The sequence below is a fragment of the Mercurialis annua genome, linkage group LG3 (genome assembly GCF_937616625.2).
Source record: "Mercurialis annua linkage group LG3, ddMerAnnu1.2, whole genome shotgun sequence".
Classification (NCBI taxonomy): domain Eukaryota; kingdom Viridiplantae; phylum Streptophyta; class Magnoliopsida; order Malpighiales; family Euphorbiaceae; genus Mercurialis; species Mercurialis annua.
In genome coordinates, this window is record NC_065572.1 from 51226651 (window position 1) to 51370829 (window position 144179).

A 144179-nucleotide genomic window follows, 5' to 3' on the forward strand; every position below is an offset into this window, starting at 1 on the left:
CGTTATTTCCAAGCTTCAAGATCACTTCGTCCTTATCCAACTTCCTCTCATTTGCTAGATCCTGTAAGGATGAACAAATGTGAGAACTAGCTCCGGTATCTAGTACCCAAGCTTTGAACGAGCTATCATTATTGGAATTGAAATAATAAGAAATTGACACACCCTTACCGGGATTTTCATTCATCTTGTTCTTGCTGGATTCCAAATACTTGGGGCAATTTTGTTTCCAATGTCCCTCACCTTCACAAAAGAAACACTTTCCTTTGTTCTCCGCGGTGCCCTTCTTTTTTGCAATGGCCTTTTGGGCCTTCAAAACATTCTTCTTAGTTTTCTTCTTCTTAGGCTTACTAGAAGAAGCAACCACAAGAGAAACTTCCTTTCCCTTAACATTATTCTTTTCAGCAATTATTAACATGTTTGATAGCTCGGCAAGTGTACATTCTATCCGATTCATATAGTAATTCCTGATGAAATTACCATATGATTCCGGAAGGGATTGAAGGATCATGTTCGTTTAGAGATTGAAGTCCATGATGAAGTCTAGACCTTCTAGCCGTTCGATACATCGAATAATCATGTTCACATCTTCTCCAACATCCTTTCACTCGGAGTGCTTCGCCCGAACTCAGTGCCTCATCAACTAAGTGTTTATTTATTGCATATTGTCCTTATCACATTATGATAGAATCTATTCTTAAGGTGTTGAGAATATGAGTAACAAATTCTATTATAAAAGTAATCTAAATAACCGTTCACGATCGATGGGGTCCTACGATTAAGGGCATCGCATTATCCCGGAAAGATCGTCACCTCTGTTTATTCTCTTGATTAGTAAAGAGTTACTAATTATAGGAAGCAATGAGTCTCATACTACTTGATGGGGATCGGAATAAACATATGGACACTCAAAGGGTTTGAGTGAGTCAAACAAGTGACACTAGATGACTTATACATGGTATTTCATCAAAGTCAATTTAATGTCATCTATTTCGTAATTGTACACATGTCCTTTGACTTGCGGTGACATTATCATGTATATAGGTGATTAAAGTTTGATACTCCTTAACCCTAAATCTTTCATGAGCTAGGGTCGCGGGATGCGTTGGCTCTAGTTAGTTGTATATGGAGATAGGGGTTTAACCAAGAGAGAATTTATCACTCCGGATGAGCGGAGAAAAGATTCTATGCTATCTCAAATTGTTCTTCATGGATGATAAAACCTGCGCAGGTGTATATGACTTACTTAGAAAGTTGTTTATAGTGGAAGCCATATTTATCAAGAATAAGAACTGAGATGAGGTCATATGATCAAGACAAACAGTGTTTGACTTAACCGTGACACTAGTCGAGATCAGAATTTTAGATGAATGGAATTTTGAGTATACAGTAATTATGAATATCGGTTCATAAAGAATGCATCGAAACATTCATATCTATTTGGGGTCGTGATATGTTGCAAGACGTCACTCACGATCTAGGAGAATTAATAATTAATGGGATTTAATTATTTAATATAAGAAAGGTATTTCTTATGAATCTCGTTGCCATATAGATGTGAACCTAGTTAGTCACACACAATAGGGTGTGCAACCGATTAAGTTTACAAGAGATCGATTTCATATAGATACTAGCATATCTCGGAAATTATCTAAGATGAAAAACAAGTATATATTTGGGACTAATTTGTAAGAGTTATAAATTAGCAGGCACCTAATTGTATTTTATCGAAGTTAATGTGATGTGATAATGTCACGATGATGTCATGTAATGATGTCACGATGATGTCATGTGACAATATCACGATGATATCATGTGATAATATCACGATGATGTCATGTGATGATGTCACGTGATGATGTCATGTGATTATGTCATGTATGTCTCTATTTGTTACACCTAGCATCCGATGTGTCATATGGTGGCAACACCTATGCTTGGTGTGTGACACCTAGCATGCGAGGTGTCGAATGATGGCAATACCTTTGCTTGGTGTGTGACACCTGGCATGTGAGGTGTCAAAGTTTTAAGACAAACTCTAGCCTATAAATAAGGTTGGCTTTCTTCATTCTAAAAGATACACAACATACTACAACACCAAGTTGTAGAGAGATAAAGCTATACTTGAAGTAGATCAAGTAATCATTAATCACGAAAAGCTTATCAAAGTTTTTCATACATCTGAGAAAAGACGTAATTGCGGCGAGAATTTAATCTTTGGGTTGCTCGGAAAGAGGAACTCTTGCGGATTACATCAAGACGAGGACTCAATCGGACGCATACTCGTGTGGACGAGCTTGAGGTCTTCGTACTATCGGGACGACAAGAATCGTTGGAGAATCGACATAGGTATTCTTCTTAAGATTTCTAGATGCATGCTTCAATTACTAGATGATACGACGATCCATTTGTTATTGATATGATCAATTTCTGGATCCGGATTGTTGAAATTCCAATTTTGAATTGAAATATACGATTCGGACATTCGCGTCCCGCTGCACCAATAAATACAAGTTCGTTTATTAAACCATCAATCGATTTGGCACCCAAAGTATCTAGTTTTGATTCTTTAATACAATCCGTTAATAAATTTCCAGCCACCTTTATAAACTCTAAAACAACAAATTACCTCAGGAAACCACTAGTTGGCATCTCACTTAGATCTAGTCAAAAATCCCAAACCACCCATTGTATAATTGATGACTAGCAACCTATTATCAAATCTCATAAAGATTTCCAGATTTTAGTTTAGCCTAAAACATAATTATAACTCAAGAATGACAACAACTCAATATAACCCTTCAAATCAAACAAGTACTCTAATCACCCAATGTATAGCCAACAGCTATATGCCAAACCAATACACAAAGATTAATTCCAAAATTTATAACTCAAGAAAAACAGTAAATTAAAGCCACAACATCCAAAGTCTAAATCTAACACAACAACATGTAGTTCCTTAGATAAAATCAAGGAAAATGGAGTCACATACCTCTTGAATGGACAAATAGATGAAAACCCAGAAATTATCAATCCAAATCAGCCTATAATTATAATATAGAAAGAGCTATTGAGTCTAAAATCACACCAATCATAAACCAAAGAGTTACACAATGAAAACTAGATTAGAAACATCAATAATCAGAGGAAAATCGCCTAGGAATTGTTTAGAATGAGTTTAGGGTTTTAAAAAATGAATAAGGGTTGTTTAGGTCGAGTAAAAGTCTATTCAAATTCTCTAAAACAAACCCAACCGATTCTATGGCCGGTTCTGCCCAGTAGAATCGGTTATAGAACCGTTTTACTCACTGAAACAAAAAATCGAAGTGGACTGGACCTACGGCTTGATCTACCCAGCAGGTCTGGTTCACCTGACAAAGAGTCAAATCAACGATCCGTACGGTCAAAAAAAAGATAATCCTCTTAGGTACAACATATCCAAAGGGCAGCTCGATCCGACGATTCAATTCGGAGATATGGACGTTTTACTATAGCATGACAGATTTAGAAAACATGCAAACATTGTTTTGATAACAACCCGGAAATAAATCAATTCAACATTAAATTCTTAGAAGCTAAAGGGGTACACATAAGTCACTCAACATGACACAACCAAGGTACCACATATGCTAATTTGAAAGTATATCAATCCGAGAACATTTTGCAATCACAACAAGAACATGTCGAAGCGAGAACACAACTAATGTCCATCACAAACCAAACTTTAAACGAACAACCAAACCACCAAAACAAGTTTGAAAACACGGGGTATTACACCGCCCCTCACCTTTTTTCCGGAATATTTTATTCCCTCTCTCTTTTTTTTCTTTTTTGGCTGAGAGGTTCTTTCGATTCTCTCATCGTCCCTCCCTTTTAGACAAGTTTCTCTCTCTTTTTTCTTTTCTTTTCTTTTCTTTTCTTTTCGGTAGAGAGGTTCTTTCGGTTCTCTCGCCGCCCCTCACCTTTTTTTTCATAATATTTTATTCCCTCTCTTTTTTTCTTTTTGGCAGAAAGGTTCTTTCGATTCTCTCGCCGCCATTCCCCTTTCGGGACTTTGTAATCTTGCCCCCTTACTTGTCAGGGGTTGAACCAATTGAAACAAAATTATCTTTGGACTTCAATTTTATCGTTTCCCTATACCGGATATTGAATATGATGGTTTCTATATAACTCGATTTTATTACTCATGCACGTGTGATGATTGAAAATTACATGTCCATTAGACAAGACATCGCATAAATGAGCAGAATAGATTCATCATTGACTCTGGAATTTAAATGCATTAGATAGATAAAATCGTTCAAAAATATTCAAATGCAGAAAATAAACAGGAAATCGCAATAAATTGTTTAGGATAACAGATCCCCGAGAGCCTGTGACTTATGATGGATCCCTGTGTCCGTCTTGCTGGAGATGCATTCGATCCGGGTGCTAATTCCTCTTTCTTCTGATGCTTGGTCTCTTCTTCAGGTAATTTCGAGACTGCACTTGCAGGTCTTATATCCGCTGTTCAAGTCAATGAAACAAGCATTTAGATTCATCATAATTTGAATTAATTTCAGGATTCTTATAGTTCACCGTCATGTTTATAACTTTCATGAAGACCAAATTTAGTTTCGACATTTCCCTAATTCCTGAAACAGTCCTTACAGTTGGCTAAAAGTTACACTTTAATCCCCCTTTAACTTGCGGTTTCCGCTCATCTTGAAGCTAAAGCCTCACTTATTCCGACTCCTTTATAGATTATTAGATTGTCCAAATCTAATTTACACCAATACATTTATTCATATCCATTTCTCTTGATTAAAACTTTCGGATCTTATGGTTCCGCTTAAAACAAAAATATAGCTTCATAGCTTATATAGAAACTTCATCTTAGTACTGTATTCTTGACTTTATCCAATTCCGCATATTCCCTTGACATTTGCAATAGCTATTCTGTTACATCTTCTCGAGATATAATCCTTAAGAGTCAATTATCGTGTTTGTCTGAACCAAACAACGCATAACGATTATCTTATATTTAATTAACATTATCAATCTTAACGTTTCTTATATTTCTCGTACCTGATCGTGTTTCTTTCTTATTTTATTCCCTTAGTAACACCGTGGTTATTCAACCATTACTTCATGTTTTCCTAACTGAATATCATGCAGTTGAGTGCGTATTAGGCACTAAGTTTTCTTGTACACCGTCCTCCTTCACTTTTCTAATCTATTCACCTTACTCAAGCGATACCTTCGTTCATTTCTTAATTACTTGCTCATTCCTCGATATCTCTTTTCATTAGCATTTCATTATGTCTGTTCCTCCTGGTTACTATTTGGGAGAAAAGTCTATTCAACTCTTCTCAATCCTTAGGTTACCTTATATCTCACCACATATCCCTTTTCCCCATTCTAATATTCTTCTAACACCTTGACTATCGATGATAATCTTAGACCTTATCACTCCTTCTTTCGGTATCACTCGCCAATCGTCTATACAACATTGGATCTCTCTCTTATAGTTCCTTTTATCTTTCATGTCTTCGTATCTTATTACTCGTCACTATTTCTCGTACATATCTTTCCATCATGTATATACTTCTACTGACCTTTCATAGTTCCTAGCCAAAACATAACTTTCGTTCTTCTTCTTTCTCCCTTTCGGGTTATACACTTTGTAACTTCTCATCTTCTATTCACATTCACATTGCCAGAGACGACTTATCTTTCCTTGTCAACCCGTAAGCATCTCGTTATTGGCATGGCTTAATCTTTTATTAGGGTTTGTCTTATGATTTATTATTTATCGATGATCTTTTATTCATTATCATAGAGATTTACATCCGGGATTTACTTACAAAACAAACAAGATTTAAAAATTCTTTTGGTTAGCCAGCTTTTTGTTTTAAATACTTCTTTCAAATCGTTTGAAATCATAGGTACAATTGTAGCTCAGAGTGATGACACCTCTCATCACCAAAGAGTTCCTCGTTGAAATCACATTTCCTAAAATTTTATCGCAAATATGATGCATGATCAATATTTTGCATATCATCTTTTGTATGCATTTTTAACGTGATCATGTTATGCCATATTCTGAGCACAATTATACACTTAAAATCATAAGGTTTTCACCTCTTTTTGTAAAACTGTAAGTCCCTCCAGACTACACACTCTGTGATCAGATAGGCTTTTCATTATTACGTATTGGAGTGTATTATGATTTCGATATTACTGTTTAGGTTATTTGTTAACACTTACATAAGTGTTTCGTAACTGATACCATCCCTCTTCAATATTCGCACTCCACTTCCTCTATCTCAACTAGTATATATGGCCCTTAGGTACACGTATCCCTTATATACAGCAATGTTCCTCCGATAACCACGTTATCCTTCGGGATAACTAAAACATAATATAGGGATTATGATTCACGATGAATTAATTATGTGTTTTATATTCATTTACTGTTCTAATAATTTATGCATAAGCGTTTCTGTTATTAAGCGTGTGTTCTTCGAAATCTATATCTATCGGCATTAGATACACAAGGCTCTATTCTATCGATACAATCTATCGATCAATTCCTAATTATGCAATGCACTCATAAACGTAAAATAATACAAACATATAAACATATAATCACGTAAAGCGCATTAATCACATAATACCTGGGGGTGCGTGATGTGGAACGCTAGGCTCCCTAATCACTATACCGGAGCGTCGTCCCCTAACTCTCCTCATAGTACCCCCACCTCTATGGATGAACACTGGATTTTTCCAGATAGCACGAGGGCGAACTCTAACCGCCGGGTAAAACTCACGTCTGAAAAGAAAGGGCAAATAGGATTATCATCCCACTCACTGTCACTCTCAATCCTGCGAGTCCTAGAAGTAAGTGATCTGTAATGTTCCCCGACGTGATCAAACAGTCCAACAAACTCGGGTCCTAAACCCCTCACATACTTACGGTTGGTCTCCTCGTTGTCCCTATTCAGCTCAGGGATCTCCTCGATCATCCGTAGAAACTCTGAACTTCGTGCTCGCCTCTGTACTTCTCCATGTCATACTCATCTGCTAACTCTTCCTCTACTAAGTCCTCTTCTGGTGGATCTTCTTCCTCTGGATCCTCCTGTGGATCCTTCTCAGCTGGGTCCTCCTCCGGGTCCTCCTCTGGATCATCCTCACTCTCCTCACTATACTCTATCTCTGGTGAGTGAGTCCTACCTCTAGCCGCAAAAGATCTCTCACCGTCTGACATAAACCCATTCTGATAGATCTCAGGTGAACCTCTAGTGTCAGTGTGGAATCCGTTCTGAAGGACCTCCGATGGCCCGCCTACTTCAAAAGAAACCCATTCTAGAAGATAGGAGGCGCTTCCACCTCTTCCGGTGTAGCATGTGGCCGAGCTTCGTTTTGCCCAGACATGCTGAAATAGATACAATCTTAAGTGTGAGATACAGTCTAAATCCAATTTCATAAAAGCTAATAACTTAACTTATGATATGCACTATAAACTTAAAGATCAAATCAACTATCTACGCATATCATAAGCACTTAAATATATCTCACACCTGTCCATTCTGAAAACAAGAACAACCCACAATATCAAACAATTTACACAATTAAGGTTTGACTCGATAGTTGCAGTAGTTCCTAGGCTACAAATTGATAGAGTATGGAAAGTCAAATAAACTTATTCACAGAGTGGCAGTGGTATCCTGGACCAACAACACTCAAAAACATAAAGTAGCAGTGGTAACTAGACCAACTGCTCTGTTAGAAACTTTGTCATGACCCAAATTATTGAGTCGAGGCCGACGCTAGGGAATGGGAGTGGTAGCTCCAAAACCCGTAGCAAGCCTAAAACCATAAAACGTTTTCGCAATTTAATACACACGGAAGCAAACGTATAACATATATACAGATATTTACACTAGAAGTTCTGATGACCACGTGGGCTCTAGTTTCCGTACCACGTACAAACTGGCCTCACGTTACTATATACATATCACCGGCAACTGATGCCATGAACAAAACGTAGCCTACAAAAGATAACCACATGGACAACAAATAAAACACTAAACCATATGCATTGCTGTCAATGCTACTACTCTGTCGATACATGACCACTACTGCAGCACTACGGAAGTTAGGAACAATACATGCTACTAATGACTTCCGGATCCAAAAACAGTGGACTCTAGCCAAGTCCAGACACTAAGCACCTGAAATGTTTAAAAATAACGGGTCAGACTATTGTGAGTGATATTACAAATTACTAACGGTATTATAAAAATAACATCGCATTTAAAACAATCATATATATATATATATATATATATATATATATATATATATAAGCCAAGTAGTTGATCCAATCGAAACCCTAATCTCGTAAACAATCCTAAACCGTTCAATTCCTAGTATTCATACTAAATACAACTTTTTAAATCTGGATGGGGTTACTGGATAGTTTATCCATGTCAACCACCATCTACTATATGGCTCCACCGTTATGCCTCATACCATCTCAAATCCAACTATATGGCGGAGTCCCGGGATAATTCAACCGAGGCGACTCACTAGATACAGGCCGCGGGATAGTTCAACCAAGCTGACCTCGTATCACATAAAATAAGTTAGTCTAGTTCTACTCTACTTACTATGCTTACCGACGCTGGTGATCACACAGCCTATTACACCCAATAGGTAGTTGTTCCCTCGGATCGCACACCATATTCTTATATTTAAAACAATCAAACATACGATATAAACACAATTCAAATCATATAATATGCGATATATGCGATAATAATATTTATAATATATCAAATAGCTTTTACGAATAACACACAAAAGTAAAATGTAACTCACTTGACCCGCTATCCAATCTACTATGCACTCGATATGCTGGTCAAACACTGCTTATCCCAAAACGTCGACCTCGTAGCTTGCCGATACGTCTGTTACATATTCAAATCAAATACATGTTTAGTATATAAACGTGAACCTCGTAAACCTAATCCCTAGGTTATAGATTTAGGTTATTGCCATTTTATTCATATCGATTTCCAATTACGCGTTATATTCATTACAAAACCCTAATCATATTCTCTATGTTCTATGTCCAAATTGCACATTTTTGGAGTCTGTAAGCTCTTATGGACTCAAGATATGATATGTCAAACTCTCGTGCACCAAATGGACCGAAAACGACCAAGGCAGCCTTGCCTTGGCATTGGCACGTCGTGCCAATCTGCACGTCGTGCAGACGAAGGCAGCAAGCCTTAGCAGCCAAAAAATCAATCATAAACCCATTCCTACTTGCTTGGGACATTTCCATACATCCCCAACATCATTTTAACACAAAACCCATCTTAAAAACCATCAAAAACTACGATAACGACGTGATTAAAGCGAATTCGATCCAACCGCAACGTCACACAACAAAACAGCCATATATGTCTCCAAACCCTAAGCCAAATACTCACACTTATCTTATTTTGAAGCTCAGAGATGGTAGAGGATTGAATTCCGGAGAGATCGACACCAAGAATGCGCGATTCCGACGTCGAACGGCGAAACCCTAAGCTTCGTCACTTTTCCTTCGTTTTCCTTCTTTTGAAACCTTCTTCTTCTTTCTTAATCTCATAATCATATGATTTCTATTATATATGATGGCTAAATATCCATTTTAATCCCTCATTTCATTAACTTAAATCATTTCTCTTCCAAACTTATCTTTTTAATCAAACGGTTAATTGCTCGCTTTAACTCACATATATACGTATTATTTATTTCCAAATAAATAATTCTAACTCATAATCATTAATTTCCGCCAACAATATTTTAATTGCAATTCTCGAGAATTAACTTATTATTTACCAGTTTGGGACCTAACTTTATTTTAATAACTTTTCTTACCGTTCCTTTTAGTCCTAAATTTTTTCCTTTAAATGAATTATAATATCAAAATTTCCGTATTAGAATTCTTAAAACCTACCTACTCGGGTCTTGTCAATCCAATCACTTCGATATTCTTTGTCCTATTAACTAGGGTTGTCGGAAAAAGGTAAATTACCAATTCCGGCAACGCCAAACGTACGGGGTATTATAACATAGGACGCATAGTCTGTAGTTGAGCTTTATTCGTCTGTTAGAAAATGGTTGGAACCCTCTACTGTTCCATTTGATTGATCTGTAAATCTAAGACCTCCATTTTTCGCTTGGTTGTTCTAGATGGATGGGACCCATGTTGTCCCTTTTCGGTCATCACGTCATTTTGTTTGGTTATTCTGGGTTACAGAAATTTATGTTGTTCCATTCGGTTGTTCTGGAAAGCTGAAACCTCTGTTGTTTTATCAGGTTGATAGATGGGATCCATGTTGTCCCTTTCAGTTATTCTGGGGAAATCAAATCGCGCCATTCCATTTGGCTGTACTGAAATTTCTGTTGCTCTATTCGATTGTTCTGGAGAGTTGAGACCTTCATCGTCTTGTTTGGTTGAAACCCTTGCCGTTCCATTTGGATGTTCTAGGTTACTGAAACTTCCGCTGTTCCATTAGGTTGTTCTGTAAAGCGGAATTTTCCATTTGTTTGATCTGAAGCTTCTGCTTAACTGTCTACTAATCCGTTTGGGCTTTTGTACTACTAATGTCGGAGTCGTAGAAGACTTTCTTAACCGTTTGTCGGCCCGTTGGTTGTCTGGATCGCCGATGTCGGAGTCGTGGAAGACTGTTTTCTAGTCTGTCGGTGTTCTTGGTTGCCAATGCTGGAGTCGGGGAAGACTTTCTGGTTCATCGGTTGTTTGGGTTGCTAATATCGGAATCATGGTAGGACTGTTTTCTGGTCTGTTGGCTATCTGGGTCGCTGTTCTGGATGTTGGCTGGACATTGGATAGAGCAGTCAGTGGTATGGCTACAAAACAAGGGGTTAGTGCATGATGCATGTCGCTGCATCCATAAGGGGTTAGTGTAATGTTTTGCATTTATGATGTATGAGATGCATGATATGCAGATGCTATGCAGGGGTTAGTTTTTAACACATAGCACATAGCAAGTTTGGCACATAGAAAAGTTTGATATCACAAGTACACGTTGTTCCTTCCAACCTTATTTCTCCCCCGCATGTGTTCCGGTCGAGGTTTATTCCTAGGTGTTTTGGTCTAGACCCTCGCATCGCAATGCAAGAGTCGGCGTTCCTGCAAAGCTCTCTTCTAGCAGTTCTAAGGCAGATAAACGACACTTGCCTATGTAATGATTCTTTTATCCCTTCCTGGAAGGAGTTGAAACATGTAGGGTGGACGTGGAAGTCCGATTTGAAATCTGAAATTTGATTTAGCCTTGCGGCTGTATCTAGTGAAAGCATTTTCCACTAGACTACTTATTGGAGGTTTGAGCAAGCAAAGGAGTTTCACTTGCTCGGATTTTTTCTTTTAGGTCTGGCCCAACAGGATGTTTTGAAAATCTGGTTTCGGAACTTGAAAATTTTTTTAGACCGGACCTAAGACTAAGATTTGCAATGGTAGTTATTTGAAAACTTAGATTTGGAATCATTACATCGATAGTCATGCTTTAAGTACAATCATTATATTGGATTGATCCTAGAGGGTAGTGTCTAAGTTGGATGCATGTAGGCTGAGTCGATGGGTTTTGGTAGTAACTGGTTTAAGGCTCCCACGGACTGATATTCCTTTGATAGGTCTCCTCAATCACGAATACAACCGACCGAGGTACTGGGCTGTGAGTGATATCGCCCCGCATAAGACGTTATGGACATTAGAGTTCAATGCCAGAGCGTGAGATCGGCTATGAGTATTGGGGCTGGATAGGGTCTCCTAGAGAGTAGGTGAGAAGAGAAAATTCTAATGCAATGCAACAGGTGCGAATATGTCTGGAAAATAAAGTCGGTGATTCATAAGGCGCAAGCCGTGCGGTTTAGGTCCATGGCAACCATTTTTGAAAACAATTATGAAAATGTTTTTATGTTTTATGTTTTAAAAATAGTTGGTTTTAATCCCCAATAATGTCGCCACTGTGAGAGGAGCGGGGTTTGGGAGCCGCTAGCCTAAGGCTTATGGCTGACTTCTCGATATGGAAATGGTTTGAAAAATGGAGTCGCCACCTAGTTCAACTAGGAAATTCCTTTTAACTGACTATGTAACCTTACTCGCCTCCGGTAAGATTATCGTGCATCGGACCAAAGACTAGGGTTCGTGTACCTCACCGAGACTCTTGTGCTTGGCTTATCTGTTACCGACTTTATTTACTGGACATATTTATTTTATTCTCATCTCAACGGTATATGCGGTTCACGGGATATGAAATTTGTAAATAAACAAGTTTGAAAGCGTGTAGACAGGTTTGACCCGCATATGACTCGATATGGACTGCATTTGAGGCAAGTAGCAGGTACTCCTAAACATACATATAATCTTCAGAGGTTTCTAGCAAATTGCATAAGTCTGGCTGGTCTGGATATTTTACATGCACAAAGCCTAAACCGGATGTAAACATTTGATTGATTGATTTTATTAGGTGAGTCTTGAAGAACCTATACAACCGTTTACTACGTTTTCATATTAGTCCTACGATGTCTAAGTGATGGGCTGGAATTGCATTAGTGAGCAAATTTTAGGTGATTAGTCATTTAAACGGTTTACTTGATGGGCTTTTAGAAAGCGGTAAACATTACAGGCATGCTAAAAGGTAGTTTGGTATACATACAAGGTTATAGATACTTTTAAACCTCGTTGACTTTGAGTGCCTCGCACTCGCGCGGATTTTGGCCATTGGTCTAGTCGAAACAGGTTCTTCGTCAAATCACAAGAGTTGTGCTTCTTGTCGATCCGGTTCTGCTGGTTTGATTCGGAGTCGTTTCCGAGTTCGGGTTAACCTGTAATCAACTCTGGAAGTTGTTGGTTTCCTGGGCCTTGGGCTGGTGGGCCCGATATATACACTATGTTACATTTTGGGACTTCTGGGCCCGTTTTACATCGGTCTTGGCCCGTTATAAAGCAGAAACATAAAGTACATAAAAACAGTAAATCTGGGTCTAAACGAAATCTAATTCCGAGCTCAAACGAGCCCGGAAACCTAAATTGAAGATCTGGGAGTCGTTTGGAAGATCTGGGAGTCAATCTGGAAACAGGATTCCTCAAGAACACGGCGCCAATAAGAGGTGGCGCCGTCGGCAAGTTGGAGTGGTGGCGGCGCCAACTTATTCTGGCGGTGGCGACGGTTCGTTGGCAGGTTCAGAGCTCGTTTTGTTTCGCTTCATTCTCACTCGTTTTAACTCTGTTTTTCATGAAAAAGTCGACAAAAGAGCATAAAATCGAACAAGGAATTCAAATATAGAATTTATAGCTAATTTAAACAAAAAATAATCCGTGGGCAGCAACTACGAAAATTATTTTTCCATGGCAAATAAGCTCAAAATCACATTTTAACATGCATCCTAAGAGCTACAATTTACTGGATTTTCGGATTTGAACGTTTTAAACACATTAAATCAGTCATTAACATGCTTATTCATTAATTTTAAAGCAATTTGACATTTAAATTATTAAGTCTAGCATGACAATTTTATGACTAAAATTAGCAAATAACAATCATACACCCTAGATCACACAATTACAGCAATTATAATGATTATGGCATACAAATCAATGGGAAATTAAAGGAATAAACAAGATGTTCCTCAGAATTACCAGTCTGATTCCTTGACTCGTTTGCTGGCAAAGTGGATGCGAAATCCAGCTTTGAATCTGACGCGGATGCTTTGTTATTGGAGAATCAACACGTGTTTTAGGTGTTTTTAGGACCGGATAGTTGTGTGTGTGTGGTGTGTGTAAATTTCGACTATGTTATTCTACGGGGGCCATATTTAGCTTCTTTAATTCTAGGGTTTTTGTGCCACCTTTGGCTAGGCTGATTACGGGTTCTATTTATAGTGGTTAGGGGTGACCAATGGTTAGTTAGAGGTTCGGTTTGTTTTAAATTACTATTTACCTAGTTAGAATTTATTTTAAACTTAAAGAAGTGTTAAGAGATAGATTATTAGGATTATTATTAGGTTTAAATTATTTACTTTATGTTTTTACATATTAAATTGGTATCTACACTTGGTGGCTAAGTAAAAGGGTGCTAAAAGTTAGTTTTGGTGTCCGAAAGTATTAAAAACAACTCTTGGGACCCTATGGGTTTGGGTATGGTCAATTTCAGTCAATAAAACTTGCCAATTAGCTTATAAACTTTTAAAACATTGCAATTGGTCCAATTTCTGGACTTAGACTACAATATCTTTGACTTTTTATGAGCTATTTACGCCTAATTGTGTTTTAATCCTTCAAGTTTGCAGCTGTGCACAGATTACGCATGCTTGGATTCCAGCAAACAAATCGAAAGCTCGTCACCCGGACAGATTTCTCTGAAAATCATCATTAGACGCTTTAGTCCCTTATCAGTACGAAAAATTGGTGTCTACGCTACCTCTCTCAATTTAATTGATTCTCTTCAAACAATGTTTAAGGTATTTTTTTAAAATAAAATATAACTTTATTTATATATCCTCACACTACATTAAATATAATATTTTCTAATAAAAATTTAGTTACTATTTCAATATAATAATTTGTCCTTTGAAAAAAATTTAATTAGTGTACTAATTAACTATTATTATTTGATATTATTTTTAATTAAAAATTAAATATATTTTTTTACAAATACCGGAAAAAATGAAAATATTTTCAAAGATACTAGTATTTTTTTAAACATAAATATATAAAATAATTACAAAAGTACAAATTCTCAAAAAATAATTACAAAAATACAGTTTTTATAAAAAAATTCTCATATAAAAATGCAGTTTTTTATATAATCCATATATAACCTGTATATAATACGAATTATATACATTTTTTAAAATCAGATCTGAGAATTAAAATATCTCTGAAAAACGGAGAAGATGAAGATGAAGTTAAAGTCAAATTTTATATATAATCCGTATATAATACATATTGTATACAATTTAAAAAAAACAAATTCAGATCTGAAAATATTTTCAGATCTGATATTTTCAAATCCGATTTCATATTTAATCGACAAAGGAGGAGCAGAGAAGGATGGAGTGGTGGCGGGCGGAGCGGAGCGGAGAGTCAGGCGGCATGGGAGGAGAGCGGCGGCGGCGTGAGGGAGAGCAGCGGCGAGGAGAGAGCGGCGGCGTGAGGTGAGAGCGGCGGTAGCGGTAGAATGATGGTGGATGTGTGTTAATGGAAAAAAATAAGAAAATAAATTAGGGTTTTGAGAGATGTAGAAGATGGAGAAGATGAAGTGTGAAGAAAGGAAATAATTTTTGTTAATAAAAAAAGGCAAAAATACTGAAAACTCCTCCACCTTTGAACTTTTTTTCAATTCTACCACCACCTAGGAGAATTCTCAATTGCACCCTATTTAGGGTTTTCAGTTTTCATCTGTACCCCAAAATAAAAAAAATTGATGATTTAATTAATTTAATCATAAAATTATTAAAACAACCTAAATAGAGGGATTGTATCATTATTTTTTCCATTTGAAAAAAACAAATAAATTAGTATATGAAGGATTAATTTAAATTTTTTTCTAAGTAAAAAGAGGTCATTTTAGTCAATTGGGGTACAGACGAAAACTGAAAACTAAATAGGGTGTAATTGAAAATTCTCCTACGTGATGGTGCAATTAAAACAAAGTCAAAGGTGGGGGTTTTTTAAGTATTTTTGCCTAAAAAAATAAGATGGTATATTTGAAAATATGAAAAACACTCTTTTAAAGAGAAAGTATAAGTTAGCATGTTTGTAAATATTTTACCTTATTATGATATAGAGTGTAAATATTCCTAAATTAAATAACCATTGACGTGTTTAATTACGAGTCATGTGCGTAGCACGTAACACAATAGTACTAGTCTTTATAAAAAGATAACAGTTAGAAAATTTATAAAAGTGGCTATCATCAGTTGTTTGAAATGTATATAAACATAATAAAAAAATCTATGTATAAACGACTATTGTAAAAGTTGATTTGTATAGCTACACAAAATATTGAAGAAACCCTTTAGTAGGAAAAATAAATAAAAAAGCATTTAATGAGAGTAATTGAAGTTATAGGCAACATTTAGAAGATAATTGCTGATTGCACACGCGGGTGGGACATGTAAATGATGTAATCATATTGTTGAAAGGGTCAACAAATGAATTTCTAAACAAACGAATTGATGCAAGTGAATTTCAAGTGTTAGTTCTACAATTAAAAAAGAAAGTCAATTAAAACCGAATGATTTATGTATAGAAATGTCACATATATTGGTCAGAGTTAGACATTCATCACACTACAATGGCAAAGTATATGCAGATTATGGGTCTCAGTTTGGTAATAATGGTGTGTTTACTTGATGTAACAACAGCAAATTCAGCTGATGATTGTCCTAATACATGTGGAAATGTTGATGTTCCATATCCGTTTGGCATAAATGACATATCTGCTACTGTTGTAAATCCTACATGTGCCATGAACAACTTCTTCATGTTCTTATGCAATTCAACAGAGGATCCTCCTCGCCTTTATTACGGCAACAATCTCCCAATCCGGGATATATCTGTGGAGGAAGGGACCATCACCATCAGCACCTATGAAGCTTTTGATTGTTATAATGAATCAGGGCTGACTAATCATTATAATTACTGGATGAGGCTAGGAAAAGGCCCTTTTAGGTTATCCGACACCCGAAACAAGCTGACTGCTGTGGGTTGCGATACCTTTGCCTTCATGACTGATGCAGGACTCACGTTTGGTAGTGGGTGCATATCCTTATGCAGTGAGAACAAAACGCTTGAGGATTATTGCTCAGGTATTGGCTGCTGTCAGACTGCTGTACCCAGAAGTCTCAAGACCATAAACATCACTATTCTAAGCGCAAGCAAGCATAAAGAAGTTTGGCAGTTTAATCCATGCGGGTTTGCGTTTTTAGCAGATGAAAGGACTTTTAATGCATCCAAATTGAGACTCGATGATCGCCCATATTCCGATGTTAGTAAGAAGCATCCAACTTCTGATATTGTAATCGAGTGGGTTGTGAAAGAAGAAACATGCGAATATGCCCAATCAATTTCCAATCGGGATGGATATGCATGTGGTAATAATACTTACTGTACTTACTCCCAAAATGGCATGGGATATCGATGCTCATGCCTGCAAGGATTCACAGGAAATCCTTACCGACCACAAGGCTGTCAAGGTAACATATTCTCGAATTCTATCCTTATTAATTTGTTATGGGGTCAACACATTACTTTTTTACTCAAAAGATATGTATTACTTTTGATTGTCTAATAGACATTGACGAGTGCAAGGAGGCAGTTAAGTACCCGTGTGATGGTACCTGCAAGAACACGGTAGGAAATTACACATGCCAATGCCCACTTGGGATGCGCGGTGATGGTAAAATTGGCTGTCAAGGATTCCGCATCACAACCATTGCCACAAGTACTATATCTTCATATTCATGTTCAACTAGCTGCATTTCTTACTACTTATCCTGATTATGTCTGTTTCATTGCAGTTGTTGGAGCTGTCATGTTTGTCATGATCATTAGTCTTCTGATTGTGATCATATGGAGGAAATGGGTAAAAGAAAAGAACTTTTTAGTAAATGGAGGCTTGTTGTTAAAGCATCAACGAGTGAGAATGTTTACTGAAAAAGAGCTGACGAAAGCTACAAAAAATTACCATAGAAGCCAATTTCTAGGGGAAGGTGGTTTCGGATCTGTTTATAAGGGAACTCTAGCAGATGGCACACATGTGGCAGTAAAGAAACCGAAAGATTTAGACAAGACTCAGATAAATCATGAATTTCAAAAAGAAATTGGGATTGTTTCGCAGGTGAACCATGTGAATGTGGTAAAGATCTTAGGGCTGTGTTTGGAGACAAAACTTCCACTGTTGGTTTACGAATACATTTCAAATGGGAGTTTATTCCAGCATATTCATCAAAGGAGGTCTAACATACTAACCAACTGGAAAAGTAGACTGCGAATCGCTGCAGAGACTGCTCTGGCCCTTGATTATTTGCACTCCCTAGCCAACCCACCAATTATTCATGGTGACGTCAAGTCAGCAAACATCCTGATAGATGAAAATTACACAACAAAGGTTTCGGATTTTGGAGCTTCCGTGCTTATTTCTCCAGGTCAATCAGATATGGCTACGAAAATACAAGGAACATTTGGGTACTTAGATCCGGAATATCTCATGACTGGCGTTTTAACAGAGAAGAGCGATGTGTACAGTTTCGGTGTTGTTCTTGTTGAACTGCTGACCGGAAAGAAGCCAAATTGTAACTCAACATCAGGAACCAAGAGTAACATCATTCAATACTTTCTTTCGTCGCTAGAGCGTAATAATTTGCCTGAAATACTTTGTATGGTTGTAACTGAAGATGAAATGGAAGAGATCAAAGTATTTGCAGAACTTGCAAAGTGGTGCCTTAATAGTAGCGGGGTGAACAGGCCAAGCATGAAGGAAGTAGCTGAAGATTTAAGCAGGTTGAGAAAGTTGAATCAAAGCGTATGGGCTCAACAGAACAGCCTAGAGACAGAGCATTTGCTAGATGACAAGAGTCATTGTGACACCATTAGCATGTCAACATTCGATATGGATCTCTACCCTGTGGATACCCTTTAAATTGTTGTGCTCCACCAAAATAATGCATCATTTTGCTTAATAATTTGTAACTGCATTTTGTTTGTTGAAGTTGGTAAGTTTGTATTGCAGTTTGCAGCAAAAGAAAAGCTAAATGTGAAGTATGGGTTTTGTTCTTTTAAGTATGAGATAAGTTATTGCAGCAGCACTAATCAGTCCCATATTTGAGTCCATAAACACAAGGATTGATATTTTCAATAGCTTTAATTTTCTACGCTGATAGCTTGTTAAAATTCACTGTTGATGCTTGGTTTCCATTCAGGAAATTTAATACATTGGTTTGTATTATTATTAATTGCTGTAATTTCAAAAGTTATAATTTTAAAAATAAAATTTATACTATTTTCTTGACAATCTTATTTAATTGGGAGTTTAACCATATTACCCTATTTAAGAAAAACAATATTTACAAAAATGATGTAACAAACAGAGGAAAAGAAAAGATAAAGCAGGGTTGTCTCATTTCATTTTCAACAAACTTCTCTTATTCAAGCTGCCTTTGCCATAAGTCACAATGCTCATCTTTTATTTCATTTCTATTCATGTGTTTTGTTGTTTCAGAATTTTGATTAGTTGGTAGTAAGATAAGTACAATTTAATTAATTAATGATGCAAATATTAAAACTCCCAATTTTTAGCATTTGGTTTTTTAATGGATGCTTTCTAACTTCTCATATCTTTCTATAATTTGATTCTTGGTTTTGTTGTAACTGAACCAAATTGGGGATTTTTAAAACTTAGCAATACCTCAACTTAAGGCTCATATATTTTTGGCTAAACTCATCTAGGCCCTTATTTTATATCATTTTTGTTCAAAAAGCCCTTATACTATTTTTTTGTTCTTCTGATCTCTCTACTTACATAATTTCAGACCCTTTTTTAGTTTTCTCCAATCCTTCTATTTACAATTTTTTTCGTTCCTCCTGTGCCTTAAAAGGACCTGGAAATTGAAATTTTGCCAAGTACAGGGACCCAAAAGTAAATAACTTTTGGGTAGGGGTCTTTCGAATAAAACTGATAAAGTAGAAGGGCCTCCGTATGGGTTTTTCCTATATTTTTGCTAAAGTAGGGATGATTTTACTACATATTATTGATGTGTCTTTTGATATTGTGCATGTAGATCCTATTCAATTATGTATATTATTGAGGCAATAATAAACAGGTTTACTATCTCATTAACTTAGGGATTTATTTTGGCCTAATTACTTAAAAAAAACCCACCATATAACATTATTTCGTTTATACCCCGGCTTAGAAAAAAGTTTATTTGTACTTTTTTTTTAATTTTTTATTTTCAACTGTACCCTAAAATTTAATTTTTTGACAATTTAATTAATTAATGATGCAAATATTAAAAATAATTAAATAGGAGGGTTATATTAAACCTTTTTCTATTTGTAAAAATGCAAACAAATCCATTAATTTTAAAACTATTCAAATAAATTCTAAAAATTAATCGTTTTAAAATGTTTTATTTAAAAAACTTCTGATCCACCATAACTCCTTCGATTTACGAATCCGCTAACAAAATCTGATAAATATTTCTTATAAAAAATATTTTTAAAAAAAAAAAATTTTGAGCTCCTCCTTCACCAAAGGAGGAGCAGCAGAGGAGGAGCAATCGCTGCTCCTCCTCTACATGGAGGAGGAACAGATCGGCTCATCCTCTACATGGTGTGTCTATAGATCGGCTTATGCTATATCATTTTTGTTCAAAATGTCCTTATACTATTTTTTTGTTCTTCTGGTCCCTCTAATTACATAATTTCAGACACTTTTTTAGTTTTCTCCAATCCTTCAATTTACAATTTTTTTCGTTCCTCCTGTGCCTTAAAAGGATCTGTAAATTGGAATTTTGCCAAGTACAGGGACCCAAAAGTAAACAACTTTTAGGTAGGGGCCTTTCGAATAAAACTGATAAAGTAGAAGGGCCTCCGTATGGATTTTTCCTATATTTTTGCTAAAGTAGGGATGATTTTAGTATATATTAATGATGTTTCTTTTGATATTGTGCATGTAGATCCTATTCAATTATGTATATTATTGAGGCAATAGTAAACAGGTTTACTATCTCATTAAAAAAAGTTAGTTAGTTTAACTTAGGTATTTATTTTGGCCTAATTACTTAAAAAAAACTCACCTTATAACATTATTTCGTTTATACCCCAGCTTAAAAAAAAGTTCATTTGTACTCTTTTTTTGATTTTTTGTTTTCAACTGTACCCTAAAATTTAATTTTTTGACAATTTAATTAATTAATGATGCAAATATTAAAAATAATTAAATAGGAGGGTTATATTAAACCTTTTTCTATTTATAAAAATGCAAACAAATTCATTAACTTTAAAAACTATTCAAATAAATTCTAAAAATTAATCGTTTTAAAATGTTTTATTTAAAAAACTTCTGATCCACCATAACTCCTTCGATTTACGAATCCGCTAACAAAATCTGATAAATATTTCTTATAAAAAGTATTTTTTTAAAAAAAAAATTTCGAGCTCCTCCTTTCGCAGAGGAGGAGCAATCGCTGCTCCTCCTCTACATGGAGGAGGAACAAATCGGCTCATTGCTCCTCCTTCGGACAAAGAGTCAGAATTTTTTTTATTAAAAATTATTTTATATTTACAGTTTTATATTTTAAAGAATTATTGATAATTATTATATATTAAATAATTATTATCAATTTAATTTTGTAAAGAAGAAGGTATTTTTGTACTATTAAAAATATTATAGTCTAATTAGAATATAGTTTAAAAAATGAATGACTATTTTAAACTTTATTCTAAATAAAAAAATCAATTTAGTGCTTTAAGATAGAGATGAAAATGAAAAATTAAAAAATAATAAAAATGAACCTTTTCCTAGGTCGGGGTATAAACAAAATACTGTTATAAGGTGGAGGTTTTTTAAGTAATTACGCCGATTTATTCTTTATATACTTTCGGTTTGCTTTCATAGTTAGTTTTGCTCGTTATAGTTAATATGATTTCTGTTATGTTTTTAGTCTTTTATTATCAACACTTAATTTTAACATAATTAAATTAATAACACTGTTGGAAATATAAAAATTATTACAAAATTGAACCTTAAATGTTTAAGGGTAGCATGGTGATAAAGCTAGAAATCTAACTTGTGTTTGCCTCCTTCTGGCCAAAATGTCACAGTATAAGGTTCTTGTTGAGCTGGTGTAATCCATGAAACTATAATAGTGTATCATTATATCATTTTGAATTGAAAAACATATGAATTGCATTACAAGAAGATTTTATTAAATTAGTATCAATTTTTAATCTACTTCTAATTTTTATTTTACAAAACTCTTGTCTTTTTTCTCACTTCATCGGTGCACCCGTTGCTTCAATCGTCTCCGATGGGTGAGTCAAATTTTAAAATTCGATCAGCATTCCGCTTCATCTTAGCCGCTGTTTTCGAATGATTTCATATTCAAAAATTGGTACGGATCTAGTTAGAGTAGGTGAAATGATTTCATATCTAAAAATTGAAAAACAGACCTCTGTCAAACCGTCAACGGATACGACTGGAGTGTTGCTATAATTCTGTCTCAGTCTTCCGCAATTCTTGTCGTATGTCTCCTCCGCTTTGTCGGCGACTCTACTGGTGGAGGGTGTGCAAAAACTGAACCGAACACCGAACCAAAAACCGATCCGAAAATAACCGGTTCGATTTTAAAACTATTATTTTTAAAAATTTAATACTATTTTCTTTCATATTTAAATGATATTATGTATAAGATATTACAATTTGACTTAGATTTGATTTATATATATATATATATATATATATATATATATATATATATATATATACGATATACCAAATATATATTGATATTATACTAATAATAAACTAAATATTATTTTTAAATTATCTTACAGTTATCATACAAAAAAAGCAAATATTGTCATAATAATTTATATCTACTATCATCAAGTTATCATTTAAAAACTTAACATATAAATACATTGAAATTATCAACAATATCATCATATTATCATATCAGTATCACACATATGATAATATTATAAACAGTAGAAGCATAGTATAGTAGAAACTTCATAAAAAATTCCAAATGTATCATATTATATTTACATTTTCATACAATTATCAAAAGATTCTCATTTTTATAAATCAGAAAACTATATCATAAACATATATTATCATGACACTATCATCAACTTACATAACAAAACAACATACTGTAATTTGAATAAATAGGTATTATCATATCATTATCATACAACTAATATTATCATAACAAATCAAATTGTCAATCAGAAATCATAAAAAAACATATTATGTTTATATTATCATATAATTATCATAAAATTATTATTTTCTAAAATCGAAAAAATGTAAAACAAACCTAAATAACAATATTAGTACAATCAACTTATAAAATAAAAAAATAAAATAATATTATCATATTATCATATTATCAATTAACATAAACAACATTATCATACAAGTATAACAACTTAGATAGAATTAAATACCTGAATAGAATCATTTTTATTCAGATTATCACTTTCAAACCTTCTCATCTGGATGTCTCTTTTTACTACCACATGATCTGCTTTCCTTTTACCACATGAAGATTCTTTTACTGCTCTCCTCTTCATTCTTGATTTTTTCTCAGTTTTACAAACAGGAACTTCATTTGCCTGTAACATTTTGATTCTTAAACTTTTTCGAACTGGAGAATTAACTACATTCTCCAATTCATTATCAGCAGTAACATGCCTTTTCATTTGTCTTATGATTTGAGTTACTGTTTTATTCAAATCGGAATCACTCATGATGTCAGATTAACTAAAAATAAAATACAAATCAGGTATAATAAACACAATACAAGAGAAAATCAGCAAAATACAAAAAGAATGAACAAACAATTAAGAAATTTATAATAAAAAATCAAAACAAAACCTAAAAACCTAAAAACCCATTCTAGACAAACTAATTGCAAAATATAAAAATTACTTACCAACGCACGATAAGATTCAGATAAACCGATAAAGAAGAATCAAAATCGATGAAAAGGGGAGAAAAACGACGATGAAGAAACGAGAATAAGGCGTGAAAAGGAAAGAGAATAAGAGAAAGAGAGGGAATGAGCGTTAACCGCTACAGGAGTAAAAAAATAAAAATTTGAAAACTAGGAGTATAAACATAAATGGGCTGAGTCATTAAAATAAAATAAAAATCGCCCATGTAGGTAAAGACACATATGTCCATAAAATAGAGAATATTTTCAATATCTTTTTAACAGTGAGGTAAAATCTGTAAATATTTCTAAAAAAAAGTATTTTTTCTAATTTTCTCATTAGATTAACTTTGGGTATCAATGAAATAATTGTGTGGTTGAATCCACGAAACAATTGTCAAATGCGAAAAAAATCGTGAATTGCAAGATATATATTATTTTCTACAATATTTCAATGGGTTTGGAAAAATTTACCTGTGAAGTAATAAAGATTACGAATATTATTTGCTTATTAATAATTTTGTTCAATAAGAAGACATAATTTCTTTAAGCACAATATTCAAATACATTGAAATTTTTACCTGTGAACCCATCAGTCCGGGGGGCCTTCAAAGGTGAGAATTATAAAAAAAGGCCTAATTACTTAAAAAATCTCACCTTATAACATATATTCATTTATACCCTGACCATAGGAAAAAGTTCATTTGTACCCTGTTTTTGATTTTTCATTTTCGTCTCTACCTTAAAGAGCTAATTTGACTTCTTTTTATTTGGAAAAATATTCAAAGTAATCCTTTATATTTAGCTAATTAAACATTAATATTATTAATTATTTATAAAGTTTTCATCCTTTAATTAATTTAATTGTCAAAAATTGAAATTTTAGGGTAGAAATGAAAACAAAAAATAAAATAAAAGGTACAAATGAACTTTATTCTACGTGAGCGTATAAACGAAAATATATTATAAGGTGAGGTTCTTTTAAGTAATTAGGCCTAAAAAATATATTTAATTTTTTTTGGTTATTAATGAGGTTTAAATAGTGTTTTTTGTTGAGAATTATAAAAAAACTAGTACAAAAATCTCGCTTCGCTTCGGAAAATTATAAAACTAATATCACATAATAATTATATTATAGTTATTTGGTTAAAAATATATTTAACTATTTATTAACAAATGATTTAATTTATTTTTATTTCAATGAAGTATTAATTTTTATCATTGTAATTTTAAGATTTGTCCTGCTAATTAGAAAAATATATTATTTTTATTAATAAAAGTTAACTATAATTTGAATATATTATTGTAGATAAGCAATTATATAACGTCACTTTAGAATATAATCAGCGAACAGTACCCCAAATGCATGTTCCTTTTAAGTACTTTGTTCTATGTGAAATTAGCAAAAAATTATTCATTATTTGATTTTTTTTTATATGGCCTAAAATATGTTCTTATAAGTTATATTGAAAGACATATTAATTTCATAGTTAAATTTAGTGGTGGATTCAAATATAATTCATAAGGTTTATTATTTTTTTAAATAATACACGTTAATATAATTTCATAAAAATATTATAATCTTATAAAGGTTGACAAAAAAAATTCAAATAGACAGAACTATAATATTAAATTAATTTTTATGATATTAATCAAAATTTTAAATTTATTAGATTTTTTTTGTCGAAAATTTATTAGATTCACAATCAGCACTTTATACTATCTATAAGTCCCCCATTTTCAAATTAGATTAGTATAAATTCATAATAATTGCAACAGTAGTGTTTTTTAATCCAACTTTTTCCTATAAATAAATTGTAACTTTTTTCCTTTGATGCAATGTATGGAATAGTATTTTATCTATATTTAATGAATAATATATAAATTATGGTGTGATTTTATATTTTTAAAAATGTATAATCGGTTTTTTTTGAATAAATAAATAAGTTGAAAGAGAAAAGGAGTTATATTTAACATGCCAAAATAAATAAGTTAAAAAAGAAAAAGAATTATGTTTAATGTGTTTGTTAAATTAGTTATGCAGAATTGCAGTAAGAAAATTAAAAGAAATTAAAGAGGCTCATATGTTTATGCTATTTTACAGACAGGGGTAACATACCTTGCAATGGAGCAGAAAAAACAAATAAGAATATAAACAAATAAGAATATAAGGGGAATGAATAAATATATGTCATGCGGCACAAAAATTTATTTGCCAAGTTAGGACAATACTATTAGCATACACCAAAAAGGACAAATAGGGATATAAGTGGGAAAACACACAAAAAGAGCCACATGGCATGGATTTTTTGGAAAAATTCTTAGGTAGACTCAGTTCACCACGTCATCCATGGACTAAGCCTATAACATAATGACACGTCATTAAAATGATGGCAATCTTATAATATTACTATTCAAAAGTGTAAATAAATAATAAACAAATTTACAAGATTGCCATCATTTTAATGACGTGTCATTATATGATAAGTTTAGTCCACGGATGACGTGGTAGACTGAGCCTATCTAAGAATCGTTTAACTTTTCATAGGGATGTATAGGTGTCTCCGCTTAATTAACTGTTTCCTCAATAAGTAAAAGATTCCAAAGATATTAAAGGAAGTCATATAAATTTGCTTCAGTTTTATACTATAGGTATTCAATTCTACCCTCAAATACTAAATATTTCTTTTCCATTTGAAAAAGTTAAAATAAGTCATACATTTTTAACTTTTTGTGTGAAAAAGAATTTAAACGAGTACTTTATAAGTGTTTTTATGAATTTTTCGACTGAAAAAGAGTCCAATTTGATTTTGAAAATGAAATTGAAATTCAAAGGTGCGAATTAGGGTGCAGCTGACAAAATTACAACTGCAACTAAAAAGGGATTAAAGAGAGGTTTTTTTTTTGATTAAGCCATTTATATATTATGTTACTTTTTTGGTTATTAATAAAATTGATGTTCCAAATAAAGAAAGCAATTGGATTTGGTGGAAGAAATAAGTTGAAGAAAATTGCAATCGACGACGGAGAGGGAAAATGGCATCGGCGATGTCCGGCGAAGGGAGGAGTTTGAAGTACGACGTGTTCCTCAGTTTCAGAGGCGCAGACACGCGGCATAACTTTGTGAGCCATCTCTACGATGCTCTAAGACGAAAGGAAATCACAACTTTTATGGACCATGGAATCCAGAGAGCGGAGGACGTCAGTTCATCGCTCCTCAAAGCAATTGAAGAGTCTCGTAGTTCAATAGTGATTTTTTCAAAGAATTACGCAGCTTCTGCTTGGTGCTTGGATGAACTTGTGAAAATTTTGGAATGCAAAAGACGGGCGGGACAAAGGGTTTTACCAGTCTTTTACGATATTGATCCGTCGGAGGTAAACTCTCTGCGGGGGAGTTACGGGGAAGCGCTTTCTCAACTTAAATTTCGATATCCCGAGGAGATGCAGAGCTGGGCGGATGTTTTGAGAGCGGTTTCCAACCTCAGCGGATCGGTTTCAGAGGATACTCGGTAGGTACTCAACTACTTACTTTTTTTCATCAATACAACAACCACTTAATGCTTTTCCTTTCTATCAGCCCTGAATCTTTGCTCGTCCATCATATTGTTGCTTATGTTTCCAAGACATTGCCCCAACCATCATGCAACCTCCACAACGATGGTTTAATTGGAATCGACTCGCGTGTTCGACAAGTGGAATCATTGCTTTGCCTGGATTCGTTTGATACACGCATTATCGGATTATGGGGAATGGGAGGCATAGGTAAGACTACCATCGCCAAAGCTATTTTCGACCGACTGCGTGGAAACTTTGACAACTGCTGCTTTTTCACGGAACACTTGAGAAAATCTCCACCTCTAAATTTTGTAGAGTGAACAGTGTATACGAGGTTCAAGCATTGAACAACCATGAACAGTGTATAATCGATTTTAGCCCCTTTTTAATCCCACTCCGACGTTGAAAATTCACCAATTTTACCCACTTTTGTATTTTCATGTTTCAATTGAACCCAAAAAATTATTGGCACACTTTTTCGGTCTACGTGGCGGCCATGTTATCCAAATTTTGTACAATTACTCTTATACCTATGCCCAGTCATCATCATCTTCACTCCCAATCTCATCCATCCCAAAATAAAAAAAAACTATGATTTCAACGATTAACCTGCAAAGGCCGAGCTTGAGTAGGAGACGAATCAACAATCTTCAAAAACTGCTATTGCTACACTCTCCTCTCAAATTTGAACTTCTTGGATAAACGAATCCCACATTTTCTTCGACACTAAAATGTATATCCCTAATAAAATTATCATAAACATCAATCAAATCAACCATATATCCATGAACCGTAATTTTCCCAAATATAAAAAATGGACCAGTAGCAAGAATTTATGTAAATTGAGAAAATAAATTAGGAGCAGCAGCAGCAAAGAAACTCACTAGTCCAATTCCAGGTAAAGTTTAAGAAAATAGAGAATGGTTTCAAACTCTTATTATCCAAACAGTCCTTACCTGTTGAAGCCGTTGTCTTTCCTACCGCCTTTGTTCAGGGCGTTGCTATTGGTGGCATCATGGGAACCCTAACTCCTTACATCGCCTCTTCTATTCCCACTCCTCCTCCTAACGTCGCCTTAAACCCTCAAGCTATGGCTTATTTCAAGCAAGCCTAGTGTTGGTGCAGCGGGACGTGAGGGTCCGAATCGTATATGTCAATTCAAAATTGGAATTCCAACAATTCGGATCCAGAAATTGATCATATCAATAACAAATGGATCGTCGTATTATCTAGTAATTAAAGCACGCATCTAGAAACCGTAAGAAGAATACCTATGTCGATTCTCCAACGATTCTTGTAGTCCCGATAGTACGGCGACCTCAAGCTCGTCCACACGAGTATGCGTCCGATTGAATCCTTGCCTTGAAGTAATCTGCAAGAGTTTCTCTTGCCGAGCAACCCTAAGCTCAAACTCTTGCCTCGATTACGTCTTTGCTGGGATGTGTGAAAAACTTTCTCCAAGCTTTTCTGTGATTGATGACTACTTGAACTCCTTCAAATATGCTCTCTTAAGTGTGGTGTGTGTAAAATGAGCAAAGGCAACCTCTATTTATAGGGTAGAGCTTTGCTTAAGAATGCAACACCTCACATGCTAGGTGTCACACACCAAGCAAAGGTGTTGCCACCATTCGACACCTCACATGCTAGGTGTCACACACCAAACATATGTGTTTCCACCATCTGACACATCACATGCTAGGTGTCACATATCAAAGGTGTTGCCACCTTCTGACACGTCGGATGCTAGGTGTCACACACAGAGACATACATGACATCATCACATGACATCATCGTGACATCATTACATGACATCATCGTGACATCATCACATGGCATCATCGTGACATCATCACATGACATCATCACATTAACTTGGATAAAATATAATTAGGTGCCTACTAATTTATAACTCTTCCAAATTAGTCCCTAATTTATACTTGTTTTTCATCTTAGATTAATTCCCGAGATATGCTAGTATCTATATGAAATCGATCTCTCGTAGACTCAATCGGTTGCACACCCTATTGTGTGTGACTAACTAGGTTCACATCTATATGGCAACGAGAGTCATAAGAAACGCCTTTCTTATATTAAATAATTAAATCCCATTAATTATTAATTCTCGTAGATCGTGAGTGACGTCTAGCAACATATCACGACCCCCAAATAGATATGAATGTTTCGATGCATTCTTTATGAACCAATGTTCATAATTACCGTACACTCAAAATTCCCTTCATCTAAGATTCCGATCTCGACTAGTGTCACGGTTAAGTCAAACACTGTTTGTCTTAATCATATGACCTCATCTCAGTTCTTATTCTTGATAAATATGACTTCCACTAGAAACAACTTTCTAAGTAAGTCATATACACCCGCGCAGGTTTTATCATCCATCAAGAACAATTTGAGATAGCATAGAATCTTTTCTCCGTTCATCCGGAGTGATAAATCCTCTCTTGATTAAACTACTATCTCCATATACAACTAACTAGAGCCAACACATCCCGCGACCCTAGCCCATGAAAGATCTAGGGATAAGGAGTATCAAACTCTAATCACCTATATACAAGATAGTGTCACCGCAAGTCAAAGGACATATGTACAATTATGAACTATATGACATTAAATTGACTTTGATGAAATACCATGTATAAGTCATCTAGCGTCACTTGTTCGACCCACTCAATATCTTGAGTGTCCACATGTTTATCCTGATCTCCATCAAGTAGTATGAGACTCACTACTTCCTATAATTAGTAACTCCTTACTAATCAGGAGAATATACAGAGGTGACAATCTTTCCGGGATAATACGATGCCCTTATTCGTAGGACCCCATCGATCATAAACTGTTATTTAGATCACATGTATAATAAAATCTGTAACTCATATTCTTAACACCTTAAGAATAAATTCTACCACAATGTGATAAGGACAATACGTAATAAATGAACACTTAGTTGATAAGACACTTAGTTCAATTAGAACATATATATCTTTGCCATTGGGATTAGTTCTACAAATATACATGATCAAATGGCCCTAGGGCACATACTACTAACAATCTCCCACTTGCACTAGTGCCATTGGCAACTATATCTAAGCCCCATCTTTACAAGATGTAAATCTTAATGACTCTATGTCATGTAAACCTTAATGACTCTAAGTCATGGGCTTTGTCAGTGGGTCATCCGTGTTATCGGCTGATGCTATTTTTTAGAGAAACAATTTTCTCTTTCAAACAATTTATTTAGATAATATGATAATGCCTTTCCTTATGTTTGGATAAGTTGTGAGACCCAGTTTCCTTTGCTATGGCAGTAGCACCATTGTGGTTGCAGAAAAGAGGAACTATCGACTTAATGGAAGAAACTGTACTTAGTTCTATTAAGAACTATTTTATCCAAACACCTTCTATTACAACATCTCATGCCATAATATACTCGGTTTCTATAATGGAACCTGGAGTTGATTCTCGCTTAGAACACTTCTAGCTTACTACTCCTTCATTATAGATAAATATGAATCTGGAGATAGACTCTCTATCTTCCATATCTGATTTATTAATCAGAATCTGTAAAACGGTCTACTTAAAAAACCTTGTTCTCCATTAGTTAAGACCATATCTTTAGTTCTTCATAAGTACTTAAAGATATCCTTAACGACCATCCAATGTTCTCAACATGGATTTGATTGAAACTGATTAGTCCCACTAACCGCATAGATAAATTTCTAGCTTTGTAAGTGACAACACATACGTCAGACTACCAATTGCCGAAGCCTATGGTATCTTTGCTAGATTCTTTCTTTCTTCAGAAGTCTCAGAAGACATTCCTATTCAAAGAAGAATTTCATGGCTAACTAGTATCAATCCTCTTACAACTTCCATATTGAACTACTTCAATATCTTTTCTAAGAAGAGCCTGTAGGAGAAACTACTTATTCTCTTAGATCTATCTCCATAGAATCCAACACTGAGAATATAAGCTACTTCTCCGAGGACTTTGATGGAGTACGTATTAGATAAATCAAAGTTTTACAGAAGTTAACATTCCGATATTATTATGTATTAGTAATATGTTATCTAGATACAAGATCACAAAAGCGAGTCTGCTCCCACTAACCTTCTTGTAAACATTGGGTTTATCATCGTTTTTAATAAATTCGTAACTCCTTACGGCTTTATCAAGACGACGAATCTCGAAGCTTTGTTTCCATCCACTAGGGATCATTTTAGCTTACACGCCTCAGAACCTTCTTCGGATTCAAAATCCTCGGCTTGTTCCATATAGATATACTACTTAATTTAACCATTAAGGAATGTGGTTCTTACATCCATATGTCCAACCACAAAATCTGAATGTGTAGCCTTGGTAAGAAAAATCTTGATGGACTTAAACATGGCTACCGGCGATAAAGTGTATTAACAATACAACTTCTTGCCTCTAGCAAAACTCTTTTGCAACAAGCCTAGCTTTAAAGGTCGCCACCTTTCCATTAGTACAAATTTTACACATGAAGATCCATTTAATCCTTATCGGTATAATACCTTCAGATGGATCAACTAGCTCCCAAAATTTGGTTACTATAAGTGGAATCCATTTCAGATTTTATTGCTTCAAACCATTTTTTAAGAATCTATATCATATATAGCTTCTAAATAAGTAGAGTGATCAACACTTGATCTTTTTCTCCATGACTAATCAACTCTTGTTTTTCATGCGGGAAAACCATATCTCTCCGGTGGACGAGATACTCTATCTACTTGATCTTCGAGATGTTAATGTAGATACATCTTTTACTAACTCTAACTCTTAGCGGGATTGATTAATCTTTATTGATTCATTCTGTTGTTGGTAACTAGATGACTCCTCATCTAATTCTATATTCGTTTCTTAGTGTCCCTCTTGAATAAACGCTTTATTAAGAAAGACTACCACCGTTAAATAACGATTGTTTGTTCGGTTCGAATATAGAAACAATATCCTAAACTTTCTTTAGGATATCCAACATAACCTTTCCATGATTGATTTTGATTCCAAATTTATCGGATATCAGTTTCCTGATATCTTCCGAACACCCTCAAATCTTAACATCCTTAAGACTTGATTCCATACCATATCTCATAAGGTATCTATGGTGCAAATTTAGTTGGAATTTAATTTAGAATTTTATTTGCGGTAAGAAGTGCTTGACCCTATAACGAGATGGATAAGTCAGTATATAGCTCATTATTGATCGTATCATTTCCCACAATGTACGATACGTCCTTCTTGACAGACGCACCATTCAACCATGGTGTTCCCAAAGAGTAAGTTGAAAAATAATACCACATTCCTTTTAGGAACATACCAAATTCTGTACTCAAGTATTCTTCCCTTTTCGATTACATCGTAAAGTATTAATACCTTTTCCAATTTGGTTTTCTACTTCATTCTTGAAGTCATTTGAACATTTCAAAATCTTCATGTTTGTTCTTCATAAGACAAACTTAACTATATCGTGATAAATCATCGATGTAGAAAATGAAGTATAAGTATCTAACTTGGTCCGTTTCTTTAAACATACCATATACATCACTATGTATGATCTCTTAAACGGCTTTAGCTCTACCTCTTTGTCCCACAAAGAATAATCAGGCCATGTTGCCTTTAAGATACGACTCACAAATCGAAAGAGATGCAAAATCTTGATTGCTCAAGATTCCCATCCTATCTAACTTGTTATGTCTATGTTTTGCAATATGTCCTAATTATGAATGCCAAAGTTGTTTAGAAAATTGATAACTAATGGTATTAATTTCCAAAAAATCTTTTGCATTAAACATCTTTATTCAAGTCATAAAGAACATTTTGTACATATCCATACTCAACTCCGTATTATCAAACATAATACTACAAACATCCTTTGTAAATAGAAAATCAACTACCAAATATGTCATACAAATTCGGATATGATATTTCTATATATATTGGGTGAGTACAAAAAACTTGTTTAAGTACAACTTATGTTATTTAAGAAAATTGAAGTTGATCCTATAGCTCTTGTCGCAACGCTTGCGTCATTCCTGAGATTTAAGATTACTTCATCTTTTTCCTTTCTTTCTCACTTTTACTAAATCCATAAAAGATAAACAAATGTGAGAATGAGCATCGGTATTCAATACCCAAGCTTTTAAATGAGCAATTGACATTGGAACATGAGATAGACACATGTTCTTGATGGAGTTGTTCCTCCAGTCATTGCCCTTTAAGTATTCACAATACTTAATGCAATTTCCATTTCAATGTCTTTCGGTTTGACAAAAGAAACACTTTCTTTTATTGACCGAACCGCCTTTCAAATATTCCAAATATTTTCGGCAATGACTTATATTGTCCCACATCTAAACAAATGAAAACATTTTTCTTTGTTAACCGATGTGCATTTCTTTTTCGCAATAGCCTTGGAGGCATCTAAATACCTTAATCAAACAAAAATGATTTAAACCACTAGCGGATTACTATCGTGAATGTCACTTTAAAGAATTCTATTTAATATTATTATCCCTTAGATAGAAAAGATCTCTTATTAGTATTCGTGTTATTTTGTATATTTAAACCATAATGATTTGGTCTTTATCAAAATGGCCTCCCACTATCTTTTTCGAATCCTACACTTCCAAAATAGGAAACGTGAATCTTTGTTGGAAAAAATATTCAAGCGGGTGATTGAATTCTTATACTCATTTATCTTTCCCTCAAGTACTTAATGCTATTCTTGGGATCAAAATGATATATAAGTGAACAACTACTTGTTCATCATATCTCATATGAGGTTCAATCATTTCCGGCTCCTAATGTTTTCACCCTCAAGTACTTAATGCTATTCTTGGGTTTCCACATTAGTTAAGTTTAACCCATTGAATCAACTAAGATGTATCGATTTGAATAATATACGACTCAGGTACGCCTAATTGCCTTTCTCGCCGTATATTATATTGACTACACCCGCAACATCGCATGCTTAACAATAAACTCGACAACATCTCTTGACGATATCATCTCACCACTATGTATCCATAGCCGACAAGATGATAACTCAAAGCGTGTTAGTTTTTTGCTCCAATGGAGAGCCATTGATAAATCAATTTAATGATTAATCAATATAAACTTAATCCTTTTACTTTTAGGAAGATTTCTTAGGGTTTTAAGTTATTCCGGTCTCACTAAGCCCACAACACATTTTAGCATGCATCTCACACATATTAAAGCTAAAATGAATCATGCAATCACACATGTATGATCATGGACTTCCTAGGTCTCATTCTTTAGCCACAAAAGAATGAGCAAACTATTATTTGTTCCGCATGTTTTGTTGACGACAACATAATGCACAAGCGAGTCACGTATTGTGTTAAATAATCACATTAGAAAAATTCCCAGGATAGATTGGAGGGTCACGAGCGGACCACTTAAGTACCAATCTCCTAGACAGAATTTAATCAAATGTAATTAATGTCACAATACTGTTTGCTCGTTTTTGCAAACAAGACCTAAGCCCTCAGAATTATAAATTACATGCCAATTAATAATTCCTAAGTCCATGATTATTAATACATGCATTCAATCGTAAAGCTTTAATACTTGCTGATACGGTGGCTCTGATACCACTGTTGGTGCAGCGGGACGTGAGGGTCCGAATCATATATTTCAATTCAAAATTGGAATTCAAACAATTCGGATCCAGAAATTGATCATATTAATAACAAATGGATCGTCGTATCATCTAGTAATTAAAGCACGCATCTAGAAACTGTAAGAAGAATACCTATGTCGATTCTCCAACGATTCTTGCAGTCCCGATAGTATGGCGACCTCAAGCTCGTCCACACGAGTATGCGTCCGATTGAATCCTCGCCTTGAAGTAATCTGCAAGAGTTTCTCTTGCCGAGCAACCCTAAGCTCAAACTCTCGCCTCGATTGCGTCTTTGCTGGGATGTATGAAAAACTTTCTCCAAGCTTTTTTGTGATTGATGACTACTTGAACTCCTTCAAATATGCTCTCTTAAGTGTGGTGTGTGTAAAATGAGTAAAGGCAACCTCTATTTATAGGGTAGAGCTTTGCTTAAGAATGCAACACCTCACATGCTAGGTGTCACACGCCAAGCAAAGGTGTTGCCACCATTCGACACCTCACATGCTAGGTGTCACACACCAAGCATAGGTGTTGCCACCATCTGACACATCACATGCTAGGTGTCACACATCAAGCATAGGTGTTGCCACCTTCTGACACGTCGGATGCTAGGTGTCACACACAGAGACATACATGACATCATCACATGACATCATCACGTAACATCATCATATGACGTCATCGTGACATCATCACATGACATCATCGTGACATCATCACATGACATCATCGTGACATCATCACATGACATCATCATGACATCATCACATGACATCATCACATTAACTTGGATAAAATACAATTAGGTGCCTACTAATTTATAACTCTTCCAAATTAGTCCCTAATTTATACTTGTTTTTCATCTTAGATTAATTCCCGAGATATGCTAGTATCTATATGAAATCGATCTCTCGTAGACTCAATCGGTTGCACACCCTATTGTGAGTGACTAACTAGGTTCACATCTATATGGCAACGAGAGTCATAAGAAACGCCTTTCTTATATTAAATAATTAAATCCCATTAATTATTAATTCTCGTAGATCGTGAGTGACGTCTAGCAACATATCACGACCCCCAAATAGATACGAATGTTTCGATGCATTCTTTATGAAACAATGTTCATAATTACCGTACACTCAAAATTCCCTTCATCTAAGATTCCGATCTCGACTAGTGTCACAGTTAAGTCAAACACTGTTTGTCTTAATCATTTGACCTCATCTCAGTTCTTATTCTTGATAAATATGACTTCCACTAGAAACAACTTTCTAAGTAAGTCATATACAGCCGCGCATGTTTTATCATCCATCAAGAACAATTTGAGATAGCATAGAATCTTTTCTCCGTTCATCCGGAGTGATAAATCCTCTCTTGGTTAAACCCCTATCTCCATATACAACTAATTAGAGCCAACACATCCCGCGACCCTAGCTCATGAAAGATCTAGGGATAAGGAGTATCAAACTCTAATCACCTATATACAAGATAGTGTCACCGTAAGTCAAAGGACATATGTACAATTATGAACTAGATGACATTAAATTGACTTTGATGAAATACCATGTATAAGTCATCTAGCGTCATTTGTTTGACCCACTCAACATCTTGAGTGTCCACATATTTATCCTGATCTCCATCAAGTAGTATGAGACTCACTACTTCCTATAATTAGTAACTCCTTACTAATCAGGATAATAAACAGAGGTGACAATCTTTCCGGGATAATACGATGCCCTTATTCGTAGGATCCCATCGATCATGAACTGTTATTTAGATCACATGTATAATAAAATCCGTAACTCATATTCTTAACACCTTAAGAATAAATTCTACCACAATGTGATAAGGACAATACGTAATAAATGAACACTTAGTTGATGAGACACTTAGTTCAATTAGAACATATATATCTTTGCCATTGGGATTAGTTCTACAAATATACATGATCAAATGGCCCTAGGGCACATACTACTAACACCTAGGTATCCTATTAATCTCTATTGTTTTCTTCCAATTTAGAGTATTTTTTTAGATTTACCAAGAATTTAATTGAACCGTTGTGTAATTTTAATGAAACAATGTTATGAATTGGGGAAGATTTGTTTGAACTCTAATTCTAATTGTTTAGTTAGAAAATGCAATTATTTGTTGATGCTCAGTTGCTTGGTTTTGGTTTGGTAGTAGGCTGTCTGGAGGTCCCTTCGGTCAAGCTCGCAACTTCCTTGTCATGGCTAGTGTTAATGCTGGCATATCTTGTGTCATGAAAAGAATTAGAGGCTAGGAATACGTTCAATCCCGGTCGAATTTTGAATCAAAGAAAGAACGTGATAAATTTGAATCTGTTCGCATTATTTCCAGCAACTTTCCGGAAAACTGCTTGTCGTTTAATTTGATGAAGGGATGGGTGAGATTGGGAGTGAAGATAATGATGATGACTGGGCATGGGTATAAGAGTAATTGCACAAAATTTGGATTATATGGATGCCACGTGGACCAAAAAAGTCTGCCAATAATATTTAGGATATAATTGAAACACGAAAATGTAAAAGTGGATAAAATTGGTGATTTTTCGACGTCGGGGTGTAATTGAAAAAGGGCTAAAAGTTGAGGAGTTTTTAAGACATTAGGCATTTTTTTGGTAATTGAATTTTATCGTTATATTGTTTGTTTTCGATTTGATTGGAATTGAAATTTCAGGATTTATAATGAAATTCACCGAGAATTTATTGTTGATTGTAACTCTTTGATGTTGAGCTACTGATTTTATTGCTTATTTTTTCTGTTCTAATCATTAAATTCAATCATTATTTACATTTCACTATTTTACATGTATGTTCTTGGTTCTGAGATTGTATTTTGAAAGGTTCATATTATTCATATTATTCTTATTTTTACTGCAATAGATTGTTTACATGTCAAATTTGTGTTGTTTTTGTTCTTTAAAATTGTTTAGGGTCCTCTCACATCTTTGAACTTTTCTTAGTAGCTATTGAACACAAGAAAATGCAATATTGGTATCATATGCTATTCAAATTTACGCTTTACTAGCTTATGATAGTTAAATAGCAACTGAAGCAACCTGGCACTTGGTGTTTTCACCAAATTGTGTTCCATGAATTGTTTGTTTCTTTTTCTATCAAAATAAATGTTTAAACTTTTAGATTCAGCTATACACTCTAATAACATGTTTTTGAATATGTAGAATATGAGCCTATGAATATTGTTAAAATGCTCAAGAATAGTAATTTCGATTTGAACTTTGTATTTGCAATAATTTTCCAAAAATCCTGCTAAAAGAAGGTTTTTCTGGTAGTGCATATCGATGATACGAAAGTATATCACAGTTCCTTTTCATATTATTCAACTACAAGAAGTGGAAGTAAACGAAGAATTTTCTTATGAGGAGGAACTTGTTAAGATTGTAGGTACTCCGCTGAGTAAGCTTCACACTAAAGAGATTCCAATAGTAAGAATGTTGTGGAGGATTCACTCAATAGAGGAATGTACTTGGGAGACGAAGTCGGATATGCGACAAAAATATCCTTACCAGTTTTCACAAGGTACATGGCTATAATTGAAATTCGAGGACGAGTTTTCGTAAGAAGGAAAAAATGTAACACCCCGTAAAATTATAGGTCGTTAATTATGCTACGTGTCCTAATTTTTTTAGTCGGGAGCATATAAATTATATTTAAGCGTAAACTAAATTTTATAAGTGTTCCTAAAAATATACCATAGTCATAGGATTTTAAAAATTAAATTTGGGAAATTAAATTTTAATAAGAGGGTTGTGACTGAAAACTAAGGAAAACTTATATATTAAAAAAATAATTTAGGCTAATAGGTTGAAAAAAAAATTGACCTTTATTTTGATTTTCAATTCCACCCGACGTTGCAATTTTACCCTATTTTTCATTTTTGGTTTTCAATTGCACCTTGAGACATTCAATTGAACTCTTTTCATTTGGCTAATACTTAAAATAGATTCTTCATATTTATAAAAAAATCAAAATATTCTTATTGAAATTTAAAAATTAATTATAATTAAAATTTTATTTTGGATTTATTTGAAATTTTTTTAAGTCTAGGGACTTGTTTAAATTTGTCCAAATGAAAAAAAGCATAAAATGATCCTTAAATATAATTATTTTACATATTTTATACGAATAAAATCATTTAATGTTTCTAATCCAAGGTGCAATTGAAAATCAAAAATGCAAAATATGGTGAGACTGAAAAAATTGCAACGTCGGGGTGGAATTGAAAACCAAAATAAAGATTATGGGTTTTTCAACCTATTAGGCAATAATTTATAAGTTCCAAGTGAATATTTTAAAGTCAATATTCGCTATATAATTTCGACAAGCTATCGTCAAAATTTTATGAAATTTGGACGTAGTTTAAAAAGTCAAGTAGGACTAATAGGGATATCAGTTATCGTTAAAAATTAATATAAATTAAAATATAAGTTCTGTACGAATAAAAATTATATTTTTATTTGTTTTATATTTTATAGAATTTTTAGGTAAACTTTCATGAAATGAGGTTTTGGTTTGCATAATTGTTACGGATCAATAATTAAGAATTTGGGTTAAAGCGACTCATAGGTCATCAAGGACTAGTTTGGCTTTTAGGCAAAGTATATAAGAGTTTCATTTTATTTGAAATGAAGTAACAAAAACTTCATTTCTTCCTTCTTTCTTTTCTCTGTAACTACGGCATTTAGGGTTTTTGAGTTCCGTCTGATTCCTCAATTCTAACTCAAATTTCTTCGATAATCCGCTAGTATACGAGTTAAGAATCTTTAGTTTGAATCCGATTAGTTATAATTTGGACTATTTGAATTTATATTGTTAATTGTATTGAATCGATCGAATTCGTATCGGTTTAACGTTTAATTTGCGAATTTGGATTAAAATTGAATGTGTTTTAGTGTTCAGAGTGAAAATTCCAATTAGAGTAGGTCGGAAAAGCCCGGGGGATCGTCCCCGTGGCTGTGCGAACGCACAGCGACATTGTTTCGCCGGTGTTTGGACGTTCCGTCCCCGTTTCAAGTCATATATTTGATTTTGATTCAATGGACTTCTAGACTTTAACTAGGATGTTCAAAAGGTTAAAAAGAACATAGACATATAAAGATATTCGGTTAATTAAAATAATGTGACGTTTTAAATAAGCTATACATTAATCAAATCGAACAATGATAAAGAAGACTATAAGTTTATACCAAGAACGTTATGTTCTAAGTTGGGATTATGTCATATGTTATGTGTTGTTTTATTAAAAAGTATACTCTTTAGAGTTAGAATTCTTGTTTTAAATTGTGTTTCAACAATTGAATTTTAACTAGATCCGACCAGTGAGCTACTGGACCAGAAGATTAAAGGGTTTGCAAGTTTTGTTTTGGGGATTTCAGTTCTGTGTGTTTGCATTTTACTTTCGAATATTGATGCTAAAATGTTTTATAACTGAAACTGTTATTTAAATCACATTGCATTGAGTCGATTTGAAAACGATATAGATCCATTGAAACATGCTTCCTATTGAGTGGTAATAGGGTTGTGTAATCACTAGTACTGATAGTATTAATTAAGATTGTGATTATCATAAAAATAAGCATGATTATGCTAATTTAAATGACGATGGAAATGTTCACGGCCTTGACATAACGGGTAACCCTGAGGCGTCGGTAACATGGTTCAAAACCTAAATACCTAATACAGAATTGTGATGTAAGTAACATTGCTACGGTATATATTCGGCTAATAATCACCCATGGCCGCTGACTTTAGGGGTATCTTACGACAAACCCCCTGATCTAAAAAAACGATCAGTAAACCCCCTGATCTTTTTGTCGACGCTCGCTAAGCCCCTTTTGGACAAAAATACCCCTAGCGCCGTCTTTTTTGGTCAACTGACAGTTAAAATAAAAATAAAAAATCTGACGACGCCACGTGTCAATTGACACGTCATCAAAAGACAAATAAAACTTAAAATACCCAAAACACCATAAATTACCCACAACCCAAACCAGTCCCAAACAACTCAAACCAAACCAAAATCCAACCACACGAACCAGCACCCGCCCCGCCCAATTTCGGTCGTCTTCTCAGATTTGAGAAGATAAACAGTGTTCGTCAGAGAAGACGAGCGTTCGTCTTCTCAGTTGGACTGAGAAGACGACGCTGGTCACCGGCTTGGTCGTCTTCTCAGGCGAGAAGACGACCGATTCGATCGTCTTCTCGCCTGACAAGACGACTGGAATTGGGCGAGGTGGGTGCTGGTTCGGGTTGTTGGACTTTGGTTTGATTTGAGTTGCTTGGGACTTGTTTGGGTTGTGTCACGACCCAAATTATTGAGCCGCGACCGGCGCTAGGGAACGGGAGTGGTAGCTCTGGAACCCATAACAAGCCTAAAACCACTACAAATTTTTCGCGATTAAAAATTATTATTATATATAATACATTATCAGAAATCTTCTTGAAGCAATATAATTCAAATATCAAAATATCGTATTCCTTTTCTGAAAACGTTCGCGAAACAATTCTCAGAAATCAGGGTCTTACCGAGCGATATCTCATATCCAGCCCCGCCCTGTCTCTAGTCACAATCATAACCAATTCCACTCACGACAATGGTACCAAACGGATAAAACTTCATCTTTGCAAACAACTTATTTATAAAAGTATTTCAGAGTTTACATTTTAAATATCGTTTGAAATCAAATCATAAACCTTATTTTGACACCTACTGATAACTGCAGCTCTATAAAGACTCGTACTTTGTGTAAGCCCAAAAGGCTGCCGACACAAAGGAGATGGTCTGTCTGTTCCGACTCCGATCACGTGAAAGAAAACAATGTGAGGGAGTCAGTATTTTGGAAAATACTGAGTGAGCTTGCAAGTTACTAACGGTATTGTAAAAGCGTAATATCACATTAAAATCAAATAATAATATGAAAATACATATAAGCAAGTACTTGATCCATTCGAAACTAATATCCTAAAATGTGACACAACTTACGAATATTCAAATCATACTAATCCGAATGGTCCGACTCGGGAGTGTTCACACTCTACCACGTCGATCGCGACCAATCTCTTAATCCCAAAGTGTGAGTTCAACTCACTAGATCCGGGGACTCCAGGTTACACCTCAACTGAGTGCTCGCTCGTATCGAATTCATTGTCCAACTTCGAAATTCATATTCATATTGTGCACGTATATATATCAAATAATTTCTCATATGCAAACGCACTAGATTGACTCGATACTGGTGATCTCACAGCCTATTGACACCCAATAGGTAGCTAGTTTCTTCGGATCGCATACTAGAGTTTCAGCTCAAAACAATCATTCAAGTAATCAAATCATATAAATGCGATGTATAAAATCATAATATATGAAAATAACTTTTATAAACAATATGTGAAAGTAAAATGCAACTCACAAAACTCGCTATCCCAAAACCGCATTATCGTCAATTCATCACGTAGGTTCCGTGCGTCATATGATCTCGTAGCTATTCCAGCTCGTCGGCCTGGTAGCTCGTCGATACATCTGTTTCCTATTCAAATTACTCGTACGTTTAATTCATAAACATAAACTTAATACTAAAACCCTAAGTTATAAACTTAGGTTAGCACGATCGTATCCCAAATACGACTCTTAACCTTGATAATCTCTTAATCACATTTTATTATTAAACGTCCTAGTTTACGTTTTAAAATTCAATCGAATCATGATTGATTACGCGACTTGAAATTGTCCGAAATAAAGTTTTCGCATCGCGCCAGGGCCCTGAAGGTCCAAATAAAAATCCCCCTTTGGCGAAGGACTACACGTTCGTGCAGCGGTCTGCACGATCGTGTAGTACGCTGCACGATCGTGCAGTTGCTGTGCTACACGATCGTGCAGCATGTTGGCTGCACGACGTGCAGCCCCGGGGTTCTCTCTCCGAGCCATTTCCGACGTGCTAATAACTCCAAATCGATTCCGCAATGCTTAATAACTTCAAAGATACAATATTCAAGTTTAAGATGTCGAATTCGAATCCAAAATCGTTAACACGATAAAACCGCTTAAAATCCTAATTTCAAATCGATAATCCATCAACTTACCTTGATTTGATGCTCGTAGTAGATAGAGAATCGAATTCTGAACAAATCGACATAAAGAACGTGCGATTTGGACGAGAAACGGCGGCGGATCGACGATGATCGTCGTTTTTCCTTCACTCTCTCTGGTGTTAGTGATATACACTAGGTCAATCATGTTTGACCATGTTTTGACTTTGTTATTTTATTATTTATTGATTGGCAGTTTTTTATCATTTTATATTAATGATTAAAATACGTGAATGGTTAATTCTTTCTAAGGTCATCGAGTATGTGACTTGATAGTAGAACCCTTAGGTTTAATAAAAGAATTATATACCATCTATCCCTAGTCTTAATAGAACATTGAGACTAGTATGATGTTGACTGATGATTATGTTTTACTAATCATGTATATGAGATATTAAGTCAAATCATAGGTGCTATTTGAGAAATAAGGCACTGGATGACCCATTGTGAGAATACTACATAGATCACTGTCATAAGTAATTCTCATTACAGTTCTATTAGTATAATCCTTTGACCTTGAAATCATCATGGATTTCTACATAGCTATTTCATATTTTGATACAGTCTTACTGTTGGCGCAGCGGGACGTGAGGGTCCGAATCGTATATTTCAATTCGAAATTGGAATTCCAACAATTCGGATCCAGAAATTGATCATATCAATAACAAATGGATCGTCGTATCATCTAGTAATTAAAGCACGCATCTAGAAACCGTAAGAAGAATACCTATGTCGATTCTCCAACGATTCTTGTAGTCCCGATAGTACGGCGACCTCAAGCTCGTCCACACGAGTATGCGTCCGATTGAATCCTCGCCTTGAAGTAATCTGCAAGAGTTTCTCTTGCCGAGCAACCCTAAGCTCAAACTCTCGCCTCGATTACGTCTTTGCTGGGATGTATGAAAAACTTTCTCCAAGCTTTTCTGTGATTGATGACTACTTGAACTCCTTCAAATATGCTCTCTTAAGTGTGGTGTATTTAGAATGAGCAAAGGAAACCTCTATTTATAGGGTAGAGCTTTGCTTAAGAATGCAACACCTCACATGCTAGGTGTCACATGCCAAGCAAAGGTGTTGCCACCATTCGACACCTCACATGCTAGGTGTCACACACCAAGCATAGGTGTTGCCACCATCTGACACATCATATGCTAGGTGTCACACATCAAGCATAGGTGTTGCCACCTTCTGACACGTCGGATGCTAGGTGTCACACACAGAGACATACATGACATCATCACGTGACATCATCGTATGACATCATCGTGACATCATCACATGACATCATCGTGACATAATCACATGACATCATCGTGACATCATCGTGACATCATCACATGACATCATCACATTAACTTGGATAAAATACAATTAGGTGCCTACTAATTTATAACTCTTACAAATTAGTCCCTAATTTATACTTGTTTTTCATCTTAGATTAATTTCCGAGATATGCTAGTATCTATATGAAATCGATCTCTCGTAAACTCAATCGGTTGCACACCCTATTGTGTGTGACTAACTAGGTTCACATCTATATGGCAACGAGAGTCATAAGAAACGCCTTTCTTATATTAAATAATTAAATCCCATTAATTATTAATTCTCGTAGATCGTGAGTGACGTCTAGCAACATATCACGACCCCCAAATAGATATGAATGTTTCGATGCATTCTTTATGAACCAATGTTCATAATTACCGTACACTCAAAATTCCCTTCATCTAAGATTCTGATCTCGACTAGTGTCACGGTTAAGTCAAACACTGTTTGTCTTAATCATATAACCTCATCTCAATTCTTATTCTTGATAAATATGACTTCCACTAGAAACAACTTTCTAAGTAAGTCATATACACCCGCGCAGGTTTTATCATCCATCAAGAACAATTTGAGATAGCATAGAATCTTTTCTCCGTTCATCCGGAGTGTTAAATCCTCTCTTGGTTAAACCCCTATCTCCATATACAACTAACTAGAGCCAACACATCCCGCGACCCTAGCTCATGAAAGATCTAGAGATAAGGAGTATCAAAATCTAATCACCTATATACAAGATAGTGTCACCGCAAGTCAAAGGACATATGTACAATTATGAAATAGATGACATTAAATTGACTTTGATGAAATACCATGTATAAGTCATCTAGCGTCACTTGTTCGACCCACTCAACATCTTGAGTGTCCACATGTTTATCCTGATCTCCATCAAGTAGTATGAGACTCACTACTTCCTATAATTAGTAACTCCTTACTAACCAGGAGAATAAACAGAGGTGACAATCTTTCCGGGATAATACGATGCCCTTATTCGTAGGACCCCATCGATCATGAACTGTTATTTAAATCACATGTATAATAAAATCTGTAACTCATATTCTTAACACCTTAAGAATAGATTCTATCAAAATGTGATAAGGACAATACGTAATAAATGAACACTTAGCTGATGAGACACTTAGTTCAATTAGAACATATATATCTTTGCCATTGGGATTAGTTCTACAAATATACATGATCAAATGGCCCTAGGGCACATACTACTAACAATCTCCCACTTGCACTAGTGCCATTGGCAACTATATCTAAGCCCCATCTTTACAAGATGTAAATCTTAATGACTCTATGTCATGTAAACCTTAATGACTCTAAGTCATGGGCTTTGTCAGTGGGTCAGCCGTGTTATAGGCTGATGCTATCTTTTAGAGAAACAATTTTCTCTTTCCAACAATTTCTTTAGATAATATGATAATGCCTTTCCTTATGTTCGGATAAGTTGTGAGACCCAGTTTCCTTTGCTATGGCAGTAGGACCATTGTGGTCGCAGAAAAGAGGAACTGTCGACTTAATGGAAGAAACCGTACTTATTTCTATTAAGAACTATTTTATCCAAACACCTTCTATTACAACATCTCATACCATAATATACTCGGCTTCTATAATGGAATATGGAGTTGATTCTTGCTTAGAACACTTCTAGCTCACTACTCCTTCATTATAGATAAATATGAATCTGGAGATAGACTCTCTATTATCCATATCTGATTATTAATCAAAATCTGTAAAACGGTCTACTTAAAAATCTCGTTCTCCATTTGTTAATACCATATCTTTAGTTCTATAAAAGTACTTAAAGATACCTTTAACATCCATCCAATGTTCTCAACATAGATTGGATTAAAACCGATTAGTCCCACTAACCGCATAGACAATTTCTAGCTTTGTATGTGGCAACACATACCTCACACTACCAATTACCGAAGCTTATGGTATCTTTGCTAGATTGTTTCTTTCTTCAGAAGTTTCGGAAGACACTCCCTTTGAAAGATTTATTTTATGCCTAACTAGTATCAATCCTCTCTTAGAACTTCCATATTGAACTACTTCAATATCTTTTCTAAGAAGAGCCTTTAGGAGAAACCAATTATTCTCTTAGATCTATATCTATAGAGTCTAATACTGAGAATTTAGGCTACCTCTCTGTGGTCTTTGATGGAGTACGTATTAGATAAACCAAAGTTTTACAAAAGTTAACATTCCGATATTATTATTTATTAGTAATAAGTTATCTACATACAAGATCATGAAAGTGAGTCTGCTCCCACTAAACTTCTTGTAAACATTGGGTTTATCATTGTTTTTAATAAATTCGTAACTCCTTACGGCTTTATCAAGACGACGAATCTCGAAGCTTTGTTTCCATCCACTAGGGATCATTTTAGCTTACACGCCTCGGAACCTTCTTCGGATTCAAAATCCTCGGCTTGTTCCATATAGATATACTCCTTAATTTAACCATTAAGGAATGTGGTTCTTACATCCATATGTCCAACCACAAAATCTGAATGTGTAGCCTTGGTAAGAAAAATCTTGATGGACTTAAGCATGGCTACCGGCGATAAAGTGTATTCATAATACTACTTCTTGCCTCTAGCAAAACTCTTTTGCAATAAGCCTTGCTTTAAATGTCTCCACCTTTCCATTAGTACCAATTTTACACTTGAAGATCCATTTAAACCTTATTGGTATAATACCTTTGGATGGATCGACTAGCTCCTAAAATTTGGTTTCTTTATATGGAATCCATTTCAGATTTTATTCCTTCAAACCAATTTTGAAGAATCTATATCACATATAGTTTCCTCATAAGTAGAGGGATCAACACTTGATCTTTTACTCCATGACTAAACAACTCTTGTTTATCATGTGGGAAAACCATCTCTCTATGGTGGACGAGATACTCTACTTAATCTTCGAGTTGTTAATGTAGATACATCTTTTACTAACTCCGGCTTTTAGTGGGTTTGATCAATCTTCATTGATTCATTATTTTGTTGGTAACTAGATGACTCCTCATCTAATTCTATATTCCTTTCTTAGTGTCTCTCTTGAATAAACGCTTTATTAAGAAAGACTACCACCGTTAAACAACGATTGTTTGTTCGGTTTGAATATAGAAACAATATCCTAAACTGTATTTAGGATATCCAACATAACCTTTCCATGATTGATTTTGATTCCAAATTTATCGGATATCAGTTTCCTGATATGTTCCGAACACCCTCAAATCTTAACATCCTTAAGACTTGATTCCATACCATATCTCATAAGGTATCTATGGTGCAAATTTAGTTGGAATTTAATTTAGAATTTTATTTGCGGTAAGAAGTGCTTGACCCTATAACGAGATGGATAAGTCAGTATATAGCTCATTATTGATCGTATCATTTCCACAATGTATGATACGTCCTTCTTGACAGACGCACCATTCAACCATGGTGTTCCCAAAGTGTAAGTTGAAAAATAATACCACATTCCTTTTAGGAACATACCAAATTCTGTACTCAAGTATTCTTCCCTTTTCGATCACATCGTAAAGTATTAATACCTTTTCCAATTTGGTTTTCTACTTCATTCTTGAAGTCATTTGAACATTTCAAAATCTTCATGTTTGTTCTTCATAAGACAAACTTAACTATATCGTGATAAATCATCGATGTAGAAAATGAAGTATAAGTATCTACCTTGGTCCGTTTCTTTAAACGTACCATATACATCACTATGTATGATCTCTTAAACGGCTTTAGCTCTACCTCTTTGTCCAACAAAGAATAATCAGGCCATGTTGCCTTTAAGATACGACTCACAAATCGAAAGAGATGCAAAATCTTGATTGCTCAAGATTCCCATCCTATCTAACTTGTTATGTCTATCTTTTGCAATATGTCCTAATTATAAATGCCAAAGTTGTTTAGAAGTTTGATAACTTATGGTATTAATTTCCAAAACATCGTTTGCATTAAACATCTTTATTCAAGTCATAAAGAACATTTTGTACATATCCATACCCAACTCCGTATTATCAAACATAATACTACAAACATCCTTTGTAAATAGAAAATCAACTACCAAATATGTCATACAAATTCGGATATGATATTTCTATATATATTGGGTGAGTACAAAAAACTTGTTTAAGTACAACTTATGTTTATTTAAGAAAATTGAAGTTGATCCTATAGCTCTTGTCGCAACGCTTGCGTCATTCCCGAGATTTAAGATTACTTCATCCTTTTCCTTTCTTTCTCACTTTTACTAAATCCGTAAAAGATAAACAAATGTGAGAATTAGCATCGGTATTCAATGCCCAAGCTTTTAAATGAGCAATTGACATTGGAATATGAGATGGACACATTCTTGATGGAATTGTCGTTCCTTTCGTCATTGCCCTTTAAGTATTCACAATACTTAATGTAATTTCCATTTCAATGTATTTCGGTTTGACAAAAGAAACACTTTCTTTTATTGACCGAACCGCCTTTTAAATATTCCAAATATTTCCGGCTATGACTTATACTGTCCTACATCTTAACAAACGAAAACACTTTTCTTTGTTAACCAATGTGCATTTCTTTTTCGTAAAAGCCTTGGAGGCATCTAAATATCTTAATCAATCAAAAAATGGTTTTAAACCACTAGCCGATTACTATCGTGAATGTCACTTAAAAGGATTCTATTTAATCTTATTATCCTTTAGATAGCAAAGATCTCTAATTAGTATTCGTGTTATTTTGTATATTTAACCATAATGATTTGGTCTCTATCAAAATGGCCTCCCACTATCTTTTTCGAATCCTACACTTCCAAAATTGGAAACGTGAATCTTTGTTGGAAAAGATTTCAAGCGGGTGATTGAATTCTTATACTCATTTATCTTTCCCTCAAGTACTTAATGCTATTCTTGGGATCAAAATGATATATAAGTGAACAACTACTTGTTCATCATATCTCATATGAGGTTCAATCATTTCCGGCTCCTAATGCTTTCACCCTCAAGTACTTAATGCTATTCTTGGGTTTCCACATTAGTTAAGTTTAACCCATTGAATCAACTAAGATGTATCGATTTGAATAATATATGACTCAGGTACGCCTAATTGCCTTTCTCGCCGTATATTATATCGACTACACCCGCAACATCACATGCTTAACAATAAACTCAACAACATCTCTTGACGATATCATCTCACCCCTATGTATCCATAGCCGACAAGATGATAACTCAAAGCGTGTTAGTTTATTGCTCCAATGGAGAGCCATTGATAAATCAATTTAATGATTAATCAATATAAACTTAATCTTTTTACTTTTAGGAAGATTTATTAGGGTTTTAAGTTATTCCGGTCTCACTAAGCCCACAACACATTTTAGCATGCATCTCATACATATTAAAGCTAAAATGAATCATGCAATCACACATGTATCATCATGGACTTCCTAGGTCTCATTCTTTAGCCACAAAAGAATGAGCAAATTATTACTTGTTCCGCATGTTTTGTTGATGACAATATAATGCACAAGCGAGTCACGTATTGTGTTAAATAATCACATTAGAAAAATTCCCAGGATAGATTGGAGGGTCACGAGCGGACCACTTAAGTACCAATCTCCTAGACAGAATTTAATCAAATGTAATTAATGTCACAATACCGTTTGCTCGTTTTTGCAAACAAGACCTAAGCCCTCGGAATTATAAATTACATGCCAATTAATAATTCCTAAGTCCATGATTATTAATACATGCATTCAATCGTAAAGCTTTAATACTTGCTGATACGGTGGCTCTGATACCACTGTTGGTTCCCAGCCAATAGTGAGGTTGTGGACCAATATGGACTCGATCCTATCTCATAGGGTGACATCCATATGTACCTACCAAAGCACGCATCACATACGCTCTAGGGTGGAGAGCCTCACTTCGTCACACGATCATGAGTGAGAGTTCCCTAGAATCGGATAATCGACACATCTCCATGTGTTGCATCTCCATGCACATTATCCTTTGCTCCGATACCACTGTTGGCGCAGCGGGACGTGAGGGTCTGAATCGTATATTTCAATTCGAAATTGGAATTCCAACAATTCGGATCCAGAAATTGATCATATCAATAACAAATGGATCGTCGTATCATCTAGTAATTAAAGCACGCATCTAGAAACCGTAAGAAGAATACCTATGTCGATTCTCCAACGATTCTTGTAGTCCCGATAGTACGGCGACCTCAAGCTCGTCCACACGAGTATGCGTCCGATTGAATCCTCGCCTTGAAGTAATCTGCAAGAGTTTCTCTTGCCGAGCAACCCTAAGCTCAAACTCTCGCCTCGATTACGTCTTTGCTGGGATGTATGAAAAACTTTCTCCAAGCTTTTCTGTGATTGATGACTACTTGAACTCCTTCAAATATGCTCTCTTAAGTGTGGTGTATTTAGAATGAGCAAAGGCAACCTCTATTTATAGGGTAGAGCTTTGCTTAAGAATGCAACACCTCACATGCTAGGTGTCACATGCCAAGCAAAGGTGTTGCCACCATTCGACACCTCACATGCTAGGTGTCACACACCAAGCATAGGTGTTGCCACCATCTGACACATCATATGCTAGGTGTCACACATCAAGCATAGGTGTTGCCACCTTCTGACACGTCGGATGCTAGGTGTCACACACAGAGACATACATGACATCATCACGTGACATCATCGTATGACATCATCGTGACATCATCACATGACATCATCGTGACATAATCACATGACATCATCGTGACATCATCGTGACATCATCACATGACATCATCACATTAACTTGGATAAAATACAATTAGGTGCCTACTAATTTATAACTCTTACAAATTAGTCCCTAATTTATACTTGTTTTTCATCTTAGATTAATTTCCGAGATATGCTAGTATCTATATGAAATCGATCTCTCGTAAACTCAATCGGTTGCACACCCTATTGTGTGTGACTAACTAGGTTCACATCTATATGGCAACGAGAGTCATAAGAAACGCCTTTCTTATATTAAATAATTAAATCCCATTAATTATTAATTCTCGTAGATCGTGAGTGACGTCTAGCAACATATCACGACCCCCAAATAGATATGAATGTTTCGATGCATTCTTTATGAACCAATGTTCATAATTACCGTACACTCAAAATTCCCTTCATCTAAGATTCCGATCTCGACTAGTGTCACGGTTAAGTCAAACACTGTTTGTCTTAATCATATAACCTCATCTCAATTCTTATTCTTGATAAATATGACTTCCACTAGAAACAACTTTCTAAGTAAGTCATATACACCCGCGCAGGTTTTATCATCCATCAAGAACAATTTGAGATAGCATAGAATCTTTTCTCCGTTCATCCGGAGTGTTAAATCCTCTCTTGGTTAAACCCCTATCTCCATATACAACTAACTAGAGCCAACACATCCCGCGACCCTAGCTCATGAAAGATCTAGAGATAAGGAGTATCAAACTCTAATCACCTATATACAAGATAGTGTCACCGCAAGTCAAAGGACATATGTACAATTATGAAATAGATGACATTAAATTGACTTTGATGAAATACCATGTATAAGTCATCTAGCGTCACTTGTTCGACCCACTCAACATCTTGAGTGTCCACATGTTTATCCTGATCTCCATCAAGTAGTATGAGACTCACTACTTCCTATAATTAGTAACTCCTTACTAATCAGGAGAATAAACAGAGGTGACAATCTTTTCGGGATAATACGATGCCCTTATTCGTAGGACCCCATCGATCATGAACTGTTATTTAAATCACATGTATAATAAAATCTGTAACTCATATTCTTAACACCTTAAGAATAGATTCTATCAAAATGTGATAAGGACAATACGTAATAAATGAACACTTAGTTGATGAGACACTTAGTTCAATTAGAACATATATATCTTTGCCATTGGGATTAGTTCTACAAATATACATGATCAAATGGCCCTAGGGCACATACTACTAACACTTACATTATCTTTAACAGGATAATGGAATAGATTGTCATTGGATATGAAAGTAACTATGTGAGAAATGTGAGTGACTGAGAAGGAATTTATCCCTCATTTATTTGAGTAAGATATCTATGGGCCCTTTGAAGAAGATAAACTGAAGAAAATGCATGGCCATGCTAATTGATAAGAAGTTATCATTTTCAGTCTACTTAGAGTCAAGAAACTAATGATTGAATGTTATAAGGATGACATAACTATGCCTTATATTCAATCTGGATATCGAGAGACAAAGGGATTAAAATATTATTGTAAATGGTTAAATCGGATTATCGATATTCATATAATTTGGGTAGTCATAATGTCTTGCTAGAGGCCACTTATGACTTGTGGGCTGAAATAGGGATTTCGAGCCTACTGCCAACGTTATATGAACCTACAGGGTCGCACACTAAGAACAGGCCCAAAACAGTTATGGGTTGTATAAGCCCAATGTGATTAAGTGATTAATTATATATATATATATATATATATATATATATATATAATTCGTAATATATATATATATATATATATATATATATATATATAATTCGTAATATATATATATTAATAAATATATATATTAATTCAAAATTTAAGAATAAGTGTTTTCCTTAATTTATTATTTTTGGAAAATAATAAATATAGTAATTAATATATATGGATAATTATCAAAAAAGAGTTTTTGATAAACATAAACTTGTAGAATTGCAATGAGATTGAAATTCGAATTTGTCTCAAACCCTAGTGTTATTTATCACTATAAATACTCATTAAGCAGTTGGTTTGAGAATCACGAAATTCATTATTCACTAAATCACTAAAATTCGAAATTGCTTGTGAAGCAATAGTGCTAGCACACAAGCACTAGTTTTGGCTAAGGTCTGTTCGTGTGGATACTCGTAGAGGACGCATTCTTTTGGAGGCGTTTCTGATCCGAGGCCAGGTATCACCAAAGTGAACCACCTCCTTCCTTCCTACATTGCTGTTGAATTCGACATACAAGTAAGTAATTATTCTGTTAATTCGAATTATATGGATCTTGGTTTGGATTTTTAGATAAATTTTTGAAATTCCGCTGCGTTATGAACCCATAAAACCCAACATCTAGATCCTTCACCTGATTTATTTCTTTCATTTCATTCATATATATATCCTGGCTAAAAGATCTTTTTAATCGTTCTTTTCTTTCTTTGTTACATATTAACCTTTGAACTTTTCTTTTGTTCAATTTAGTCCATAACTAAATCAATTAATCTTTTATCTACTTCGTATACGTATTATTTATATTTAATAAATAATACTAATTCAAAATTATTGTTTTCCGTCAATAATCTTCTAATTGCTATTGTCGAGGTTTAATTAGCTAATTTACACTTTGGTCCTTGAACTTTTCAAAAATTGCACTTTAGTTCAAAACGCATCCGCGTCCAAATTTTAAAAGGCCTCCGATTGACCGAAACTTTTACCACAGATACTATAAAATATTTCGCAGAGCTTGGTGAAATAATATCCATCGCGAGATTTATATTTTATTTTGTAATAATTTTCTAATCTCATCCTCAAATCCCGCTATTATGCTTAGTAAAATTTACTCTCAATTCTTGATACTATTAAATTAAATCCATCCTGATTTAATTTATTAAAATTCGCGACACGTGGTACTATTTAATTACTTTAAAATATTTGGAGTATTACATTCTTCCCCCTTATAAAAATTCGTCCTCGAATTTTCATATAACTTCTTGACTCATCTTCAACCCTTGACCTTTTAAACTTTATTCATAATAGGTATTCCATATTCATCTTAAAACACTTGTCGGCGCGTGGAATTATTAGTACAGTTATGTACCTCTTGCACACTAATGTCAATCATCATTGACGACCTTCATATCATTATCTCTTTACATGACCTTTTTCTCTTGTATCTTGGATACATGACCCTTTCATCTGTTCTTTGTCTGATATCTAGTACTGTGAACTTTTGTATTCGTAATTGAACTTTCAGTTTCTTACTGATGTTCAATGGTAGTTCCACTACTAGAAAACAGCTTAATCGCGACGGATTTTAGCGACGGATTTTAAATCCGTCGCTAAAATGAAGATTACCGACGAATTTAGCAATCCTAATAAAAATTGGCGGGATTCATCCCGCCAAATTTAGCGACAGACATTCCGTCGCTAAAATGGCGGGATGAATCCCGCCAAAAAAAATGCACTTTTAGCGACGGATTTTTGAATCCGTCGCTAAAATTCCTATTTTATTAAAAAAATATTAATTAACAAAAAAATTATTTATTTATTAAAAAAATAATTATTTATTAAAAATAAGTAATTATTAAAAATAATTAACTATTAAAAATAATTAACTATTAAAAATAAATTAATTATTTTTATTTAAAAAAATTATTTATTAATTATTTATTTAAAAAATAATTATTTTTATAATGCGGGAGTAAATTACGAGAGTAAATATTTCCTCCTTTTAGTTATATTTAAATATAATATACATACATATGTAACCAGCGTTTGAGTTGGTTAATATGGAGTTGCACACGGGGGAACTCCAAAGTTAAAGAGCTTTGGATGGGAGCAATTCAATGATGGGCGACCTACTGGGAAGTTGGGTAGATTGCAAGGATTGTTGGTGGGTGACAATGTGTGATCTATAGTGGGTGAGTGGGTTACGGTGGGCTATTGATAAATTAAAATTTCGTTTTACGATTTTAATTAAAAAAATATTTTTTTTAATTTTAAAAAATTAGCGACGGATTTTATCCGTCGCTAAATTCCGTCGCTAATTTTTTTTAAATCCGTCGCTAATTTTTTTTTTGTCGGTAAAAAATTTTGCGACTAGAAATCCACCGACGGACTGAGTCCGTCGGTAATCCGTCGCTAATATCAATTAGCGACGGATTTTAGGCATTTAGCGACGAAAAAATCAATCGCTAAATGCCTGATTTCTAGTAGTGTTCATCCTAATGACGTCTTATCTCTAAAGATGATAATCATGGTTCTTAGATTTTTCGTATTCATTGCCGGTTGATGTAGACAACTCCTTAGTTTGCACTATTCAATCTTCTTCGTCCAGTTGTTATTACGACTTGATCTTGATCTCAAACGTCTTCCCTTATAATAATATTGGTCTTATACATATGTACTTACGACCCTCTGTTCTTGTTTCTTTCCCTCTCGTCCAATACATTTAATCCCATTATTATTCCTTGTTGTGTGATGTGGACAATCAAACAACTCGTGCTTCACTACTTACGTAGTCTCTCTTGTACGGCTGTTGCCGTCGTCCGATTGTTATCTGGCGCAGTGTTAGGAACTTATTCTACTATTCGCTATCCTTGCGACTTCTTATCTCTTCTTACTTCCCATTAACCTATTTCATCTCTCATTCTTTATCATCTTGGATAACTGTCTTTGTTATCCCGTCCTTTACCTCCCCTTACGATCATTGCTAACATCTTTTAAAGATTGCTAGTTTTACATTACGTTTCTTTACATCACCGTTGCCCGTACATCAATGCTTGATGTCCTATAAGAAAGAGATGTTCAATCTATTTGTGAACCTTCTTGGTTCGGGCACAGTTGTTACGTATACGATCTTCGTACTAGTGGAACAACGATTGTTGCCACGTTGGAGTTTTACTTCCGATTTGTTCAATGTACCTCGTTTATTCCTTCATAATGAGGATCCTTGATCCTTTCAACTTTTGTCGCCGTGTGTTGCTTTTGGCAGTGTCGTCACTGTCACTATCATTACGTATCGTGTATACTCTTATTGGTCTTCAAATTCGTTAATCCCTTATCTCACTTATCCAAATGCGTCTTCATGCCCTCATAACGATCTTTGTCTATTCTTATCACAAAGGTAACCATTCTTATAATCGTTATAGTATCTTGATCCTCGTGATCATGTACTATATTTGGATCCTTACTGCCATAGTTGGCATTTTATACCCTATTTCCTTAATCTTCTTTCGATGTTCCTCCTTCCTTTTAATGAATATCTCACTATCTGCTTCGTCGTGGTCTATCTTTTGAAACTTAAATGTTGACCCTAGTATTAACCCTTAGGTTATGCTCGTCCTTAACTTCTTATTTACCTTTTTAGCTTATTACGTCTGTGCTCTTCTTTTCTTCTCTATCGTCTTCTCGACATTGTTCGTCTTTTGATCTTTAAAGATGTTTTCAGCGTTCACCGTATAATCCAATTATTCCTTATCTTCCCTTTCTGATACTCGATCTTAGTCTGACTCTTAGTTTCCAAACTATCTCCTTTTGCTATCATGTAGCTTTAGGTTTACCTTTTCTTACTATCCATACTCTTATTAATTCCATTAGCAACTTCTTCCTTTCATCTATACCTTAGTTGTATTTCTTTACGTTTCTTCTTTAGGTTCCTGTTCTTAATCAACCATTAGGATTAGTACCTTCAATGATAAAATCCTATTGTACTCTTCTTAGATTCCATATTCATGCTCTTATCGTGCTTCTCGATCATCTTCTATTGCATTCTTCTTGTTTCCCCTTCATCGCATCTTGTACATCGTATACCTCTTCTTTTAGCATCCACAACATCGACCATGAGTGATGGTCTTAGCCTATTTCGTTTGAATTTCTCGACGTAATACGTTTTTGATCGCGTGCATACCATCTTATTGTATCCTCACTGACATCTTGAATGTCAGTAGAGCCGATCATATATTTGTATTATCTTTATCTCTTTTATTCCTATGTGTCTGCGACCATATAGCGTTTGATTCATCTGATCTTATTGTCAATTATTCACATGATCTTCTCTTTTCTGTTCTCGATTACTCTGATCAAATTCTATACAACCTACATAGGTTACTCAAACTTTCTTTACATCGATTGTTGTAGCTAACTTCTTTTAACGTGAATACCTTTGCGTAGGTATCCTTATTCTTATCTCTTAGTATCCTTAATTTGTCTTTGGATTCTTATACCTTACTATACCTATCGTACACCTTTGGCATATCTTACTTCCATCTCTTATCTTCTAATTCGATTTATCTGATCTCTTCCTTTCGTATGGCTCAATTCCAATATTGAGTCTTTTCTTTACATTCTATCACTTATTTCGACATACTAAGCTTTAATTGTATATCTAATACGTTTGATGTCATATACCACCTCTTAACCATTCATATACTATATCTATGCCTCCTTTCAAGGGTTACTATCAACCTTCTAGATCATTCGCACTATTCATTTTACTCCTTATTAGTCAAACTTGAAACTTAAGATCCCATGCTTTGCATACATCTATCACACTTATACTTGCCTCAATCCTTTCATCCACTTTATAATCGCAACCTTGTGGTGGAAGTTCCAATTTCTAATTCACTTATTACAACACTTGTCGTGTATCTCATGATCTTTCTTACCATATACCTCAAATTATTCATTCTATGCGGGGTTGGTGTTGGCTGTACTTAGCAAGCCAAATCTTACACTTAAACTATTCAGTCTCATGCAAACTGGCATTAACTATACTTTGTTAATCCAATTATATACTCTGTATCTCATATTCTCGTTTCACACCCTCTTGGCTCGTTACCTTCATCCATATACATCCTTATTGATATTCTTATTAAACTGACTCAAGTTCTTGATTTGACAATCGTAACGGTTAATACTTAAGTAACCGTCTTAGGAACATTGTACTTTAGTGACAACTTAATCCAACGGTTCAATCTAAAGTCATTACAGTTCTACTAAACCTTCACAACTTATAGATCATATCTAAAGCTTCTCGCGTCGATGCATAGCAAACTATGCATGTTCCATGAACTATAGTATATACTCGTCAATCCTTCGTTTATGTCTTCTTATATACTCCTTTTTTTTATATCGTAGTTTGATATCTTTGACATCTCGTCAAAGAGATACTTACTCTCTAGCTTACCACCAATCTGGTACGCATCACTTTTCAATAATTCTGTGATTTTAGCTATATTCTAGCTCGTTAACTCAAAACTAAGTTCATATCCTAAAAGCATAACTTCTATGTCCTCACAACTATTCGTATTCATTCACCTCGTGGCCTTGATCGTAGCTTGCTCGCGAGCATTTTGAAATTTAATTCAAAATTTCATTTAAACTTTAGCAAAATTGTGCACTAGGGTGATGACATCTCTCATCCCCAAAGAGTTGCCACATCTCACCTCTTTGTCTGAGCATAATGCATATGATGCATGTCCTATTAATGCATGTATTGATGTATGTAGTGATGCATTTCTATCAATGTCATGGCAATTATCAATGTCTATCGCGAGTCTAGGCACAATTATGCTTCCAAAATCATTTAAGTACACAACTTTCAAAAACTTATAAACTTCGAGTTTTGTAAGTTCTCTAGACCTTTAAACTTTGTATCTGAAAAGTTCTTCAATTTCTGTAGCTTTGCATTCCTTCTTCATACTCTTCGTGAAATTCCGATCGATCGAATTCAATAGCATTTCTGACATTATTCAATGCTAATCATGCACGCCCTTCTATAGAGTTCTAGTAATACTAGATTCGATCTATAGAAGATCTTCTCTCCTTGTCCGGTGCAGCATGTGGCTGAGTTTCATTCACCTCAGACATGCTAAAACACGAACTGTCTCATCGTAAAGCTTCATCTCCTCGAGATTCCATGTGGATATGCATGTCACGCATGCATATCTTATCGAAAACGGAATACACGCGTGTACCTCATATACGTATGTCACAACAACAAACAAGCACTTCACAAACCAATCAATCATAGTTATCACAAAACATCAACGCAAACTACTTGGATCACACAGAACTCAACTCTATAGCTGCAGTAGTTCCTAGGTGACATACATAGTAGCAGAGGTAACAGGACCAACTGCTCCGATACCACAATTGTCACGACCCAAATTATTGAGCCGCGACCAGCGCTAGGGAACGAGAGTGGTAGCTCTGGAACCTGTAGCAAGCCTAAAACCACTACAAATTTTTCGCGATTAAAAATTATTATTATATATAATACATTATCAGAAATCTTCTTTAAGCAATATAATTCAAATATCAAAATACCGTATTCCTTTTCTGAAAACGTTCGCGAAACAATTCTCAGAAATCAGGGTCTTACCGAGCGATATCTCATATCCAGCCCCGCCCTATATCTAGTCACAATCATAACCAATTCCACTCACGGCAATTGGTTCCAAACGGATAAAACTTCATCTTTGCAAACAACTTATTTATAAAAGTATTTCAGAGTTTACATTTTAAATACCGTTTGAAATCAAATCATAATCCTTATTTTGACACCTACTGACTACTGCAGCTCTATAAAGACTCGTACTTTGTGTAAGCCCAAAAGGCTGCCGACACAAAGGAGATGGTATGTCTGTTCCGACTCCGATCACCTGAAAGAAAACACTATGAGGGAGTCAGTATTTTGGAAAATACTGAGTGAGCTTGCAAGTTACTAACGGTATTGTAAAAGCGTAACATCGCATTAAAATCAAATAATAATATGAAAATACATATAAGCAAGTACTTGATCCATTCGAAACTAATATCCTAAAATGTGACACAACTTACGAATATTCAAATCACACTAATCCGAATGGTCCGACCCGGGAGTGTTCACACTCTACCACGTCGATCGCGACCAATCTCTTAATCCCAAAGTGTGAGTCCAACTCACTAGATACGGGGACTCCAGGTTACACCGTAACCGAGTGCTCGCTCGTATCGGATTCATTGTCCAACTTCGAAATTCATATTCAAATTCATATTCATATTCATATTCATATTCATATCGTGCACGTATATATATCAAATCATTTCTCATATGCAAACACACTAGACTGACTCGATACTGGTGATCTCATAGCCTATTGACACCCAATATGTAGCTAGTTTCTTCGGATCGCATACTAGAGTTTCAGCTCAAAACAATCATTCAAGTAATCACATCATATAAATGTGATGTATAAAATCATAATATATGAAAATAACTTCTATAAACAATATGTGAAAGTAAAATGCAACTCACAGAACTCGCTATCCCAAAACCGCATTATCGTCAATTCATCACGTAAGTTCCGTGCGTCATATGATCTCGTAGCTATTCCAGCTCGTCGGCCTGGTAGCTCGTCGATACATCTGTTTTCTACTTAAATTACTCGTACGTTTAATTCATAAACATAAACTTAATACTAAAACCCTAAGTTATAAACTTAGGTTAGCACGATCGTATCCCAAATACGACTCTTAACTTTGATAATCTCTTAATCACATTTCATTATTAAACGTCCTAGTTTACGTTTTAAAATTCAATCGAATCATGATTGATTACGCGACTTGAAATTGTCCGAAATCAAGTTCTCGCATCGCGCCAGGGCCCTGAAAGCCCAAATAAAAATCTCCCTTTGGCGAAGGATCGCACGTTCGTGCAGCAGCGTACTGCACGTTCGTGCAGTTGGTGTGCTGCACGATCGTGCAGTACACTGCACGATCGTGCAGTTGTTGTGCTACACGATGTGCAGCCTCGGGGTTCTCTCACCGTGCCATTTCTGACGTGCTAAGCACTCCAAATCAATTCCGTAATGCTTAATAACTTCAAAGATACAATATTCAAGCTTAAAACGTCGAATTCGAATCCAAAATCGTTAACACGATAAAACCGCTTAAAATCCTAATTTCAAATCGATAATCCATCAACTTACCTTGATTTGATGCTCGTAGTAGATAGAGAATCGAATTCTGAACAAATCGACATAAAGAATGTGTGATTTGGACGAGAAACGGCGAAACGGCGGCGGATCGACGATGATCGTCATTTTTCCTTCGCTCTCTCTGGATCCTTCACCCTATTCCTTTCTTTCATTTCATTCATATATATATCCTGGCTAAAAGATCTTTTTGATCCTTCTTTTCTTTCTTTGTTACAAATTAACCTTTGAACTTTTCTTTTGTTCAATTTAGTCCATAACTAAATCAATTAATCTTTTATCTACTTCGTATACGTATTATTTATATCCAATAAATAATCCTTCACCCTACTTCGTATACGTATTATTTATATCCAATAAATAATATTTGCTATTCTCGAGGTTTAATTAGATAATTTACACTTTGGTCCTTGAACTTTTCAAAAATTGCAATTTAGTCTGAAACGCATCCGCGTCCAAATTTTAAAAGGCCTTTGATTGACCCGAAACTTTTACCACAAATACTATAAAATATTTCACAGACCTTGGCGAAATAATATCCATCGCGGGATTTATATTTTATTTTATATTAATTTTCTAATCTTATCCTCAAATCCCGCTATTATGCTTAACAAAATTTACTCTCAATTCCTGATACTATTAAATTACATCCATCTTGATTTAATTTATCAAAATTCGCGACACGTGGCATTATTTAATTACTTTAAAATATTTGTGGTATTACAGGTTGTGGGTAATTTAGGGTGTTTTGGGTATTTTATTTTATTTTTTGTCTTTTGAGATGACGTGTCAACTGACACGTGGCGTAGTCAGATTTTTTTTTTTTGAAATGTCAGTTGACCAAAAAAGACGGCGCCGGGGGTATTTTCGTCCAAAAAGGGTGTAGCGAGCGCCGTCACAAAGATCAGGGGGTTTACTGATCGTTTTTTTATATCAGGGGGTTTGTCGTAAGGTACCCCTAAAGTGAGGGAGTATGGATGATTATTAGCCTATATATTCTGAATCAAAGTATGGTGTGTTATATGGTGGTTCATGTTATAGTTTATCCATTATGGAAATTGATGTTTATGATTTCATCTGGATCGGTTGTCTGGTTGCATTATATATGTTTTACATGCGATTTATGTTTCTATTAATGTTCTTAAGTAAAGACTCACTCAATATTGACCCGCTGATATTTCCCCTTTACATGTAAATAATGTTTTTGACGTGATCAGGCTTCATGTCCTTGTTTCGGAAGCCGTTTTGTGTAATGACATTTAGACCTGCGTAATTCAGTCTATCCAACATTAGTTTATTTTACATAGTTTACTCTGATCAAACTGTTGTTATTGTATATTGTTTTGAAAGGCTTCGTGTTTATGTAAAATGTTTTGACCAGTTGTTTGATATGTTAAACTGGTTGGACAGTTTTGTATTTGAAATAGGGCGTTTATGTTATATGAGATTTATTTTTACGCCCAAATGTCTAGAAATACGATCAACGTTTTGTGATAACGTTTGTTTAAAGATTTTTAAAGTGTTCAGAAAAAAAGTTGAAAACCTATTTGTTATTTCAAAACGCCAAATATCTATAGAGGTTTTTAGACTTGTTACGGGTTTCGGAGCTATCACTCTCATTCTCTAGTGCCGGTTTCTACTCAAAGATTTGAGTCATGACAAAGAATAAGAATCACACATTAATGAAAAGTTAAAACGTGTCGAAACAAAAGATTAAAATATGCATGCTTAAAAATGTAAATCGAGTAAGAATCGCGATTGAACAAGTGTTGTGATTATATGTGGAATGCGGGATATACGTGTTTATGTGTAGTTAGTGACAAATGTTGATATCTGACAAGCTTGCTACGGGTTTCAGAGCTAGTGATAAGGGTTGCCACTGGCGAGTAAAAATGACGCTTATGATTTTGGAGGTGGATATATAACCATAATAATTGAGGTCATTTTTGTACCTTGTCCATGCGATTGATTTAATTTAAGAGTAGCTCATTAATTTTATTTTACTGCTGTAATCTTTTGATTATGAAGACAATGTTTTAAGATGTAAAATTCTCATTTATATTTCTCAGGTATCATTGTATTATTATCTTTTGTATAACATGGCTTCCCACTGATTCCTTCTTCAGGCCAGGTAAATGTGATGTGCAGTTGACACCTGTAACCACTTTTCCCGGGTATCAGCATTTAGACTAATTTTTACATGTGCTACCTGACTTCAAGGCTTCTGTCCGTGGCAGTTCCCAATTTTTAACTGGTTTTGTACCACTCAATATTTTAAATAGTAACTACAAAAACCTTGTTTCTTAATTCCTGGCAGAAACGACATGTCATCATAGCTTGACGTAGGTTTAATTTGCTTGCTAAGTCGCACAGACACTTCATTCTATCAGCATTTTCCGGTTTGGAAACTTGTCAAAAATTTGACTTTTTGGACACTAAATTTCATTTTTAGCATCGGAAACATAGTATGCTTGAGTTTTAAAGATTCATATTTTAGAGGTGTTCTGAAAATTGTGCTTATAGGAATTAGTGTTTTCAAAAGTTATGTGAAAGAAATTGGATTTTGGGGATGGCCATGGAAAAGAAGCTTAAAGTCAGGTGTGGCAGATGAATTGACCAAAACTTTTGTTGAGGATGGAATAAAGATGGAAGCGATGTAGGCTGAGGATTGAAAGGCTTTGATAGTCATTTCCAGGAAAAGTTGTGAAGATTTTGTTAGCACCAAGAGATGGAAGCATTTACAGAAGCAGAGCATCATCCAAGTGGATTGCCTGGGTTTGTTCATTTCACCACTTATCTTGCTACTATATGAATCTATGTCAGGTACTTATTTCTTTCAAGCAGATTATACCAGCTTTTGTTCTGTTTATGATGAAAGTAACTGCCAAAAGAAACTTTAGAGGGAAAAGTAATATGTTTGGAGAACTTGCTATTATATTCATTCTGTTTCATACTTTAGATTGTAATCATTATAGGGAAAACGCATTTTCCAAGCTAGAGTAGGAGACGAATCAACGATCTTCAAAAATTGCTATTGCTACACTCTCCTCTCAAATTTGAACTTCTTGGATAAACGAATCCCACATTTTCTTCGACACTAAAATGTATATCCCTAATAAAATTATCATAAACATCAATCAAATCAACCATATCCATGAACCGTAATTCGCCCAAATATTAAAAATGGAGCAGTAGCAAGAATTTAGGTAAATTGAGAAAATAAAATAGGAGCAGCAGCAGCAAAGAAACTCACTAGTCCAATTCCAGGTAAAGTTTAAGGAAATAGAGAATGGTTTCAAACTCTGATTATCCAAACAGTCCTTACCTGTTGAAGCCGCTGTCTTTGCTACCGCCTTTGTTCAGGGCGTTGCTATTGGTGGCATCATGGGAACCCTAACTCCTTACATCGCCTCTTCTATTCCCACTCCTCCTCCTAACGCCGCCTTAAACCCTCAAGCTATGGCTTATTTCAAGCAAGCCCAGGTATCCTATTAATCTCTACTGTTTTCTTCCAATTTAGAGTATTTTTTTAAATTTACCAAGAATTTAATTGAACCTTTGTGTAATTTTAATGAAACAATGTTATGAAATGGGGAAGATTTGTTTGAACTCTAATTCTAATTGTTTAGTTAGAAAATGCAATTATTTGTTGATGCTCAGTTGCTTGGTTTTGGTTTGGCTGTAGGCTGTCTGGAGGTCCCTTCGGTCAAGCTCGCAACTTCCTTGTCATGGCTAGTGTTAATGCTGGCATATCCTGTGTCATGAAAAGAATTAGAGGCTAGGAATACATTCAATCCCGGTCGAATTTTGAATCAAAGAAAGAACGTGATAAATTTGAATCTGTTTGCATTATTTCCAGCAACTTTCCGGAAAACTGCTTGTCGTTTGATTTGATGAAGGGATGGGTGAGATTGGGAGTGAAGATAATGATGATGACTGGGCATGGGTATAAGAGTAATTGCACAAAATTTGGATTATATGGATGCCACGTGGACCAAAAAAGTATACCAATAATATTTAGGGTATAATTGAAACACGAAAATGTAAAAGTGGGTAAAATTGGTGATTTTTTAACGTCGGGGTAGAATTGAAAAAGGGCTAAAAGGTGAGGAGTTTTTAAGACATTAGGCATTTTTTTGGTAATTGAATTTTATCGTTATTTTGTTTATTTTCGTTTTGATTGGAATTGAAATTTTAGGATTTTGAAAAAATTGGATTTATAATGAAATTCACCGAGAATTTATTGTTGATTGTAACTCTTTGATGTTGAGCTACTGATTTTATAGCTTATTTTTGCTGTTCTAATCATTAAATTCAATCATTATTTACATTTCACTATTTTACATGTATGTTCTTGGTTCTGAGATTGTATTTTGAAAGGTTCATATTATTCATATTATTCTTATTTTTACTGCAATAGATTGTTTACATGTCAAATTTGTGTTGTTTTTGTTCTTTAAAATTGTCTAGGGTCCTCTCACATCTTTGAACTTTTCTTAGTAGCTATTGAACACAAGGAAATGCAATATTGGTATCATATGCTATTCAAATTTACGCTTTACTAGCTTATGATAGTTAAATAGCAACTGAAGCAACCTGGCACTTGGTGTTTTCAGCAAATTGTGTTCCATGAATTGTTTGTTTCTTTTTCTATCAAAATAAATGTTTAAACTTTTAAATTCAACTATACACTCTAATAACATGTTTTTGAATATGTAGAATATGAGCCTATGAATATTGTTAAAATGCTCAAGAATAGTAATTTCGATTTGAACTTTGTATTTGCAATAATTTTCCAAGAATCACGCTAAAAGAAGATTTTTCTGGTAGTGCATATCGATGATACGAAAGTATATCACAGTTCCTTTTCATATTATTCAACTACAAGAAGTGGAAGTAAACGAAGAATTTTCTTATGAGGAGGAACTTGTTAAGATTGTAGGTACTCCGCTGAGTAAGCTTCACACTAAAGAGATTCCAATAGTAAAAATGTTGTGGAGGATTCACTCAATAGAGGAATGTACTTAGGAGACGAAGTCGGATATGCGACAATAATAGCCTTACCAGTTTTCACAAGGTACGTAGCTATAATTGAAATTCGAGGACGAGTTTTCGTAAGAAGGAAAAAATGTAACACCCCGTAAAATTATAGGTCGTTAATTATGCTACGTGTCCTAATTTTTTTAGTCGGGAGCATATAAATTAAATTTAAGCTTAAATTAAATTTTATAAGTGTTCCTAAAAATATACCGTAGTCATAGGATTTTAAAAATTAAATTTGGGAAATTAAATTTTAATAAGAGGGTTGTGACTGAAAACTAAGGAAAACTTATATATTAAAAAAATAATTTAGGCTAATAGATTGAAAAAAATTTGACCTTTATTTTGATTTTCAATTCCACCCGACGTTGCAATTTTACCCTATTTTTCATTTTTGGTTTTCAATTGCACATTGAGGCATTCAATTGAACTCTTTTCATTTGGCTAATATTTAAAATAGATTCTTCATATTTATAAAAAAATCAAAATATTCTTTATTGTTATAAATTATTTAGAAAAGCCATTTTCACCATAAAATCAAAAACAAATTAATTACATTTTTTTAAGTTTCCGGAGGAGGTGCAGCTGCTCCTCCTCCGGCAGCTCCTGTCTGAGGAGCTGCTGCTCCTCTGCCTGAGGACCAGTGCTCCTCCTCTTCCGAGGAGCAACAGCGGTGGATGACGAGCGTAATTTGTTCAATGGGTCCGGTGATGGAGGGTTCGATGAAAGCGGAGTAAGATATATTGAAATTTAATAATTAATTATAATTAAAATATTATTTAGGATTTATTTGAATTTTTTAAGTCTAGGGACTTGTTTAAATTTGTCCAAATGAAAAAAAGCATAAAATGATCCTTAAATGTAATTATTTTACATATTTTATACGAATAAAATCATTTAATGTTTCTAATCCAGGGTGCAATTGAAAACCAAAAATGCAAAATATGGTGAAACTGAAAAAATTGCAACGTCGAGGTGGAATTGAAAACCAAAACAAAGATTATGGTTTTTTCAACCTATCAGCCAATAATTTATAAGTTCCAAGTGAATATTTTTAAAGTCAATATTCGCTATATAATTTCGACAAGTTATCGTCAAAATTTTATGAAATCTGGACGTAGTTTAAAAAGTCAAGTAGGACTAACAGGGATATCAGTTATCGTTAAAAATTAATATAAATTAAAATATAAGTTCTGTACGAATAAAAATTATATTTTTATTTGTTTTATATTTTATAGAATTTTTAGGTAAACTTTCATGAAATGAGGTTTTGGTTTCCATAATTGTTACGGATCAATAATTAAGAATTTGGGTTAAAGCGACTCATAGGTCATCAAGGACTAGTTTGGCTTTTAGGCAAACTATATAAGAGTTTCATTTTATTTGAAATGAAGTAACAAAAACTTCATTTCTTCCTTCTTTCTTTTCTCTGTAACTACGACAATTTAGGGTTTTTGAGTTCCGTCTGATTCCTCAATTCTAACTCAAATTTTTTCGATAATCCGCTAGTATGCGAGGTAAGAATCTTTAGTTTGAATCCGATTAGTTATAATTTGGACTATTTGAATTTATATCGTTAATTGTATCGAATCGATCGAATTCGTATCGGTTTAACGTTTAATTTGCGAATTTGATTAATATTGAATGTGTTTTACTGTTCAGAGCGAAAATTCGAGTTAGAGTAGGTCGGAAAAGCCCGAGGGATCATCCCCGTGGCTGTGCGAATGCACAACGACATTGTTTCGCCGGTGTTTGGACGTTCCGTCCCCGTTTCAAGTCGTATATTTGATTTTGATTCAATGGACTTCTAGACTTTAACTAGGATGTTCAAAAGGTTAAAAAGAACATAGACATATAAAGATAGTCGGTTAATTAAAATAATGTGACGTTTTAAATAAACTATACATTAATCAAATCGAACAATGATAAAGAAGACTATAAGTTTATACCGAGAACGTTATGTTCTAAGTTGGGATTATGTCATATGTTATGTCTTGTTTTGTTAAAAAGTATACTTTTTAGAGTTAGAATTCTTGTTTTAAATTGTATTTTAACAATTGAATTTTAACTAGATTCGACCAGTGAGCTACTGGACCAGAAGAGTAAAGGGTTTGCAAGTTTTGTTTTGGGGATTTCAGTTCTGTGTGTTTGCATTTTACTTTTGAATATTGATGCTAAAATGTTTTATAACTGAAAATGTTATTTAAATCACATTGCATTGAGTCGATTTGAAAGCGATATAGATCCATTGAAACATGCTTCCTATTGAGTGGTAATAGGGTTGTGTAATCACTAGTACTGATAATATTAATTAAGATTGTGATTATCATAAAAATAAGCATGATTATGCAACGTAAGTGACGATGGAAATGTTCACGGCCTTGACATAACGGGTAACCCTGAGGCGTCGTTAACATGGTTCAAAACCCAAATACCTAATACAGAATTGTGATGTAAGTAACATTGCTACGGTATATATTCGGCTAATAATCACCCATGGCCCCTGACTTTAGGGGTATCTTACGACAAACCCCCTGATCTAAAAAAACGCTCGCTAAACCCCTTTTGGACGAAAATACCACTGGCGACGTCTTTTTTGGTCAACTGACATTTAAAATAAAAATAAAAAATCTGACGACGCCACGTGTCAATTGACACGTCATCAAAAGACAAAAAAAAATTAAAATACCCAAAACACCATAAATTACCCACAACCCAAACCAGTCCCAAACAACTCAAACCAAACCAAAATCCAACCACACGAACCAGCACCCGCCCCGCCCAATTGCGGTCGTCTTCTCAAGCGAGAAGACAACCAATTTCGGTCGCCTTCTCAGATCTGAGAAGACGAACAGTGTTCGTCAGAGAAGACGAGCGTTCGTCTTCTCAGTTGGACTGAGAAGACGACGCTGGTCACCAGCTTGGTCGTCTTCTCAGGCGAGAAGACGACCGATTCGATCATCTTCTCGCCTGAGAAGACGACTGGAATTGGTCGAGGTGGGTGCTGGTTTGGGTTGTTGGACTTTGTTTTGGTTTGAGTTGTTTGGGGCTTGTTTGGATTGTATCACGACCCAAATTATTGAGCCGCGATCGGCGCTAGGGAACAGAAGTTATAGCTCTGGAACCCATAACAAGCCTAAAACCACTACAAATTTTTCGCGATTAAAAATTATTATTATATATAATACAGTATCAGAAATCTTCTTTAAGCAATATAATTCAAATATCAAAATATCGTATTCCTTTTCTGAAAACGTTCGCGAAACAATTCTCAGAAATCAGGGTCTTACCGAGCGATATCTCATATCCAGTCCCGTCCTGTCTCTAGTCACAATCACAACCAATTCCACTCACGGTAATTGGTACCAAACGGATAAAACTTCATCTTTGCAAACAACTTACTTATAAAAGTATTTCAATGTTTACATTTTAAATACCGTTTGAAATCAAATCATAAACCTTATTTTGACACCTACTGACTACTGCAGTTCTATAAAGACTCGTACTTTGTGTAAGCCCAAAAGGCTACCGACACAAAGGAGATGGTCTGTCTGTTCCGACTCCGATCACCTGAAAGAAAACATTGTGAGGGAATCAGTATTTTGGAAAATACTGAGTGAGCTTGCAAGTTACTAAAGGTATTGTAAAAGCGTCACATCGCATTAAAATCAAATAATAATATGAAAATACATATAAGCAAGTACTTGATCCATTCGAAACTAATATCCTAAAATGTGACACAACTTACGAATATTCAAATCATACTAATCTGAATGGTCCGACTCGGGAGTGTTCACACTCTACCACGTCGATCGCGACCAATCTCTTAATCCCAAAGTGTGAGTCCAACTCACTAGATACGGGGACTCCAGGTTACACCTTAACCGAGTGCTCTCTCGTATCGAATTCATTGTCCAACTTCGAAATTCATATTCATATTGTGAACGTATATATATCAAATAATTTCTCATATGCAAACGCACTAGACGGACTCGATACTGGTGATCTCACAGCCTATTGACACCCAATAGGTAGCTAGTTTCTTCGGATCGCATACTAGAGTTTCAGCTCAAAACAATCATTCAAGTAATCAAATCATATAAATTCAATGTATAAAATCATAATATATGAAAATAACTTTTATAAACAATATGTGAAAATAAAATGCAACTCACAGAACTCGCTATCCCAAAACCACATTATCGTCAATTCATCACGTAGGTTCCGTGCGTCATATGATCTCGTAGCTATTCCAGCTCGTCGGCCTGGTAGCTCGTCGATACATCCGTTTCCTATTCAAATCACTCGTACGTTTAATTCATAAACGTAAACTTAATACTAAAACCCTAAGTTATAAACTTAGGTTAGCACTATCCCAAATATGACTCTTAACTTTGATAATCTCTTAATCACATTTCATTATTAAACGTCCTAGTTTACATTTTAAAATTCAATCGAATCATGATTGATTACGCGACTTGAAATTTTCCGAAATCAAGTTTTCGCATCGCGTCAGGGCCCTGAAAGCCCAAATAAAAAACCCCCTTTGGCGAAGGACTACCACAGATACTATAAAATATTTCACAGACCTTGGCGAAATAATATCCATCGCGGGATTTATATTTTATTTTATAATAATTTTCTAATCTCATCCTCAAATCCCGCTATTATGCTTAGTAAAATTTACTCTCAATTCTTGATACTATTAAATTAAATTCATCCTGATTTAATTTATTAAAATTCGCGACACGTGGTACTATTTAATTACTTTAAAATATTTGGGGTATTACATTCTTCCCCCCTTATAAAAATTCGTCCTCGAATTTTCATATAACTTCTTGACTCATCTTAAACCCTTGACCTTTTAAACTTTATTCATAATAGGTATTCCATATTCATCTTAAAACACTTGTCGGCGCGTGGAATTATTAGTCCAGTTCTGTACCTCTTGCACACTAATGTCAATCATCATTGACGACCTTCATATCATTATCTCTTTACATGACTTTTTTCTCTTGTATCTTGGATACATGACCCTTTCATCTGTTCTTTGTCTGATATCTAGTACTGTGAACTTTTGTATTCGTAATTGAACTTTCAGTTTCTTACTGATGTTCAATGGTAGTTCATCCTAATGACGTCTTATCTCTAAAGATGATAATCCTGATTCTTAGGTTTTTCTTATTCATCGCCGATTGATGTAGACAACTCCTTAGTTTGCACTATTCAATCTTCTTCGTCCAGTTGTTATTACGACTTGATCTTGATCTCAAACGTCTTCCCTTATAATAATATTGGTCATATACATATGTACTTACGAATCTCTGTTCTTGTTTCTTTCCCTCTCGTCCAATACGTTTAATCCCATTATTATTCCTTGTTGTGTGATGTGGACACTCAAACAACTCGTGCTTCACTACTTACGTAGTCTCTCTTGTACAGCTGTTTCCGTCGTCCGATTGTTATATGGCGCAGTGTTGGGAACTTATTCTACTATTCGCTATCCTTGAGACTTCTTATCTCTTCTTACTTCCCATCAACCTGTTTCATCTCTCATTCTTTATCATCTTGGATAACTGTCTTTGTTATCCCGTCCTTTACCTCCCCTTACGATCATTGCTAACATCTTTTAAAGATTGCTAGTTTTACATTACGTTTCTTTACATCACCGTTGCCCGTACATCAATGCTTGATGTCCTATAGGAAAGAGATGTTCAATCTTTTTGTGAACCTTCTTGGTTCGGGCACAGTTCTTACGTATACGATCTTCGTACTAGTGGAACAACGATTGTTGCCACGTTGGAGTTTTACTTCCGATTTGTTCAATGTACCTCGTTTACTCCTTCATAATGAGGATCCTTGATCCTTTCAACTTTTGCCGCCTTGTGTTGCTTTTGGCAGTGTCGTCACTGTCACTATCATTACGTATCGTGTATATTCTAATTGGTCTTCACATTTGTTAATCCCTTATCTCACTTATCCAAATGCGTCCTCATGCCCTCATAGCGATCTTTGTCTATTCTTATCACAAGTGTAACCATTCTTATAATTGTTATAGTATCTCGATCCTCGTGATCATGTACTATATTTGGATCCTTACTGTCATAGTTGACATTTTATACCCTATTTCCTTAATCTTCTTTTGATGTTCCTCCTTCCTTTTAATGAATATCTCACTATCTGCTTCGTCGTGGTCTATCTTTTGAAACTTAAATGTTGACCCTAGTATTAACCCTTAGGTTATACTCGTCCTTAACTTCTTATTTACCTTTTTAGTTTATTACGTCTGTGCTTTTCTTTTCTTCTCTATCGTCTTCTCGACATTGTTCGTCTTTTGATCTTTAAAGATGTTTTCAGCGTTCATCGTTATAATCCAATTATTCATTATCTTCCCTTTCTGATACTCGATCTTAGTTTGACTCTTAGTTTCCAAACTATCTCCTTTTGATATCATGTAGCTTTAGGTTTACCTTTTCTTACTATCCATACTCTTATTAATTCCATTTGCAACTTCTTCCTTTCATCTATACCGTAGTTGTATTTCTTTACGTTTCTTCTTTAGGTTCCTGTTCTTAATCAACCATTTGGATTAGTACCTTCAATGCTAAAATCCTATTGTACTCTTCTTAGATTCCATATTCATGCTCTTATCGTGCTTCTCGATCATCTTCTATTGCATTCTTCTTGTTTCCCCTTCATCGCATCTTGTACATCGTATACCTCTTCTTTTAGCATCCACAACATCGACCGTGAGTGATGGTCTTAGCCTATTTCGTCTGAATTTCTCGACGTAATACGTTTTTGATCGCGTGCATACCTTCTTATTGTATCCTCACTGACATCTTGAATGTCAGTAGAGCCGATCATATATTTGTATTATCTATCCCTTTTATTCCTATGTGTCTGCGACCACATAGCGTTTGATTCATCTGATCTTATCGTCAAATATTCACATGATCTTCTCTTTTTTCTTCTCGATTACTCTGATCGAATTCTATACAACCTACATAGGTTATTCAAACTTTCTTTACATCGATTGCTGTAGCTAACTTCTTTTAACGTGAATACCTTTGCGTAGGTATCCTTATTCTTATCTCTTAGTATCCTTAATTTGTTTTCGGATTCTTATACCTTACTATACCTATCGTACACCTTTGGCATATCTTACTTCCATCTCTTATCTTCTAATTCAATTTATCTGATATCTCTTCCTTTCGTATGGCTCAATTCCAATATTGAGTCTCTTCTTTACATTCTATCACTTATTTCGACATACTAAGCTTTAATTGTATATCTAATACGTTCGATGTCATATACCACCTCTTAACCATTCATATACTATATCTATGCCTCCTTTCAAGGGTTACTATCAACCTTCTACATCATTCGCACTATTCATTTTACTCCTTATTAGTCAAACTTGAAACTTAAGATCCCATGCTTTGCGTGCATCTATCACACTTATACTTGCCTCAATCCTTTCATCCACTTTATAATCGCAACCTTGTGGTGGAAGTTCCAATTTCTAATTCACATATTACAACACTTGTCGTTTATCTCATGATCTTTGTTACCATATGCCTTAAATTATTCATTCTATGCGGGGTTGGTGTTGGCTGGACTTAGCAAGCCAAATCTTACACTTAAACTATTCAGTCTCATGCAAACTGGCATTAACTATACTTAGTTAATCCAATTATATACTTTGTATCTTGGCTCGTTACCTTCATCCATATACATCCTTATTGATATTCTTATTAAACTAACTCAAGTTCTTGATTTGACAATCGTAACAGTTAATATTTAAGTAACCGTCTTAGGAACATTGTACTTTAGTGACAACTTAATCCAACGGTTCAATCTAAAGTCATTACAGTTCTACTAAACCTTCACAACTTATAGATCATATCTAAAGCTTCTCGCGTCGATGTATAGAAAACTATGCATGTTCCATGAACTATAGTATATACTCGTCAATCCTTCGTTTATGTCTTCTTATATACTCCTTTTTTTATATCGTAGTTTTATATCTTTGACATCCCGTCAAAGAGATACTTACTTTCTAGCTTACCACCAGTCTGGTACGCATCACTTTTCAATAATTCTGTGATTTTAGCTATATTCTAGCTCGTTAACTCAAAACTAAGTTCATATCCTAAAAGCATAACTTCTATGTCCTCACAACTATACGTATTCATTCACCTCGTGACCTTGATTGTAGCTTGCTCGCGAGCATTTCACTTCCGTCACAGAGTTCTGGTCTAGATATACTTACATAAAAACAAAACTTCTTAAAAACTCTTCCAAACAAAACGACTCATTTTGAAATTTAATTCAAAATCTCATTTAACCTTTAGCAAAATTGTGCACTAGGATGATGACATCTCTCATCCCCAAAGAGTTGCCATATCTCACCTCTTTGTCTGAGCATAATGCATATGATGCATGTCCTAGTAATGCATGTATTGATGTATGTAGTGATGCATTTCTATCAATGTCATGGCAATTATCAATGTCTATCGCGGGTCTAGGCACAATTATGCTTTCAAAACCATTTAAGTACACAACTTTCAAAAACTTATAAACTTCGAGTTTTGTAAGTTCTCTAGACCTTTAAACTTTGTATCTGAAAAGTTCTTCAATTTCTGTACCTTTGCATTCCTTCTTCATACTCTTCGTGAAATTTCGATCGATCGAATTCAATAGCATTTATGACATTATTCAATGCTAACCACACACGCCCTTCTATATAGTTCTAGTAATACTAGATTCGATCTATAGAAGATCTTCTCTCCTTGTCCGATGTAGCATGTGGCTAAATTTCATTCAGCCTAGACATGCTAAACCAGGAACTGTCTCATTGTAAAGCTTCATCTTCTCGAGATTCCATCTGGATATGCATGTCAGGCATGCATATCTTATCGAAAACGGAATACACGCGTGTACCTCATATACGTATGTCACAACAACAAACAAGCACTTCACAAACCAATCAATCATAGTTATCACAAAACATCAACGCAAACTACTTGGATCAGACAGAACTCAACTCTATAGTTGCAGTAGTTCCTAGGTGACTTAATCAACAAAATACATAGTAGCAGAGGTAACTGGACCAACTGCTCTGATACCACAATTGTCACGACCCAAATTATTGAGCTGCGACCGGCGCTAGGGAACGGGAGTGGTAGCTCTAGAACCCGTAGCAAGCCTAAAACCACTATAAATTTTTCGCGACTAAAAATTATTATTATATATAATACATTATCAGAAATCTTCTTTAAGCAATATAATTCAAATATCAAAATATCATATTCCTTTTCTGAAAACTTTCGCGAAACAATTCTCATAAATCAGGGTCTTACCGAGCGATATCTCATATCCAGCTCCGCCCTATATCTAGTCATAATCATAACCAATTCCACTCACGGCAATTGGTACCAAACGGATAAAACTTCATCTTTACAAACTACTTATTTATAAAAGTATTTCAGAGTTTACATTTTAAATACCGTTTGAAATCAAATCATAAACCTTATTTTGACACCTACTGACTACTGCAGCTCTATAAAGGCTCGTACTTTGTGTAAGCCCAAAAGGCTGCCGACACAAAGGAGATGGTCTGTCTGTTTTGACTCCGATCACCTGAAAGAAAACACTGTGAGGGAGTCAGTATTTTGGAAAATACTGAGTGAGCTTGCAAGTTACTAACGGTATTGTAAAAGCGTAACATCGCATTAAATTCAAATAATAATATGAAAATACATATAAGCAAGTACTTGATCCATTCGAAACTAATATCCTAAAATGTGACACAACTTACGAATATTCAAATCACACTCGGGAGTGTTCACACTCTACCACGTCGATCGCGATCAATCTCTTAATCCCAAAGTGTGAGTCCAACTCACTAGATACGGGGACTCCAGGTTACACCGTAACCGAGTGCTCGCTCGTATCGAATTCATTGTCCAACTTCGAAATTCATATTCATATTCATATTCATATCGTGCACGTATATATATCAAATCATTTATCATATGCAAACACACTAGACTGACTCGATACTGGTGATCTCATAGCCTATTGACACCCAATAGGTAGCTAGTTTCTTCGGATCGCATACTAGAGTTTCAGCTCAAAACAATCATTCAAGTAATCAAATCATATAAATGCGATGTATAAAATCATAATATATGAAAATAACTTTTGTAAACAATATGTGAAAGTAAAATGCAACTCACAGAACTCGCTATCCCAAAACTGCATTATCGTCAATTCATCACGTAGGTTCTGTGCGTCATATGATCTCGTAGCTATTCCAGCTCGTCGGCCTGGTAGCTCGTCGATACACCCGTTTTCTATTCAAATTACTCGTACGTTTAATTCATAAACGTAAACTTAATACTAAAACCCTAAGTTATAAACTTAGGTTAGCACGATCGTATCCCAAATACGACTCTTAACTTTGATAATCTCTTAATCACATTTCATTATTAAACGTCCTCGTTTACGTTTTAAAATTCAATCGAATCATGATTGATTACGCGACTTGAAATTGTCCGAAATAAAATTTTCGCATCGCGCCAGGGCCCTGAAAGCCCAAATAAAAATCTCCCTTTGGCGAAAGACTGCACGTTCATGCAGCAGTGTACTGCACGTTCGTGCAGTTGCTGTGCTGCAAGATCGTGCAGTTGTTGTGCTGCAAGATCGTGCAGTACGCTGCACGATCGTGCAGTTGTTGTGCTACACGATCGTGCAGCTTGTTGGCTGCACGATGTACAGCCCCGGGGTTCTCTCACCGTGCCATTTCCGACGTGCTAATCACTCCAAATCGGTTCCGCAATGCTTAATAACTTCCAAGATACAATATTCAAGCTTAAAACGTCGAATTCGAATCCAAAATCGTTAACACGATAAAACCGCTTAAAATCCTAATTTCAAATCGATAATCCATCAAATTACCTTGATTTGATGCTCGTAGTAGATAGAGAATCAAATTCTGAACAAATCGACATAAGAAAACGTGTGATTTGGACGAGAAACGGCGAAACGGCGGCAGATCGACGATGATCGTTGTTTTTCCTTCGCTCTCTCTGGATCCTTCACCTGATTCCTTTCTTTCATTTCATTCATATATATATTCTGGCTAAAAGATCTTTTTGATCCTTCTTTTCTTTCTTTGTTACAAATTAACCTTTGAACTTTTCTTTTGTTCAATTTAGTCCATAACTAAATCAATTAATCTTTTATCTACTTCGTATACGTATTATTTATATCAAATAAATAATACTAACCCAAAATTATTGTTTTCCGTCAATAATCTTCTAATTGCTATTCTCGAGGTTTAATTAGATAATTTACACTTTGGTCCTTGAACTTTTCAAAAATTGCACTTTAGTCCAAAACGCATCCGCGTCCAAATTTTAATAGGCCTCCGATTGACCCGAAACTTTTACCACAGATACTATAAAATATTTCGCAGACCTTAGCGAAATAATATCCATCGCGGGATTTATATTTTATTTTATATTAATTTTCTAATCTTATCCTCAAATCCCGCTATTATGCTTAATAAAATTTACTCTCAGTTCCTGATACTATTAAATTACATCCATCTTGATTTAATTTATCAAAATTCGCGACACGTAGCTTTATTTAATTACTTTAAAATATTTGGGGTATTACAGGTTGTGGGTAATTTAGGGTGTGTTGGGTATTTTAATTTTTTTTTGTCTTTTGAGATGACGTGTCAACTGACACGCGGCGTAGTCAGGTTATTTTTTTTCGAAATGTCAGTTGACCAAAAAAGACGGCGCCAGGGGTATTTTCGTCCAAAAGGGGTGTAGCGAGCGCCGTCACAAAGATTAGGGGGTTTACTGATCGTTTTTTTATATCAGGGGGTTTGTCGTAAGGTACCTCTAAAGTCAGGGACTATGGGTGATTATTAGCCTATATATTCTGAATCAAAGTATGGTGTGTTATATTGTGGTTCATGTTATAGTTTATCCATTATGGAAATTGATGTTTATGATTTCATCTGGATCTGTTGTCTGGTTGCATTATATATGTTTTACATGCGATTTATGTTTCTATTAATGTTCTTAAGTAAAGACTCACTCAATATTGACCCACTGATATTTCCCCTTTACATGTAAATAATGTTTTTGACGTGATCAGGCTTCATGTCCTTGTTTCGGAAGCCGTTTTGTGTAATGACATTTAGAGCTGCGTAGTTCAGTCTATCCAACATTAGTTTATTTTACATAGTTTACTCTGATCAAACTGTTGTTATTATATATTGTTTTAAAAGGCTGCGTGTTTATGTAAAATATTTTGACCAGTTGTTTGATATGTTAAACTGGTTGGACAGTTTTGTATTTGAAATAGGGCGATTATGTTATATGAGATTTATTTTTACGCCCAAATGTCTAGAAATACGATCAACATTTTGTGACAACGTTTATTTAAAGATTTTTGAAGTGTTTAGAAAAGAAGTTGAAAACTTATTTGTTATTTCAAAACGCCAAATATCTATAGAGGTTTTTAGACTTGTTACGGGTTTCGGAGCTATCACTCCCATTCTCTAGCGCCGGTTTCGACTCATAGATTTGGGTCGTGACAAAGAATAAGAATCACACATTAATGAAAAGTTAAAACGTGTCGAAACAAAAGATTAAAATATGCATGCTTAAAAATGTAAATCGAGTAAGAATCGTGATTGAACAAGTGTTGTGATTATATGTGGAATGCAGGATATACATGTTTATGTGTAGTTAGTGACAAATGTTGATATCTGACAAGCTTGCTACGGGTTTCAGAGCCAGTGATAAGGGTTGCCACTGGCGAGTAAAAATGACGCTTATGATTTTGGAGGTGGAAATACAACCATAATAATTGAGGTCATTTTTGTACCTTGTCCATGCGATTGATTTAATTTAAGAGTAGCTCATTAATTTTATTTGATTTTTCTTTAACCTATAGATTAATTAATTAATTTAAATTTTATTTGTCTTGAATATTAATTTAGAGCATGACCATCTAATAATTTAGTTGAAAATAGAAGCACCAATTAATTTTAGCACGAACATTTTTTGATAATCCCACCGAAAAATCTGTAATATGTTCGTTGAAATAAGGAGGTAATTCAAGAAGAAAAATATGAGTTGAAGAAGCTCCACAAGACTATTAAACAAATGCAACTACTGTTTGTAAGGATTCACATAGCTCAGCTGTTGGTGGTGCAAAATTTGGGGATGGCTTCATCAATCACATTCTCAATCATTTCCCACTCTTTGCAAGCATGTTTCTCAAACTCTTCAATGTCAGACTTCTGCTTAACTAAGTTGGCATTTTTCAAGTTCTTAAGTTCCTCATAACGCGACTTCAATTCAGCAGTCAAATCATGGAAGCATCGGGTGTCTTCCTCGTGCTTTCCCTGTACAACAACCAATTGAGCTTGAAGCCTACTTATTTGGCTCTCAAGCTGCCTGGCCTTGTCACTGTTTGAGTTCATGGTTTTCTCCACCTTGTTGTACTCCTCTAATAATTCCTCAACTTCAACTGAAAGTTGATGTTGTTTGTGGATCTTTAGGTCGACTTCCTTCCTCCCTTGAGCACCGCTGAGCCTCTTCTGTATAACGGCAGCTGATTCCTGTTCCAGATTTGGCAGCATCATCATCCCCATCGTATTAAGTCCATCCTTTTCAGTCAAGCTCTTCAAAATCTGGAAACTGCCCTTACAATCCCCCAGCTTTTGACTAACAATCTCAGGATCCTCAGAGAACAATGATTTCAGAGCTAGCAGTGCTTCTTGAACAGATCTTTTAGAAATCCTCTGTTCGGATGAATGTGTTACACTCTCAAATCTATCACTATCAATTCCGCGACTACTTGAATCTCCACCGACTAGTTTCTCAAGCAAAGCCATGAAGGCAGGACGACGGACGCATTCTTCTTCAGCAGCAAAACAAGACTGAGAGCGACCAACTATTATTCCATCACATTTTTTCTCTGGTTGTGCCTCGTCTTCTTCAACTGAAATTCGCACACACCCAGTATTCGAAGGGCTTCCATTCCAACGACTTACAGATTCCTGCTACATTAAATACCCATTATATGATCATTCAAACAAAGATAGCAATACTATAAAACAAATGCATTTCCATACAAATGTGTACCCCATATTTCTTAGTCGTTTCTGCCAAACATGCCGCAACTCCCAATGACTTCTCATATAAAGTTGCTGAAAAAAATGTACGAAGTCAGACATGTTAAGTATCCGAGCATTGGAGGAGACGTGATCTGCATTCATGATCCATTAAACAGACAAGGAAATATTTGTAAATATACTACAGTAGCTAAGCTGCAAGGTTTGCCAAACAAACGATCTAAGAAAAATGTTAGTAATGGATTGAAAAATGGTTTATTTGAATGTGAAAAACCAGAATTATGATCAAGAAACTGATCTGACATCAGCACTTGAGATGCAATGCACATGCTTACCTCCGCAGCCATCCATTTAATTCGAACCAACATGCTATTGCTAAGAACTGGTTCACAAACTTTTTGAAAACAATATAGCCATTGATCAAACTCTGAAAGGCTGTAATAATATATCAGGAGCCAATAAAGCAATGGAAGAATGAAAAGATTATGCTCAAACGCATAACAATGGATATGAATGAAAAGATATCATGTTTGGTATCCGTGTTTGATGCATTATTAATGTAGTGAACAAAAACATTAAATTTCTGATGACATTTTATGCTACATTAAAGGAAATACTTGAGAGAGAGGAAAATTATCACATGATACAAACCAGCATCTAGAAATAGATTGGCATTCCCAGAAAACAATAATGCATTTCTATTTGTATGTCCTTTATACAGTACTTAATCATTAAATAAGGAGAACATATGCCTATTTTGCATGCCAAAAACAAGCAATAGCAAGTATGATAGTGTCGCTTTATTTGGTTTACTTCCAGATATAGGAATTACCAAACAATCATAAGCCCTTCAACTTTTGATTAATGCCCCTCAACTCTATCTCGGTTTAACCTGGCCTTTAAACTTATAAAACTGATTCAATTAAACCCTTATCCCAAAGGAAAAATAAACAGAGTTAGTCTGGAGGGCTGATTTACATTACTTTTATAAGATTAAGGGTCAGGTTGCACCAAGTAAAAATTTAGGGATACAAATATTATGTCATTAAAGTTTAAGGCCGTATATGCACCTTTTGTCAGTGTATCCGTACTTTTTACAAATTTAATTAATAATTAAAATTATTTCAAATTTGTCGGCTTTAAATAGCCAGCTAATTCCTTTGACAAAAAGTCGGGGCCAGTACACTTTCTATTTTTTTGTATACTTGAAAACCTTGCATTCACATTAACCTTCTACCTCTGAATCTTTTGTTTTCCATAGACAGATACAAAACAATAAATTGCAAAAGTGTCCTATATCACCATTCAGTCCCTTTAAAGTCCCCAAAACAAAATTATTGGCTGATCTTGGATCACCAAATGCAAGGAATTGTCACTCAATAATATGACATGCAAAACATATAGGCAACTAATGCAAAATGCCAGGGAATATAATCATCTCCATACAAAAGATTATGCAAAAGTGTAATCTACTATAAAACCATAAGTGGATAGATTAAGTACCTAAATTCTAGTTCTCTGTCATTGAGGGGAAGAGAAAGGAAAAGGAAACATTAATGGAGGAGCATGGATTTAAATAATGGAAAGCTCAAGATTGCTACGGTGGCCTTATGTAACAGTCTGTCAAGGTACAAAGTTTTTTTTAAAAAAAAAAAAATTATAGTGTGTTAACTTGAGAGTTTATTAAGGAGGGAATTGATGTTTAAATATGCAAATAGTAATAAGTAAAACTATAATATAAAAATTTGAATAATATTTAATTCATATTTTCATTGTATAATTAGATAATATATACTTAAAATAATATAAGACAAAAGCTAATTTAGAGATAACATATTTAGAATTTAAATCACATTATCACTATTATTATATTTTAAACTACATTTTAAGTTACCCACTACAAATTATTATAGTTAACTTATCTGTAGACATTAATTTACTAACAAATCTAAAAGAGAGAAATAAAATTAAAAAGATATAGAAATAATAAAATTTATGCCATAAACCATAATTAAAACAACTGTTAAAAGCTAAAGATATTAGGTACAAGAAAACACAGCATTTAGAGCATCTCCACTCTAGTGCCAAATTTACCTCATAATGCTATAATTTAGCATTTAGCAGAAAAAGTGCATCTCCATATCACTTCTATTTCATATGCTAGATTTAGCATATGCCTTTGTGACAAATTTGTTAGAAAGTTTAGCATATTCTAAATTCTAATATAACTAAATTACTTACAAGTTTGCCATCAACAATGATAAACAGTTGTAAAATTACAAAATTAGCATTTAATTTAGCATTTTGCAATGAAGTGAAATTCAATAATATGTGCTATATTTAGTATTTTATCCTTTTTTGTGCTAAACATAGCATAAAAAATAGAACATGCAATGGAGATGCTCTTATACTACAAATTAAGGATACATTTAATTTAGTTGAAGTCAGGATTAAAAAAACGATTAGTATATACTATTAGCTAAACTGTAGAGAAACAAAAAATGAGCAAAATATCGAAAATCATAACATTATTTAGTTAGTTGGAGCTGAAGAATTGAAATAGAAATAGGAGACTTAATATCTAACTTCTTTTGAAACCAAAACACCTATATTAGATCTTATTTTCTTAAACTTCCTCATTTTCTTCCTTTTATTGTGTCTTGAATTGACTGACTTTTATTTTCTTGCTTTTTCCACGTCTGTGATATCCTTCAAACTTTATATTATAAAACTATGTTTCACTCTTATTTTTCTTGTTTCTTACAATCTAGCAGGTCTGCAAACTCTTCTTCTTCTTCCTCCTATCCTCTTTTTGTTATTATTAATTATGGCTGTCAAACCTTTACTTAATGGTAATGGGCCGTCACCATTAAATAACCGCCGTGACGCCTCCAAAATATAAACGAAGTTGAATAACCGTGATAATGTTCACGGCACCCTCGATTTCCTTTAGCAATGACCGTTATCTAAAACTATGTAGAGGAATGCCAAATAAGAATTTACAAACAGAACTCTTGTAGCTAGACTGTAAAATTACAAAAATATTTAAGGAACCGGTAGAGTTTGATGTATAAAGAAAATGTAAGTAACTGAAAGCCGTTTACTTATATATAAGAACCAAGTGAAACAATAAGGAGATAAGTATAATGATTAAAAATCTAAATACATTGCGGCAGGGACCTCAGTTTATTGTGTCTAACTTTGGTAAAGAAATGTTGACAGCCTGCTGCTAAGATATGATTTCAAATGCAATAGTACGCATACCTTGGGAACATCCAGCAAACGGATCATAAATATGAACATAATCTTTACTGGTATTAAATAAATGATGTTAATAGATTTCAGAAATCTAATTCAACGGTAAGATAACTATGAACCATGGATAGAAATTCTACGAGCTTATTAGTCAGCTAGCTCTCCTACTCCAGAGCCGTCTCTTCAATCTCGAGAGCTATTTCACATGTGCAGTATATGCATCTTCATAAATTAAATAAACATAGGTTCTTATATATATTGTTAGATATTGCTAATAATATGCCAGAGATATTGGGATATTTTGCTGAAGTAAAGTGTTATTTGAAAAGGAATGAAAGTCCTTGTTTTAAGGAAAGGAAGCACTGTTTAAGATTGCGTTAGGTACATAGTAGTCATTCACTAGGAATACAACGAGGGGCTAGAAAAATATGTAAGCAGGAGAAAGTAGTAGAAAAAAGAGAGCGAGAGTTGAGAAAATGAAGAACAAATGGTTTCATGTAACTTATTCTTTTGTATTTTTGCAGCTCATGAACTTACATTAACAAAAGTATGATTTCTTTTACAAATTTCCTCCTTTGTGTAAAATTTTGTTCAAAGAATTTAAGTAAAATCCTTCCTTACCATAGCCTAGCACAGGTATCAGAATCTTAACTTCAAGAAGAACTTTCACAACTTCAAGTACGATTCTTGTAACTTAAAGGGAATTGTTCACAGAACCAATCAATATCAATTTGTGAACTCCAACACATTTAAAAAGCCATATCCGACAAATGAGTAACAAAAACTGAGTCAGTCTGAGATGATGGCTCAAAAGGTTGTTATCAGGGTTGAAATGGAACCATATAAATACGACAAAGTTTCAGTCAAAAGAGTTAAAATATAGAACAGACATGCTTTATACTCTTCAATTTATAGTTTATGTCATTTATTTTCGTTTGTTGATAAAGGTTATGAGTATGCAAACAGCATGAGCTATAGCAGCCATCAATTTCAATTTCTTGTTAATAATTTAAAGCTGTTTGATTATGTTTATGATAAAAGTTGATGCTATTGAACTCCGGATTAAACTATGGCGAACAATGAAGACGGAATCTGCTAGAAATTAAATCATAAACATACCGATTAAGAGTAGAATTGCAAAAGTTGACATACCTTGAATAATTCGTTTAGCACAAAGCCACTCCACATGATTCCTAACGTTTCCCACAATGGTAGTAACTATCAGAGCTTCGGGCCTGAAGGGAAAAAAAGCAAAAAACATGAAGTAGAAACATCTCCAAACAATGGAGAGTCAGAAAGTGAAGAATTACTTGTTAGGCGTGACCACATGCCCCCCCAATTTCACCAGTTCAGCTAGACCAAGCCTCCACTCCTTTGCCTTGGGCTCCCCGTATTTCAAGGTGAGATGAACAAATGCTTTGGCAAAATTGTCAGTCTGGAACTGGACTTCATCTGTGCCGATGTGATAAAATATGGGCAGAACCAAATAGGCGTCCTGCTGCTCTGCCTTGCGTTTGAGAATCCATAGCAGCTGATTCAAACAATCTACGGTGGCGTATGCATCGGAGGCGATGACAAGTGCTATCCATGAATTTTGTATAGTTTTCTCGATTTCTGCTGTAAGAGGAACACCTCTCCTAACAGTATCCTCGTTAAAACATATCATTTCTATTCCTCTTTCTCTCTGCAATTTCTCTCCTTCCGTTCTTAATCCATTGAATATATAACTTGAGAACCGATTTCGAGTAATCGTCCTTCCATCACTGATGAAGATCACCGCACACCGCCCCGACGAAGAGTAGCAGGCCATATCTACAACCACCGCAAGTCTTTACCCAATCCCTTTTTAAGTCAACTCTCAACATCTAACTTTCCACACATTTATACAGCGAACCTCGACCCTCCCTCTGCCAGCCAGTGGGCTGTTTATTAACATAATTAACTCTGCTAACTCTGCTAACAATTACGTATTGTTTGGATTAGGGGTTGAGATAGGAAAGGAAGGGAAGGGAATGGTTGTAAAATTTCAACCCCTGTTTGGCAAATTTTTTTTAAAGGTTTTGAGGGGTTGAAAAATATTTCCCAACCCCCCTCAACCCTCATATGCCAACCCCCCATATTGGGGTGTTGGATTATTTTTAACTGATATTTTCTATAAACCCTTCATTTACTTTATTATTTTCCCAAACATGGAAGGGTTATGCACAACCCTTACCTTCCTTTACCGTCCCTTACGGTACTTTACTTTACTTTAAAAACCCGTACTTTACTTTAATGCCTTCTCTCCCAAACAAAGCCTTAGAATAGGTCTATCTTTGCTAAAAAAAAAAAAATACAGCGAACCTGGAATAGTTTTTTCCGTAAAAAAAAAAAAACTGGAATAGTTCACAATACTTAATTCTTTTCTAACGGCGGTTAACTACCGTCATTGACTGGGATAATAAGGATTTAGACCAAACCGGGTCAAACAAAGTTATCGTAAAATAATAATTAAAGCGAGAAACTATTATGCGATAAATTGGATATGAGGGAAATTGAAAAGGAAGGAAAATAAAATAAAATAAATATATTATTGACCGGAATTGGTACTCAAAAAAATAATGTTGATTATTTGAATATCGATATTTGTCAAATAAAAAATAAGGACGAAAAAAGTAAGGAAAATAAGCGTTTTAGCTCAAATCGGAAGTTAAGCGTTTTTGGCCGAAATTTATTGAAATAAATTATCGGAATATAAAGTAATGAGGTAGAGGAATAATATTATTTATTTGGACATAAATAATACGAATTTTGTTGAATCCAAACGAATAAGCGATCGATGGAAGAAATTGGATGAAATAAAAGTTATAAAGTATCAGTTAAGGAGGTGGCAAAGTGAGGGACTAAATGAGACATTTGCCATAAATATACAATACCCATTTGTGTCAATTGCTTGGATAAATGAATGAAATATTGTATAGAAAATGACTAAGGGGTTTCGGCCATGAGGGTAAGTCCATTGTGTGAAATTCAAATGATGATCATAGGCATTGAATTATGTTGTTATAGCTGATTATATATTGCATTTGAGTTAAGATTGATTGTTACAAATTTGGAACGAAAATGAATGTTACGTTCGGCCTAAAAGTATAAGTCATGTCTAAATGAAGTTGAGCTATGTCAGGCCTTGGATTTTGATTGATAATTGATGTGTATAGGGGCTGGATTGTGTTTTTATTGGAGTATGGTATTGATAGGTTAGCCTTGGTGTGTAATAGTTATGAGTTGAATCGATGTAAAATAGTTTAACGATTTTGCAGAAAATTGTCCTGCAAAACAGCGATAATGCGAGGGAAATATCTTGAGTTAAATAACTTCAAATCAAGTTATGTTTGTTGGTACAGAAACGTAAAGATGTTATTTATAATTGACTTAGTTTAAATTTCTGCTAAATCAGCATCTAAGATGCTCATCTGGAGCAGAACATTATGTCGCGCATAACAGTTCTGCAGTATTAGAACAACCCAAGGTCTTAACTTTCGGGCTTGTTTCAAACACCTTCGGGTGCAAATCTCACTCCGAGACCTGAACAAAAATTATATTCGACATTCCAAACTTTACAAATGGCAATTTTTTAAGGGGTCGAACTATTTAAGTAAACGGTTTCGATATCCGAAGTTAGCTAAAAACCTAGTTTTGGTTAAGTTAGTAATAGCTAGAATTTTATTAATTCATGCTATTATTATAATTGCGTAGAACCGGCGAGGCGAATAGCGACGGGGCATGGAATTCAAGGATCGAGAGTAACACTTTTCTTGTTTGAAGTATACGCATAGAAAGTGGTGAGTACACTTGAAATTACTCGCTAATATTCATAAAGCCGTGTATTTTAATACGACGAGCTATATGAATATTTATATATTGAATTGTGTTTGCAAAATATATGAATTGTATGTTTGAAAAGTAATATTTATTAAACTTTTCAAAAATGTTTGCTTATCGTATTATGTTATTTGATTCTAACATAATTAAATGAAAAAGATTCAAACGCTTAAAGAACCGAGGAAGGGCAAAGCAGTATGATATGAAAATGAGAATCGACAATATACGAGCAAAGAAACATAGTACATTTTGATATGTACTATTAATTAAAATAAATACTATTATGTGCGTGTGTTGTAAATGTATGTCGTAGATTGTATTCTGCATGCTATGGTCCATAAAGGATAAAGAAAACGCAATGAAAAGAATCTAGATGATAAATACATGAGATAAGAAAATCGTATTGCAGTACATCAATAATAAAGATTCGAGATACGAGGTTAAACTCGGTAGAACTATCTCGGGACCTGTATCTCACCTATTATTGATAAAAGTCCCCGTGACTCATATGACTATAAAACCAAGCATAATATATCGAGAATCAATACATCCAATAATAAAGATCCGAGATGCGAGGTAACTCGGCAGAACTATCCCAGGACCAGTATCTCATCCATTCTCGATAATAATCCTCGTGACTCATATGATAATAAAAATCGAGCATAATACATCACGAATCAATACGAGATAAGAACAAAGACTAAGATAAGAAACAAGGACACATCGGTTGGCGTTGCTATCGATGTAAGGTGATCAAAAACACATCGACCGATGTTAGGCGTATGAAAAACATCGGTTGGCTTTGCTATCGTCGCAGAAACGAGAATACATCGGTTGACTTTGCTATCAGTATCCGATAAATAATGTTAAAGAAACGTAACAAGAAAAGAAAGACATTTAAACTATAACGAGAAATGAAAGAGGTCGAGTACGTATATAACATAAACACATAGTTTATAAAACGTACATACGATATGAAAGTAAGCAAAAACATACGAAATATGTTTGAAAAAGTATTTTCTATATAAAAGTTTTTCTAATGTTTTGCCCTTTATGTAATATTACGTGTGATTTAGTGCACTCACTCAGTTTTATACTAACCCCTGCTCCTCCAATTTTGCAGGGATAAGATGTTATGATTTGAAGAAGCAAACTTCTGAAGTTTTAATTGTCGGAAATAAATTGTACAGCATATGAAAGGAGGCTTTCGTTCTAGCGGTCCTTAGTAGTCTAGATGTTTTTGACTCTATTTTTATATAATGCGTTTTAACTCTGATGTATTTGCAAATGGGGTCACATGTATTTTGATATATGAAACACCCTTTATGAAGCGCAAAACAAATTTATACATGTTTTCAAGCTTGTTACGGGTTTCGGAGCTAGCACTCCCATTCCATAGCGCCGGTCGTGACTCGTGAAATCGGGTCATGCAAAATATGGATAATTCTAATTTGAATGATAATGCTTTTGTTCAAAAAATGTTTCTTGGGCTGCGTAGTATTATTAACAGTCTATTGCAAAAAATTTGAAAGAAAAAAGGTGGACTAATAATGAAGAAGTTGTGAAGGTTGCATTTTTGTACCTTTTGGAGAATTTGTTGTTTTTTGCTCTGATCGTTCGATTTATTAATGATTTGTCACGATCCAAATCCACGAGTCGCGACCGGCGCTAGGGAATGTGAGTGATAGCTGTGAAAACCAAAACAAGCCTAAAACCACTATAAACGTTTCGCAATACAAAATATATATAAACACATAAAACATGTTTCTAGAAAACATCTCTAAATAATATAACGATAAACATTGAAATCGTTTTATGAAAATCTATTCCATAACACTTGGAAATCAGGGTCTTACTCAAGCATTACATAACTCATGCCTTGCCCTGTTTCACGCATATAAAACATATATTGTTAAACCAGTTCAAACATAGATAACTGGTAAAATATGCATACGGTTATAATCGCAATTATCAAAATTTTATTCAAATTAAACAGCGTATATGAGTGAACAAAACATATTAACTCTTTGCTTCAAAACTAGGTCTACCACTGATGACTCCTGCAGCTTTAGATAGGAACAAAAGCTCTTCCAAAAATACTTTAGACTGAGACATCTAGAACAAAGGACGGAAGCTCGACCACTTCATAACAATGTAAATCTGAAAGGAAAACACTAAGGGGAGGCCAGTCAACGCTTAGAGTGTTTGCACTTACTAATGGTATTATAAAACATAAATCTCACATAAACAAAACATATATAAAATAAAACCAAACATTAGACCTGATCAAAACCCTAATTGAAAATATCTAATTCGTATTTCATTCATATCATAACCATCTCATATCGTATCAAATCAAAGCAATCCATGTGGTACGGTCCCAAGATAATTAAACGAGTTAACCGCTACCATCTCTTTATCTCAAGTTGTGATTCCCGAGACAATTCAACTGAGTTAACTCACCAGATATGGGTCCCAAGATAATTCCACCGAGTTAACCTCGTAACTACCATACACAATCCTCCTTTATATTTCACGATCATAATCATAAGAGCTCAATAAAAATATAGACATCTAAGACTCATGTCAACACTAGTGATCACACAGTCCTATTGACGCCCAATATGTAGCTTGTTCCCTCAGATCATTATATTTGGTTTTGTAATTTAAAAACAATTATTATACTATGAATGTAATAACAAACCATAAAATATGCGATACTTTTATCATAATAGCAATATAAGAAAATAACTTTGAATCATAACAATACACAAAAGTAAATTGCAAACTCACTGAAACTGCTATTTCCATAAACGTATGCTCCAAATAAGCCAGTTCGTCCAACATCCTGGTGTGTTGATGCGATAGATCGACTACCCGTCAGCTCTAATTAGAACATTATGTCAGTATATGATCTAATCATACCAACACTAACCCTAGAGTATACCCTAGGTTAACATACTTTAACCAATTATTGATCGCATCGTTAGCCCTTTGTCCTATATAGGAAAGTCCTTGATTACCTTTTGACGTCTGTTTAACCCAAAATTCAAAGTACAAATCGAAATAGGGTGAAAATTCCCAAACAAAGCTTCGGGTCATGGTGCGGTCACACACAAGCACTGTGCGGTCGCACAAGCTAGCTGTACGCCCTCACGTCATTTTCCAGATGTGCGTCCGCACAGCCCCGGAATTCACATTTTAAGCCATTTCGACGTTTCCTAAAGCCTAAAACCCATAACAACAACCATACTAACTTGATCCAACCCAATTCAACAATCAAAACGCTTTAGACATCGAGAACTCGATGATTCGATGCTGAAAATCCAACTTTTCATACTTTGATCTATATTTTCATCAAAAACACTTTAATCTTAGCATTAATCTATGAAAAACATCATAAACCTTATCATAAGAACTGAGAGCAGCCTTTAATCCTTAGAAAAATCCAGAAAATCGAACGTACGAATCGATAACTCCGTTAATAAATTCAGATGCATGATAAATATTGTTTCCCACCTTTAGTTTGATGTTAGATTCTAGTTAAAAGGAGTTTTGATTGAGGTTTAGGCTTTGAGAGTGATTTAGGGTTTATATTTTTGTTCTTGATCGATCAAAGTGAAGAAAATAACCTAATTTCACGAAATAGCGGCTATTTATAGCCCTATGCTGTCAAAACGTAGTGTGCGCCCGCACACAATATGTTTGCACACGTTCACCTCTTTTCTGCGCCCGTACACAACACGAAATTTACCAGATTTGAAATCCTAACGGTCAGTTTATAGATTTACCTTATAGGAAGATCTCCGTCAAGTTTTGTCTCGATCCAACAGTTCAGTTGGGAGAGATTGTCGTTTTACTAAGTAGTGTGGCAACATCTGCACACTGTCTCGGGAACTCCTCAAAAATGAATCGATATGACCCCAAATCATACACTCATTATGCCATTCCGTAAATGATTCATATATTTTTATGTCCCTTTGATAATATGTGCAATACCCATCCGATCAATGATAAAATTCCTTAATGACACTTAGTCTTCTTTGGTATCAAAATATACTTATCATAAAATCTTTAAATTTTGATACTACCTCAATCTCGTAGCATATTTAACTTTATTTCCAAACAATATATGGTATATAACACCTATCACATTGGGATTTTGACAATATAGACGTCATACACAAATAAATGACTTCACACTAGTGCGAGGTATTACATTCTTTCTCCCTTAAATCTTCGACACTTTCTCCTTATCATTCCAAACCAGATGATTGCCATCTCTTCTTCAATGTCTATTCTTCAAGTTGTTGTTGAACCTATCTTCGATCTTTATATACAAATTCCATGTTTTTCTTAATTCATATCTAATATATTGTCACTGTTGGTGTAATACCTGATAGGTGCATTTTACACCTATGTTTAGGAGTTGTTTTCGCTTGTTTTTAGTATACTTTGAAGCGCTTTTTCCCCGTATTGGTATGCTTATTTTGTGTATTAGCGTTTCAGGTAAAATGAAGCAATGCGAAGTGTTTTGGGCTTAAAGAATGAAGAAATCAAGTATCGGAATAGGAGCGAGTTGAAAGAGCGAAGAAACGACCAAGATTTGGGCATTTAAAGGAGGGGCTCGATCGAGCCCTTCACTTATGAAGGAAGGCTCGATCGAGCCCTATGAACAAAAGGGTCCAGAAGTTTCTTGAAGGCATAAGGCTCGATCGAGCCCTCACTCTTAGGTGGATGGCTCGATCGAGCCCCTTAGAAAGAAACTCGGAATTTGAATTTCGAGACAAGACAAAACTCAAGGGCTAAATTTCTATTTTAGGCCCAACACTCCTTAGAAGGGTGTCCTTTGTTTACCTCATTTGTAACCCATATAAATAGCACCTTATCTTTTTTAGGGTAGACAACAAGTTGTAGACATTTGGATTATTCTCTAGTTTTTACCTCTTTTAGATTAGTCATCTTCTCCTTGGAGATTCCTCCATTGTTGGAGCTTGATGAAAGTTTTATTTGCTTTATGAGAACAAGATCTTCATTTTTATTACAAGCTACTTATTGTGAATCTTCATTATCTTTATGGTTGTTTGTTCTACTTATTTAATCAAGGTAATTCTTCTTACTTTAATGTTCTACTTTTCTTATTCCTTAATTGCTAGTGTTAATCTAAATATGAGTAGCTAAATCCCCCTTGTTAGGGGGTTAGTATGATAACTTAGGGGTTTGATTGATTAATTGGTTCTTAGTGTTGTATGCTTATGTTTCTTCCCTATTACTCATTGCTTGATTAGGATTAGCTACCTTAATCAATGTTTATAGTTTGATTGATACACCGAGAGGTGGTTGATTAGATCGACTTTTAGGTTAGAAAACCTAGATTCTAGAGCACCACGAGAGTGGGCTTGAACTTAGGTGACCTTGGAGCGGATTGATTAATCGTTTGATAATAATTTAGTTTGCCTTGTAACACGAGAGAGAGCTTGGTATGATTGAATGATTAGATAGCGGTTTTGGCATTCCTTGAGGCTCGAGAGAGCGAGAATGACGTTTTAGGCCTCGCTCGGTCCTTAGTAGCTTACACTTTGACCAATCATGATTGCATAACCTAGGTTGGATTACTAACTCCTTGACTTTCCCCTTTTATTGAATTAGATTCTTGATAATTAATTCTCTTTACTTGTTTAATTGCAATTTCACGTTAGTTTAATTCTTAATTAGTAATCGGATACTTGAAACTTCAACTATTTGTGTTCGCTAAACGAATTGAATTATAACTAAAATTCATTCTCATCAATTTACTCCTAATTCACTCCTTGTGGGTTCGATCTCGTATTTACCGAGTATTACAAGTTGGGTTTTTGCTCAACAAGTTTTTGGCGCCGTTGCCGGGGAGTGACGAGTGTTTATTGATTGATTGAAATTAGTTGTAGTTCGGTCGAGTTAGCTTTATTTTCTGTTTTTTTTGTTGCTATTGTTGTTGTGCTTCTTTCCGGGTTTACGCGTGGTTTGTTTGTTATTGTTGTGTAGGAGATCGACTATAGTGTATGCACAATACACGAAGGAAATCTTCCACTAGAACCGTTCCAAGATAACCTCGGTAGCTACGAAAGAGGTGTAAGAAGAAGAGCCCGTATACCCGAAGTTATGAATAACGAGGGAATCAATTATGATGAAGAAGAGAGGTTCAATCCTCTAATGGATGGAGGGGAACAACAAAATCCAACCGCTCCTCCGGTAGGGAATGTGAACCGACAAAGGCAACAAGACCGCCCAAGGGATGCTCGACCCCAAGTGCACGCACAAGTGCAAAACCAACAAAGACAAACTTTGGGCGAGTTTTTCTTGCCGGATGTGGATAATGCCACTTTTGGATGCTTTGCAATGCCGGTTCAAGCGGCAACTTTTGAAATCAAGCCAAGTACCATCCAACTTTTGGAAAATCGTTGTGCCTTCTTTGGGTTGAGTCATGAGGATCCTAATGAGCATATCGCCAAGTTTTTGGGTGTTCTAAACACATTCAAGCTTCATGGGATAACGGCGGACCAAATTAAGCTTCGGATGTTCCCTTTCTCCTTGAGGGACAAAGCTAGCATTTGGTTGCATTCTCTACCTAATGAGTCCATTCACAATTGGAGGGAGTTGGCTCAAGACTTCCTTAACAAATATTTCCCTCATGGCAAGACTATAAAGTTAACAAAAGACATACTTGAGTTTGTCCAATTTGAAGGAGAATCACTTCATGAGGCATGGGAGCGGTTCAAGGATTTACAACGGAGTGTGGCCCATCATCGGCTCAATAGAGAGCATGTTATACAAATCTTCTATGATAGGACCAATGTCACTACCCGAGCTACTATCGATGCGGCTTCGGGCGGTTCGCTTATGCAAAAGACTTATGAAGAAGCTCTTGAATTGGTGGAGAAATTGGCCGTGGTTAGTAGTACTTGGGGTCCTATGGATAGAAGAGCGCCACCCACTCAAAAGTCACTCATGACTCTTGATCAAGTGAGGGAGATGGAGTCCATAAAAGCCGCGAATGCTTCGCTCCAAGCTCAAGTGGATGCTCTCAAGAAACAAGTCGCTCCTATGCAAAGAAACGCTCTGGTGGCTTATGTTCAAGTAGGTTGTGAATTTTGTGGTGACTTTGGCCATTCGGGAGGAGAGTGCCTAGTTACGGGTCAAGCCTTGAGTGAGCAAGTAAACTACATTGGGGGACAAAGGCAAGCTAATGACCCCTACTCTAACACCTACAACCCCGGATGGAGGAATCATCCAAACTTCGGTGGAGAAATCAAGAAGGGCAAGACAATGCTCAAGGGGCTAATCAAGCGGGTCCAAGCTTCCAAGGTGGAAATAGACCTCCCCAACAACAAGGAAATTACCATCACAATCAAGGTCATGGCAAAAATGCGGGTGCTAGACCTCAACATCCTCTCGGTTTTCAACCTCAAAGAAATATGGATGAAGGGAATATGCTTGCTAAGTTGATGGATGAGCTTAGAGAGATGAAGCAACTTCAAAAGAATCAAGCCGCCACTAATCAAATGCTTGAAACTCAAATCTCTCAACTTGCTATCAATCTTCAAGGTAGGCCACAAAGGGGATTGCCATCTACTACGGAGAACAACCCTAGAGAGCATGTTAAGGCGGTAGAGCTCCGAAGCGGGAGAAACCTTGAGAAAGCCAATGGAAAGAGACAAGTTGTTGAGGAGGATGAGCCTCAAGTGGTAACTGACATTGCAAGTTCAAGTCAAGAGTTGTCAAAGGAATGTGAGGAAGTGGTTATCGAGGTTGAAGAGCCCTATGTGAGGCCACCACCGCCGCCACCGTTTATACCACCGGTTCCATTCCCAAGCCGGTTAAGGAAAGCTCAAGGGAACGAAAAATTTCACAAGTTCCTTGAGATTTTCAAGAAATTGCAAATCAATCTAAGCTTGGCGGATGCACTTCGGGAGATGCCCCAATATGCAAAATTCTTGAAAGACATAATTATGAACAAGCGTAGTTGGGAGCAAGGTGGGACAATACCGCTCACGGAGCATTGTAGTTCCATAATCCAAAGCAACTTACCGATAAAGCTAAAGGATCCAGGGAGTTTTTCTATACCTTGCACCATAGGAAATATGAATGCTATAAATTGTTTGTGTGATCTTGGGGCAAGTATTAATTTGATGCCATTGTTTCTTTTTAGGTCTTTGTTTGGTGATCAACCGGTAAAAGATACCTCGATGGTATTGCAACTTGCCGATCACTCTCTCAAAAAGCCGTATGGGATAGTGGAAGACGTACTTGTTAAAGTGGATAAATTCTTCTTTCCGGTGGATTTTGTGATCTTAGACTATGCGGTAGATAAAGAATGTCCTATGATCCTTGGTCGCCTTTTTATGAACACCGGGCGGGCTCTCATCGATGTTCATGCCGGCAAGCTCACCTTGAGAATTGATGAGGAAAGCGTGGAGTTTGATATGAAGAGAGTGATGCGGAATGCCATCGAGGAGGAGGATTGCATGAGGATAGACTTGATTGATGAGATTGTGCAAGAACAACTTCAAGAAAATGTGCAAGTGTTGAATCAAGCAAGGGGGGAAATTTCTGAAAATTTTGAGTTGTCAAGCTTCTCAAAGGAAAAAATCCCTGCTTCCTTGATCACTAAGGGCTCGATCGAGCCCTCCCTTTTAATGAAAGGCTCGATCGAGCCCCATGAGTTAAAGGGGGCAGAAATTTTTTCTCAACACATTTCTCAAGTCTCGTTTCATTCCGGGTCGGGGGATGATGAATATACTAGAGAGGATGAACAGAAGCCGGAAAGTTTAAACAAAAGCAATGGTGTGACTCCACCATCTTCGGAGTTGCCCCCGAAGGTCGAAATGAAGCCGCTTCCGCCACACTGATAGGAGTATTTTACTCCTATATTTAGGGTCGATTTTACTCGGTTTTCATCATGTGTAGTATTGTTTTTATACATTATTTGGCGTTTTTACGTTTAATAGTGTTTGTTAGTGTTTCAGTGGAAATTAGGTGAAATACGACTATTTGGGGCAAAATTGTGGTGGATTGCGTGTACGAGTAAAAAGCGTAGCTTGCGGACGAAGGAATTGAAGTTCACGAACGAGATTGAGGAAAAAAGGGGTTGTTCCCGTTCGAAAAAGAGGTTTCACGAACGGGAACCATGCAGAATGAGCATGAGTCCCGAACGAAAAAGCCTTGTCCCGTTCGGGACTCAAGAAGGAATCAGATCTCAAAGCTTTCGGTCTACAGTTTTTTCGAACGTTAAAGATAGTTCCGTTCGGGAAAGAAGAAAATTGGGCATGTCACGAACGGAACTATGGCTTCCCGAACGGGAAAGAAGGAAAATACACGTGCAGCAGACTTTGAGTTAGACTGAAATTCCTCCTCCAATTACAATTATAATTCCTATTACAAATTGATTTGTAATACGAATTAGAAGACTCCGGAACTTCTCCTACTATATAAAGACCTTGTACTAGACTCAATTTAAGACGTAGAATAATTTAGACTACATTAGTTTTATTTTCATTCTCTTAAAATAGCGTTTTAGCTTCTATTTCTCAGCAGTTTATAAGTAGTTTATTATTAGTTTATGCAAAGAACGATTGTGAAGATTTCAAGTTTAACCTAGACGATTCTTCCGAAATTGACAACTCCGGTATTTATTGTTCTAATTATGTTTAATTCTTCATCTTCTTCTTTGTTTAATTTAAGCTTAAGCATGTGTAACTAAATCCTTTGTTCGGGGATTGATATGAACACTTAGATTAGTTTTCGAATTGGATTAGGATTTATTAAGTGAGTAAAATTGTGTTTTAATTACTAAGATTAATGCTTGAATTAATTTGATCACTTAGTTCATGATTTTGTGTTTAATTAACTAATTGAGAGATTGTTAATTAAATAGACATAGGTAATTAAAAACTTAGAGGAAAACACCGTGAGAGCGGGTTGGAATTTAGGTAGTCGTTGAGTTTGCTTCATAATTACAATTTAGTTATTTAATTCAGTTTTAATATTGTGAGAGCAAGTTAATAATTGATTAGCTAATTAGGTTGTGATTTTATTTGAATCCTTGAGGCTTGAGAGAGCGGGATTCGGTGCATTAGAATAGCTCGATTCATAATAAAATCACTAGATAAAGTTTAATTCATTCTTCTACTAGTTTATTTGGAATTATCAATCCTTGAGCTTTTTACCATTATTGTTTAAACTTCAATTTATTTGTTTGATTTCAGATTTTTAGTCTAATTACTTGAGTTAATTCACTTTAGATTATAATTAGTTTACACAAATCCATTTATTTTCCTACTAGCCAATTAAAGAATATTAGAAATTAGTTGTTTAGTTCATTGTTCCTTGTGGGATCGATACTTGGTCTTCCAAGTTATATTACTTGAGCGATATCGTACACTTGCGATTATTTGCCAACAAGTTTTTGGCGCCGTTGCCGGGGAACAATAGCAATTAAATTAATTAAAAGTATCTTATTCTCAGATTGAGTTAGTTCTATTTAATTTTAGTTATTTTTATACTTTGTGATTCTTGGATTTTACGTTGGTTTTCTTGTTTTTGTTTACGCAGGAGTTTTGGTTAGTGTATGCCTAATACACGACGTGCCAGAAAACCGCTAGAACCATTTCAGTCAGATTTAACATCCTTCGAAAGAAGTATCCGAAAAACAGCGCGGAAATCCAAAACAATGGAGGACGACCGTAACCCTCCGTTGAATCACGAGGGGATTGTTCCACCACCACTACATGATGGCCTAGCTCTTAGGCCAAACGAGAGGGTTGCCCCTCTTACCGCAAGACGTACCTTGGGTGAATTCTTCTTACCCAACGTAGAAAACGCCAACTATGGATGCTTTGCACCTCCTATACTCGCTAACAATTTTGAAATCAAGCCAGGAACGATTCAACTACTTGAGAGTCGTTGTCAATTTTATGGGTTGGAACGCGAGGATCCAAACGCCCATCTTTCAAAATTCACGGAGGTATGCAACACATTCAAAATCCATAATGTGACGGAGGATCAAATCAAGCTTCGCCTTTTTCCTTTCTCTTTGAGGGATAAGGCGAGGAATTGGATTCAATCACTTCCAAGCACCTCAATCACAACATGGAAGCAATTGGCACAAGCTTTTCTCAATAAGTATTTCTCTATGGGTAAGACCGCAAGGATGACCAAGGAAATTATAGATTTTCTTCAATTACATGGTGAATCTCTATACCAAGCTTGGGAACGCTTCAAAGAGCTTCAAAGAAATTGTCCGCATCATCATCTAGGGAGGGAGCATCTTGTCTCTATTTTCTACAATGGTACCAATGAGGCTACACGGGCAACGATTGATGCGGCATCGGGAGGATCACTTATGAAGAAAACTTATGATGAGGCCAATAACTTGCTAGAGGAACTCGCTACAAATAGTTGTTCTTGGTCAACCGAGCGGTTGAGGCAACCACCTCAAAAGGGTATAATGACCCTCGAGCAAACCCAAGAATTTGAAGCAATGAAAGCGAAGAATGCGACACTTCTAGCACAACTCGAGATGTACAAACAACAAGCAAATCAAAGGAATGCTCAACTTGCGGTAGTTCAAATGGGTTGCGAGACTTGTGATGGGCACGATCATTCGGGAATGGATTGCCCCTTCCTACATCAAAACTCAAATGAGCAAGTCAACTATGTCAATGGGCAAAGGCAAGGCAATGACCCATATTCCAACACCTATAATCCGGGGTGGAGGAATCATCCTAATTTTTCGTGGAGGGAAAATGCGGGTCAAGCCAACGCCAACCCAAATATGGGAGGAGCAAATTTTCAAGGAGGAAACCGTGGTCCACAAAACCAAGGCAACTTCAACAACTACCGACCACAACCCCCACCCGGTTTTCAAAATCGGAATACGGATGAGGGGAGCAAGATTGACAAGCTTATTGAGGAAGTTAGAACCGGTTTTAAGAACCAAGCTTCCGTCAATCACCATCTCGAGACTTAAATTTCTCAACTTGCCATCTCGCTTCAAAATAGAGCTCAAGGGGGTTTACCGTCTACAACGGAGTCAAATCCAAGGGAGCAAGTAAAAGCCATTGAACTCCGAAGCGGGAAAGAACTTGATGATCCACATGCAAGTAAAGAGAAAGCGATCGATCTAACAACGGGAACAAATGAGGAGGAAGTAGCCGAACTTCCATATGTAAAACCGCCACCTCCTCCTCCATTTGTGCCGAAGGTCCCTTTCCCGGGACGATTGAAGAAGACGCCGGATAACCAAAAATTCCATAAATTTCTGGAAATTTTCAAGAAACTCCAAATCAATATAAGCTTTGCGGATGCTTTGCGTGAGATGCCTCAATACGCGAAGTTCCTTAAAGAAATCATAACGAAGAAAAGGAGTTGGGACGACAAAGGCACAATTTCCCTAACGGAAAATTGTAGCTCACTCATCCTTTGTGACTTGCCCACCAAGCTTAAGGACCCAGGGAGTTTTACAATTCCATGCAAAATAGACGATTTAAATTCAATTAATTGTCTATGTGATTTAGGGGCAAGTATCAATCTAATGCCTTTGTTTCTTTTCAGGGATATTTTTGGTGATCAAACTTTGAAGCAAACATCAATGATGCTTCAATTGGCGGACCACTCCCTAAAAAAGCCATACGGAGTGGTAGAAGATGTTCTAGTCAAAGTAGACAAATTCATCTTTCCGGTGGATTTTGTCGTACTTGACTATGCGGCGGATAAAACATGCCCTATGATTCTTGGGCGCCCTTTCATGAACACGGGGAGGGCATTGATAGATGTGCACGCCGGACGACTCACTTTGCGTATCGATGATGACAAAGTAGAGTTTGATATGAAAAGGATTATGCGCAACACTTTTGAAGAGGTGGAATGCATGAAATTGGATATGATTGATGGATTCGTGGAAGAACTTTTCCCGGTTTCAAAAGTCATATTCCATTCCGAGGAGACACAAGCAACTTCCGGGGAAGAATATTCCAAAGAAGATGAGCCGAAAGCCGAAAATTTGATTAGAAGAGAGAGCGTGACACCACCTTCTTCTATCTCTCCACCAAAGGTTGAGCTTAAAACGTTACCATCTCACTTACGGTATGCGGTTTTGGGCGACAACATGACTCTTCCCATCATCATCTCAAACAACTTGTCGGAAACACAAGAAGCGAGAGTTGTCAAAGTGGTGAAGCAACATATATTGGCGATCAGTTGGCAAATTTCGGACATCCGAGGAATTAGTCCCTCGGTGGTCATGCACAAGATCCACCTAGAAAATGAGTCAAGAGCATCGGCTCAAAGACAACGGCGTTTGAATCCAAATATGAAGGAGGTCGTGCACAAGGAGATAGTAAAACTTCTCGACGCCGGAATTATATACCCCATATCCGATAGTGCATGGGTTAGTCCCATTCAATGCGTTCCAAAGAAAGGGGGGATGACGGTGATTGAGAACGAGAAGGGTGAGCAAATTTCCACTAGGACGGTAACGGGATGGCGTGTTTGTATTGACTACCGCAAGTTGAATACGGAGACGAGGAAGGACCATTTTCCGTTACCATTTATCGATCAAATGTTGGAGCGGGTAGCGGGCCACGCTTATTATTGTTTTCTCGATGGATATTCCGGGTACAATCAAATTCTTATCTTCCCGGATGACCAAGAGAAAACAACTTTCACATGTCCTTATGGAACGTTTGCTTATCGGAGGATGCCTTTTGGTCTTTGTAATGCACCGGCAACATTTCAACGATGTATGACTTCCATCTTCGCCGATATGATTGAAGATATTATGGAAGTCTTCATGGATGATTTTTCGGTATTCGAGGACTCTTTTGAGATGTGCTTAAATAATCTTGAACGAGTGTTGACCCGGTGTGAGGAGACCAATCTAGTCTTAAATTGGGAGAAGTGCCATTTCATGGTAGAAGAGGGAATTGTCTTGGGACATAAAATCTCCAAGGACGGCATTGAAGTAGATAGAGCAAAAACGGAAATCATCGAGAAATTACCACCACCAACTACGTAAAGGGAGTTCGTGCCTTCTTAGGGCACGCCGGGTTTTATCGACGATTCATCAAAAATTTCTCTTCCATTGCTCGTCCTTTAACTAATTTGCTTGTTAAAGATATTCCTTATGAATTTACTAATGATTGCCTTGTTGCTTTTTCTAGGTTGAAGGAAGCCCTTATCTCGGCCCCAATTATTTCATCACCCGATTGGACTCTTCCTTTCGAACTCATGTGTGATGCAAGCGATATAGCACTTGGGTGCGTATTGGGGCAACGGAGGGAGAAAAAGCTTCATGTGATATACTATGCAAGCCGAACATTGGCGGGTGCTCAACTCAATTACACCACCACCGAAAAAGAGATGCTTGCGGTGGTGTTCGCATTGGATAAATTTCGGTCGTACTTACTTTGCTCTAAGGTTATCATCTATACGGACCATGCGGCCCTTCGATACCTTTTTGCAAAGCAAGATGCTAAACCGAGACTAATCCGATGGGTGCTTCTTATGCAAGAGTTTGACATCGAAATTCGCGACAAGAAAGGACCGGAGAATGTCGTCGCCGACCACTTGTCAAGGTTAGAGATTCCGGAACCAATTATAAGTGGCGTAGAGATTAATGAAACGTTTCCGGATGAGATGTTGATGGTACTTTCGGAAGTGGAAACGCCATGGTATGCGGATATCGCAAACTATCTATCTTCCGAAATAATGCCACCGGATTTGACTTACCTCCAAAGGAAGAAGTTCTTGAGCGATGCTAAACGGTTTCTATGGGAGGAACCGTACCTCTTCAAGGTGTGTGGAGATGGGATTTTGAGGAGATGTGTACCACTACAAGAGATGATGCCTATACTTAGTCAATGCCATTCCTCGGACTATGCGGGTCACTATGGTACATCAAGGACCGCCGCTCGTGTGCTAGAGTGCGGATTCTTTTGGCCTACGCTATTTCGCGATGCAAAAGACTTTGTTAGTCATTGCGATCGATGCCAAAGAGTGGGGAACATATCTAAGAGAGATGAAATGCCGCTTACCAACATTCAAGAGGTGGAACTTTTCGATGTGTGGGGAATAGACTTCATGGGTCCTTTTCCTATGTCGTTTGGAAAGCAATACATATTGGTGTGCGTAGATTACGTTTCAAAATGGGTAGAGGCGGAAGCATTACCCACTAACGATGCCAAAGTAGTGTTGGATTTTCTCAAACGTTTGATGAATCGATACGGGACCCCTAGAGCGATAATAAGCGACGGTGGATCTCACTTTTGCAATAGGCAATTCGATGCCTTGATGCGGAAATATAAAGTCTATCATCGGGTCGCTACTCCGTACCATCCTCAAACAAGCGGGCAAGTTGAAGTTTCTAACCGTGAGCTAAAGAGAATTCTAGAGAAAACGGTTAATAACACAAGGAAAGATTGGTCACTGAAACTAGATGATGCATTATGGGCATATCGTACGGCTTTTAAAACGCCCCTCGGAATGTCTCCATATCGTATTGTTTTTGGGAAAGCATGCCATCTTCCGGTGGAACTTGAACATAGAGCGTATTGGGCCATTAAAAAGCTCAATTTTGACCTTAAAGCGGCGGGGGAGAAACGTATGCTTCAACTCAATGAGTTGGACGAATTTCGGTTAAATGCCTATGAAAACGCCAAGCTTTACAAAGAAAAGACGAAACGATGGCACGACGCTCATATCGTGCCTAAAACGTTTGTGGAGGGCTCTTTTGTCTTGCTCTACAACTCACGCCTCAAATTATTTCCCGGGAAATTAAAATCCCGTTGGAGCGGTCCATTCAAAATTCGAACGGTGGCAAGTCATGGAGCTTTGGAATTGGAGAATTCTAGTGGTGAAATCTTCAAAGTAAATGGACAACGGTGCAAGCCGTATCTTGGACCTTTGACGGATCAAGTAGTGGAACAAATCACGTTCACCACTCCTACATAAATTCCGGGCCACGGTCTAGCTTTTGACCGAAAATAAAGCGCACTCGAGAGGCAATCTCGAGAGGTTACGTGTTTTGTTTTATTTATTTTATTTTCCTTTTATGCGTATTTAATTTTTAATTTGTTTATTTATTTCCGTTTAATTCCGGGGTGAGTTTTTGTGTTTCTGCAGGTATATAACAGATTTCAGGAGGTTCTCGTTCGGAACAGAGCCTTTTCCGAAAGGACTAGGCAAAATTTGCCTTTGTCCCGTTCGGGAAAGGCTATTCCCGTTCGAAACCCAGCCCCCAGCTGCCATTTTTTTCGAACGTGAATGGTTTGTCTCGTTCGGGACTAGGCAAATTTTGCCTTTGTCCCGTACGTGACACACTATTCCCGTTCGAGAAAGAGCCCTCGGCTTCTAACTTTCTCGAACGTGAATGGCTAATCCCGTTCGGGACTAGGCCAATTTTGCCTTTGTCCCGTTCGGGATTGAATGATTTCCGTTCGGGAATCATCAAAAATTTTGAAAAAATTTGAATTTTGAATTTTGAATTAAAAGTGTAGTAGATTTCTTGGGACTTGTGTTTCTTTTGAGATTTGTGTTTCTTTTGGAACTTGTGTTTCTTTGAGATTTGTGCTTTGCAAAAATTTGAATTTTTCACTTGGATTGATGATTTGGCAAATCCAAACCATTCATTAGTGTTTAAATTTCACTTGGATTGATACATGGTTTCAATCTAAACCGTTAAATCAATTTCAAGTTATTAAATGGAGAGTTTGAATTTAGTGGTGGGAAATCTTGAGATTTGTTATATTTTCCCTATAAATACCTTGCATTTTGCTACTTTTTATTTCACACATATTCTTCTTCTAATATTCTTTTCTTTCTTATTCTCCAAATTTTTGCTTAGAAACATTCTCATTCCGCAATCATGGTGCGCAGCAAGAATGCCGAAAATCAACCAATCCGTCGTTCAAGCACGAGAAATCAAGAAGCGGCGAATCCACCCTTACCGGCCGTAGGAAGGGGACGTACTAAATCAACCACTCCATCCTCATCTCGGGTTAACACCTCGGCGATATTGACTACTCGCTATAACGCACCTTTCCAAATCCATACGGAGGAGGAAGGTGATTTATATTTGAGTATCAAAGAAAGGGAAATGGTAATTCCATTTCAAATCGATTTTGATGATATGGAGAGCCTTGGCATCAAGGATGAGGTGGAGCGTTATTTGGATATTTTAGGGTTATCGGCATTATCAAAGGTTAGTCATCACTCTTACGATGAAATTACTCGTGAATTCTTCTCTACTCTCAAACCGGTTAGCGGTTCTCCTTCATCTATTTCTTTCCGCATCAACAACACTAGCCATACACTTAGTGTTGAAGATTTGGTGGAAATGTTTGGAATGAGGGGAACGGGGTTGATAGATTGGGATCAAAATTTTGATCAAGTGGAGATATGGAGAGAATTGACGGATCGTGATGATTATCGGACAAGGGGATCCAAAATTAATGAAATCAAAGACATCGCTATTGTGGTGTTTGTGAAGTGGTTTGGGCACTCGTTTGGCGGGCGTGGTGAATATACGAAGGTGGCCAAGAGTGATCTTTTAGCTTTGAATGCTATTTTGCATCCGGAGATAGAAGCCTACCAAGTCAACACGGCGTATCGTCTTTTGAAGCGATTGAGGGAAGTTCCATCCGAATTATCCAAGATTGGCTATGGTTTCATTATTCGTGCTTTGACCGAGAAATACAATTGTATGCCTACGGCGTCTACTTTGGCAACTTTTGAGACCATTCTAGCACGGTCTCTTAATATCAACCATTTGGATGTTGCCGGGTTTGTGAAGAAGGGAAGAGTTATTCCCTATAATAGAAGGGTACGATGGTGGCACGAACACGGCGAGAAGAGGTAGCACGGGAAGAAGAAGGAGGAGAAGGAAGAAGAGCGGGGAAGGAACCCGCGGGAACTTCTCAAGCCGGAGAAGCGGCTCATGTTTCCGGGTTTGACCAACGGTTTTCTGAGTTGGTTGAGCAAAACCGGACCGGATGGGAGCAAAACCGGGTTGGTTGGGAAACTAACCAAAAATTACTTGAAGATATCCGGCGTGAACAACATGTTGGTCTTGCACAACTACAATGGAGGCAAGATCGAATGCGAGCACGACTTAATCGGCAAGAGGATTTTCTTCGGGGTTATTTTAATGCCGCCGGCGGAGAGCGTTATCCATCACCGGAACCATCACCGGATCCACCGGCCTTTGACTAGAGCGAGATTTGTTTTTCTAAACCCAAACTCTTTTCAATTTTTTCTATTTTTATTTCTTATTTCTTAGCTTTGGGGACATAGCTAGAAATAGTGTGAGGAGGGGGGAAGAAAAATTTATTTTTCGTTTGGGTTATTTTTCGGTGATTTATCTTTATTTTCAGTTTTAGTTTATTTTTATTAGGATGTTATTTTCTTTTTAGTAGATTGTATTAGGTGTTAAATTAGTTTATTTCAAGGTCTTGTATCGCTTTAAATCTTTGTCTTTTAAATATGAAAGTGTTAGTTGATTTGGTGTGTATCTTAATTAATTTGTCAATCTTAGATTTCCCCGAATCAATGAATGTATGAACGCGTTTTCTTAATTCGACAATTGATAAGCGATGCTTGCTTAATGACTTAATAATTCGTTGACATAATCCGATGAAATAAGGGTGAATTCAAAATTTAGACTTGTTCAAATCGTTGAAACATAATTGAATAACTTGATGCGGATTCATGACATGTCGATTGTTTATTTTTATAGTCGTTTTTAAACTTTTGGCATGAGTAGCATAATTTAAGTAGGAATTGAGTTTATGGCATAACACTACACACTTTTGAGAGTTTTGAGCTTAATTTCCTTGTTGTGAGTGTTGATTTCATGTTTTATTCCTAGAACTTGCTCGGTGTCCGTTTAAAGTTACACGATTGAGTTTTCAACAATTAGATGATTATGGCAATTAGGTATAACCTTTCTTTTAGACCACTTAAATAGACTACCCTTTATCCCTTAGATTACACCAATTTGAGCCTTAAACCTTTTTATTGTTTTTACCATATTTTACACATTTTACCGTTCTATGCTTTACCTCTTTTGTTTACCTTATCGACTTTATATATTATTTGTTATGACTATGATGAATATAGGGGATTAATAACTCGAGATTAGTGAAAAGAGAAAAGTGAACTACATTGTGCTTAAAAGATTAAGATTGCGCCTTGAAAAAGATTGAAAAAAAAAGAAAGATAAAAAATTTGCAAGCAAAAGCTTCAAAAGGAAAAAAAAAAGAAGAAAAATTCTGAGATTGCAAAAAGCAATGAGTAAAGCTTAATTCAAAAATAAAAGAAAGTTATAAGTTCACATAAACGAAAAACCGGAGTTAGATCAACCTAGAAGTTAATAGTAGTAATAAATAGTGTATTAAGTTGATAATTAGCCTTTGTGTAACCTTTTTACCTACCCTTTACCTTAGCCACATTACAACCCAATAAAAGACCATATGATTTTTGTTGATTACCGAATCAAGTAGCGGAGTCCGGGACTATGAGCAAGATTATGGTGAGTATTCATGTTTTCAATTGTGAGCTTTCTTTGTTCTATACCTTACTTGTTGAAATATTGATGCCATTAGCTTAGTTTTTACTAAATTGTGCTATGATTTGCCTAAGTGAAAAATTGATTATTTTCCATGTCCCGCAAGTGATAGTGAAGCTTGAAGTGTGATTCAATTTGACCTTGTACTAATGAGTTAGTAACCGTTGTTATATTGAATTATGTCATAAAATTATTATTGTTATTCGATTGCATCATTATTTAGTTGTCGGTTTTAGAAGGTTGTTTTTCATATTATTCATAGGGTCGGGGATTTCTTTTATTGATTTATTGTTAAGTTATATGCTAAGGATTTCTAACATATTTTGTAGAGTAAGATTTATTTCTTGCTTGAGGACAAGCAAAGGTTAAGTGTGAGGAGGTTTGATAGGAGTATTTTACTCCTATATTTAGGGTCGATTTTACTCGGTTTTCATCATGTGTAGTATTGTTTTTATACATTATTTGGCGTTTTTACGTTTAATAGTGTTTGTTAGTGTTTCAGTGGAAATTAGGTGAAATACGACTATTTGGGGCAAAATTGTGGTGGATTGCGTGTACGAGTAAAAAGCGTAGCTTGCGGACGAAGGAATTGAAGTTCACGAACGAGATTGAGGAAAAAAGGGGTTGTTCCCGTTCGAAAAAGAGGTTTCACGAACGGGAACCATGCAGAATGAGCATGAGTCCCGAACGAAAAAGCCTTGTCCCGTTCGGGACTCAAGAAGGAATCAGATCTCAAAGCTTTCGGTCTACAGTTTTTTCGAACGTGAAAGATAGTTCCGTTCGGGAAAGAAGAAAATTGGGCATGTCACGAACGGAACTATGGCTTCCCGAACGGGAAAGAAGGAAAATACACGTGCAGCAGACTTTGAGTTAGACTGAAATTCCTCCTCCAATTACAATTATAATTCCTATTACAAATTGATTTGTAATACGAATTAGAAGACTCCGGAACTTCTCCTACTATATAAAGACCTTGTACTAGACTCAATTTAAGACGTAGAATAATTTAGACTACATTAGTTTTATTTTCATTCTCTTAAAATAGCGTTTTAGCTTCTATTTCTCAGCAGTTTATAAGTAGTTTATTATTAGTTTCTGCAAACAACGATTGTGAAGATTTCAAGTTTAATCTAGACGATTCTTCCGAAATTGACAACTCCGGTATTTATTGTTCTAATTATGTTTAATTCTTCATCTTCTTCTTTGTTTAATTTAAGTTTAAGCATGTGTAACTAAATCCTTTGTTCGGGGATTGATATGAACACTTAGATTAGTTTTCGAATTGGATTAGGATTTATTAAGTGAGTAAAATTGTGTTTTAATTACTAAGATTAATGCTTGAATTAATTTGATCACTTAGTTCATGATTTTGTGTTTAATTAACTAATTGAGAGATTGTTAATTAAATAGACATAGGTAATTAAAAACTTAGAGGAAAACACCGTGAGAGCGGGTTGGAATTTAGGTAGTCGTTGAGTTTGCTTCATAATTACAATTTAGTTATTTAATTCAGTTTTAATATTGTGAGAGCAAGTTAATAATTGATTAGCTAATTAGGTTGTGATTTTATTTGAATCCTTGAGGCTTGAGAGAGCGGGATTCGGTGCATTAGAATAGCTCGATTCATAATAAAATCACTAGATAAAGTTTAATCCATTCTTCTACTAGTTTATTTGGAATTATCAATCCTTGAGCTTTTTACCATTATTGTTTAAACTTCAATTTATTTGTTTGATTTCAGATTTTTAGTCTAATTACTTGAGTTAATTCACTTTAGATTATAATTAGTTTACACAAATCCATTTATTTTCCTACTAGCCAATTAAAGAATATTAGAAATTAGTTGTTTAGTTCATTGTTCCTTGTGGGATCGATACTTGGTCTTCCAAGTTATATTACTTGAGCGATATCGTACACTTGCGATTATTTGCCAACAAGTTTTTGGCGCCGTTGCCGGGGAACAATAGCAATTAAATTAATTAAAAGTATCTTATTCTCAGATTGAGTTAGTTCTATTTAATTTTAGTTATTTTTATACTTTGTGATTCTTGGATTTTACGTTGGTTTTCTTGTTTTTGTTTACGCAGGAGTTTTGGTTAGTGTATGCCTAATACATGACGTGCCAGAAAACCGCTAGAACCATTTCAGTCAGATTTAACATCCTTTGAAAGAAGTATCATTAAGGATTTTACCGACGATTCATTAAGGATTTTTCATCTATTGCACGGCCTTTGACAAGTTTGCTAGTAAAAGATGCGCCGTTTGATTTCACAAAGGAATGTTAAGGTGCTTTTGAGAAGCTAAAGGAGGCACTTGTGACCGCTCCCATTATCTCATCTCCGGATTGGAGTCTGCCTTTTGAGCTAATGTGTGACGCTAGTGACCAAGCATTGGGTTGCGTGTTGGGGCAAAGAAAGGACAAGCGGGTGCATGTGATCTACTATGCTAGTCGAACTATGGCGGGAGCACAACTCAACTATACCACTACCGAAAAGGAGATGTTGGCGGTTGTCTTTGCCCTCGACAAGTTTAGACAATATTTGCTTTGGGTCGAAATGCATCATATACACCGACCATGCCGCTTTACGGTATCTCTTCACTAAGCAAGATGCGAAGCCAAGGCTCATTCGGTGGATCCTTCTCATGCAAGAATTCGATGTAGAAATCCGAGACAAGAAAGGTACGGAGAATGTGGTGGCGGACCACCTATCAAGATTCGAGAATCCGGAACCAATTCCTATTGGTGAGGATATCAAGGAGTGTTTTTCGGATGAAACACTTATGATTATTCGGGAAGTGGAGACACCATGGTATGCCGATTTTGAAAATTACCTCTCATCGGAAGTCATGCCTCCGGACTTGACATCTCACAAAAGGAAGAAGTTCTTATCCGATGTTAAAAGGTACTTGTGGGATGAACCGTTCTTGTTTAAAATATGTGGGGATGGGATATTGAGACGATATGTGGCTTTGGGAGAAATGATGCCCATCTTGAGTTCATGTCATGAGACCGGACATTATGGTTCGGCAAGAACCGCCGCTAGAGTGCTTGAGAGCGGGTTCTTTTGGCCAACCCTATTTCGTGATGCCAAAGAATTTGTGGACCATTGTGATCGGTGTCAACATGTAGGCAACATCTCAAAAAGAGATGAGATGCCTTTGACTTCGGTTCAAGAAGTGGAGATATTTGATGTGTGAAGTATAGATTTCATGGGGCCTTTTCCGGTATCATTCAAAAACCAATACATTTTGGTATGTGTGGATTATGTTTCAAAATGGGTAGAAGCGGAGGCTTTGCCCACTAACGATGCTGAAGTGGTGTTGAGTTTTCTTAAGCGGCTAGTGAATCGGTTTGGAACCCCTAGAGTGGTCATTAGTGATGGCGGTTCGCATTTTTGCAATCGGCAATTTCAAGCTCTTATGAGGAAGTACAATGTGCATCACCGGGTCGCCACCCCGTATCATCCCCAAACTAGTGGCCAAGTAGAAGTTTCCAACCGAGAGTTGAAAAGAATTTTGGAGAAAACGGTAAACGGATCCCGGAAAGATTGGTCCTTGAAGTTGGATGACGCATTATGGGCATATCAGACGGCTTACAAGACTCCACTCGGTATGTCACCGTTCCGTATTATTTATGGGAAGGCGTGTCATCTTCCTCTAGAGTTTGAGCATAGAGCGTATTGGGCTATTAAGAAGTTGAACTTTGACTTCAAGAAGGCGGGGGAAAAGAGATTGCTTCAATTGAATGAGTTGGATGAATTCCGATTCATGGCATATGAAAATGCCAAGCTTTACAAAGAGAAAACGAAGCAATGGCATGACGCCCATATTGCCCCCAAGGTGCTAGAGGTTGGTTCATTTGTCCTTCTCTATAACTCTCATTTGAGGTTGTTTCCGGGAAAGCTTAAGTCTCGTTGAAGTGGCCCGTTTAAAATCCGAAACGTGGCAAATCACGGTGCGGTAGAATGGGAGAATTCTAAGGGTGAGACCTTCAAGGTCAATGGACAAAGATGCAAGCCATATCTTGGGCCATTGACCAATCGGGTGGAAGATAAAGTTTCTTTCACCACTCCTACTTGAATTCACCGCGAGATAGTCGAGCTTTCGACTTTAAACAAGCGCGCTCGGAAGGCATTCCCGAGAGGTTCGATTTTCTACCTTTTATTTTATGTTCTTAGCTTTTAATTTTGTGTTTTTGTGTTGTTCTTTTTGTTATTTATGTTCGATTTGATGCCGGGTATGTTTCGTTTTTGGTGTGTAGGAATCAAGTGGAAAGGAAAAATTTTATGCCCCTTTTTACACATAGGACTCGATCGAGCCCTCCTTCTTAAGTGAAGGGTTCGATCGAGCCCCCTTTGTAAATGGAAGCAGGGAATTTTTCCCACATAAGGGCTCGATCGAGCCCTCCACTAAACTTCAAGGGCTCGATTGAGCCAAGCCATTTAAGGAAGAATTGGATTGTTTTATTTTGATTGGTTCAAAGATGGAGGTTTGGATTGATGATGTGGCATGATATCAAGCCATTAAAAGGAAACACAAATCACATGGATGGGTGAGGTGGCTTCATCTTAAGCTTTCAAAATCAAAGGTGTTTCCCCCTCATTTTTGCTATAAATGTTCACATTCATTCATCTTCTTCCTCATTCTTTTTACCCCATTTAGAAAACTCCATAGCTTTCCTCGTCTTCTTGAAAATTTCGGCCACCACCTTACCCCCACCATCCTCCGGCGAAACTCAAATTTAACCACACTTTCAAACACCCTTTACCTTATTCTTCTAATGGGGAAATCCGGGCAATCATCCAAGTCCGCTAAAAATCCACCACCTCAAGAACAAGCTCCACGCACCACCACCATTCATTCTCGCCGGAAAACTACCGCCTCCGGAGCAAGAGAAGTAGGAGTTAACACTCCGGCCTCTCTCACAAGACGTTTCAACGCACCTTTTCAAATCCGTTCCGAAGAGGAAGGCTTGCTCAATGAGAAACTCAAAGCCAGAGGTATCACAAAGCCATTCCAAATTGATTGGGAAACCATGAAGAAATTGGGGATTGAAGCTATGGTGAAGAAGCTTCTTTGGCGCTTAGACTTGCTCGAATTGGCACAACTCCCTCATGACTATTGTGAAGCTCTCATTTATGAGTTTTTCACAACTTTGAAAACAAGTGGAGAATCGCTTACCGAGTTTGAGTTTCGATTGGGTGGAAGGCAAGCTCATTATGAATTGGATGAGTTGACATGGGATTTCAAAATGAGCGATGAAGGTTTGAAATGCATCCCGGGGGTCGGTTTTGATGAGCACGCAATTTGGAAGGAACTCTCCGAGTTGGATCATTACAACTCAAACACCTCCAAGACCAACGAAGAGATGGATACCGCACATGTGGTAGTCCTCAAATGGTACGATCACACTTTTTGTGGTCGAAATGAATATAGCAAGTTGGCTAAGGAGGATCTTTTGGCTTTCAACGCCATGTTACACCCGGAGGTGGAAGCATACCGAGTTAATTCGGTGTATAGGCTCATGCGCAATATTGGTGAAATCCCGGAGCTAAGTACGAAGAAGATTGGTTTTGGGTGGTTTGTCACTATGCTAGCAAAGAGAGAGACGTTGGAATTCGGTGAATACAAGTGGGAAAAGCCGAAAATGATCAACATGGAGCACTTGCGGGCGTCTTCATATGTCAAAAAAGGAGAAATTGTGCCTTACTATCGAAGAGCCGCTTATGTCAGTCGACATGGTGCCCGACCTCCATCGCCGAGTGATGAAGAAGAAGACTCCGAGCAAGAACAAGAGCAAGAAGTTGAGGCGCCGAGGAAAAGGCCTCAAAAAGAACAAGTGCGGAGGAGAGACAAGGGTGTAGCGGAGACTAGCGCTCAAGGAGAAGAGCAAGGTTCCGAATGGGAGAATTGGCCCGAAACCGAGTTCCACGGGGCCCAAGCTAGTCACCAACAAGCCCCGAGTGACTTTTAGGCGGAACAACGCCAATTTATGAAGGAACAAAGGTATATGATGAAATACCTTCGGGCTAGGCAAAGAAGGCAAGAGGAGAAATTGAGGGATTATCTCAACGACCAAGGCGGGCCACGCTACCCATTGCCTACACCATCTCCGGAACCCCCGACATTCGATTAGCAAGATTTGATTTCTCCAACTCTTTATTATTCAATTTCACGCTTTATATTTCTCTATTTCATGCTTCGGGACTAAGCTAGAAATAGTGTGAGGAGGGTTGGTTGTGAAATTGTATCTTGCTTTTATGTTTTTCTTATGTTTTATGCTTTCGTTTATTTTAAGTATGTTTTTAGTGTTTGTGCTATTTATTTTGGGTTGTTTTGAGTCACCTTAAGCACGAAATCTTTGGCTTTAGTTTGTTGAAAGCATGATTAGTGGCCTTGGTGTACTTTTGGAATTTGTCAACTAATGTATTTCCCGATCAATGAAGTCATCAAGTGTGTTTTCTAGTTTAATCAATCAAATGTTGATGCTTGCTTAATGAAATGCAATTTGTATGACATTTTTCAATGTGATTAGGGTGAATTCAAATAGTTGGTTGTTGTGATTTTGGCAATTTTTGGAGTTACTTAATGCGGATGCATGATATGTGCTTTAAATTGTAAAAATTGGTGCCATTTTGAAATTTTGGGCATGATTGGCATGTGTTCATAGGAATTAAGTATTTGGCATGACACCACCTTTATTTGAGTGTTTGATTGAGCCTAATTATTTTTGATGAGTGTCGTTTGCTTGCTAAATTCCTAGAACTTGCTTGGTGTCCGTTCGAGACTATATGGTTGAGTGTCAATAGCTAAATGAGTATGGCATTAGGACTACCCCAATTTTGATTTAAACCACTTTAAAAGCCTACCCTTCACCCTTAGAATTCACCATTTGAGCCTAAACCCTCCCTTGATACACACCAATTATACACCATTATCCTTCAACAATTCACCTCTTAAACACCCAAAATTTGACTTGAATAACTTAATATTGAAAAGTTGTGACACTAGCTTGATGATTAGGAAGAAAATGTGAAAGTGCTCTAAAAAGAAAATTTGCCTTAAGAAAAAGAAAATCAAAAGAAAGAATAAAGAAAAAAAAATGGTGTGAATAAAGGCAATTAAAAAAGAAAATGAATGAAAAGTTCACAAGTGTGGAAAAATCCGAGCTAGGTCAAAAAGTGCATTATAAGTTAGTTGTTCAAGTCAAGTTTTAGCCAATTATCTAAATTTACCTACCCCTAACCCCTAGCCAAGCTACAACCCTTACACAAGTCCATATGATAGTTGTTGATTACCGAATCAAGTAGTGGAGTTCGGGACTAAAAGCAAACTTATGGTGAATTTTGCATGTAGTGAGCCTAATTGATTACCCGAAACACTTGTGTGTTGGAGTGCCACCTTGTGAGAATTAAATTGCTTTTGCTTGATGTCTATGAACAATATGCCATGAATTGCCATTTCTTTTTGGACCAATGTGTGCATGTCCCGTAGATGATTATGACTTTGAATTTGCTTGACATAATGCCATATCAATAGTATCCTTGATGTCATTGGACTATGTCATTATAATTGCATTCATCATTTGTTTGCATCGCTTGTGGTTGATAATGCTAGATGATTGTATTTGTGTCTTCATTGATTGGGAGTTCGGTTGTTGACATGTGTTCATAATCACCAAAGTTGTTAATGTTGTTTTGATAGTGAGATTCATTTCTTGCTTGGGGACAAGCAAAGGGTAAGTGTGAGGAGGCCTGATAGGTGCATTTTACACCTATGTTTAGGAGTTGTTTTCGCTTGTTTTTAGTATACTTTGAAGCGCTTTTTCCCCGTATTGGTATGCTTATTTTGTGTATTAGCGTTTCAGGTAAAATGAAGCAATGCGAAGTGCTTTGGGCTTAAAGAATGAAGAAATCAAGTATCGGAATAGGTGCGAGTTGAAAGAGCGAAGAAACGACCAAGATTTGGGCATTTAAAGGAGGGGCTCGATCGAGCCCTTCACTTTTGAAGGAAGGCTCGATCGAGCCCTATGAACAAAAGGGTCCATAAGTTTCTTGAAGGCATAAGGCTCGATCGAGCCCTCACTCTTAAGTGGATGGCTCGATCGAGCCCCTTAGAAAGAAACTCAGAATTTGAATTTCGAGACAAGACAAAACTCAAGGGCTCAATTTCTATTTTAGGCCCAACACTCCTTAGAAGGGTGTCCTTTGTTTACCTCATTTGTAACCTATATAAATAGCACCTTATCTTTTTTAGGGTAGACAACAAATTGTAGACATTTGGATTATTCTCTAGTTTTTACCTCTTTTAGATTAGCCATCTTCTCCTTGGAGATTCCTCCATTGTTGGAGCTTGATGAAAGTTTTATTTGCTTTATGAGAACAAGATCTTCATTTTTATTACAAGCTACTTATTGTGAATCTTCATTATCTTTATGGTTGTTTGTTCTACTTATTTAATCAAGGTAATTCTTCTTACTTTAATGTTCTACTTTTCTTATTCCTTAATTGCTAGTGTTAATCTAAATATGAGTAGCTAAATCCCCCTTGTTAGGGGGTTAGTATGATAACTTAGGGGTTTGATTGATTGGTTGGTTCTTAGTGTTGTATGCTTATGTTTCTTTCCTATTACTCATTGCTTGATTAGGATTAGCTACCTTAATCAATGTTTATAGTTTGATTGATACACCGAGAGGTGGTTGATTATATCGACTTTTAGGTTAGAAAACCTAGATTCTAGAGCACCACGAGAGTGGGCTTGAACCTAGGTGACCTTGGAGCGGATTGATTAATCGTTTGATAATGATTTAGTTTGCCTTGTAACACGAGAGTGAGCTTGGTATGATTGAATGATTAGATAGCGGTTTTGGCATTCCTTGAGGCTCGAGAGAGCGGGAATGACGTTTTAGGCCTCGCTCGGTCCTTAGTAGCTTACACTTTGACCAATCATGATTGCATAACCTAGGTTGGATTACTAACTCCTTGACTTTCCCCTTTTATTGAATTAGATTCTTGATAATTAATTCTCTTTACTTGTTTAATTGCAATTTCACGTTAGTTTAATTCTTAATTAGTAATCGGATACTTGAAACTTCAACTATTTGTGTTCGCTAAACGAATTGAATCATAACTAAAATTCATTCTCATCAATTTACTCCTAATTCACTCCTTGTGGGTTCGATCTCGTATTTACCGAGTATTACGAGTTGGGTTTTTGCTCAACAATACCCCGTATTATAAAGGTATTAAAGTTATGTCACATGTTTTGATTTGCAATAATTAAAGTCAAGGAGGCCAAATATAAGTTAAGATATTAAGGATTTAGAACGAAGTGGGTCTAATTTACCTATCGCAAAATAATAATTTAATTTTGGAAATCATTATTCGTTAGAGCGGGTGTGAGCAGGACTAAGAAAAACCTAAGAAATTAATATATCAATATGTATATCTAAAGGAGAGCTAAAAGTTACAGAAAAAACCCCGAAATTAAAATGTCGAAATACGGAATTTTGGACGTAAATATTGAATGATATAGAAGATAATGATTACGGACACATGGCGATGCAAGAGTTGAGACATGTGGCGATCCATGAGCGCAGACACGCGGCGTGCATGCACATCGGCACGTGGCACGCATGCAGAGCGGCAAGTAGAGACACGTGGCTCTCACGAGCAGCGATACGTGGCGCGCATGCACAACGACACGTGGAAATGTATATGTCTATATATAGAAAACGTTTATAGTACGTTTTTTTTCTCTAATCGATACATTCTCTGAAAAGCAGTTTTGATACGTCAAGCTTGCTTGCTCGATATCTCTCTATTCTGATATTGAAATTTGATGTTCTTTATATCAAATAGAAGCTATTGACATCCTCTTCAACTCTACTATTTTTATTTTGAAAATTTCATCCAAAAAAATATTAGAACCCCGACCTATGTTTTGGTCCAAAACGCCCCTTATGGTTTGTCGTGTTCCGACTATTTTCTCGCCGTTCTGACAGCAAAAACGAACGTAGAGGTGTCAATAACCTTAGATATGACTGATTAGCGATGGCTGCTCTGGCCGGAGAGGGCTAAACATCCAGCGGCGGTGGATTTCAAACTTTAGGGCTCTTGACGATTATGACGGAGTTAACTCAAATGGACCACGTGGATCCGATGTGTTCATGATCTCGAGATCAGGACGACAAAGGAGTAAAGGATTGGATAAGAAAAGATTTAGTACACTTTATTATTTTTGGATATTCACAAGGTCAAGTATTTACATATATAATCAGCTATATGAATTAAATGTTATATATGTTTTGTTTTGAAATTTTGTATGTTTGTTTTGTAGATGTATGTTATTAAATGTTATGTGTTTGATCTGATATGAGAAAGGATCAAAACAAGTAATAAATTGAGAGAGATATGTATGATACGATAGGGTACATCGCTTGACTTGGCTATCGATGTCAGATGATTAAAATAGATCGGTTGGTTGTGCTATCAGTCTCAGGTAATTAGGAAAGATCGGTTGGCTACGCTATCGGTCGCAGGCGATTAGGATACATCGGTTGGCTTTGTTATCGATGTCAGGAGAATAAGTTTACATCGATTGGCTTTACAATCGATGTCAGACGTTTCAGATACATCTGTGGATTTACTATCGATGTCAGGTATAAGGTTACATCGGTTGGCTTGGCTATCGATGTTAAATAGTTGAAGTTAAAGAATTATGAATACGAAATGAAAACTATAAAATATGTATATAATATGATTATATGTTCTTTGAAATATTTTATACAAATATTTCTAAGGTATATTTATTAGTAATATTGTAAACTCACTTAGTTTTATGCTGACCATGTTGACCCCCTTATGTTTCAGGAATAGTAAATGATGCTTTATAAAAGCTTTCAAAGTTTACTTTCTCAGAAGTTTTTTTATATGAGAATTAGAAAGAAGACTTTTTATTCTAGATATCCGTAGTAGACTAGAGTTTCTTTGACCATGCTTTTATGTTAAAGTTTTTTTAACTATGATTCTTTTGTGAATGGGGTCATATGTAGTTTATGAATATGATTATAAATAAATGTTTGTTTTGAAAATCAAAAAATTTACTGTATTTTCATGCTTACCTGCGGGTTTCTGAGCTACCACTCCCATTCCCTAGCGCCAGTCTCTACTCAAGAATTTGGGTCATGACAGCTGGAGAGTTTTATTCTAAATATACATTATTATTTGAACTCTCCAGACTTATCTAAAGTTAGTCATCAGCTTAGTCCAGCCTTTTAAATGCTAAGGATTCGACTTACACGTCCAATAATCCAAATATCCAATTTATGAATTTCTTAAATCAACTCTTCAATATAAAGAAATATTATAAAAGGCTTATATACACATCCGCCGCCATATCGACTCATTATCTGGTAGAACATAGAAATACTTTATAATGTTGGTCTCTTCTCTATATATTGTAACGTAGACAAATATCGACAATATACGCGCCTCTAATCGCTTCGTATCCTATTTATTTTCATGTACGATACTTCTCTTCACATAAGGGGTATACTCTTTTCCTTCATATCGTTAATAGACATAACGCTCGTTCTATCACTTTAATATGTCTCTTGTAGTATTGTTAATAATCGCTGATTTCTTAATAGCCCCTCACATCTATAAGTTATAATTGTTATTTGATATTCCTTCATCTAAAACAATTTACTTTATCTCGATCTGTCTCTTTATCTTTGGTACTTCGATGCCGTTTGTTAGGTTGACAGTGTTAAAATTTTCAAACAATCTTGTTTTGACACTTGATGAAACCATACAATTTTCAAATTACCTCAACTTATTTGATTAGCTGTCTGACGCTCCTCTTTGATGCATACAATTTCTCGATCTCTATCACTTATGTCATTCGAGTACTTTACTTTGATAACTTCAGATGACTAATTACAACTCAAGTATTTTTTAAATTCAAAGAAATTAGAATTCTTAATTCTCTACGGCGTTTCGGGGAGTCAGAAGTGAATTACGAGTCGGAAAAAGACCAATTTGCGAATCGAGCGAGCTCCCCTTGTCCTTATCATAAGGTTACTTGTACATTATACTTCTCATATTTACTTTTGTTTATGACTTGTCATAGCTCGTTAATTAATGAGTTAGCTTCTTAGATCTTATATACTAATAATACCTCCTTTGTAGTTTTCATAAACTTTCATTCTATACTTCCCTTTACTTCTTTTATCGAATAGTTCTTAATCTTTTTTCTGTTCGACATCCTGTTGTCGCAAATCTAATCGATGAAAAAAGTCTTAAAAGTTGCTTTTTTTAATGCTTCAGGGTCTAAAGCATTAATATATGTGCACGTTTATAAGATGTGTCCATTATTGACAATTGTTATGTAAGTAAGACTGATCGCAACCCTTACTAAAAACGTATCAGTGACTTTGTTCGCTTATAGCTACATAAAGTCAAATGTATGATATCGCAATTACCTAAAACGTGTGTGAAGGTCTTTGACAATTCTTGCGGTCGACATTCACAATACTCTTTAAATTTTAAGAAATTATTAATTTATTTCATCATAATAGCTACTTCCCCTTATAATCGCCTCGACCTGTCCAAACGTCTCTTGAGACTTTCCGGATCCTAAAACAGATGTTGTTCACATTACAAGAACTTGATTTTATTCTGACAACTTTTCAAAAGTTAAGACACTAATCGTTAACGTTGCCCGCGTTCTTTCTTTTTTTATTCAATAAATTTATGGACCATTAACAAACTTTTGGAAATAATCCAAGAATAATTTGTATCTCGTTTTGATATACTTTTGAGGTACAGTCGATGCATTTGCTAACTTCAAGGTTACATAATGTCAAACTCACTAAGTCTCATACTGATAAGACAAGTTGGCGTTACTCTCACAATTAGTATCCTTACACCATAACCTTACTCTCGATATCATAAGCTTAATTACTCGTTTTTCCTTTCCTTAATCCACACTCTATGTGCATTTGCCCTTTACATAGTCCATTGCGTCCAATGAGCGGTATTCCTATGCCTGCATGCTTATTCCATCGTAGCTCGTCTAATACATTGTTACTTTTCTTGTCAAACTTTATAACCTTTGCGCCTTAATCAATTTTTGTATCTTTCTTTCTCATTGAGCCCCATCATACATTCATTCTCTTTTTATATAACTTTTGCTTCATTTTCTCTTGTCGTACTACTTACTTTCTTTTTATCATCATTACAAAGTTTTTATCTAGGTATCTCCATCCTTAACACGTTAAATACAGGCTTACTCTGACTTCCTCATTTGTTATGATGTACAAAACCCTTGGACCTTATATATTAAATATGATCTCCACTACATAACGCACCTTAACTTCCCATATTCAGCATCTACGTCCTTATTTAATGGTCATTATTAATATTCCATAACCATTGTACTATTTTCTACTCTCCATGATATACATTTTGCACCCCTGTGGCTAACACTTTATAGTCACATCGCCTGGCATCAAACTTTTTATATGCCTAACTCACTTTGCACAATACATTCCATCAATCTTTCAAAATTTAATAATTATGTATTTCAAACCATATATATCTATACGGGGTTTACGTTAATAATATTTAGTTAATTATACTCTATACTTCATACTCCCGTAGCTTGTCTATCTGACTGGTCATTTCCGTTCAATTTAAATCTCCCGTCAATACTTTCATGAAACTATCGTTTAGTTATCAATTTGACAATCGCAACGGTTAACCCTTAAGTAACTGTCTTAGGAATACCATATTCCAAAATCGAACCAATCCAATGGTTCATTCAAAAGATATCTTAGTTTTAGTAAATTCTGACAGTTTCCAAATAACGCTTAAAACTTGCTTCATCAATCAATAGAGAATATATGCGTGTTTCTAGTACCTTAGTCTACAAGTCGGTCGATGGGTTCTATCCTCTTCTGTCATACTTTTACTATCTCATAGTATAATGTCTTTGACACCTCGTCTAAAGATAGAAATATCCTTACCTCGTCATTAATTGGATATGAATTGCTATATGGATACACGTTGCTATTCTAATCATGTTGTAGCTCATTAGACCACGACTACCTTTGTATATTCGAAACATAAATGCTAAACTCTCATTCTTATTGTTTACACCGGCCCAAATAATTACCGGATCGAACTTCATGTGGGCTTATCAGGGATTAAGGCCCAACGGAAAGCTTGTTTATTACTGCTTTTTTCTATTTTATTAGGAGTTTGTAGCTCAATAGGAGTAATTTACTTTCAGAGTCTTAGTCCTAGTTAAATTAGGAGTCTTAGTTATGAGGAGCTATAAATAGCTCAGAGCTTTATTATTTTTGGATACACAAATCAATCAAAAACCAAGCCCAGTGCTTTTTATCCCACAATCTCCGGATTGTTTTAATTTAGGAGTAGTTTTCGGTATTAATCTCGCCTGAGTTCTTAACTCCCAGATTATTACTTCTTAGATCACGTGGTTAAGTGTTTTTAACCAAACAAGCCCTGTGAATATCTGCATAGGTTCGTTAAAGTATCAAACCTCAAACCGATCCCGATTATAAATTCAAAGATTCGAGTCCGGAATATTTCCAGGCGAACATCTTTTGGCGACTCCACTGGGGAACAGTTTATGGTTAGCACAAAAACGGACTTTAAGGACGATTCCAGGCACGCTCGGTCCATACGCCGACAACAACGGAAGGAAGGTGACATAGTAGACGAATCAGATTCGGATAGATCAGAAACCATGGCCAAGGACAAACAGGTGAACCAATCAGGCAAGGTGCCGAATACAACAGACACCGAGGGGAGCCTACCTAAGGACAAGGTCGACGACGCGGCCGATGACATGATAGACTACTCGCGCCAACTTCCCCCCTCTCGCCCTTCTTTATCACAGGCCGACTTCTCGGCCATGAGGGGCGAAATAGCGCAAGAGAACAAGCAAATGTTCGACGGTGCTATGCATCAGATGTCCGAAGTAATGAGGAACATCATGGCCGACCAAACATCGGTCCAGAGGCAGATCCAAGGGAACTTAGATGGCCTCAACAAGGCAATGGAAAACCTAGGGCGATTATTTTCTGGGCAATCCGCGGCCGATCAAGGGTACAGAAGGGCCGAACAGAACCAAACACCGAGCCGTTTTGGTCAAACAGGTGGTCCGGCCGAACAACAACCCAACAAGATGGGATATACATATGGTTCCGTTAAGCTCTTAACGAGGAACGAGGCCGAGTTCTCAGGAAGGGCCGATCACCCGGGAGCAAGCTCGTCCAACCCACAAGGCGAGGCTAGACCACAAGGGAGAGCTACTGGAGCCAACACCCAGGAGCCCAACACGGGCGAACGATCGTACTCCGAGGGAGGCGATCCAAGTATATACAATCAAGGGCAACTCGTGGACATGCTAGAAAGGCTCGGGGTAGATGTGCGACCTATGCCTCGCCCATCGTACATGAAACCGTATCCAGACTGGATCGACAAGTTATATCCTTTCCCAAGGGGGTATAAAGTGCCAGAGTTCAGTTTGTTTTCGGGCGAGGAGAAGGGCCAATCGACGGTTGAACATGTCGCCCGGTTTTCAGCCCAGTGCGGCGAAGCAGCCGCTCATGATTTCTGGAAGCTCCGGCTTTTCGCCAGCTCTTTGACAAAGATGGCGTTTACATGGTATTTTAGATTGTCGCCCAATTCGGTGGACACATGGAAGGACCTCGAAATCCTCTTCCATGAAGAATTTTACAGGGCACCACCTGATGTCACCCTGGCCGACCTCGCCCGAATCTCACAGCTACCGAGTGAGTCGGCAGAGAAGTATATCGGCCGATTTAGAAATCTCAGGACTAGGTGCTCCACCAAAATGTCAGAGGCCGATTGCGTACCGATGGTGGTAAGAGGAATGAGTTTCGCCATGAGGGAGCATTTCGAGGGCCACAGGTTTCGGGACTTGTTCGAGCTAACGAACAGGGTGACGAGCTACGAAAGACTCCTCCAGGAGAAAGAACAGAGGAGAGGCGCATCTAAAGGGACCTATTACAAAGACCAGCTTGACGTGGCCGTGGTGTCCGATAGCGAGGATAGTGGTTCCGAGGATGAAGTCAACATGGCCGAATTTTTGGGAACGAAACCCCTGGAATGTTCGGCCTTGCGAAAGCCTGGCTTTGTTAAAAGGAATAAGACCGCGGTGGTACAAAAAGAGTATTCATTCGACCTGACTAAGGCCGACGACATATTCGATGCCCTGTTGAAGGATGGGCAGATCGCCCTAAGCGAAGGTCATACGATTCCACCGTCGGAAGAGCTAGTCGGTAAGGATTATTGCAAGTACCATAACTCCTGGAGGCACAGCACGAACAATTGCGTAAACTTCAGAAACGTGGTTCAGAAGGCGATTAACGAAGGGAAACTCCTGTTCCCAACAAAGAAAGAGGCCGATGCCAAATACGTGTCTATTAACACCGTTCGGCCTCACTTTGATAGCTACCTAGAGCAAGGGCAGATACGAAGTAAGTGGAATCCAAGAAGACCCAAGCCGAGAGTAGAGACCGACGGTTCAAAGTGGCGAGGAGAAAAAGGGCGACCTCAAGAACAGAAGAGGAAGCGATATAACTCGCCTACCGCAGATATGACGTGCCCATCATGCAGTACGTGTTTTAAAGTCAAGGGAAGCGATAACACGAGGAAGCATCCCAAGACCTTTAAACCGAGATCGCCCACAGAACAGTGGCAGAGGCATGAGCCACAACGGAGGCCTGCCACTAATGTATTCAAGAGGACATTTCGGCCAACGGAGGAGACCCCTCGTATGACGAAAACCCAGAAGAGGCGAATGCAAAGGCTGCGACAAGAGTCGCGGGCGAATCACGGGGCAGAATCGGCTCCCAGAGAGCAGCACGGAAACAGGCCAATAACCGAGAGACTGGGGGCAAGGAACCAGGCCGACGCGGACGCCAAATCACCTGATAGGCGAAATGCCAAGGTAAGGAAGGTATGGATGCCGAAGAGCGAAAAACAAGCGGCCGACGTGTCTGCTGCGGCAGTAGTTCACAAGGATGACGAGGATTCCAGCGGCCGATCTTCCTACAAGGACGTACTGGTATCACACCACGATGGCCAACTTAAAGCAAGATTGCCCAAAGACCGCGAGGTCGTCGTTTCGCACAAGAAAGGCATGTTAAAAGCCTGGGTCCCGGTGGTAAGGGACGAATACGGAGTGAAAGTGGTCACGCTTCCCAACTCATACAGAAGTAAACCAGGGCAGAAGGCAACGTTGGAAGGCGATGTAATCGTACTAGAAGGAGATAGCGCCGATGATACCGCGGTAGTATCCCTCAGTAAACCTCCAACAAGGATGACTAGGCACATTCGGCCACTGTACATCAAGGCCGATCTGAACGGGGTGTCGATTAACAGAGTCCTCATCGACAACGGGGCTGGCGTCAACATACTACCGGCGAAAATGCTCAAAAAATTGGGCATAGCGCGGGATCAGCTCGACCCGACCGATGTTTACATGACTGACTTCGCAGGGGGCGAGACGCCGGCCGAAGGGTACATTACCCTCAGAATTAAAGTAGGGCGAGTAGAAACCGAAGAAGGGTTTTTCGTGGTCAACGCCCGGAGCAACTACAACGTTTTGCTCGGCCGTGATTGGATACACTCCAACATGTGTATACCGTCGACTATGCATCAAATGCTCTTCATATGGCGAAATGACGGCGAGGCCGAAGTCGTGCAGGGTGACCCCAACCCCTTCGGCGAGGACCATAACGTACTCGAAGCACGTTTATACGATGAAGAGGTGCGCAACATACAATCCCTTAGTTCGAAAGGAGAGACGAGCGTTCCTCGCTTGCTTGTTAACTCGGATCGGCCGGTATCAGTGACCCTCGGGGGCAAAGGCCGATCCACCATCCTCAAAGATTCAAAATGATAGCACGGCATAACGAATTGAGGGAGAAAATTAGACAGCTAACCTCGCTGTACGATGTTACATCGGCCGAATGCATATATGAGGACCAAGACCAAGACCCGACAGGATCGTTGCGGATCGGGGACTTAAGATTGGCAACCGGGAAGCTAGAAGATGACCCCGCCCAAGTACAGGACGATCTCCTCGAAATCAATCTGGGGACAGATGAATCGCCTAAACCCATATACATCAACGCAGGACTGGACGAAGGATTCAGAGAGCAACTGGTCGCCCTACTCATTGAATTCCGCGACTGTTTTGCCTGGTCATATGATGAAATGTCGGGCCTTGATCCCGATATCGCCGAGCATAAGCTTCCATTAAAGAGTGGGTTTCGGCCATTTCGGCAACCCCCACGGCGAATGTCCAGGGAAGTGGATACTCTTATCCAAGATGAGATTAAGCGGCTGGAAGACGCCAAGTTTATCCGGGAGGCCCAGTACACCGAATGGCTTTCCAACATCGTACCAGTGATGAAGAAAAACGGGAAGCTACGAGTATGCGTAGATTTTCGGAACCTCAACTTGGCCACACCCAAAGATGAAAACCCGATGCCTGTAGCCGATATGCTGATCGACAGAGCAGCTGGACACACGATACTCAGTTTCCTCGATGCGCATTCCGGGTACAACCAAGTCCCAATCAACAAGGAAGACATCTCCAAAACGGCTTTTAGGTGCCCCGGGCCGATCGGAGCGTATGAATGGGTAGTCATGCCTTTCGGCTTAAAAAACGCAGGGGCAACATATTAGAGGGCGATGAACAAGATGTTCAGAGGTCTTGACTGCCTTGAAGTCTACATCGACGATGTCGTAATCAAGTCAAATACCGGCGCAGTTCATCTGGCCGACCTCCGACAAGGTTTCAATCGAATACGATGTAATGGTCTAAAGATGAACCCTCTGAAATGCGCGTTCGGCGTTTCGGCCGGAAACTTCTTGGGTTTTTTGGTTCACCAGCGGGGAGTAGAAATAGACAAGAACAAAGCCAAGGCGATTATTAATGCTGAACCACCCAAAACCAAGAAGCAGCTCCAGAGGCTCATCGGTCAAATCAATTTCCTAAGAAGATTCATAGCAAACACAGCGGGCCGACTTCGCAGCTGGAGTGTTTTGCTAAGAGGAAAAGAGACCGACGAGTGGATATGGACGGACGAGCAACAGCGGGTTTTCGACGATTTGAAAGGTTACTTGGCGAAACCTTCAGTTATGACCCCTCCGAAGCCGAACAAGCCGTTGTTGCTATACCTATCGGCTGCACACGAGTCCCTAGGATGTATGCTCGCCCAAGAGGACGATGGAGTCGAGAGAGCAGTCTACTACTTAAGCCGAGGGTTGACGGACACAGAGATTCGCTATACCGACATAGAAAAAATGTGTCTATGCCTGTACTTCACATGTTGCAAGCTGCGATACTATATGTTGCCGGTCGTAGTGTATGTATTATCCCAGACCGACATCATTAAGTATATCTTATCGAAGCCATACCTGAGGAATCGGATCGGAAAATGGGCGATTGCAATGTCCGAATTCACATTGGTGTACGTCCCCCAAAGGGCAGTAAAAGGACAAGTGTTGGCAGACTTCTTGGCCGATCACCCTGGTATTACTCTCAAGGAAGAGACACCTGATCGGGTAGACATCACGTTCTTCGACATCGACGTATGGAAGATGTGGTTCGACGGATCCAGGACAAGCCAGGGGGCAGGCGCGGGAGTACACATCGTCACACCCTTGGGGGCATCTTACCAGCTATCATTCAGACTCCAGTTCGAATGCACCAACAATCAAGCAGAATATGAGGCCCTCATATTCGGTTTTGAGATTTTAGCCGAGCTAGGGGCGAGGGCGATCAGTGTAAAAGGAGATTCTTTGCTGGTCATTAAACAAGTGACAGGAGAATTTAAATGCGAGTCCGAGCTGTTGGTGAGGTATTGCAACAAGGCGAAACACCTGATCGAAGGCTTCCAAGACACGAGAATAGAATACACGGAGAGGGCCGATAACGGCGTTGCAAACGACCTAGCTCAGCACGGGAGCGGTTACAAGGTAAACCGAGAATTCGACGCCATAGAGAGGGAAACACCGAATCTCCACACCGGGGGCATCACGATCGACGAAAGACAGTTCTCGGTGTACCAGCTGGACGTCACCCAAGATTGGAGGGACGAGCTCCTAAAGTGGTTCGAAAAACCAGACGCCACGAATAGGAGGTTGAGGACTTTAGCCCTTAATTATGTGGTCTTAGCCGGCGAATTATATAAGAAGGGCTTTGAAGGGCTACTCTTCAGATGCATCGGTCCGAAAGAGGCGATGCTTGCTATGGCCGAGGTACACGAAGGGATAGCAGGCGCCCACCAGGCGGGTCCCAGAATGAGGTGGCTCATCCATAAATACGGCTTTTATTGGCCGAAAATGGAACAAGACTGCATAAGATATGCTAAAGGTTGCGAAGCCTGTCAGAAATTCGGCCCAATACAACACGTCCCGGCCGAAGACCTGCACTCCATCATCAAGCCTTGGCCATTCAGAGGATGGGCGGTCGACCTGATAGGGAAAGTATACCCCGGCTCGTCTGATGGTCATGCTTTTGTGATTATCGCCACTTGCTACTTCACCAAGTGGGTCGAAGCTAAACCTTTGAAGTCGCCGACACAAAAAGCGGTGATCAAGTTCTTCAAAGAATACATCGTCCACCGACACGGCTTGCCCGAGTTCATAACCACAGATCAAGGGACGATGTTCACAGGAAGCGATATAAGTTGGTGGGCCTCCCAAATGAAGATAAAGATGTTGCATTCAACACCGTACTACGCCCAGGCCAACGGACAGGCCGAAGCCACGAACAAAGCCATCAAGCTCATAGTTCAAAAAATGATTGAAGAAAACCCAAGGCAATGGCATGTGTTTTTATCAGAAGCTGTTTGGGCGAATAGAACCAGTCAAAAGTCGGCTACTGGGACCTCGCCTTTTAGACTGGTGTATGGTTACGATGCGATGTTACCAATGGAGCTAACCGTCACGTCTACGCGCCGCAGATACCAATGCGAATTGTCCAAAGAAGATTACTTTGACAAGATGGTAATAGATTCTCTGGACCTTGACGAAGAACGTTTGACGGCGTTAGACCACTTAGAAGCCCAGAAAGGAAGGGTCGAGAGAGCTTACAACAAACGGGTAAAACGAAAAGCTTTTGTCGTGGGCGATATAGTGTGGAAAGCAGTCTTGCCTATCGGCCACAAAGACACTCGGCTTGGCAAATGGAGCCCGAACTGGGAAGGCCCCTTTATTGTGGTCAACAAGTTAGAAGGCGGTGCTTACTTGCTGGCAAACATTGATGGAGAGGAACACGAAAGGGCGATCAACGGCCAATTCCTGAAAAAATACGTCCCTAGCTGTTGGGAGGGCGTAGACCGTCGGTTGTTTGGAGCCACCGAAGAATAATAATATCGGTTATAAACTTCCGCCGAACATCCCGGAGTGAGAAAATTCATGGGGTGTTCGGCCACACTATGTAAACACCGATCATTTGGTAGTACCATTTATGTTTCGGTGTTTCACATCCGTTGAGTTTTTTCGACGGGTTCTCCGTTTTTCTCAACATATTGTAATCGTTTTTAATAAATAACATTATTTCGTATCGGACCAATTACGGACCGATAATATGAGAATAATCAGACATTGAAGTAATGCAAGTGAAATCTACGGCTCTCTGGCCGAATAAACGTTGATTATTCGTAAAAATCAAACAAGATACGGCCACCCGACCGATCAAATGGTACTAAAATTCGGAGCCATTACAAAAGCTAAAAATTGTTCTGAACTTGTAAAAATTTAAAAATGGCGGAAACAAGCGCCCAGTTCGCTACGAACTTGATTAAACTCGGTCATCGCCGTATCATACTTCGGCTTCATCTTTGAAAGATCCCCCTTGAGCAGACTCCGACGCTTCTTCACCTCTATCCCCTCAGCCATCTCCTTGTCCATCGAAACCTCGAGATCGCCGATGCTTTGTTGTTCAGAACGCAATTCATGCTGCATCAGAGCGATTTTCTCTTCCAGCTCCTTAACACGTGATCGGCGGTCCTGAAGGGTGGTGACAGCAGCTTTGACACTGGCCTTCAAGGAGTCCAGCTTTTCCTTTGACTCGAGCTCCTGCCGAACCAGTTTGTCATGCTCGGACTGAATCGAGACCGACTCGTTATACATCCTCTGAAAAGCCTCCAGGGAAGCCGAGAGCCTCGCTACAGCAGAGCAAGCTTCAGTAGTTAAAATTTTGGCAGGGGCCTCGGCCAGAATTTTTGTCGCCTTCCTCAACTTCTCAACGTTCTCAGGAGATTTGAAAAGCTGGATGCCTTCGTTCTTCATATGAGCCATCACGTTGAGGTGACCTTCCCAGTTCGGGACTTGAACGATCATCTCAGCCGCCGGCTCGGTTTCAGGAACAGGAAGAGGCTCTTCGTTGTCACTGTCCGAATCCAGGAAAGCTGCCGCCTTGGCCGCCACATCAGTGAGACGGGGTGGAGAGACTGGAATCTGCCAAGTTCGCCCACAATAAAAGATTAGCTGCTAGGCGATATGTTCTGAAGTACAGAATGCAAAGGACTTACCTTAGAAGTAGGAGATTGAGTTTTGTCAGCACCAAAATTGAGGAATTCGGAGGCCAGGGGCGACAATAAAGCAGGTGTCTCCATTCTTCTAAGTATCTCCGAAACGTTGGGGGTCTGAGAGCTGGTCGCCCTTGAACTTTGATTAACCCCTTCGGCGTCTTGGGAATCGCCCACATTCTGTTGATCGCCGTCAGTGTGGGTATCTCCTTTTGATGAAGACTGGCAGCTTTGAGACGGCACAGGAGATGGATTAAACATGGCCGAACCTTGCGGCTCGGTAGGCTTTTTACCGGACTTCTTCGAAGACTCGGTTCTTCCCTTCTTGGCCTTCGGCTCTTTGGCAGAAGTCTTGGCCGATCGTTTCTTTTTGCCTTTCTTGGCCGCAGGGTTCTCTTCCTCGTCGTCTTGTTCCCAGTTGTCCTCCTTTTCGAAATGAGGAACGCCAACTGAAAGAAAACCAAAGTCAGGATATAAACAAAAGCAGTGAACTATAATGACGGATGATCGCCCATACCTGGGATTCTCTGGTAACCGATGCGCACCAGTTCATTTATAGCCTCTTCATCAGGTGGACATCGGATGCCAGTATAAGTTACACCCAGATCGGTTAGATCTACCTTAGCTTTTTTAGACTTCTTTTTCTTAGGTTTTTTAATTGGGGCGATGGTGGTCATATTACACTTAGGGACGATTGGGGACTTATACTTGAACTTCGGCCGAACTTTTTCTAAGAAGAGTTGATAGGGTAGGTGTTTATATTTTTCCTCCCAAATTTTATCCCATTTTGTATAGAAATTTTGCCGAGCTACTCTCCTATGATTTTGCATTTTTAGATTCATGCCTGGGCGATCTAGAGGGTCAAATTTGAATTTATAAAAACGTTCAAAACGAGCAATTTCATAGTGATAGCCAATAATACCTGTGAAAGTTTGGCGTTTCGGAGCCTGCAAAAGAAATAAATCGGCATGAGTAGGTTTTCTGTTTAACGGAGGTAAATCAAAATTATGAAGAGATAGAATTTCTTTAGGCGACAGGTCGAAAGAATTTTGGACGATGGAAGTCCACCAGTTGGTGAATTCCGGAGTACAGGAAGGGGTGATGATAGGGCGAGACAGTTCGGACAGGGGAGGAATGTAAGCTTTATTGAGGCGAATGATGTATTGGAGTTCGGGGTAGTTGTCTATAGAGGCTCGATGGGTCCCGCGATTATTGAAGGTGATCAATAAAGGACAGGGAAGGCCTTGGCAAAATCCAAATTGGCGAGAAACGAAGTTCGGACAGTACGGCTCGACCCCACTCCGATCATAATCAAGCCCAGCTATTAAGTTTCGGCATTTAAGAGCGATGCCCCAATATGGACCGCCAAGTTTCAGCCTTGGATCGGCTTGTGCTGCGTCTTCCAGATCTTCTATATCCCAGCCGGCGAGCAACCAAGATGGTGGATAAGTAAGCTGAAGAGCAGGGCACATCAGCTCAGGCGACCTTACAGCATGGTTGTTAAAGACTTGTAAAACATCGAGTACATGAGGAAGACGGGTCCCGGCCGATATCAGTTGAAAGCCACATAATTCGGCCTTGATAGGTGGGCCGACTTCAAATAGCTCGGGAAAGTATAGTGCGAGCCACAATTGAACAATCCAAAGCGGGCCTCCTGGACATTTGAAAGTTCTTGGATCCTTCAGGGGTGCTATATCGCCCAGAGATCGATATAGATGTGCCAGGATGAATTCACCCAAGTTACACCTTCGTCCATCGGCAAGCGCTGTTGCTAGGAGGAAACAGTCTTCGGTTACCCTGAAGGATGAGGTGCACAGAATGTACTTAGCGATGAAAAAAGCCAGGAAGGCGATATGTTCATTGCGGTCAGGCTTGTAAGGCTCCTCGCCCATGAAAAGCTTCACAAAGGCACCATAACTCTTCTGCGCCTTAGATAGGTTAAACTGAGGAGTATCGGCGCGAAGGTTGGGATTGATGCGTTCGCCATTTAGAGGAACGTTGAGCATAAGAGCTAAGTCGAGCAGGGTGACAGTCATGGGTCCAGATTTGAAACAGAAACAGTTAACGGCGCTTGACCAGAATAGAGAGGCCCCCATGATGTAGTGTTTTGCTATCGGCCTGCTTGCTTTGCATAGTTCGATCAGATCATGGATGCCAGTGTCGATCCAGGATTGGCGGAAGTTTGGTGAAAGCCTTACTGCCCATTCAGAGAAGCCAGCATGTTCGATCGGCCAATTTCGGAATGTAGTGCCGACCCAAACCGACGATTGATGAGGTAGGGAGAATCTGGGAGGAGCAGCATCATGGAAGGGAGAGGCTAGGTCGCATAAATGACTCGGAGAAGTGACAATGGGACCGACGCATATTTGGCCGTAGCCTGCATCAGTAATTACCTTGAATTCTGTGTTCGGCGCGTTGGTTCGGACTTCGTCGATCTTTGCAGACACTTGTTCGGCGAGGTTGTTAGGAGCAGCCATGATTCCTGAAATAAATCGCTCACATCAGGCAGATAAACATGAAAAGAGATCGCTTAAGGTAGGCGAGGAAATAGGGGCGAGCACTTACCAGGAGAGTTGTTTTGAAGATACTTGAAGTTGCTGAGGAGAGAGAAAACTTAGCAAAATATCAGGAAGTAGGTGAAATGAAAAAATGAAATGTTGTTTTTGTTTAAAGGAGGAAGTCAAAAGGAGCCGAAAGGTCATGGAGTAAGGACGTGGCATCGTGGGGAACAGCTGGAGATGACGTGGCCAAAGGGGGTACCGAAAGGTTTATAAATGCGCACCCCTTTAAATCTGTTTTCGAGTTATTTGGGCCTCAGTAGTGGGCTTGGAAGCGCTGAGAAGGGAGAACAAGCCCAAAAGATAAACATTTCAGACTTGTTGGGGGCATTGTTTACACCGGCCCAAATAATTACCGGATCGAACTTCATGTGGGCTTATCAGGGATTAAGGCCCAACGGAAAGCTTGTTTATTACTGCTTTTTTCTATTTTATTAGGAGTTTGTAGCTCAATAGGAGTAATTTACTTTCAGAGTCTTAGTCCTAGTTAAATTAGGAGTCTTAGTTATGAGGAGCTATAAATAGCTCAGAGCTTTATTATTTTTGGATACACAAATCAATCAAAAACCAAGCCCAGTGCTTTTTATCCCACAATCTCCGGATTGTTTTAATTTAGGAGTAGTTTTCGGTATTAATCTCGCCTGAGTTCTTAACTCCCAGATTATTACTTCTTAGATCACGTGGTTAAGTGTTTTTAACCAAACAAGCCCTGTGAATATCTGCATAGGTTCGTTAAAGTATCAAACCTCAAACCGATCCCGATTATAAATTCAAAGATTCGAGTCCGGAATATTTCCAGGCGAACACTTATACACCTTTGTTTTTGTTTCGAGCATTGCTTGCAGGTTGACCTCGAGCATTTCACACCCGTTAGAGAGTTCTTCTCTAGGTATACTTACATAAAAATAAATATGTTTGAAAACATTTCAACAATCTTTGAAATTCAAAGAAAATAAATCAATTCAAAATATGCGTTAAAATCTTATTTAAACATTAGCATAATTGTGAACTAGGGTGATAACCTCTCTCATCCCTAAAGAGTTTCCACAACTCACCTTTTCGTCTGCGCAGAATGCACATGATGTGTATCCTACGAATGCATGTATTCATTTATTGTTCTTTACATTAATTATGTATGTAGTAATGTAATTCTATTTATGTCGTGGTGATCATACATTACTATATCGGGTCTAACCACAATTATGCTTTCAAAATCTCTTAAATGAATAATGAGCTATAAGCCTTTAGTTTTGTAAGTTCTCCAGACCTTAAACTCTGTAACGTAGTATGTTTTTCCACTTCCCTGAATCCACACTTTTCTATCAATCATCCTTTGGCGCTACTATCGAATGTCTCGATAACATCTTCATGTTATACGATGCTTAGTACACTAGCCTCGTTACCGAGTCGTATAAATACCTATCACATATATCATTGGTATCTATCTCGCACGCATAACACATATACATTGTAGACTTATATCGTAGACTTAGAAAATAGAAGAATACGTGCAAAAGACATGACTCGAATCCTATGTGCTGCAGTAGTTCTTAGGTACTCAGACCACATAACACATATATCAATGGTCTAGGCTTCGAAACCATTGCTCTGATACCAACTTTGTCACAACTCAAATCCATGAGTCACAACCGGCGCTAGGGAATGGGAATGGTAGCTGTGAAACCCATAGCAAGCTTAAAACCATTATAAATTTTTTGCGATACATAATATATATAAACACATAAAACATGTTTCCATAAAAACATATCTGAATAATATAACGATAAACATTATAATAGTTTTCTGAAAATTCATTCCTTAAACACTTGGAAATCAGGGTCTTACTCAAGCATTGCATAACTTATGCCTTGCGCTATTTCACGCATATGATGTCACGACCCAAATTCAGAGTTGAAACCGGCGCTAGGGAATGAGAGTGGTAACTCCAAAATCCGTAGCAAGCCTAGAACCACTTTAAGTTTTTTGCGGAAACATGGATAATACAATCACGCAAACATATAACAATAAAGACACGTTTGCTAACACTACACGATACCATATCTAATCACATCATCGATACCAAATACAATACGATAATAGTGGGCATTCAACCTTCGTAATATCATACGTACTAGCCTATCTATCAATCTATACACAACTGTTGTTAGCATAAACAACGTCAAAAGAATCATGTCATCGATGCCATACAGTGTAGCCTAACGAGATATATATGCAGGCACAACAAGTATAGACATATACAAGACATGTAAAAACCCTCCTATACTAGGCCACAACTGGTCACCGTATACTACTGCAACTCTAAGGGAAGTGTAATACCCAAAATATTTTAAAATAATTAAGTCGTGTCACGTGTCGAGAATTCCGATAAATTAAATAAAGAAGGATTTAATTTAATTATATCAGAATTTAAAATAATTTTATTAAGCGGTTTTACGGGAATAAAAGAAATAATTTTGAAAATCAATATAAAATAAATTATAAATCCCGTGACGGAATTTACTTCGCCAAAGTCTGCGAAATAACTTATAGTATTTATGATAAAAGTTTCGAGTCAATCGGAGACCGTTTAAAATATGAACACGGATAGGTTTGGACTAAATTGAAACTTTTAAAAAGTTTCAAGGACTAAAGTGTACTTTAGCCATTCCTATATAAGAAATGGGTTACGGAAGGAAGAATCCAGAACCATCAATCTATCATCTGTTTCATTTTCAATTCCTTCGTTGAAATTCTTCGATTCCGTCGCTCGATCTTCGTTTCTCGTCCGTTTTCGACGTTCCATAGCTCGAATCGATCGTATTTCAATGGCGCATCACGGTAAGCTTGACATTTTATCGTTTAGATGGATGAATTTCTTGATATATCGAGTTAAATGTTTAGGCCACGAAACGATTTTATCGTTTTAACGGTTTTAGAATCGAGTTTGGTTGTTTTGAGTTCAAATTTAGCGTTTTCGATGTGTTGGAATGCAAAATTAGGCGTTTAGCACGTCAGAAAGCCCTGGAAAACGGGTTCCGAGGGCCGTGCACGAGGTGTACGAGCGTGCACATGAGGTGCACGAACGTGCACCAACATGAGGTGCACGAGGTGCACGAACGTGCACTTGGACCTTTTACCCCATTTGTTCTGTTTTGAGACCCCATTTCGTATTCGCGTATTGAGGTTGAAATCGATTGATTATCGATTTATTGAATCGTTAACCTAACGAGGCTAAACGAGAAATGATTTAGAAGTGATATTCGATCCGTAAACGAGTTAGAAACCGTTCATCGGAATATGCGTGAGAAACACGACGGTTAATAAGTTTAGTGTGTCGTGTCTCGAGTCTAGAGTCAATCCTAGAATAGGATTCCGATTTGAATTATTCATTTTTAAATCGTTTTAGACCCGGCGAGGCAAGAAGCAGCTGGACCAGGAGCTCTGTCATGCATTATTCATTTTTCAACATGACACCTGTTTACGTCTGTCATGCATGCCGTTTGTATTTGCAAAAAATTATTTTACGTTTTGAGGCTTGCTACGGATTTTGGAGCTACCACTCCCATTCCCTAGCGCCGGTTTCGGCCCATGAGATTGGGTCGTGACAATGTTGGTATCAGAGCAAGGTCCAGTTACAATTTCTTATTTCGGTTAAGTGTTATGTGATTAAGAATCTTAGGAATTCTACTTCAGCACATAGGATTTGAGTCTTCTCTTTGTTACATATTCGTTTGATTTTCAAAATTTCAGCCTTCCCTCTAGGATGTGAGTCTTTCATAAGTTTGTTGTTCGCATGTGATGAGATGCGCGTTATATACGTTTATGCGGCTATATAACGCTGCTTGTCTTGGTCAGGATGCCTGACCAACGACAAGAAAAAGAACGAGCTACCACTGCAGCGCAAAATGTTATTGAAGGGGCATATGATGTACACCCAGAAGCTCAAAATGAGTCTTCTGTTCACGGAGGAGGTGCAGGCCAAGAGGCCTATGCGCAGGCACCTTGAGAACAAGCGCAAGCCCAACAACCTAATGTTGTGGGTTTTGACCTAAATCAGTTTCTTACGGGAATCACGGCTATGCAAGCTAATCAAGCAAAGGTGCAAGCTAATCAAGAAGAGGTGTAAGCTATGCATCGTGAACAACTACAGTAGCAACAGCTACGTAACGTTGCTTTCACTGATCGAGACATCGTTGTGGCTTATATGCGCCTTAAGCCAACTAAGTTTGCCGGCTCAAATGATGCTCTAGACTTCCATGAAGAAGTAGAACGTAGCGCTCGACGTTTACAAGCTAACGAGAGAAAAACCATCATCATGGTGGAAATATCTATTCGAGGACCCGCGAAAGACTGGTTTCAGCAGCACATTCAGCCAACCATGGACACTATGACTTGGGATGAGTTTGTGAATCGCTATAGAGAATTTTTCCTACCGTTTGCAGTGACGGAGAGCTATCGTAATCGGTGGCTGACCCTGAGTAGAGGCAATCGGTCTGTGCAAGAGTTTGCGACTGAGTTTACTAGAGCCCGATTTAACTGTAGACCCAGTCAGAGTTAACTCGAGGTTTGTAGAAGGTTTAGGAGACGAATTTGTGAGTCTGACGTCTGATATCAAAAGAACTTTGGTGCAACTGATCGACAGTGCCAGGCAGATGGAAGTTTCTTTAATCCGTTTTGGAAGGATTCCCGATCCTTCTAATATTGCGACTATTAGAAGTAATACGTTTCGCAGCGTACAAAGCGCACCGTCCTACGTTGGAAGTCACTCTCGACCTATATCACGTCAGCAAAGAAATAAGAGGGCTCGATATGGAACTAGGGTTAGTGCCTCAGGCACAGGATTTGGTGCCAGATCCATGAGTGACATAGGAGGCGGAGCACCTATCTGTCTGAATTGCAACAAGAGATACTACGGAGTGTGCCGTAGCATTTCTGGAGCGTGTTTCAACTGTGGCCAGCAGGGTCACTTTGTCAAAGACTGTCTGAGGCAGATGCCTCAAAGCTCCATGACTACAATAGTACAGCCTTCCTATCAGCAGCAGAGGACTGCACATCAAGCGGCGTCAGGATATGATCAGACGGGAAGTACGTTTACTGGCCAGAGAGGTCGTGGTTACGCCTATCAAGGAGGAAGAAATGGCGGAGGTCGTGGTACTGGTCGAACTTCACAAGCTGGCGGAAATCAGGCCAGGGTCTTTGCACTAAATCCTAAGGAGGCTCAGGCTTCCAATGCTGCTGTGTAAGGTACATTTCCTACCGCTTCTCAAGACACACTAGTTTTATTTGATCCGGGCGCTACGCATTCTATTGTTTCGCCTAGCTTCGCTAGTAAGTTAGTAGTACAACTAGCATATCTTAAGAATCCTTTGTCCGTAGCTACCCCAGTCGGAGAGAGTGTGAAAGTTAGTATCGTTTATCCATCTTGTCCTGTGAAATTTCAAGGACGAGACTTATTGGTCGATTTGATTCTGCTCGAAGTATTAGCTTTTGACGTCATACTAGGAATGGATTGGCTAGCTCAGCACTGTGCCAATGTGGATTTCCTCTTAAAGCTTGTCGTATGTTAAAGAAAGCATATCAAGGATTTTTAGCCATAGTGCGAGATGTGGAAAAGAAAAGCGTAAACATAAGAGATGTACCAGTGGTATCTGAATATCCAGACGTTTTTCCAGAAGAATTACCTGGATTACCCCCAGATCGCCAGATCAAGTTTTGTATCAAATTGGCTCCTGGCACGAAGCCGATATCGATACCACCTTATCGTATGGCGCCTGAAGAGCTCAAAGAGTTAATGGATCAACTAGAAGAGTTGTTTGATTGTGGTTTTATCCGACCGGGTGTATCCCCATGGGGTGCACTAGTGTTGTTCGTGAAAAAGAAGGATGGATCGCTTCGACTCTGTATCGATTATCAACAGCTGAACAAGGTGACGATTAAGAACAAGAATCCATTACTTAGAATCGATGATTTATTCGATCAATTACAAGGAGCGAAATACTTCTCCAAGATTGACCTAAGGTCAGGCTATCATCAGCTGAAGATTCGCGATGACGACATTCATAAGACTGCTTTTCGAACTCGATATGGGTATTACGAGTTCCTCATTATGTCATTTGGTTTGACGAATGCGCCAACGACTTTCATGGATTTGATGAATAGGATATTCAAGCCATACTTGGACCAGTTCGTGATCGTATTTTTCGACGACATTTTGATCTATTCACGTACAGAAGAGGAGCACGCGCAGCATTTGCGGATAGTACTACAGACGCTAAGAGAGCATCAGCTCTATGCCAAATTTTTTAAGTGTGAATTTTGGCTGACGGAAGTAGCTTTCTTGGGTCATGCAGTATCGTAAAGCGGTATTAAAGTTGACCCAAATAAGATCGAAGCCGTGATAGAATGGAAATGACCTGCATCGGTAACCAAAGTCCGAAGTTTCCTCGGCTTAGCGGGATGTTACAGGCGATTCGTATAGGACTTTTCAAAGATCGATGTACCTTTGTCGAAGTTAACTCAGAAGAACGCTAAATTCAACTAGAAAGACCAGGTTGAACTTAGTTTTTTAAAACTGAAAGTGTGTCTGACGAGGGCACTAATTCTAGCGTTACCAGAAGGAACGGGAGGATTTACAGTATACTGTGATGCATCAAGAGTTGGATTAGGATGTGTCCTAATGCAACATGGTCGAGTAATCGCGTACGCCTCGCGACAGTTTAAGAAGCATGAGACAAACTATTCGACTCATGATCTAGAGCTAGCAGAGGTGATTTTCGCGTTAAAGATCCGGAGACATTATTTATACGGCGCAACGTGCGAGATCTTTACATACCACAAGAGCTTAAAGTATATTTTCGACCAGCGAGAAATGAACCTCAGGCATAGGAGATGGATGGAGTTATTGAAAGATTACGACTGTACGATACAATACCATCCAGGCAAAGCCAACATAGTGGCAGATGCGCTAAGCAGAAAATCGGCGGGAAGTCTCGCACATGTTACTACAACATGGTGAAGGCTGTTAGTCTGAGAAATTCACACGATGTTTAGCCAAGGAGTAGAGTTCGGAATTTCATCACTTGGAAACCTAATGGCTCAGCTAATTATACAATCTATGTTAATAGATCGAATCAAGGAGTTGCAAGCAGACGACCCTCAATTAAAGCATTTAATTGAAGAAGTGCAACGAGGAAAGAGTCAAGATTTCACTATCGTCAAGGGGATATTGAAACATGGCAGATTGTGCGCACTAGATATTGACGATTTGAGACGGAAGATCATGGAAGAGACGCATGGGATGATCTATAGCGTTCATCTAGGTTCCACGAAGATGTATCATGACATCAAGGCAATGTATTGGTGGAGTGGAATGAAGAAAGACATCGTCTAATTTGTAGCAAAATGTCCCACTTGTCAGCAAGTCAAGCAAGAACATCAGCGACCCTACATATTTCTCCAACTGTTACCCATTCCAGAGTGGAAGTGGGAGCAAATCACGATGGATTTCGTAGTTGGATTGCCTAAAACGCAGGTAGGTTTTGATTCCATTTGGGTAATCGTGGATCGTTTGACGAAGTCAGCGCAATTCATACCTATCAAGACGACATATTCGGCAGCAAGATTAGCCCAGGAATACATCGATAAGATCGTGAGCTTACACGGAGTACCAATATCAATCATTTCAGACAGAGCTTATGTATTTACCTCTCACTTTTGGAAGAGTTCACAAGAAGCGTTGGGAACGCGATTAAACTTTAGTACTGCATTTCATCCTCAGACAGACGGCCAATCTGAGTAGACGATTCAAACGTTAGAAGATATGCTCCGACTATGTGTATTAGACTTTTTGGAGGTAGTTGGGATACCTATATACCTTTATTCGAATTCGCCTACAACAACAGCTACCATTCGATCATTGAGATGGCTCCCTATGAAGAATTATACGGTCGCAAGTGTCGATCTCCTATCTGTTGGGATGAAGTCGGTGAGCGAAAGCTAACTGGAGCAGAGATTATCCAGATTACTTCTAAGAAAGTACCATTGATAAAACAACATTTGAATATAGCCTTCAGTCGACAGTAGAGTTACGCAAATCCCAAGAGCAATAAAACGAGTTTCGGATCTGAGATTACGTTTTTCTCAAAGTGTCGCCAATGAAGGGAGTGATTCATTTCGGAAAGAAGGGCAAGTTGGCTCCGAAATACGTCGGACCTTATCAGATCATAGAGCGCATAGGCTTAGTTGCCTACAAGCTAAACTTGTCACTAGAGATGTCGCAAGTTCGCCCAGTTTTCCATATTTTCATGCTTCAGAAATATGTAGCAGACCCTTCTGGAATAATCCAACCGCAAGTGGTGGACGTAAATGAAGAGTTAACCTACAAAGAACGACCAGTGCAGATCGTGGACACGCAGATATGATAATTGTGGACGAAGAGGATACCTATGGTGAAAGTTCTCTGGAGGAGTCAAGCCATAGAAGAATGTACATGCGAAACAGAAGAGGATACGAGGCATAAATATACATACTTGTTTATTCAAGGTAGTGAATGTAATACCCCAAATATTTTAAGATAATTAAGTAGTGCCACGTGTCGAGAATTCCGATAAATTAAATTAAGAAGGATTTAATTTAATCATATCAGGAATTTAAAATAATTTTATTAAGCAGTTTTACGGGAATTAAAGAAATAACTTCGGAAATTAATATAAAATAAATTATAAATCATGTGACAGAATTTATTTCGCCAAAGTCCGCGAAATAACTTATAGTATTTATGATAAAAGTTTCGAGTCAATCGGAGACTGTTTAAAATTTGGACGCGGATAGGTATTGGACTAAATTGAAACTTTTGAAAAGTTTCGAGGCCTAAAGTGTACTTTAGCCATTCCTATATAACAAATGGGTTAAGGAAGGAAGAGTCCAGAACCATCAATCTATCATCTGTTTCATTTTAAATTCCTTCGTTGAAATTCATCGGTTCCGTCGCTCGATCTTCGTTTCTCGTCCGTTTTCGACGTTCCATAGCTCGAATTGATCGTATTTCAGTGGCGAATAAAGGTAAACTTGAATCTTTATCATTTGGATGGATGAATTTCTTGATATATCGAGTTAAAATTTTAGGTTTTTATCGTTTTAACGGTTTTAGAATCGAATTTGGTTGTTTTGAGTTATTAGGCGTTTAGCAAGTCAAAAAGCCCCGGAAAACGGATTCCAGGGGCCGTGCACGAGGTTCCTTCGTGCACATGAGGTGCACGGACGTGCACCAACATGTGGTGCAGAAACGTGCATCGTAAGGCACGAGCGCGCACTTGGACTTTTTACCCCATTAGTTCCGTTTTGAGACCTCGTTTTGTATTCGCGTATCGAGGTTGAAATCGATTGATTATCGATTGATTGAATCGTTAACCTAACGAGGTCAAACAAGAAATGATTTAGAAGTGATATTCGATCCGTAAACGAGTTAAAAACCGTTTATCGGAATATGCGTGACGATTAATAAGTTTAGTGTGTCGTGTCTCGAGTCTAGAGTCAATCCTAGAATAAGATTCTGATTTGAATTATTCATTTTTAAATCGTTTTAGATCCGGCGAGGCAAGAAGCAGTTGGACCAGGAGCTCGAGAAGTTTGACGTTTCTGAACACGAAAGTGTTTTTGTATAAGTGTTTTTTGTGAGTTTATATAATTTACTTTTATAGTATTTACATAAGCAAATATTTTATATTGCTTTATATTTGAATTGAATGCTTTCAATGCAATATTTTGACATGAAATACATATATGATTGGTTTGAAACCAATATTGATCCGATGGAACGTGCTACCTATTGGGCGACAATAGGAGTGTGTGATCACCAATTTTGATTTGACTCAGCTGTAAACTTGATTATGAATATGAATTTCAAAGTTGGACAATGAATTCGATACGAGCGAGAACTCGGTTACGGTGTAACCTGGAGTCCCCGTATCTAGTGAGTTGGACTCACACTTTGGGATTAAGAGTCTGATCGCGATCGACGTGGTAGAGTGTGAACACTCCCGGGTCGGACCATTTGGATCAATTTGATTTGATTATATATGATTGATACGTTCGAGGATAGGGTTTCAATCAGATGTTGTACTTGGCTGCACGTGATTTGAACGTTATTGCACTACTTTACGTTTTACTTGAATACTTGTTAGTAAATGTATGAACTCACTCAGTATATTCTCATATACTGACCCCTCACAGATTTCTTCTCAGGTGAAAGATGTTTTTGAAGCAGCGGACTTCTATCCTACTTCTAGAAGTCGGTATTTTTGAAAGTATGTAAAGAAACAATACTTTACTCTTAGAGCTGCAGTAGATAGATGTTTGTATGTCAGTTTGTATTAAACGGTTTTCTGTATATATAACTTTAATGTTTTAAAGTTATTAATGTTTTACGCTTGCTGCGTTATTACTGTTTGTGATTGCCAGAGGAAAAGTATGCTTGGCATGTTTTCAGCATGGCACGTGTTTACGTCTGTCATGCATGACCTTTGTATTTGCGAAAAATTATTTTATGTTTTGAGGCTTGCTATGGGTTTCGGAGCTACCACTCCCATTCCCTAGCGCCGATCTTGGCCCATGAGATTGGGTCGTGACAGGAAGCCATACTTTGTACAAGCCAAATGACTTCTAGCACAAAAGAGGATGTTTGTCTGATATGAAACTAATTACCCAAAAAGGGTAAACATCAACAGGGTCAGACTATGCTGAGTGAGTTTACACATTACTAATGGTATAATATAAATAACATCACATACAAAACGAATAATATATATGAACATATAATATATTCCAACCATTTGATCCAATCAAAATCCTAATCTCAAAACCAACCTGGACTAGGGTAGAATTCATAATAGAAACGAGCGATAATGATCTTTTAAATCTTTTTGGTAAGGTCCCGAGATAGTTCTACCGATTTTAACCTATACCAAGTGGTACAATCTTGTGATAGTTCGACCGAGTTAAACCATTTCTTAAGTCTGAATGCTCGAGCGAGATGAGTACCAGGATAATTCCACCGAGTTAATTCTAGATACAGGTCCCGAGATGGTTCCACCATGTTCAACCTCGTATCTAATCAAACGAGAAGAGTACTCTACAAAATGATCGAGACTAATTCTATGACTTACCCGGACATTGGTGATCACACAGCCTATTGACGCCCAATGGTGATCACACACTAGTTTTCACAAGCTATATATTCGATAATACGATACACAAATTCATAAAATAATATATTATGCGATGCAGTTTATATTCATACTTATAATATCTCAAAATAGACATAGCGTAATATTACCCAAAAATAAAGTGTAACTCACATGGATCGCTAATAATCCAAAATAATAAAAAACAAATGTCAATCCTCATCACACTTCCTTGGTTTACCAAGTTCGTAGCTCGATAGCTCGTCGTATCTAACGTAGGATTTTATCGTTAGAATATCTAACGCTAATTTCTTTTTTATAATTAATTATAGTGACCAAAATATTACGTTTAATAAATAAACGTAAATCGTCGTACTCATATCGAATTATTTTTGATAAAATCTCAAAACATCCTTTTTAATTATTTTTGGTATTGATCAAAATCACATTTGATTAATCAAAGCAATCCAATTTATATAACCTTAACATTCCAAGTTAATTTTAACTGGTCCAAAACTGTTTTTCTAGGTAACTTCGGCCATCAAAACCGGTTATCTAAACCAGTCTGACCACAAAATAAAATTTTCATTCTTAAAGTTCAGAATGTCTCCTTAAACTTTTGTTTAAACCTTAAACTGAAAATAGCACCCAAAGGTGTCAGAAATTTGCCCGAATTTTGCTTCCCTTGGAAGTTTTAAGGACTGTAGAACAGTCTGAGCAGCATAATG

At 37.0% G+C, this 144179-nt stretch overlaps 4 protein-coding genes, 1 long non-coding RNA gene, 1 other non-coding gene and 1 pseudogene across 6 annotated transcripts; 5 read left to right on the forward strand and 2 right to left on the reverse strand.

The window, feature by feature from the left end:
- Window positions 1–16281: 16281 nt before the first annotated feature.
- LOC126671658 (wall-associated receptor kinase 2-like) lies at window positions 16282–18880 on the forward strand. Its single transcript, XM_050365444.2, has 3 exons — window positions 16282–17256; window positions 17355–17504; window positions 17581–18880. The coding sequence occupies exons 1-3, from the start codon at window positions 16356–16358 to the stop codon at window positions 18699–18701; spliced, it is 2172 nt and encodes a 723-aa protein (XP_050221401.1). The 5' UTR covers window positions 16282–16355; the 3' UTR covers window positions 18702–18880.
- A 44304-nt stretch (window positions 18881–63184) lies between these two features.
- Window positions 63185–64116, forward strand: LOC126671407 (uncharacterized). The gene is made up of 2 exons (XR_007638993.1): window positions 63185–63435; window positions 63705–64116. It is a non-coding gene; the product is annotated as an uncharacterized LOC126671407 (long non-coding RNA).
- A 167-nt stretch (window positions 64117–64283) lies between these two features.
- Window positions 64284–65255, forward strand: LOC126672589 (chloroplastic import inner membrane translocase subunit HP30-2-like; annotated as a pseudogene).
- A 14014-nt stretch (window positions 65256–79269) lies between these two features.
- LOC126673078 (uncharacterized) lies at window positions 79270–85764 on the reverse strand. The gene is made up of 4 exons (XM_050367044.2): window positions 84957–85764; window positions 84799–84881; window positions 80402–80466; window positions 79270–80316 (listed from the first exon to the last, which is right to left on the reverse strand). The coding sequence occupies exons 1-4, from the start codon at window positions 85454–85456 to the stop codon at window positions 79450–79452; spliced, it is 1515 nt and encodes a 504-aa protein (XP_050223001.1). The 5' UTR covers window positions 85457–85764; the 3' UTR covers window positions 79270–79449.
- A 12928-nt stretch (window positions 85765–98692) lies between these two features.
- LOC126675981 (small nucleolar RNA R71) lies at window positions 98693–98799 on the reverse strand. Its single transcript, XR_007640160.1, has one exon. It is a non-coding gene; the product is annotated as a small nucleolar RNA R71 (small nucleolar RNA).
- A 1852-nt stretch (window positions 98800–100651) lies between these two features.
- Window positions 100652–103673, forward strand: LOC126672590 (uncharacterized). The gene is made up of 4 exons (XM_056105041.1): window positions 100652–101476; window positions 101590–102300; window positions 102592–103396; window positions 103666–103673. The coding sequence occupies exons 1-4, from the start codon at window positions 100652–100654 to the stop codon at window positions 103671–103673; spliced, it is 2349 nt and encodes a 782-aa protein (XP_055961016.1).
- A 21391-nt stretch (window positions 103674–125064) lies between these two features.
- LOC126672591 (uncharacterized) lies at window positions 125065–128550 on the forward strand. The gene is made up of 3 exons (XM_050366545.1): window positions 125065–125804; window positions 125846–125884; window positions 126210–128550. The coding sequence occupies exons 1-3, from the start codon at window positions 125065–125067 to the stop codon at window positions 128548–128550; spliced, it is 3120 nt and encodes a 1039-aa protein (XP_050222502.1).
- Window positions 128551–144179: the final 15629 nt, after the last annotated feature.

What these genes read in the sequence shown, in the direction of transcription:
- LOC126671658 (XM_050365444.2), top strand. Translation starts at nt 16,356, where the DNA reads ATGGCAAAGTATATGCAGATTATGGGTCTCAGTTTGGTAATAATGGTG. An exon ending in CCGACCACAAGGCTGTCAAG is followed by an intron (nt 17,257 to 17,354) that starts GTAACATATTCT and finishes ATTGTCTAATAG; the next exon opens with ACATTGACGAGTGCAAGGAG. An exon ending in CATCACAACCATTGCCACAA is followed by an intron (nt 17,505 to 17,580) that starts GTACTATATCTT and finishes GTTTCATTGCAG; the next exon opens with TTGTTGGAGCTGTCATGTTT.
- LOC126673078 (XM_050367044.2), bottom strand. Translation starts at nt 85,456, where the DNA reads ATGGCCTGCTACTCTTCGTCGGGGCGGTGTGCGGTGATCTTCATCAGT. An exon ending in CATGTGGTCACGCCTAACAA is followed by an intron (nt 84,882 to 84,956) that starts GTAATTCTTCAC and finishes TTTTCCCTTCAG; the next exon opens with GCCCGAAGCTCTGATAGTTA. An exon ending in AAACGACTAAGAAATATGGG is followed by an intron (nt 80,317 to 80,401) that starts GTACACATTTGT and finishes TTAATGTAGCAG; the next exon opens with GAATCTGTAAGTCGTTGGAA.
- LOC126672590 (XM_056105041.1), top strand. Translation starts at nt 100,652, where the DNA reads ATGACTCTTCCCATCATCATCTCAAACAACTTGTCGGAAACACAAGAA. An exon ending in TAGAAGAGGGAATTGTCTTG is followed by an intron (nt 101,477 to 101,589) that starts GGACATAAAATC and finishes TTAGGGCACGCC; the next exon opens with GGGTTTTATCGACGATTCAT. An exon ending in GGAAGAAGTTCTTGAGCGAT is followed by an intron (nt 102,301 to 102,591) that starts GCTAAACGGTTT and finishes AACATTCAAGAG; the next exon opens with GTGGAACTTTTCGATGTGTG.
- LOC126672591 (XM_050366545.1), top strand. Translation starts at nt 125,065, where the DNA reads ATGATAGCACGGCATAACGAATTGAGGGAGAAAATTAGACAGCTAACC. An exon ending in TGCCCCGGGCCGATCGGAGC is followed by an intron (nt 125,805 to 125,845) that starts GTATGAATGGGT and finishes TAAAAAACGCAG; the next exon opens with GGGCAACATATTAGAGGGCG. An exon ending in GATGAACAAGATGTTCAGAG is followed by an intron (nt 125,885 to 126,209) that starts GTCTTGACTGCC and finishes CCGACTTCGCAG; the next exon opens with CTGGAGTGTTTTGCTAAGAG.